Below are 139,154 nucleotides of genomic sequence, written 5' to 3'. Positions count from 1 at the left end.
TTAAAAAATAAAACAAATGAAATGTGTGGCTCAAGTGTGAGCCACCAGAATCGACAAAGAGTCCTGTATAGGTGTCGAAAACATTTTCAGAAAGAACTGAAGGAAAGTCGGGTTGCCTCCGATTTAAGCCTGTTTGCTGTCACATTAAATTAAATAAAACCCAGAACAATAACAATGACAAATGCTGTAATCATAGACTGTAATGTAGATTGAAATATTAGAAATGTCATATCACTGTTATGGAATAAAGTTATATATTGATATTGAATTATTGAGCATACACGATTCTCCGTGGGAGCGAACACACGCACAGCGGTGGCAGCTCTACAGCTGGAGAGCAGACGTGGGTTTTTAGATAATGGATAAGCATCTAATAAAAATCCTCTAATAAAAATCATGGAAGCTCTTTTTTCTAATTTATAGTCATGCTCTATTTTGTGTTCATCACATTCCCGATGAAATTCATTGAACTTTGTTGTTTTAATGTAACAAAATGTAGAAGAGATTCAAATGGTACGAATAGTCTCTTAAAAAAATTAGTCAAGCTGCCTTGTTTTGATAGAATAAAAAACGTGCAGAAACAACACATCCTCTCAGTAGTTTGATTGGATTGGTTGAAATAGCACGATTGAGCCATTATTTGCTTACATTTGTCATTATATTTAGGTTCCCATGAGGAGCAGACTCAGGACCATGACCCGCCTCGCTCAGACCTGTTCCTGTTCCCTGATGAGAGCGGGAATCTAAGCCAAGAAGCAAGTCCCACCTACCCCATCCTCCCTTCTCCTCTCATCACGCCTGCTCCCAACCTCGCCCAAGAGACCGACGACTTTTGCATTTTGGAAACTCCCGATTCCAGAGGAGACGTAAGAAATCGCTGACTCAACTTGTACGCAATTTTTTTTTTTTTATGCAAAGCATGTCTTTCTTCACTTTTGGGGTTTTTGTGTTGCAGGATCAAGACCAGGAGCCAGTGGTAAAACGGCTTACCTCGCATCCAGTGGAAATCAAAGACAACCACTTTAATCAGCCCCTGGAAGGGAGTGATTCCAGTCGTGGAGCCATGAATTTTCCCATCCCAGAAGTCCGCTACCTCATCAGGGAGATATCTGTCATCTGGCATCTTTATGGAGGAAAAGACTTTGGGAGTGTGACATGCATTGCTTCACCTGCTAAAAGCCGCGGGTGAGCCATTCTTCTTGGTTTTCTTTCAAGCGTGCATAAAAGGAAACTTAATCTGAGGGTTTTGTCCCTCCCCTGTGCGTTGCAGATCTACTCCTCACAGCTCCCCGTCTCAAACTCCAGTTAGACAAGTGAAGAGTTTGGGGCGGATTGGAGGCGGAAGAGGAAGGAACCCTGATGTCCTGATGGAAATCCAACTCAGCAAGGTTTTTATATTAATAAACAAGTGTTTTTTTTTATAGAGATGCACCGATCAGAGATTATGTGGACGATTTTTTGACCAGAAAATGCACCTTTTTTTTCTAATCTCTTAAGAAATTGAAAGATTTACCATTTTCACTTAAACTGTTCATATAAAACAAGACAATGATTTCCCAAAAGCATTTTCCAGTTATGCTCTATCTGCTATTCATTCATTTGTTGGACTTATAATCAGTGACTGATCATTAAATATTTATGGATTGACAAAAGGCACTGTCTCTCTGTGAGTGAGAGAGCAGTCTGTGTTACACAGCTCTTCAGTTAAACATTTTTTCAAAACAAAGACAACATGATCACAGAGTTAACATTTTAATTTGCCTCTTGAGTTAGCGATTAGCACAATTAGTGTACCTGGCTTTACTAATCGCAGTCTCTGTGGATTCCCTGTAGAGTTAGTGGACTTTTAACTCAACTGTGAGATTGAGAAGATTCTCCTAACATTTTGCGAATAACTATTTTTGCCATCAGACTGAACTGATATGAAGGATTATATGTTTTATACTTCAAAATGTTAGAACAGAGCATCTTTGTCGTAATATGTCCCACGTCCTGTTGTCTGAAGTCAAAGTCCTTTGTTTTAGCTAAAATCATCGGCTGCTGTGCTTCTGCAGAAAATACTGCAGGCTGCTTCTTCTGGCTTCGTTTTAAACTCTCCAGTGATTCAGAAAATAGCTGTGTGGTCTTAACTTGTAAAGTGTAGGTTTACCTTACTAAAACTTTAAGAAACAGCAAACTAAATTTATCAGGTGTTCAATCAAAAGTTGTTTTTTTTTTGCCAAATTCTTGAAAACATTTGCACTTTAATGTTCAGTATGTTTCCTTATTTTATTTTTTATTATGAATAGTTGTTGCTTTACATTTTTAAATAAACTGATATAGATAGTGTAGTTTGAATTTTGTGTAAATGTAACACTGTGGTACTTTTATCATGGTGTGAGACCATATGATGCCCCGCTTGAGCATAAAATCATCCCGTACCGATCACCAGCCGATTTTTCTGGGCATCTCAGGTTCATTAGAACCATGTTGTTCTCTGCAAAGATTACAGCAGTTCTTAACTTCTTCATTTGTTCAGGTGAGATTTCAGCATGAGGTGTATCCACAGTCCACCGTAGCATCTCATCCAGCGATGGACCAGCCAGCTTCTCGGCAGGTGTTTGTTGTGCAGGACCTGGAGATTCGGGACCGACTTGCTACCTCACAGATGAACAAGTTCCTTTACTTGTACTCTAGCAAGGAAATGCCTCGAAAAGCCCATTCAAACATGGTAAGCCGGACAACACCCTGGGGTCTAATTAGGCCTGGGAAGTTCTGCTATTCATCCATACTTTTTGCTCTTAGTTGACGGTTAAGGCTTTGCACACGTGTCCCGAGTCAGGCCAGGCTCCTCCTGAGTGTTCCTTACGAGTTTCCCTAATGCCTCTTCGCCTCAATATCGATCAGGTATTAAAACCAGATACTGATGATGTTTGCAGTGTTGGATGTTGAAACTCTGAGCATATTCCATAACATTATTTTTGGTTTCCTTTAAAGGATGCGCTGTTCTTCTTGAAGGACTTTTTTAGTAGTCTTGCAAACGAAGTTGAGTTTTTCTCCCCTCCCGTTCAAGAAAGTAAGGCCGATAATCTACGGACACATTTACTGCTGTGCGCTTTCGCACAGTTTTCCCAGCTCCTGATTGTTTTCGGTGTTTTGCAGCTGTTTGTGCTACGACGAAGAAAGCTCCTGCCCCAGAGATCTCCTGCAGCTTCTCCAAGCAGACTCCTGGCAGCCAGGATCCAGCCCCGATCATCTCAGTTCCTGCTCAGAGGCACGTCACCGTCAACAGTTTCTCAACATCGGGCAGGGAGGAAATGAACGATGGCGAAGCTTCTTCCTCTCACTTTTCAGACCAGCCGATCTTCTTTAGGTCTGTTTGAAAGTAAAACGCTTCAGGACTCAAATATTCGCGACAGGTCCATGTTTAACCATTTTTTTTTCTCCTCTCAGGGAGTTTCGTTTCACCTGTGAGGTTCCAATTCGACTGGATTACCACGGGAAACATGTACTGATGGATCAGGTACACGGTCTGAGGGATAAATGCATAATCTTCACTTCATTTTATCCATTTTTTTTTTTTATTAACAACTGAAGTGATGTTTTGTTTCAGGGAACGTTTGCAGGAATCATCTTCGGTCTGACGCAGCTGAATTGTTCAGAACTAAAACTGAGGCAGCTGTGCTATAGACAAGGGTCTGTTACCTGAATATCTTATGAGACAGTGATCCATTGCTCCGTGTGTTGCCTTTACAACCATGACCTGTTTTTTTTTTTTTTTTTAACTAAAGTTACGCCTCTTTGTGTTTCAGACTACTTGGTGTGGATAAGCTGTTTTCTTATGCAATAAACGAGTGGCTAAATGACATAAAGACCAATCAGCTTCAAGGAATACTAAGTGGCGTGGCGCCTATTCACACTCTGGTGAAACTGGGTGAGCATAACTTTTGGGCCCAGGTCTTTTCCATTTGTTCCTCATACAACAACCCTGACCTCTGTCACCTTGGCACCTAACGCTTGTGTTTTGGCACGTTGCCTTTGAGGCTGGGAAAACTGGGGGATTTCTGTTCACGTCTGATGAACGTTGAAGAAAACGTTTTTGTGTTCTGTTCAGTTCACGGCCTCAGGGACCTGGTTTGGCTCCCTATTGAGCAGTACAGGAAGGATGGTCGGATAGTCCGGGGATTTCAGCGCGGCACGGCCTCCTTTGGGACCTCCACAGCCATGGCTGCCTTAGAGCTCACGAACCGGATGGTGCGGACCATTCAGGTAAACTGGGCTCCAATCTAATGAACACTATTGAATACCGAAGCGTTTCCATTCTGCACACTCGTTCCGTATGTTTTTTTTGTTTTATACTTTGACAAGTATTATGGTATTTCAACAATTCAAATATCAAACATTCAAGTCTTTTGGTAAATGACCGCCCCAACTTCAGTTATTTACAAAGTTTCATTTTTTTTTTGTATCTTTTTGTATTTTTAGACAATTTCTCCCTATAGAAATTAACGTGGCAAGCATTCTAATCATTAAAATACCTGATGACCTTTAAAGACTATAACCTTCCTCCTACTTTCAGCTAGAAACACCATTCAGACTTTTAACAGCTCCCAGGACATTGGGCTGGTATGTAATGCTTCAGCATATTTTGCAGCTTCTATACAATCAAACTTTAAGTTTCATTAAGTTTTTGAGCAAAGGTGAGGACATCAACACAGCTCCCACATTTTTCCCCTAACAAATAATTCCTGCTCCCACACCTTTAACAGACCATCAGTAAACTGTACGTTAAATGATACAAATGTCTCCTTTCAGACAACAGTGTCTGAGTGTATTCAGAATCAGGAATACTTTAATAATCCCAGAGGGAAATTACAGTTCCAGTACAACCATCCATCACATACATCACAAGCATTTCGGGGAACGATTAACTGAGGCCTTGCTGCCGAGGACCCCGCCTGACGCAGTTACCATAGGGCGCTGCCTTTAACTCTGTGGAAGGCATAGGAGCCACATTTGTGGAGGGAGAGGAAAAAAATAAATATTTCACACTTTATCATATTCCAGGATACAGTTTGCGATATCAAAAAAACCTTGCACGAGAAAAGCACATATGATGAGACAACATTTATGCATGGGGGTTAACATTGGAGACTAGTCACATGTAAGTTCATGTATTTTGTGGGCTTCAGTTATGTGTGTGTGTGTGTGTGAGTGAAAGTTGTGTTTGGAGGCATAATCCAAATACACATTTTTTTACGAGAACAACCTGCACCAACTTTTCCGTCAGCTTTAAAGTCCTTTCATCGCTGGCTCCATGTAGCGAATCCAATATGCCAAACTTGTTGGGCTTTTTTCCGCGTTTCACATCCAGATTTTATCCCATCTCCCCTTTGAGTTCAATCACGAAGCCAGTCTGCGTTCCAGCGCATCCAGCTTACGGGTCTGCTCGTTCACGGCCTTAGTGATCGCGTCATATGCGGCCGGCAAGCGTGATCAAAGCCATAATTGCTACCGACGTCCGCTGAATTTGCCAATACATCAAAAATCCACCGAATCCAATTAGCAGAAATCCAAGTATCATGAATCTAAACATGTATACGTCTTCCAGATCCCAGACTGACAAAATCGAAAAACACACCATTTTCCACCTGTTCCAAGAATCTAGGGTGTATCCCACGAAATGTGTCCCATCTGGACAGGACCCCTTTTCCCCGCCTTCTCGTCGAAATGTTTTTATCAATAGCATTGAGAGACCATAAAAAAAAGGAACATAAAAAAAAGAAAAAGTATTTCAGCTACATACACAGGAGCAAGAGGATGCCATCTACTTCTTGACTGAGCCTACTGGGAAAATCGGATCGGGTTTTCCAAGAAGTTCGTGGACACGATCAATCAATACAGACTCCTGCTGTTGTTGCCGTGGTTACCTTAAACAGATAGTGGCAGAAGGGGGAAACGCTTGTTTTGGTCTGTGTGTTCCCAAACTTGTTAAAATGCGCTATGGGCAAATTAAACACGTGAGCTATGCATAAAGGAACATACTGTAGGTCATTTTAAAAATCGTACAGGCATGAATAAATACAGAAATACACGGAGAATCATTTTGCCAGCGTTACCATTTACTGTGTGACAGAAAACCCCACCCTAACACACACAATCAGAGCCTATGTATTGTGTTTTTTTGGTTACATTGTTCTGCTCATTGTTTAAGCGCCTTAAACACACAGGGTTTTGGTAAGATTTCAACATTTTAACTTAGTTTTAACAGTGCATTAAATTTGCTGGTTTCAGCTTTTGTGCAAACAGCTCTAATGTCTATCTGCTGATTCTTTTGCTCATTTACTATTTTTACCACATCAAGTTAAGCTGCTTCTGTAGTTTTCTACATAAGTTTCAGCTTCTGCTGTATCTCCTCAATTCTGTTCTTTAAACGTTTCTGCCCTTCTAGTATTTGTGGTACGTTCTACTCTTAAACAAGTTTTTCTGCTTCAGTTCAGCTTCTGCAGCAGACACACTTACGAACACATCTCACAGCATTTGCACTGAACGTTTGCAGGGAATGTACATTTTTCTGGTAGTCATTTCTTTGAATTTCGGTCTCTTTAGGCAGCGGCTGAGACAGCTTACGACATGGTTTCTCCAGTACCTGACGAGAGAGATGCAAAGAGGGTAAAACGGTACTCCCATTATGGCCTGGCTCATCAGCCTGTCGACCTGCGGGAAGGTGTAGCCAAAGCTTATACTGTGGTGAAAGAGGTAAGCAAATAGCTCGACTTACCATTCACCTTTCATTTACACCAGGGGTGTCAAACATACGGCCCGTGGGCCGGGTCCGGCCCGCCAAACAATTTAGTCCGGCCCGGTGGCTAAATGCATTATCATTATAAATTTATTTATTTATTTTTCCCCAGTGTCCTGTCTGGCAATGTGGCAATAAGAATTGTTGTCTTAATGCCAAAAAGAGCTCATCAGATTTGACTTTCACAAGTGGAGCAGTACTGCTTTTGCCATAGTGCTCCGCTTGATTTATGAAAGTGAATAGTTTCATTATGATTCATGTGAGGATTATCTCAAATAATATGGACACTACAATGGGAAAGTAGGAGAGGAAAGGAAGAACAAGAAGAAAAAAAACAAAAGGTGAAAGAAAGAGGAGATAAAAGGAAGAGAATGATAAAACAATTATTGAAAAAAACATGTACTTTGTTTAATTAAAAATCTGCAGTATATTGTCCACGAGGGGCGCTGTGTTTTAATTAGCAGATTAAGCTTCAGGTGTGGAAAAATTTAAATAATTTCTTAATTGTTATCTGTTTGATGTATTTTGTCATGTAGGACAGTGTTTTTAAGTTCCAAAAAATGTGAATAAATGTTTTTCAACGTTGTACAATCACTGTGATCAGTTCTTATGCATAATGCACAAGTAAATGTTTAACTGAGTAAAAGTATTGTTGAAATTGCACATACTTTTCTTAAAAACGCTGAGGTTATTCATAATATATTGTGTAAAAATGAAATTAATTTAATATAAAAATCAACAAGTCCATGTTTATTTGTTCCATTTAATCTTGCAATGAGTTTACTCGTGTGGCCCTCTTGAGATCAGATTAAGCTGTATGCGGCCCCTCAACCAAAATGAGTTTGACACCCCTGATTTACACCATTGAAAAAAAAATGTAAAGCACCATTCAGAGGTTCATATGTACTTAACAAGGGCATACATGTTCTAATAGTCTGTGGGAATAACAAAGTCACATACAGCCTTAATGAAAAAATTGTTTAAATTTATTGTGGACTTTCTCTAATCCGCAAAGGGTCAAAATTACATCAGTAAAATTCCAAATTTTCGTGCAGATAATGCCTTCGTGTGAATTTCTGACCAGAACCGTATGTTTCCAAACGCAGGGCATCACAGACACCGCTCTGACCCTTTACGACACGGCAACACGGGAGCACGAACAGCGCGGGATGACGGGAGCAGTCGGAGGAGTCCTCCGCCAGCTGCCACCAGCAGTAGTCAAGCCCCTCATTATGGCCACTGAAGCCACGTCTAACGTCTTGGGCGGGATGAGGAACCAGATTCATCCCGACGCACGTCAGGAGGAGTCACAGAAATGGAGGCACGAGGAGGAGTGATTCTTATTGCTATGAAACCGTGCAGCGGCTGCAGGCAGGAACTTATTTTGTGTTTGGAGAAAGGCTGGCAGTGACTCCTGGTGTAAATAAAACAGTCTCATCTTGTGGCGGTGTGACCCAATGCCATCCACCTAACGGCCCCCTCACAGTGCCTTCATGGTCATCAGCGGTGTCCACTGTTTTGCTCAATAAATGGATATATAAGTGATAAATGTGCAAGCCACATATCATTCTAATCTGACTTAAGTTCGGTCAAATTAAAATGCAGAATTGTGAGAGCCAGCTCATCTCATTAGCTTCCTTTTCAAGCAGCTCTGTTTACAAATAGTGTTCTTATCCTACTTGGTGTCAAAAAACACTAGTGTAAGGTTTAATTTATTATATGTATTATATGTTGCCCTTATTTACTGTAAATATTCCAAATCTGTAATTTCTGCAAATGGATGACAACAAGGACATAAACTGAATGTGTCAAAGGTGTGTAAAGTTATTTAATAAGCACTTTTAAGTGACTTTGAAGGGTTACATGTCCAAATAAACAGATAAGAAAGGTAACCCGAACATATTGTACAGCTGCACAGATTTATTTTGAAAAGTAAGGTGTGCTATTTTCACAAAAGCTGCTATTCAGAAACTCACTTTTAAAGGATTTTAAAATCGGAGGGTTGTGCAGCTCGTCACATAAACAATGCATCTACATCTCTAATGTCTTATTGTCAGCTGTTTTTATTTAAGTGAATGAATATGGATGTTGTGATGATTTGCATTACACACTTTAGATTTGCTTTCTTTTTTTGTTTATGTGGAAAGAATATTTTTTCTTGGGCATAAGTGTAATGTTTGTTAACTACTAAATAGGCGAAAGCTAAATAAAAAAAAAAAACGGTTCAGAACAGAATTGTGTGCCATTATTATTTTTTTTTTTTATTGATTTTGATCTTTATCCTGACAATATATAAATGTTATTGAAAAGTCTATGTTTGGGGAAGAAGAAAAAAAGTATTAAGAAAAATATCCCTCGTCCAAACTCATTAAAAAGTTCCATATGTTTTTGCTCATTTTATATTTGTTTTGTGATGAGGGCGGGCAGGAAACCAAACAGGAAGTTGACGTTGCTATGACAACAAAATGTCTCCTCATTTAGAAGAGCAGTCAACCGTGTTCACAGTCTGTCGCCAATCTAATAATGAGCTTCGGTGCTGCTGGAGCCACCGGCTCGTCGTTACCGGCAGGACTCACTGTTGATGAGAAGACGCCACTTCATCTTCATGCGCGCTACGCTGGACTGACGTTTTGCGGGTGCGCGCACGCAATTTTTTTATGCGAACTGGCGCACTCGTTAAAGTAAGTTGCCTACTTGTAGTTTGCAATCATTTGCGTATCAAAATGAACAAATATACATGTAAAAAAATCATAGCTGAGTAATGAAGTATGGATTCAAGCAAAGTTTTTACGTTTTTTTTTTTTTTATTATTTAAAAATCACGTTGCTTTTTTAATAAAGTAAAGTTACAGATAGCAGCATGTAAAGGGATTATATAAATACTTTGAGGTACAGGAGTTCACACAGCTCAAAAGGCCCGAGTACACGTCATACAGGAGGGGTGGCCAATGCCAGATCTCCACAGAGTCCAGTTGTATTGAGCTAATGCCAGTTTATGAAGAAGCTGTATAAACACTGACAAGGACAATCACCATCTTTAGATCTTTACCTAGTAGGAATTTGTTTATATTCCCCCAGTTATTGTCTAAATCAGTAAATGCAGTATTGTTCATAGATCTCCTTAACACTTATGTGGCCTGCCTGTACTGTGTTGCTGCATAGTTATCGACCCCTACTGCTTATCCTTGATATTGTTGACTGCAATGAAGAAGAAGATGTAGGCTAGTGGTTCCCAAAGTTGGGGTCTGGACTCTTAGACTCTTAACTAAGGTGCAATTCTATTTAATACACGTAACGGTAACTGTAAGAACCAACATGCAATAACTAACGTACAATTCTATTTAATACACGTAACGGTAACTGTAAGAACCAACATGCAATAACTAATGTGCAATTCTATTTAATACACTGAGCAATAATCCTGAAAGAAGTGACTTCTGCTGCTACCACACCCGAATATATGTCAATACACACGCGTATAAGCCACAGTGAATGTACAGAAGACATTCTCTGCCTTATTTCTTTTTGTATTTTTATTTCTTTCTTTTTGCTTTTTCTTACCTACTCCTTTTGATCCATGGTATAACGAGGACATACTGTGTATATATTTGATGCACCTCGTCCTACTTGACTCCTCTTTCCTATGACTACTGATTACTGAGCCGATGTAACTTGTGAATTTCTCCAATGTGAAATCAATAAAGCTTATCTTATCTTTTAGGAGATGCAGTCAACAAGTGTGGGGTCTTGTGATCCTTTCTAGAAAAAAAAGAACAAAAAAAGTTAAATATATTTATTGTTGTTATAGGGGATAAAAATAAATAAATAGATAAAAGCAATAAGTCAACACACATTCCAATGAAATGTGTGTGCTCTGTATTTAACCAGGAGCTGTGCACTGCCACTAACGATCTTACCTAGGGTCCCAAAGTAAGAGTGTGAGATTTGAACCCGGGCACTTATAGCCTCCCCAGTGTGCAGACACCCTGCCCTAACCACTGTTCCACCACTCCCAAGTGTGATGTCTGTTTAGGTTGCTTTTGTTGTCACTGTACCCCTTTCTGGTTGATTTAGTAAGAGTGTCAACCAAAAGTCAGGGTCACAGGTCTCCTACAGCGGCGGTTTTTAATCTTGGTCCTAGGGACCCACTGTCCCTACATGTTTTAGATTTGTCTCTGGTACAGCAGACCTAAATCAAATGATTGCATCACTTCCTCAGCACCCATCAAGGGCTGCAATTTATCCAATTTAGGCCAATTTATTCAAGACAGGTGTGTGGAGGCAGGGAAACACTTAAAACATGCAGGACACTAGGTCCTGAGGACTGGAAATTAAATGAAAAACCACTGTCCTACAGTTACTTTGCGGGTCAGAGGCTGAAAAAGGGATGCACAGTGGGGACACTGCTCCCATACAGCAAGAAGATCTGTTTTTCTAATCACAAATTAATGCGTGTACCAATATGGATTAATATTGATATTAATATTATAATATTGGCAGAAAATATTGTTTCTTTTTTTACACCTTGGCTTGAAATGACTGCTGACTGTCTGAAGTCCTTGCTGTTTTTTCTCATTTATTGCTCAAACATTTTGTTACGGCTGTCCAGAATACATCAAACCTCTTTGAAGGAAGATGTTTGATTTAAAAAAGTTAATGAAGAACAAAAGGACATACCTCATGTAATATCACCATGCTTGTTTATTTTTCACCTTCAATGAATAGCATGTTGCCACAAGATACACAGAAAACTAACCACAACTTGTTGTTCAATAGGTGACAAACTATGTCTAAAGTGAGTCTGATTGATTTGTACAGAAATTTCTGGCTCACAGCTTTAAATACTTTGTGGTTCTCGTGATCATTGAGGTTTTCGTGATGTTTCCAGATGTCTTATAGGAAGTAAGACTGGTGCCAGGGACTCGTGTACCTCGCGGTGGCATGGCGACTTCTGTGTGGGGATTCTCGGTCTGGGTAACCTGGGCAAACAGCTGGTGCTCAGCCTCCTTAAAAAGACCCACATCAAACCCACGCAGATTAAGATCTCCACCAGAACCCCAGAGTCAGCAGGTAAACAGATTTCCGGCTTAATCTGTTGTTTCAGCTGCAAGAAAGAATAACCTCAAGACTAACTTCCTTATGAGTCGGTTTGAAACTCTCTCCTAATCTCCAGCATTCCTGAAGCAACATCTGTTATTTTGACAGCCAACTCTATTGTTCACCATACCATCACTCTTTCCTTTTAGACACGAAGTCCTTTGTTGAGCACAAAAAAAAAAAAAAAAAAAAAGCAATCAGGCTCGGGAACTTAAGAGAATGATCAACTTGAAAAATAATTGTGTTTCAAAAGGGCCTCAACTTGATGTTTTCTTAACGAGGCGGGACGTGCGTCTTCAACAGGAACATGCTGATCCTCGTTTCACAGCAATTGTCTGCAGGTTTCAAGACCGCACACAATAAAATCAGCACCGATAGCTGTATATCAACACTACTGAGTGAGAACCAGTACTTTTTGAATGGATGTACTTTAAAGCTACTTCATCATAAGGAATGCAGACTTTGATGGCTTCATAGGCCGTGATCGTCACAGAATCTTTCAGGGTTGATCCTCGATTGGAGACGTTCTTGCCACCTGTATATCATTGGAAGATTCATATCATCTGATTGAAGCTGTCACGGTAATTTAGAGTGAGCATGTATATGGGTATAAAGCCGTTTTTTTCTGTGAAGGTCTCCCAGGTTTGTTAGGGAACATCATTGAACAAAAACCAAAGGAAAACAACAAAAAGGTCGGGAATAAAGGTCTGGACACGATTAAAACATGGGTTGTTTATAAAACATCCCTTAAATGGAAGGACGATGGCACAACTGGAGACCTACCGTGATTGGACAGTGATTCCACTTTAACTGACTGAAGGAGAGCATTAATCAAACAAGCAGCAAAGAGGCCCAATGTGTAACTGTTTTAAAACTGTCTTGCTCAGGTGAGTTGATCACATGACTGCTAAGACAGGATTTCAGGTGATGTATCCATGTGGCTTGGAAATGGAGGAAATGAGCAAAGCCTGAAGTCCTGCTGTGTGTGAGGTTTTTTTTTTTTCATCCAATCTGTTGTACGGAAGCGTATTGCATTCACCAAAGAAAAAAAAATCTGGCAGTTTATCTCATAATTACGAGATCCTGATCTCATAATATTGAGATCAGGATCTCGTAATTATGACATCTTATCTCGTAATTATGACATCTTATCTCATAATTATGAGAAAAGATCTCATAATTATGAGATAAGATGTCATAATTACGAGATAAGGATCTCGTAATTATGAGATAAGTTGCCTGATTTTTTTTTTTCTTTGGTGAATGCAATACGCTTCTGTACTGTTGAAAGACAGCCGTTGTTAACTCCTTGTTAACTTAAATGAAGGGCCGTTTCTAAATGTGACTTTTGAACTAAAACGACAAACGTTTAGCGTGGAAGAAAGCTAAGACTGCACATTACCCTGAACACACAATCCCCACCATGAGACATGGTGGAGGCAGCATCATGCTGTGGGAAGGCGTCTTCTTGTTCACAGATGCTCTCCTTGAAATCCGACATCGCTTGAGGAATTTTGCCAAAAAAAATGGATGAAAATCACACCTTGTGAAGGCATCGTCATGCCCAATCTCAATAAAACAGATTTGTGGTTCTAACATAAAGTGTGAATAAGTTAAAGCTATAAAGAGCTGCTACGGTGAATCCAATACATTGTTTTTTTTATCTAAACATGAAAAAGGGATTTTGAATTTCTGAGTCCTTTCTAATTTGGCTCCCGTGGTTAAACGTGTGGCTACTTCACCGTATTGCAGATTCGCCTTGCTTCTTCGTCTACCTGCAGAGTAACGACTGTGTGTGTGTGTTTCAGAGGAGTGCGTCCCGGCAGGAGTCGAGTGTTTCTTCGACAATCGCCGGCTGGCAGCGTGGGCAGATGTTTTGTTCCTCTGCTGTTTGCCTTCTCACCTCCACAGAGTCTGCGCCGATCTTCGTTGTCATCTGCCAAAGCACTGCCTCGTGTACAGTTTCGTCACAGCGGTGCCTGTCACCAGGTGCGCCACCCCCCCATATGCATAGTGGCTACGTGCAGTTTTTACGCAAACGTGACTAATTTTTTACTCTTTAAAATGTTTTTTTTTTTCCCAGCATAGCTGAGCATCTTGGCCACAACTTTGTCCTGAAACCACAGTATCAGCTGGAAGCGTGCCACGCCTCAGACCTGTGGCTGTCCTGCTCTCATCTGACCGCGGCTTTGTCAGATCCATCACTGATAGAGGCATCCTGCCCTCTTGCTATACAAGGTTGAGCTGTGAGAATTTTCCTTTGCTTAATTTGGATAAAGCTATTTTCATTTGTCACTGATGCTGATTTTAAATTGTAGGTGGCATCTCTTTAGGTCTGACCTGGGTATGTGGAGTGTTGTACAGCCTGTTAAACATCTGCACCTCTGCCTGCCTGGGGTCCAGTGAGGCTCTTTCTCTAATTAACGGCATACTCACAGAGAACGGGACGAACAATGAGCCATTATTAAATGCGCAGAGCTTCATCGGTTCCTCTTCTGCATCTGTTCTCGATCCAAATGAGTGAGTTGATCAAGGATGCGGCCTTGTATTCAACGTTTGGCTGCATGAACAATTTAAATTCTAGAGGGACAAAAAGAAAAAAAAAACTAATTGATGAAGGTGAATATCTTTTTCTTTACTTTGCAAAGGTCTTTTCCCTGGATTTCTCTCACTGATGCCCAAACCAAAGAGACGCCGCTGCTTCGCTTTGTAACGAGCAGCAAATCTGTGCAACAGTTCATCTGTGCAGCGTTCAAGACATCCCTGGAAAGAACAATAAAATGACAAGGTCACGTCGTCATAGAGAGGACATATTACAATCAATAAACATTTTCTTTTTGCATTTTGTAAAACTTTGACATACATTTTGTAGTATTTGATTCTTTCATCACACAAACGGTATTATTATAATATTAAATAGCATTTAACGAAATATATAATATATCTTTAGTCTGATTATGAAGCATATTTGAAGATATGTCACTGTGCTTATTTTAGCATTTATACCAGCATAGTTAGTAAAGCAAAAATACGACTGGTTTTATAAGCCGTGTTTATGCCTCAGAAATGTTTTCTGCCTGTGATTAAAAGTTATTTTTCATGCCACTGCAGCCTACATTTCGTTTGCTTTTAAGCAGGTCACTGTGAATACCATGGGTTTGTTGTAGTTTCCCATCATTGTATTGTATTTGTACCCTAATATATATAATTGTATTATTTTATGGATTGCAATGCAATGTTTATTTAGAGTTAAAGTTGAGGGTGAGATCACACTCTTTTTACCTTTTGTTCATCTTTGTAGTAAGAGTAGCCAGCAGCAACAAAAGATGAGCATTTTATGTAAATGTTTACTTTAAGTAAAAAAATGTTTTATTTTGTTGAAGGTGAAAAACGTAGATTTTTTTAACAGCAATGTAAAGGGCTTATGGATGAAAACATTTGTTTTTACAAAAGGATAAAGTAATTTTGCTCACTTTTTAGTGAAGTATTTTTTTAACACAAGAAACACAACAAGACAATGATCGTAAATACACATCAAAACTGACTTTGAAATTTCTAAAGCAGGTAAGCGTCTGGAATAGGGTTGCCATCCGTTCCTTGAAAAGCATAATCGTCAAAAAATTATGAAAGTGATTTATTGAATTGTTTAATTATTTGTTTTCCATGTATAATTGCATCACTCAAAACATTCCTCTAAATAAACTCAGGTTCAAGTCAAATATCTACAAATTAATTACACACAGAAAAAAGAGCCGATAAAAAAAATCACCAGGATTGGGGCGAAGACAGTGAGATTGGGTGGCCTTAACAGGAGGTGTCCCTTATTTATTTTTGAAGGAGTTGGCAGCCCTACTCTGAAATGTCCCCTGACCCTGTTTAAAATTAAGTATTTCTTTATAAACTAGGCCTGCATGTACCCAATAAACAAAACCTCTACCAGTTTAAAGAAACTCTCCCATTTCGTGGATAGCGGTCAAATATTCAACCAGATTTACAACCAGGAGCTTCAAAATGTGGTCTCTGTGCAACTTGCAAATATTAGTTGAAATGCATAATGATATTTAAACCTGTATGAATAACTTTAACTCTGTGTAGAAAAGAGAAATTCCACTTTAACTTTCAACATGCCCGGCTCTGAAATGTATATATTTAGTATTATCCGTCACCCGGTTAAAAGAAATGTGTCACTAAAATCCCCAAATTAATATGACTGTCCCACATGTTTCCCTCCACATTTTTAAACCTTTTTTTTTTTTTTTTTTTTTTTTGGCGTTGTCTTTAAGGCTCGAGCGGCAGCAGAAGCGTCCTCGCTCCTTCGGCTGCGGACTCGGACATTTCCGTCAACGCTCGGAAAAAAAACGGTTAAATGAAATGTGTCATTAAAATCCCTAAATTAATATGACTGTCGCAAATGTTTCCCTCCACCTTTTTAAAACTTTTTTAGCGTTGTCTTTAAGTCACGAGCTGCAGCAGAAGCGTCCTCGCTCCTTCGGCTGCGGACTCGGACATTTCCGTCAACGCTCGGGAAAAAAAACGGTTAAATTAAATGTGTCATTAAAATCCCCAAATTAATATGACTGTCGCAAAATTTTTCCCTCCACCTTTTTAAACCTTTTTTTGGCGTTGTCTTTAAGCCACGAGCTGCAGCAGAAGCGTCCTCGGTCCTTCGGCTGCGGACTCGGACATTTCCGTCAACGCTCGGGAAAAAAAAAAGACGGAAGTCACAGGAATTCGCGTCGAGTGTTTTTCTTTCCCCCCTCCCTCCCCCTGAGAGGAAGAAGTGCCGCTGTGCGTGCGTGCGTGTGTGTGTGTAGGGGGGGCCGACACTTGTCACATGATTGAAGGGGACATGGAGGTACATTTTTAATGGCCTGAGCTGGATTTGATTACATTAAATCGGGACTGTCAAGTTGTTGCGTTGCGGTAAGAAAAGGTCGGCTTCACTTTTGCTGCTCTCCTAGCTAACAGCTAGCCAGCTCCGAGCTAAAGGGGAAGCTCGGGAAGAGCGAGCAAGTAAAGCAAAACCCGAACCGAGACGTAGAAAAAAAATAATAATAATAACACATTGCTCTTCGCTTTAATTGTGGTTAACGGAGTGATTTTTCGTGTGCTTGATTTCTGAACAACGAGGCTAACTTGTCGCTCCCTCCTCCCTGTGCCGTGGCTCTGAGGGGCGGTCTCTCCTCTCTTCCAGCCCCGCAGTCAGAGGTGTTTGTCTCGTCATGACAGCCATGGCGAGATTAGAAGCTGCATCTGAGCTCCAGTCGCGGCTGTCATCCTTGTCCTTCTCATCCTTCCCCGGAGTCACGTCCAAGCAGTGCGACAGCGAGCCGCCGGGCAGGTAACCTGTTGCTCCGAGCTGCTGCGGGCTCTCCATCGTTGTGTGGATACATTTTTACACACATATATTTATATTTTTTTGTAATTCTCTTTACTCCAGGCTGCAGAGTACTAATCTGACGGAGAGCTTCACCCAGTCCAGCAGTCCGGCTAACATGCATGAAACCAAGGAGGATTCAGCGCAGCTTTCCAAGGTGCAGAGCTGTCAGAAAGTAACAATAACCTGCAGGTTGAGTGTTTATTTTTTATTTATTTTTTTCCTATAATGGGCCGTATACGCGTGTGCACTTTTAGGGTAATGAAGAGGCTCCTACTGAGCTGGCCCCGGGGGGAGGAAGCGAGGAGAACAACAGCCCTGGGAGCTGTCAGCTCTCTGCTGAAAATAAAGGTGAGAATCTGCTGACATAACAGCCGCCTTGTTTATTAGAGACGCACTCATCTGATTTTTGTTTGTTTGTTTGTTTTGTTTTTGTGGCTGATTTACAATCTCTGTTTCTTCTTTTCTTTTTTTTGCAAAGCTTTAACCTGCAAATATCACTTTTTCTGTAATAAGTTAATATCAATGGTAGGGCTGGACGATAACCCAATAACAATATATATCGACAGATATAGCGATGATAGAAATAGGGTCAGTAAAAAGTTCAATAGAATAACAGTTTTCCTTCCTTTTGCATTCTAGCCCATAATGTTAGTTAATATTAGTCATTATTCCCTCCCAAACAATCACAAAGGCAGACCCAGGAACCAAGCTCCGCCCCCTTCAAAGAGTTCAAAGAGCATGAGTTATTATGTTTATTTTTTAAATACTTTAAGTTTTGGTAAAAAAAAAAGGTGGTTGGATAAACGGTTGAGTTTGAATTCAGCGTTTGTGTGTTCTGGATTTAAAAATAGGTCGCTAAGGAACAGCATAAAACGCCCAAGGCTGCACTTAAAATATATGTTTTGAATTAGTTGATAATTATCGATATCGATCAATATGATTTCTATTTTATCGATATATAGTTGTTGTTTTTTTCCATATCGTCCAGCCCTAGGGCTGCGTAATATATTCCCAGTATGTTTTTAATCGCTATATATCGATGTGCACAATATAAATACAGCTGGCAGCTGTTTAGGATGCAGATATTACAATAAGGTGTAACATGTTCCTGTTGGAAGATGCCCACATCTAAAACAGATTACAGAGCCCAAAATGCTAAAGATCGGAAACAGTGTTTGTAGAACAGACGAGAGGTACAAGAAAGAGCAAAAATGCGGATCTGTTGCTGTGATGTGATCAGCAATATTTATAAATAATATTGCTATGGCACGATTTTCTAATATAGAGCATATATAGACCAAAGAGGAGCGGTCAAAATCTACCGGCCTAATCACATTGAGCCGTCATTAATTATTTATAATCGGAACATAGACAACCTCACACTTCTGTGTGAGGGGAAGAAAGGTTTATCACTATGATTTTAAAAGAAAAACAAAATTTCTACACAGTTGTCAACTGTCTTTAGCATTGTATATTATCGTATATTAGGAAGTAGAGTGGCTAATATTACAGAAAAAGGGATAAAACAGAGCAACTTTGCTGTGATACATTCAGCCTTCCTGTTATGTGCTGCAAGTCTTGCTCTCTCTCTCTCTTGCCCATCTTCGCCTGAATGAACGTCTGACATATCATGCCATCGTAAAATATGCATTCTGTCAAACGGCTTCCTCTGTGTCCTGTTTCTTCGGACTCCCAGTTTTAAAAAGAGCTTACTGAGACCGAAAGTTTCTAACTTTGAGTGTTTTCCCTCTGTAACAACGCCCACACTAAAGAGTGTTCATGCTGAAATTGGCTCTGGGTCAGTTCATCCTTCGCTAATTCAATGAATCAGCCCCAAGGCGGGAGTGAAGTGATGTCCTTTGGCAGACGTTGCCCTTATTTGTCGACCAAAATTAGTTAAAATCTCTGAAATGATAAAGTGGAGAATTTCCCCCGCACCTGCTGCACTCCTGCTGTAACAGCCTTTGTGGAAAATATTGCTTCGTTTTACAACTTTTGTGCTTTTTCTGTGTTCATTTTGAAAATATTAAACTAAAATCTAGCTTACATTTAGCCTTCTTTCTAGAGTTTTATAACTAACCTGTCACCTGGTCACACTACGATATAGTGTATTTACCTCGTGGAAAAATATCTGATTTTTAGCTTTCTAACCGGCAATTAGAAAACTAGAGCATCTTTGCTTTGCTTCGTTTAAGATTTGAATGCAAAGTATTCAAAAGCAGATCTAAATGGGCAACGCCTAGTAAACCATATGCCTACAAGACACCAAATCTGCTTTACATCTGCTTTTCAAGAGTTAGCTGTCATGCCCTCCTCAAACTGATGTGTCCCCCCCTCCTCCTCTCACCCAGAGGCAGCCCAGATGCCACCCCTGTCGGCCCCGACAACTTGGACATCTGCCGCTGTGAAGGAGCTGAAGGCAAAGCTCCGGACGGAGAAGGACAGCGTCGTGACAGTGTACCGAGGAGACATCATGACGGTCCACGTCCCCACCGTCCCCGAGGCCAAGAAAGTGTGCTGGGAGTTTGCCACAGACGGCTACGACATCGGCTTCGGCGTATACTTTGACTGGACCCCCGTGACGAGCCGGTCCATCACGGTGCACATCAGCGAGTCGAGCGACGACGAGGACGAAGAGGAAGAGCTGGAAGGTCAGCCTGCACTCAGGAGTCTGGGTCTATTTTTGTTTTTATGGTGCAGCGTGATGACACGTGCATAAGCGCGTAAAGCCACAGCGTTTTTTTTTTTTTAGGATAGAAGTCCCAAATTCGAGGAGTTTTTATAGTCGGTGCCTCTGCTTGCCGTCTTACCGCGGGAGATCAACACACACGAGACGGATCATTGTGTCCAAGACACTGAAGGTCACAGAGAGAATGTGAAGCATTGTAACAATAGATGAGACGCAGTGGAGTTAGACAAATGATTGCAACCACTGTGGTGCCCTTTTCCACCCTTAACAAGTAGCAATTAGCTCTAAACTCAGCACAGCCAGGTTAAAATGAATGATCGGCGTTCATGTCTCCAAAATGAACTAGTTTTCCTCCCATTTATCATATTTTCAATTAAATACATTTGCAGAAATGTATGTAGGCCATGCTGTTATTCAGTAATTAGGCAAATGAGTCTGAAGTGTTGACCAAGCAGTGGACGACGTTTGAAGTTACGAATACTAAACACATTAGCTAGCAGACTCTTGTAAATTAAACCTCCGCGTTGTTATGCAGCTACGCTTACCTGTTCGATGGCCTGAGAGAAATATTAGAAGTGGCAGAACGCAGCTGCACCTTCTTTGTTTGTTACTGCTGGATCAGGTTCATTAACAACAGAAACCAAGGTACAAAAAAAGAACGGGGAGAAAAAAAAAACCACCTGTTTAATTTATTAGTTGTGATGCTTAGCTCGTTAACCGTCCGTCTATATTAGATTTGAAGCGAAGCTGAAGGGATTATTGTCCAGTTTAAGTTGAGCTGAGAGGCAAACATTGTTAATGCCGGATGCCCGTAAAGACTGGATGTGTTTGCTCCATCTGAAATATGCCTCTGCTGCCTGCGCTCGTACACAAACGCACACTTACAAGCATCCAAGCAGCTGCTTATGAGGGGGTAAGGAGCTGTTGTTGGTTCAATTCTGCAAAAAATCTAAATGGCAATATATTTCAAGCATAATTGCAATTTAATTTGGACTTTTCTGTGCATTAACCACAAGCAAAAAAAATGGCCTCTAGATAAAGACGTTTGTGAACAAGGACTTAAAAACAAGAAATGTAACTGTTTTTATTAATCAGAATATTATTATTATTCAAGAGAATAGCTTGTTGAGTTGAACATAAAGTGCAACCAACAAACAAGTCTATGTATAAAATAGTTTGACCGGTGCTTAATGCTATGGTGAGATTCATGAAAAGTTCTGATAAAAAGTATGATTTATATAAATACTATAACAAATAATAAAATTAGATTATCTCACTGCTGCAACTCTCCTTCAATGTGGAGGAAAACTTACTTTAAACATGTTACCGACACCTAAATGACGCGTCTGATCCATTAATTGTTACGTAGCCAAAAATTGCAAACCTCTGCAATTTGGAAATTGCATTTTTTATAATTACGATTATATCGCAATTGCAATTAATTGTCCAGCCCTAATGAAATATCCAAAGTTTGCCTCTGAAAGATGCATCTTTCGGTTAAGCTGGCTAAAACTGAACTCCTCTTGCATGTTTGTTTACAACAAGCGATTTCATCCTGGCAGTATTTTACCAAAATATAGCAGTTGGATGATGCTCTAGTGTCGCACAGCCGGTCTGAGGCCGCATGTTGACGTTTCCGTTTATGCGCTGTGTGTCGCAGGGCCCCTCAGCAACGAAGACGTCGAGAAGGGCTCCAAAAGCCAGGGCAACTCGAACCTGGCTGAAATCCTGCCCGTGTACCGGCAGGACAGCCATTTGTCCGTCCTCGCCGGGAGCCACGACTTCCCAGGTGAAGGCACTTACCTCCTAAAGTTCGACAACTCCTACTCCCTCTGGAGGAACAAAACTCTCTACTACAGGGTGTACTACAGTGCCTGAAACCGCCAGATCTGTCGCTTACGAATGTACGATTTACGGAAGCATATTACTCCTGAGAACAATGAACTATTTTATTTTTTTTGATTTCAGGCATGGGAAAAAGATTAAATTATTTAAGAGATTAAATTCAGGCACATCTATTTTATATTTGCTTGTCAGGTAAAAATGGTCTTCTGTGCATCATCTGTGTCCGTGTCCTGGTGGAGTATAATCAGAGAAGCCTTTGCGTTTTGTCATGTGCCATATTCCCATGTGTGCACTGTGCTGTTTGGTCAAGTGGCCGTCATAAAGTGTATATTGTCTTTACCTGTTACATTTCTATGGTAGCAGCAATCAGGGAGAACCTGCACAGAGTGAGTTACTCCAGGCCACGTCCTTAATCAACAGTGCTCTGAAGTAATTATTGTTTTTCATGTGTGCGTCCGAGCGGCTGCACCTTTTTTTTTTTTTTGCTATGTTGCTTCGTTGTTCGCTGTAATAATCATCCAGCTCTGTTGTGTAACTTGTTTTTTTTATTGTTAAAAATGTTAAAATGCAGCACATAATTTACGTTCTCTCTACTGGTTCAGCGGGTGTGTTGAAGGAAGATCTTAGTCGAGCATACTAAAGTGGCAGTTTTTATGACGCATATAAAAAAAAAAAAACCTTATCGTATAACGCTCTAGATTCAATATTTACTTTTGCTTTGCCACGATTTAATTAGCCGTTTTAAAAGTAGAGGCCAGTTGCAGTGTTTCATCCAAATGTGTTTTCTTAGTGAAAATCTCTGTGCTTATATTTTCTTTTATGTCCTCCGTGTGTTGGACCAATCCTTTTCTTGTATATTTGACACTTTTTCTCACTTTCCGTCATGCGCATATTTCCAAAGATGTCACAGATTTGGCTGCTAATGTCGTATGCAATGTAAAGCAACTGTGTTTGCTGTCCCATACCTTCACTTTAAAGTATACCATCTGTCCCTGAAATTTATATTCGACAATAAAGAGAATATTGACTAGTTTTCTGTGTTATTAATTGGTTGAAAGAGGAGAAAAGTATGAAGAGAATAAAAGAAGCTGTAGGTAGAAAACGTTTATCCTGTAAATATGCGTATTTAGCCTGCTGTCATTTCATAACAGTCTCAGAGCAGAGCCAGGATTAGCACGTTCCTCAGTATGCTCCCTTGTGTTTCTATTAAATTGCTGCATTAGGGGATTGATGTAATTGTTACAGTACTGATGAAACCTGGTTTTATTTTGAGAGCTCCCCGCAGGCCGTTCCCAGTCCAAAAGTAACGTCTACCTTCACTGATGCTTCGGTGTTTCTAAGAAGCAATAACGGCGGCGCCTTTGTGTGGTGAAACTACTTTGTGAAATGTTTTGACACATTAGGATTCTAAAACCCGACAGGAGGGAATGAAAGCAGCGCTGCGTTATGAAAAGCTGTTTTCACTGGATGTTGACATGGTTCAAAGCAAAAGACAAAAACACTTTTATTGTTCTGAAAAATAACAGACTGATGTGAAAGTGTATTTTCTTTACAGGTTTCTGCATTTTCCACAAATTTTAATATCAAAGATTACCCGAGTTATTACAAAAAGTAGTTTTTAAGTTGTGATTTTATTTATTAAAGGGAAAATACTAGACAAACTAATCTGTCACTTTGTTTTAAATCATGGATTAACCCCATTTTCCGGTCCAGTTTCACTAGCCACACCCAGGCATGATTACCGTATTTTTTTGGACTATAAGTCGCATCAGTCAAAAAATGCGTCATGAAGAGGAAAAACAACATATGTCGGACCGGACTATATGCATTTTTTTATTTTTTATTTATTTCACACAATCCAAGACTAAAAACTGACATTTAATCTGGTGAACCAACTTTTTCAATTGCACAGCTGCATCCACAACCGGTTGAATAATATGGAAGGTGAATGGGCTAAATTAGCAGAACAAGCCAGCAACTTCAACCAGGAAGGTTCTTGCCAGCGCATTTCAGCTTAATGATCCGTTACGCTGAAAGTTGTCAAAATTACGCTGAAATTAGACCATGAGCATAACGGTGCTACGTGCTAAGCTAACAGCACAACACAGATGTTTGTCAGAGCAACATAAAGGTTATGTACATGAGCGAAGTTGTAAGCTGCCTGGGCAACAGACACATTTTTAGCTGAAATAAAAAAATTTTGGCATGGTTGACACCAGTGACTCCCCCCACCCTGCAGCGTGGCCTACGGTGAGTGTGCTGGTGCTATTACTGTTGATGTCCCAATAAGACTTAAACTTAGAAACTTAAACAACTTTATTTGTCATACTACCAATTAAATATGACCATCAGGCTTCTGTCTGAACGGTTCAAGACTCCAAAGCGACCTGCATGTGCAGAAGATAACAAGAAGACGTCACACAGCAGCGGAGATGTAATTATTACCAGAAGTGTTCAATGATACCGTTGTCTCGGTAGGATGAAGCTGTTGAGTAATGGGAGCCGACAATACTCAGAAAAGAGAGGAAGAAGCTGCTTCTGCTGTAGAGAAGTCTGTGTGGACGTGTAGTGGGAGCCTAGCCTCGTGAGACCATTCTGATCTCGCGAGCTTTCAAGGTTTCACTCGCAGATCAGTCTGGCTACTCTTCGTTAAAGAAAATTTGGAGCCGTTCACCAAACGAACGTCCAATCAGCGTTGGCTTTGAGGCGGGTTGAGGTGTGACGCAACGAGAAGCGCGACAGTTCAGTCTAAACAACATGGCGGCTTCAGCCGATGAAACTAGCGTTGGCGTGGCTATCGAGCAAGTTTTATCGGAATTACAGAGTATTTCTTTGCTGAGCTAACGAGCCTTTACCTGCAGCAGCAAGAGTAGCTTGGCTTGTGGTTGTGTTTTCGTCGACGAATCTGATTGGTTTATTTGGCCCGTCTATCACCAACATAGGCCAATCAGCTAACCAGTATTTTCGCCCCTTCCCAAAATTACTTCAACGGAAGGTTTCCAGATGGATATGCGGAGCAAATCTATCTGGTGGAGTCAGGTAAGTGGGAGCCAGGATAGTGACGTAAACGGCAGATGAAATACGACATGATTGTTCAGACTGCAGACACTTTGAAAAATATGCAATAAGTAGAAAAGAAAAGGGAAAACCATTATCTACAAATGGAAAAAAACAAAAAAACCCACCTAAGACCTGAAGAGTCCCAATGCAAAAGGCACTGCCGGCAAAAAGAGCCAACGACCATCTCATGCTTCACAAGAAAATGTTGATGACTTTTCTTCTGTGGACTGACAAAGCAAGGATTGAAGATTTTGGATGTGTCCTGTTACATCTACAACAGGATTTCATGACATGACGGCAACAGTTAAACATGGTGGTGGCAGTTTTATGGTCTGGAGCTGCTTTGCTCTTTCAGGGCCTGCTTATTTGCTGTAATTGACAGAAATCCATGAATTATGCTCTCTAGCAGAAAGTTCAGAAGGAGAACGTCTGAACTTTGGTTTTTCAGCAGGACAATTAACCAAAAAACAAACAACAAAAACAGCAGGTTCATCTCTAATTAGTTAAAAAGGTTTGGTCTAGTCTAATCAGTCTGGATTTAAATCCAACTGAGATGCTGCAACATGACCTAAAATAGACTGTACACTCACAAAAATCATTCCCAATGTCACTATTGCTCCTAAACATTGCAGTGTACAGTCAGTTCTAGGGGCCAAGACTTTGTGACAGAGGGCCAAGTTGGTTTGGATGGGTTTTTTCCCTTAATAAAATAAAAACTCCAATTTGTATTTACTCTCATATTTCTCTGATGTAAAATTTAATTTGATAATTTGAAGAATTTAACTGTGACGGGAAAGTAAAACAGTTAAAAACTGTATGTGGAGGAATACTACTTTTATAGCACTGTAAATTGATTTGATTGATTCTCAATTTAACAAAAATTTAAATGAAATGTTGATTATTATTGAGTGCCTGTATTTACAAACGTGACACACCTTGTCATTTTAGGTCATCTTTGTGACATTTGTAATGCTGGAAACAAATGGGTTTCTATAGTTTAAAGTGTTTCCAGGTGCAATGTTGTGATAAAAACAAGTTTCCAAAACAGAAGTTAGTTTCTTAAAGGACAGATGCTATAAGAGTTGATCAGTAAGCATTGATAAGTCTGGTCTGCAGAAGGCCATTAAATTACCCATTCAACAAATAATTTTCATCATCATATTAGTATAAAATAATAGACTATTGAGTATCAACTCTCTTATTCGTTTTATAAAATGTTTTGTGCAGTGTATAAATACTGTATTTCTCAGTAACATTTATCAATACAATTTCTTTCCTGAAACTCTTAAGTTGCCAAGTTCTTTCCAAACTATTTCTAAAATAGTTTTTAATCTTACAATCAACATTTCAATAAACGTGGTGGCTCTTGAAATAATCTAAAGCCTGTAGTTTAATAACGCATCCTAATTTAAAAATGGTAGATTTTCTTTGTTTAGATTGACTAAAATACTATGAATAGTCGAATTTTAACTGGGCTATAAAATGTTAGGAGGTAATTGTGATGCGAACGACGTCAGGTTTGATGCCTTCACGTGACGACAGTCGGCTCTCCTGTCGTAAATCAGCTGCGCGCGGACAAACTTCGGCTTCATTGATCTTCAGTCCCACGTGCGCTCCTCCCAGCGCAGCAACTTTTCCCCTCAGCCGTTTAAACTTCGGTAACCGGTCAAAATCATGGGAAAACTGAATTTTTACGTCCTTTGGTCCCTGCGTGACGCTCCCCGGCAGTTTAGTAGGTATGCATTTTTTTTTATTTTTATTTTTTTTAACCTTTACGCAGACGCAGTCCATGGCGATCCATCATGACGCTCATTGTTCGGGGTGTCCCGCAGTAAGTCCAACAGAAGGCGCTTCCAGGTCCACATCCCGCTGCCTCTTCCCAAACACCTGGTCATCTTCGGCTTGGGAGAATGGCCGTGCAAAGACGCAACGTTGTCGGCCGAGGTGGTGGTCGGGGAGGGCGTCCCGGCGCAGAACATAGGGACGCTGTCCGCTCAGATAAAGTACAGTAAGCTTGGATGAGGAGATGAAAGTTGGGTTTCAGTGGAGCAAAAAAAGCTCAGCTCCTCTCCTCCCCCCTTCCTCAGGTGTCTGACCTGGGAAGGTGACTGGAGCGATGACGTCACCGCGGTGGCTGCAGAGAGGGCCAGGAAAGGAGTGTATGGCAAGATAGTGCTGAAGGTCTGCGGAGAGGTAGGAGGACCTGGTTTCCTCTGCGAAGAAGAAATTTACATCAAACATGCAGAGGAAAGCTGTACAAATGTTTTAAACCGCTCATTTTTTTTAGAGGAATGTGTTTTTGTTTAGTTCTATTGATTCAATCAGGCATTATTGAGGATTCTTAAAGTCAAGGGAGTGCTATAGCCTATTTACATTTACACATTGACAACAACTCCTGCAAACAATATTTCTGTGGTTTTCTGGAGTCCTAAAGCCTCAGAAATGGCTTTTTAACTCTTTCCAGACTAAAGTCCTTGACTTTTTCTCATCTTTTTTTTTAGGTTGAATAATGATGTTTTTTTTAATGATCCTTTTAGCCTACTTCACGTAGTCGGAGTGTATCTTTTTAAGTAGTTTCCTGATTCTATAACCTTGGCCCAATGCAAAATTTCCCCCAGAAAAAAAAACTGAACCTGTAAAGCTGGCTTTGAAAAAAAGAAAAAATAATTTGTCAGTCTCAAACCTGAAGGCCTTGATCGTAAACGCACCACACCTTTGACTTTAAGGAGCCAGAACGATGGCTCAGAGTTAAGTGATTAACAGAAAACATTCCTCTTTAAATTGGTATATTAAAGAGGAATGTTTAAAATACCAATATGGCATCTTGGAAACAATATTTTGAAACCCCGAGGACGGATTCGGGACGAGACGTAACGGTCCGTCGCAGATTGTGAGGGTTTCATATCGAGCACCAGTGATTCTGTGTCGTTCCGCTTGCCACAGGACGACCTCAGCGTCGCTGGCAGCCCGTCTTTGGCCCAGAGGAGGCGCCTGATGTCAGAGCAAAGTGTGACGGACCTCTCCAGTACTTTACAGGAAACAGCGGAAAACGAAACGGTGAAACGCATCGGGTTTACCTGTCTTCGTTTGAAACGCGTCGTTGCAGCCGTTAACCTCCTCCAAAATCTTTGCAGATGATCTCAGAGATCTCACACAACAACGGTGCTTCTGAGATCCAAGTGAATAAAGTTGACACCAGTGACTCCCCCCACCCTGCAGCGTGGCCTACGGTGAGTGTGCTGGTGCTATTACTGTTGATGTCCCAATAAGACTTAGACTTAGACAACTTTATTTGTCATTTTGTATGCACAAAGTGCATACAGAACGAAATTTCGTTGGCATACAGCTTGAAAAATCACAGTAAATTGCAGCAAATTTCAGGATAAAGCTAATGTCTGGGACGTGTTCTGTGCAAATCAAAGGATAAGACACCCAGGCGTGCCGTCGTTAGTCGGCGAGCCCGCCTGACGTGGAGCTCAGAGGATATGGACAGTCTCTCAGAGGACAAAGCGTCCACCCCCAAGAAAAGGAAGCTGCGCAGGATGAGCAGCCAGGAGGAAATGACGGCGCAGATTAAGAGCGAGAGCAGGCAAGGTCAGCGCAACGAACCTCAGGAGCCTCTGAAGCCACATCTGAGTGCACGGCAGCTGTGTTCACGGAGGCTGTGATTAGTTTCAGCGCGTCCGTCAAAGCGCTGGAGCCATGCTATGTGTCTGAGCGACCCAGATACGGCCGTCCTCATCGGGGGGGAAACGTCGGATCAGAACTACTGCAAGGATTCCCTGTGGAAGCTGGAGTTGGGTCAGTCCACGTTGTTTTCTTATGTACGGGACCTCGGCAAACTTTTTCCTGTTACAACTGCAAACTTCAATGTATTTTATTCGGATTTAATATTATAGACCAACACCTATTTGTTATTATTATGAAAAAAACTATAATTTTCATTTATATTCAGCCTCCTGAGCCAATAATTGACAAAATAAGCTTTCAATGCAGTTAAAGCTACAGGTTATCTCTTCCAGCTTTTCACATCTAGAGATTAACAATTATTCCAGGTTTTCTTGGCAAAATAGTCATCTTGACAGGGTGAGGGTGTCTATAAAGATCAACTTCCTATGCTTGCCACAGATTCTTAGTTTGATTCAGTTCTGGACTTTGACTAGGCCATCCCTAAACATCCATCCTTTGTCTTCTGGTTATCTGAGATAGGGGCACGGAGGCAACAGGTCCGGGGTGAGAAACCCAGATATTCGTCTCCTCAACAACATCCTCCAGCTTGTTCTGGGAATCCCAACGCATTCCCAGGCTAGATGGGATGTGTAATGGTCCCTCCAGTGAGTTCTGGGCCTCCCCCATGGTCTCCTCCCAGTGGGACGTGCTACGAAAACCCCCAAAGGGAGGCGCTCAGGGGGCATCCTGATCAGATGGCCGAACCACCTCAACTGGCTCCTTTCTAAACACTTATTTCTAAAACAGAGAAATAAGTGAAGTGAAACATGAATATGTTTTTATCCATTCCAGCTCTGGCTGTACGTTTAAGGCCTGCACATGCTCGCCTTTCTGTGCACATAGTGTGACTCTCAGCAGATGCTTTACCCATCATAGTCCAGCGCACCTACTGCCTACGTTTATTGTGACAAATTCCTACATTTCCCCCACTTTCTGCCAGTGGAACGTGATGAGTAATGGATAGCAGCATGTTTTATTAGCTAGTTGAGCACCTAGAGCTGCGTCTTTTCCAGCAGACTCCCACCACACGCTTGTCAGGGCGGTGCAGAGATGCTGTGATGCCGCGCGTCCTCGTGACCGCCTGTTAGCAGCAGCTCAGTGCATCAAACTCAGTGTCACACAAAACAGTTAAATGTGAAGACTTCTTCTGGACGAGCAGTTCATAGTGTGACAGTTCATGTTTGCACAGGTACGTGGGAGCCTTTAGGGTCGTCCTGGAGCAACCTCTGCACTCGTCTCAAGAGTTTTGCAGCCTCTAAACAAGGTTTATTTAGCTCCATTTAACTCCCCATGAACTTTGATCATGTTTCCTGTCCCTGCTTAAAAAAAAAAAAAAATCACCCCCATAGGATGACACCGCCACGTGTAGTTGGCGTTAAACCACACTCAGCGGTTTGGATTTAGGGTAAAAAACTGACCTTGCCACTTATTATTAACGAGCTAATTAAACAAACTGAAGACCTATTTTTTTTTTTCTCCTTAGTTATTAGGCGATCTTTGTGTTTTGTCTGTCAAAGAAAATCCCAAATGGATTACTCTGAAGCATCTTGTTGTGGTGTGACAGAACGAAAAAGTGTCAATTGTTTTAAAAGATACAATATAAAGTGTTCACACAAAATGTCAGAACATTAAACTGTACATGTGTAATGCTAAACCGGACGTTTCAGAAGACTTTTTGCTTATTTTAATAATAATAATAATGTTCCTGCATTTTGTTGACATCTATGCAGACAGTGACTTCTGGTTCCCTATGAGCTGTTCTGCCTCTGGACCAGTGCCTCCATGCGCCCGAGGACACACGGCAACCTTTGACCCAGACTCTAAGGCGGTCTTTCTGTACGGTGGCCTGAGGGAGGGTCAGCGCTACGCCGAGCTGTACATCCTTAACACTCTGACCTGGACCTGGAGGCTTGTCACTGTAGGTTTGTTACCAGGATCACGACTCTGGGAAGATGCCCATCCAGGTGTATTATATAGTATACTAATATACTTCAACTAATTTTTGTCTCCAGATGAGTCCATTTAACATTTTATGTGTTGCAAGTTGTTTTCATACTTGGGTGGATCTTATCCTACAACATTGAATTTCCTGTCATTGAAGCCAGTAGCTTGATAGTTTTCAGAGTTTAATGTACGGTTTCTTTTTGGGGTTTATTGTGAATCAGTTAGGTCAAATTGTTTTAATAATGCAATCAGTTTAATTATTAGACGTATAAACATATTTAATTCAATCATCTGAATCTATATTTTTATCCTCTCATTGATTTTTTTTAATGTTTTTTTTAAAGACATGAATTCTATGCCGTCATAATGTGCTTTGCATTGCCAAAATTGTGCGTTTGAGCTTCAATTTTATATTTACACCTATTTCTGCAATACGAGATGAATGGGTAAATATTTTAAAAAGCAAAACATAAAATCCAAATTTCTCCAGCGAAAACCTTTTGATTAAATGTGATTTTTCAAAATGTATCCCGTAACAGAAGTGCACCATTTTATTTCTGTAAATGTTTTTCTCGAGGCGAAAGGGAGCGTGCCGAATCTGTCGTACCACTCGGCTGTGTTCTACCAGAAAGAGCTTTTTGTGTTCGGAGGAGTTCGGCTCAGCCACGCGCTGGGAGATAAATCCTGCAGCAACGCTCTCTACATCTTCAGCCCAGAGTATGAGCTCTGGTACCAGCCCATTGTGGAGGGGGACAGACCTCTGCCTCGCTTTGGGTCAGTCTGTTTGTAAAATAGTGTTTTTTTTTTTTTTATTTATCTTGTAATGGTGCAACAAATATTTCGTAATACTGACACGGCACTCACGCTTTAGGCACTCGGCTACGCTTCTTGGACAGAAACTGATCATTTTTGGAGGACGAAAGACGGCCGCCTACCTAAACGATCTTCATATTTTGGATCTGGGTAAGGAGACCAATTTGGTTGGCTTTCAGTAACAACACCGTGCCCCACTTTGCTCTGATGTTTGCGTTTTTCCTCTGAGTGAAGGACTGATGGAGTACACAGCTGTGAAATACGCCAACATGCCACCGTTGCCTCGAGGGTGAGTACAGACCAAATCGACCTTGATAAATGTCATCGACGAAGCCATCTGGTTCCAGAATATATATATACATTTTTTTGGTGTCTCAAATCATCGTATCAAACCGAGCCAGAAAAAAAAAAATGGATGAAAGTGCAGAAAAAAAACCTTCTTGCATTTAAATGATCAGGTTTCATGCAGCAGTGCCAGTGTTGGATAACCGGATTTTGATCAGTGGAGGCTGCAGCGCGATCGGAGCTCTGCAGGACGTGCATGTCTTCAACACAGGTGAGTGCTGACACTTTACCATCGACAACCATTTTTAAAATAAATCAATCATCTGCTCAGTAAGGAATATGCTCTGCTTTGGTTTCCCATATTTAGACACCGGCATGTGGAGCTCAGTGGCATGCCCCCTGCTTTGCTCCAAACCCCGAGCAGGACACAGCATGATAAATCTACAAACGGAGCAGGATGAAAACAGAAACATCAAGTGCTCAGTGCTGGTCTTCGGTGGCTCCGACTGCTCGGGTTCCTTCTACGACGACACGATAAAGTGTCCCGTGGAAATTTCTGGTGACAAATGATTCCGTTCATGCAGCTGCAGATAACTGATGTAAGAGGTGAACCTCTCCTTCGCTTAACCCTGGCTGTAAATCCTCCATAGCGTGACCACAAATTGTGCACCAGCGATAAGATGTATGCACTGAGGTTTTGCACTTTTGCATAACAAATGTTTGATTTGCATGTTTTGCACATTATAAATCTGTCGGGAGTTATTTGGTGTTGGAAATTTTTTTTTTTTTTTTTATCAATGTTTCATTGTTTATTCACTGTTGATTCAATAAAACACTTCTTTAAAGCACGTTTAACTTGTGCCACACTGTCGTTTCACGCTCGAAGATCAGCAGGTGTGTCTGGTTGGCGACATGGATGGCTCAGTTGGAAAGCGTCGATCTCAAGCAGGGTCTCATTTAACCTTTTGATGGTTGGAAACTGGCTCACGTCCACTTTAAACCTGCAGAAATGGAAAAACATGTCATACGTTTTTAAATTAAATGTTTCTAGATTCAAACGGGGCTTGGACATGGGTGCTTTTTCTAGGTTATTCACACTTTGTCCCATTCAAACCACAAAACTGCAAGGAGTTCAGTTGGATTTCATGTGATGGAGCAACACAAACTAAAACATTGGTGTGAAGTAGGAGGAAAATGACGCCTGATTTATATATATTTTTAATCTTTTCTAAAACAAAACTGAAGTGTGCTGCACATTTGTGTTCAGTAATCGCTTTGGGTATATGTTTATCAGCTTTGCACAGCTATAAAATGTTGAGCCTGTTTGTCTTTGGGAAAATAGTTCAAGCTCAGTCTGATGGGATGGGGAGTGTCTGGGAACAGCAACTGGACTTTGACTAGGCCGTTGTAACACCTCTAAAAGCATGACGCTGCCATCAACACGCTTCACAACGTGCTGTGCTCAGGCACACGTGCATATTGGCCAAAAAGTAAGGTTTCTGTGGCTACATATAACTGCTGCGTCCCCTATATGGCTTTTTGCCAATCGTACTGCTGTTTTGTTCCTGCCGGTTTTCGATAATACATTTTCTGGAGTGTCTTCAATGTCGGTTTAGGTTGGCGGCCACAGCTGGGTAGGTGTGTAGCTGTGCACAAGAAGATATTGTCTGATAAACCCAAACTAGCTTTTAAATTCACTTTATCAGGGAAAATCATGTAACCTTCCACCTGCTTTGTGTTAATCTATCACATACATTTTCAGCAAAACACTTAGAAGTTTGGGATTGTAGGATATTATGGAAAGGCTCAACGTGTACGAATGCTTCCACAAGGCACTTTAGCTTAATGTGATTACAAAGTTGGAGATGCAGACCACCTCAAAGTGACAGGTGAGATACTCACCTCTCTGCATTGTAGACTTGTGGGACCAAACAAATGTCTGCCATGGAAATCTAAAATGAAAGCAATCAGCAGAATGCAAGTTCTTGGCTGTTTTTTTTTTTTTTTTTTTTAAACTTTTGATAATCACATTCTTACCTCATCACCTACACAGTATTTTCCTGAAGTTTGCTTCAGAATTGGCTCTAAAGCTGCAAGAGATGGAAAAAGGTCACACAAACCCCAGTGAAAACATAATTCACGAGCTCTTGTTAGTGTCGAGGCCAGACAAAAGCTTCCACCTACCTTGAAAACCACGGGTAATGAAGTGCTGCGCCCACGGTACCTTCTCTGCTCCGATCTTCTGGAGTACGTACAAGTTCTGAAACGCATCAAATGTTGCTACACGTTTTTTTTTTTTCTTTTTTAGGATATAGAAGAGAAATCTTGGTTTTACAGCTACCTGGAGAGGCTGTATCCCCGAGGCAATGAGGTCACTTATCATCCGAACCTGGGCACGTGCCTTCGGGTCTGCGGGAAGAAGACGAGGTCCTGGTCTGGTCTCATCAATGTACTGGATCACTGCAAGCTGCAGTAGCGAAACAAGTGTGTTCAGTAGGACAAAAACGTGCTTTAAAAAGGTATTCAAACCCCTTTAACCTTTTACATGTATTTCTGGGGTTTTTAGACCAGCAAAACATTGCGCTGGCCTACAGTTACATCCTCCTCCTATGTTGACTGTGTAGCCACCATCTCATTTGATTTGAAACGCCATACTACACTTCTTGGTGGGGGGGTTATTGAACACTTTATTTACAAAAAGTAAAATTCTACAGAAACCATTTAGTTAAAACAATGTGTCATTTAGTTAAAATTAGGGCTGGGCGATATGGATTAAAAAATAAATCTCCGATTTTATCATACCAAATCCGATTAATCGATTTTTTTTCCCCTCCTTTTTGTTTCATAAAAAGAAATTAAAGAAATTATTTTAAAAACTTGCTTTTTATGTCAAGCATTTCATCAGGGAGTTGACCTGGATTCAAGGTGCAACTAAAAACAAGCTGTGAAACAGGCTTGTAAAACAAGATGGTAGCCGTACCATTATAAACATTGAAAATATAACAAAACATTTGCTGCTAGTGGTATTACACATTGAGCTAAGAACAGGCTTCACTGCACTTGTGAACTTCAAACTAAGTTTGAAAAAAAAGTAAATAAGTAAATGAAGTACCTCGTATTATGGTAAAAAAAAGTTTCCACTTAACAATATTTTGACAATAAATTTGCCTAAACATATATTCAGCATCACATGCTGTTCTCTTCATGGAAACCCAATGAGTGTATTGGCAAAATAAAATCCAGATTTTCCAAAAATGAAATCTTAAAGAATTATAAATTCGAATTAATCGATTTATCGCCCAGCCCTAGTTAAAATACTTAAAGGAGCTTGTTATATTGAATTTCTCATTTTTCTGACATCACATAAAATCTTGTTAAAACCCCACAACTGCATAAAATCATCCATGTTCTGTGTGGCTCTGTGGAAGTGAAACTCGAGCCTAATCCTGGCTTTAATGTTCCCCCTCCACAGCAGCAAGGTGAGGTCCATCCTGCAGTTTGTCTCTATGGGGTAGAGTAAATGGCCATTTATGCTTCACTGATTAAAAATAATGTAAAAGTCAGACCTCTGGCTTGTTTGCTTTGTGTTGCCAGACTCCTCTAAATAAATAGAGAAGTTGTAATCACGGTGCCAAAGAGAGTAAAAACACTTCTTAAATGGCTAAAAATAGTATTTGGTGGGAGGTTATTTGTGAAAACTTGAGAACCTATTTTAACACCCCAATTACTCAAAGAAACCCTGTAAAAAGTTGCATTAGACTTGATCCTGAGAAAGATGTTCATCTTTCAACAGGCTAACAACCATAAACATAAAGGCAGAGCTACAATGGACTAGTTAGGATAAAAGCATATTTGTATCTTAAAATATCCTAGTGAAAGTCCCACACTGTATTGAATTGAGAGACCAGAACACGTCCTGAAATCTGATATTGACAGGGGCATCTCTGCACAATCGGTCTGAGCTTGAGACATACAGCAACCCAAAAACACCTGGAGCTGTAATTGCAGTGGTAGAAGACTCTGCAAATCCATAAATATAAATGCATAACACACTTTTCATACTCCTCTAAAAAAACTCTAACATCGTGAATCCTTTTCTCTTTAAAACTATGTTGTTGTGCTGTTCAATCACATAAAATCCAAACATCACAGAAATTTGTGGTTTGTAAATTTACAGATTTCAGAAAACATTCCAGGGGTGTGAATACATGTGCAAGGCGGTGAGCATCCTTGTAGGCTGACACGGAGAGAGGGATTAAACTTACTGATTGAGACAGAGTGATCCCGTCGATTTCCACTGCAGGAACCTGCTGCATGGGGTTTAATGTCTTGTACTGCTCCGTAAGCTGAGGTGGACAGAGACACGCCGTCAGGTCTAGACATCAATTAAACTCAGGTATTGGTTGGATATCCTAACAAAGTATTTTAGAAGATTCTGTTTTTTTTTTTTTAAAAGAACCCAAAACAAGTTGAAACCATGAATTGAAAGAGTAAGTTGCTTCCTTGTTGGACTTCCTCTGGGTTTAGAGAGAGCTTCTGTTCTTTAATGAAGTACCACGTCTCAAAGAGGCTTCTTAAAGGCAAATGGTTCAATTCATTTCACCCGCCTCTGCTGTTTCACTCAGGTATGTTTTTGCCCTCTTTACCCCTAAATAATGTATCGTTTTTCTTATATTGTCTAACATTATTGTTGAAAGACAAAAATCAAAAACAAAAGGCATTGATTGCGGTTATATTACTAGAATCTAGATTTCACTGCCTCGTAGTAAACAAGTGGTGTTTTCTTTTTCCACTGGAGATTTATTATTCAGAACTGAAAATAATTATTTATAATGAATGGTCTGTGTCTGCTTCAATTTTGTCTACAGTAGCATTTTTTTTGTTTTCTGGTTATGCATTGATGTAATGCAATTAAGCTTCTGTAGCTACATGTAAATTCATTAAAAGCTTCTAATAAAAGTCCAGTTATTAACATTCTAATTGTCTTGGTTTAGGTTTTGTTTTAATTGCCGTTTTGCATTTACACATTTTAAACAAGATTAAAACTTAGCATTTTTAATCTAAGTTGACCAGGACAAGCAGCAAACATATATTCCCATACATATGGATGATGCTCTTGTCAAAGTCAGAAATACTAAACTACCTTCTTTCTTATAATAGAAAACGGTTTCCACAGTTTCAACTCATATTCATCTTTTGGTCACCATGGTCTTTTTTTTTTAATAATCTATTCGAAAAATAACTTGTAAATTTAAGCTTATGTTGACATCTATTATAGAAATGCACATTTTATTGTGATTGACTGAATATTCTTTGAAAGAAAAGCTGTGCTGCTGATTATAACCTTGCCTGCAAGCTGAATTCTCGCGGTATTATAGTAAAGGAGCTTCGGACTGCTGTGCCGAATTCGGACAGCCTTTAACTCCGACATCATTATGCGATGGAAACGCACATGGATGATGACCTACAGCCTTCCTTCATTTTGCATGGACTAACATGAAAGCTATTTTTGCTGGCCCAAGGAGAACGTTCATACTGTACCTGCTGACCTCCATCTTTGATGAGATTGACTGCAGCCTGGTCATATTCAATGCCCTTAAGAGAAAAAGCTGTGCACAGAACGTTTAGCAACATCGTGTCAGCATAGCAATGATCTAGAAAAGAGACGAGGAGAGAAATGTCAAGGTATGACTTACCAATTCGGACCCTCCAGGAGCAGGAGCTTCTGAAGTATCCATGGAGAACAGGCTAAAAGGAAAAAAAAGAAAACAATCATAGAAAGGCCTGAGTATGTATGATGCATTTCCCTCTCCATTTAGTTTATTTTCTTGCTGTTCACCTTTGTTTGGGTTGCCATAGTTCTTTGATTCTAGGGAGTCTGTTTGCTAGAGAAAACCAACTTTTGCATGTAGTTTTTTTTTTTTTTTTTCCTCCCCTCAACAAATTCCCATCCTCCTCCAGCAGCCAATGGGATTTGTCACTGAATTCCCTCCTACTTATACTTTGGTCCATGACTTTGCAACATGTGGGCTTCATCTGGATCTCATTAAACACTCACAGCTAACAGAAACAGATATTACAGTACCTTGACAAGGCAAACTAACGTTAAGCGCATCCCTGCTGCTCCTGGCTCACTGCGCCGTGAACATTTCACTGTAAATTCGCCTTTCTTGAGCCTAAGAAGTAAAAGAACAAAAGCAGAAAAGGCTGAAAAGGAATGGGCTAAACTAGAAGTTGCAAGTTAGATTTTAACACGGCCCTGTTGGCCACAGTTGAGCTCTTAGGTTACATAATTTTTTGGGGTAAAACATACGGCTGACTATCCAGCGTCAGAGATAAAGAAGAAAAGACGCGACAAGAACGTCCGGGTCACACGTTTACGTCGACACCGCCGCCATATTGTGAGTGGCAAACCTCCCAAGCTTTTACTTGAGCAAATTACACATACATAAATTGTTCAAACACACAGTGAAGGCGGACCCTTTACATGGTTATCAGGGGGAAGATAATACTATTAACAATATTAAAATTAGTAATACAATTAAAAATGCTTTTACTTGAGCAACTTATACATAAATAAATTGTTATAACCAGTGAATGCAGATACTTTACTTGGTTATCAGAGAAAAAATAATATTAAAAAATATCGAAATTAATAATACAGTTAATAACATAACTTTGTAATATTCAAATAAAAATAATGATTTAGGCCTTTCTCCTGCGCTAAAAGCCTACGTTAGCCTAGGACACATGCTGGTGGACATTGGAAATCCAAAGGTAAAAAAAATCCTGGACCTGGGGTTGCGTATCATTTGCAGTCGGAACTCGGAAATCCTGGTTCCGGATCAGAAAAAAATCAACGGCCACTAAAGTTAGACTTTCTCCTCTGAAAGTTGAGGAAATGTTTTAAGGCCAATGGTGCGTTCCATTTGTCTTCGGTAGTTGAAATTCTCGACCTATGGGTCGGGAAATTTAGCTGGAACGGCCCTTAAAGTCGGTAATACGAGTTGGAAAGCCAGTGCAACTGGATGGTACCCGACTTCAACATTCATGATAGTTACTACTCGCAGCAACATTGATTAAAACCTCATACTTTGACTGTTTGTAGCAGCTCTCTATTATTTATGTAACATTTAGTTGGTTGTACAGGTGCTGCCTTTCAATGTTCATCAGACCGGATGTTTCAGCTCTGTTTATTTGAACAAAAATACTGCCTAGAACAGCGTTATGGTCATTGCTATTGTTTTAACATGTGTGAGCATTTATGTTTTTTCCTACTGTCCGACAAAAGGGAATCTGGATCCCAAAAAGGCGGACATAATATAATCTGCGACTCGTTAGTTTCGACCTGCAAGGCAAATGGAATGCACCACAATTGTCAGATCCAATGTGGCGACCTGTCGCATCAGCAACAGTAAGCTGTGAAAAAACACCATTATTTTAGTCGCAGTTGTAAGAGTGCGTCCAAAATCCATGTAACATATAGCGGCTGCAATATGTGCAAAACAAAAGTGTTGTTTGCGTGTGAAAAGTCTAGCATTAAAGGATGCTTATAAGAGATACAACAGCTTTCCTGGTTGTTTCCATATTGAAATTCTAACCTTTTGGATTTTTGTTTTTATTTTGGAATCCCGACTTCTCCGACTCTGTGTTAACTGGCTCCGCATCCGAAAGCAAGAGCGGGAGAAGTTATCAGAATTAAATGCAGATTGGGCTTCTTTAACAATGGGGCTTTAAAGAAAAATCACCAGAAATTAAAATGCAAAATGTTAAGTTAAACTGGTTGTTCTTTAAATTCCGAAAACTCGGTTTTCAAGTGTTTTTAAGTGGTTCCTAGGGCGAACCTGCCACTCACAATATGGCGGTAACCCTGAGCCAATGCGGCGTCTCTGCTTCTATTTCTGAATATGTATTGACTAATTTGTTGTTTATCCAATAGTTAGATGAGTTATTAAACTGAAGCGGAAATTTGTAACACACAGAGCATTGATTGGACAGGGTCTTCAGCTAAAAGACCAATCATATGCCTTTATTTGTGGGCGTGAGTAAATGTGGGCCAATAGGCAGCCTCGCTTTGCTCAGGACCCGCCCTCAGGTAATCTTTTTCCGTGAGGGAGGTTTCTGGGACCGTCGCGCTACCTGCAGAATCTGTGAAATTCAGGTCGTCTGCAGACGAAAACATTTCACCATGGCGGCACTAGTATTACGATCGGTGTTCAGAACCAAGGTGAGCTTTAAATCTGTTAAAGCTGTTAAAAGCCACGCAGGCATTTCATCTGTCATTGTATACAAAGTTACAGTGTCATGTGCTGCAGCATGTGGACATTAGACTGAGTTAAGAAAGATGGGATGAGCTTGGTCTGTTTTTAACTTCTTTTTAAATTCATTAAGTGATAATTATTCTCCTAATGTCAGACAGCAGGGTTGCTTAAAATGCACAAATTTCCTTGTGGTGGTGGTAATGCAAATTCAAACCAGTTGCCCTATCAGTGGCACTAATAAGTTTCTTGCAGGCTGATCTGCTTTCATTCTCCCAGTCCACGCCACTCAGTTTGACTTTGTCCCCTTTTTCAACACCAATCTCTTTGTAGTTGCTTATTAATCTTGTGCTCCAGCAAGTTGCAGCAGGAAATGGCTGGTTCCAGGCACATTTCCTTAAACATGGCAACTAAACTTGCCCTTTATTAGTTTTTCATGAATAATGCATTTAAATATTTAATAGGTCCACCCTAAAGCTGGCCGTTTGTGCTACTCCTCCTCGTCAGTGGTGAGAGAAAACACATCTATTAGTATATCTAATTTATTTTGATTATGTCATGCGTGGATATAATGGATGAAATTTGTCTTCTTACAGCCGACTGTAAAGCTTTTCATTGATGGGAAGTTTGTAGAGTCCAAATCCTCAGAATGGCTTGACATTCACAACCCTGTAAGTATTGTACTTTACCTACTGGTGTATCATTCATAGAAACGCACTGATCAGGCTTTTTCTGGCCAGTACCAATATCTGGTCCCCTCTCAAAAAGACTATAGAGCACTTAAAAGAGAAAAAAGTGACCTACAGATTGATGCATCAGCACATTTGTGCCTTATTCATATTAATATGATGTTATTATATTGTTTTTAATATTACAAAAGGTGCAAAAGGGACATGTGGTTGGTTGGTGGATTTATAAACTGAACATGGGGGAGTTCTGAGTTTCAGTTCTTAAGAGGAAACAAAATTATGTTTTTCAGCATTTTACCCGCAGATCAACTTAAAATTATATAATCGTGTTGGTACCCGCTTTCTGTTTTTCCTGCAGGCTACCAATGAAGTGATTGCCCGTGTCCCCAAAGCCACCCAGGAGGAGATGGTGGCTGCTGTAGACTCGTGCTCCAAAGCCTTTCGCTCCTGGTCTGAGACCTCCGTGTTGTCTCGGCAGCAGATCTTCCTGCGCTATCAGCAGCTTATCAAGGACAACATTGTGAGTAAAGACGGTTGCACCGTGCGGGGTGCCATAAAACTGCCAACAATCAGCACAGCGGCTGGTTCAGAACGGCGTTCTGCTGAGCACGGGTCCAAACGTCCTCCTTAGGGTTGATGGGAGCAGTGCCAGTGGAGGTTTTAACTCTTACGCTGAACCTGTGGCTGTATTTCAGAAAGAACTTGCCAAGTCCATCACAGTGGAGCAGGGAAAAACCCTGGCAGATGCAGAAGGAGACGTGTTCAGAGGCCTGCGTAAGTTTACAGAGATTCTCTTAAAATAAAAGGGCAAAACGAAGAAAGATGTTCAAATTATTACGCATCCGGTTAGAAAAATGGACAGTAAGTTATTTTACAGTTTGATCCGTGAACCTCCTTAGTGGAGTAATTTGTAAAATACATGTCGCTGTGTAATACAAAGTTGTGCAAAAGTCTGAAACCAAAGCTGCTTTTTCATACTTAAATTTATTTTCTAAGCTGGATGACTTCAGGAAAACATCTGAAGGTCATTTTACAGGAGTTTTCTCTGGGACCTTGGCTGCTTTTTAACTTCACTATCCCGTGTACCTTCGCCATTGCAGCCAGTTAGACTTAGACTTGGACAAACTTTATTGTCATTTTGTATGCACAGAGTGCGTACAGAACGAAATTTCGTTTGCATACAGCTTGAGAATTTCAGTGAATTGTAGTGGATTTCAGAATAAAGTAACTTTGCAGGATAATAAGGTGATATTGCAGGATAATAAGGTGATATTGCAGGATAATAAGGTGATATTGCAGGATAATAAGGTGATATTGCAGGATAGTAGAGTAACTTTGCAGGATAGTAGAGTAACTTTGCAGGATAGTAGAGTAACTTTGCAGGATAATAAGGTAACTTTGCAGGATAATAAAGTAACTTTGCAGGATAATAAGGTGACTTTGCAGGATAATAAGGTAACTTTGCATGATAGTACAGTAACTTTGCAGGATAATAAAGTAACTTTGCAGGATAATAAAGTAACTTTGCAGGATAGTAGAGTAACTTTGCAGGATAGTAGAGTAACTTTGCGGGATAATAAGGTAACTTTGCAGGATAGTAGAGTAACTTTGCAGGATAGTGCAGCAGTGATTTCACAGTACGGCAATTGAGATGTAAACGATGCAGGTCACATGTACAAAGTTGGTCAGTGTGTGCTTGAAAAGGAAGAAAGTTGACCATATATATATAGTGCCTTGCAAAAAAAAAAAAACCCCACCTTTGCATCATTTGGTGACATTTTAACCACTGCAGAAATGGCTTACATCTTGTGTTGCTGTTTATTCTTGACAGAGGTTGTGGAGCACGCCTGCAGCGTCACGTCTCTGATGCTCGGAGAAACCCTGCCCTCCATCACCAGGGATATGGACACTTACACCTACCGTCTTCCCATCGGGGTGTGCGCCGGCATCGCCCCCTTCAACTTCCCCGCCATGATCCCCCTGTGGATGTTCCCCATGGGCATGGTGTGCGGCAACACGTACCTGCTGAAGCCGTCGGAGCGCGTGCCCACCTGCGCCATGCTGCTGGCCAAGATGCTGCAGGACGCCGGCGCTCCAGACGGGACGCTGAACATCATCCACGGGCAGCATGCCGGTGAGAGCTGATTCATGTTACCTGTAATGTGACTGAGTACGACGTATTTCAATAACTTTGTGGTTTTTCCTTTATTTTTTTTAATTGTTAAGTATTTTTACACAAGTGCTGTCAGAAAGTATTTTTGCGGTGTGGTTCACTGGAGATTCAAATATTAGAAATGTCTCAGTCACAGATCGATAGAGGCCAGTAACTTTATCACCTGTTCCAGAATTTCCTTAGAAGGGGCATAGTGTGTTATATTAATGTATTTCAGCCTACTTCATGTTGGCTGACAGGTTCTATTAAAGTGATTTTCTTTAATGCGTGGGTAGTGAAATTGAACCAAAACATTTAATCGGTTATTTTATGATTTAACGTGAGGAGAGGGAGAATTACATTTGCAGACATGGCCTGAAAAAAAGATTTTAGTGCGATTTTTAAAAAAAGAAAAGAAAAAAAAAGATGAAGCAAAATTGGAGAAATCTTTGAGAAGGAAATATTTTTTTTGTGGCTGATATCTGGACATCTTTCTTCCTCAGCTGTGAATTTCATCTGTGACCATCCAGCCATCAAAGCCATCAGCTTTGTGGGATCAAACCAAGCCGGGGAGTATATTTATGAAAGGGGGTCTAAAAATGGCAAAAGGGTCCAGTCCAACATGGTGAGTGTAATAAATAAAGTTAGCAGTTTTGCTTCAAATGCCCAGGAGGTGGCAGCATTGCCCAACAGATTCTTTTATACGCCCTTAGCCCACTTTCATATTCCAATGACTTTCAAACGTACTGATGTGTGGAAAAGCAGATTACAGCTGTGGAAAGGGGACATTTTTTATTAGTGCCAATCATTGCACACACCAACCACAATTTTGCAGCATGTTTACTATAAAGTTTTACCCATAATTTGCTTAAAATAATAATCCCCATTTGTCAAAGAACCCAGCCTCTGTAGAGTGGAGATCAAACGGCAGAAGGTTAACCACTTCTTGTGTACTGCAGGGCGCCAAGAACCATGGCGTGGTGATGCCCGATGCCAACAAGGAGAACACTCTGAACCAGCTCGTGGGAGCGGCCTTCGGGGCGGCGGGACAGCGCTGCATGGCCCTGTCCACGGCCATCCTGGTCGGCGAGGCGCGGCGCTGGCTGCCGGAGCTGGTGGAGCGTGCCAAGGCTCTGCGCGTGAACGCAGGTACCACGCCCGTCCGTCAGCCCGCTCTTCCAGGGGGCCCTCTCGGTTTAGCCCGGGGCCCGGGCCACCCACACCGCCGTAACCTCACCTCTCGCCTGATGCTCTGTTGTAATTTCCCTTTTGGAGTCAGCTGGAAGCACAGGGCTTGTCAAAGGCAGTCATGCTGCAAATTTGTGGCCAGATCTGCGGGCCAGACCTAAATGGCGGTTTTTGACCATCGAGTCCGTTGAGAGGGGGAAAAAAAGTTGATGTGAGGCGAAATGAAAATCGGCTATGCATGTTTGAAAGTGATGTGGAGTCTCGGTACATCTCTGCATTCGGCACCTCGGGGTCCTCTTCGACCTGCCTGCAGAGCGGCGGTGGCAAACGAGAAAATGTGATCGTCGGTGGAGCTGATGTGCCGCGTAACTTTACACCTGCTTGTCTTTGGGGGCCCTGCTAGGGGACCAGCCTGGTGCAGATGTGGGGCCCCTGATCTCTCCACAAGCCAGGGACAGAGTCTGCAGTCTGATCCAGAGCGGCGTGGACGAGGGAGCTCAACTCCTCCTCGATGGCCGAAACGTCAAGGTCAAAGGATACGAGAACGGCAACTTCGTCGGCCCCACCATCATCGGCAACGTCACAGTACGTAGGGCTCCTCTGTTTTATTTATAAGCAAGTGGCAGATATTTTTGCAGTGCCTGGCAAAAGTTTTCAAACCACTTGGTCTCATTAGGACCACAAACCTCAATGTATTTTGATTTTATGTGACCAACAAAATGGTTTAATCTCAGTCAGATCAGTCAGAGAGCAGCTGGGAACATCTGTTTCCAAGTCCCGCAACTGATTATCAACGGGTTTCAGGTCTGGACTTTGACTAGGACATTGAGGTGAACCATTCCTCTGGTTTAGGGTTGTTGTCCTGCACCAGTCTTAGATTTTCTCCCTGGATCGGCATGTATTTATCTCCATGCAACCTCCAGTCAGCTCTGACCATTTCCCCTGAAGAAAATCAGCCGTCCAGCATGTTGCTACCACCACCATACTTCTCCAGGGGAAAGATGTGTTTATGGTGAAGCTCAGATTTCTGTTTCATCCACATTCAGACTTTAGCATGAAGACCCGCAGGTTATGAATTACTGTCATCTGAAGAGTCGTCAACCTTTACAGTCCAAAAAGCAATGTCTCCTCTCAGTCCTACTGCATAAATTCAGACCTACTAAACCTATTTACTACTTAAGAGTTTTGAATTGGTATGTATGTAATTTTTTATAATTATCTACTTTTATTTTACTGTGGTTATGTTAAAAAAAAAACTACATTGTTCGTTCTATTTTGAGAGTTAGAATAAAGGGAAAAAAACAAAGATTTTCAGAAAGATGGTGAATAAATGTTGATGAGTTCCATATTTAAGGAAAACGATGATGTACGTTTCCTGTCTAATGGCTGTCATTCTAATGTGGGGATGTCTGTGCAGATGCTGCATAAAAAAAGTTAAGAAAACAGCAGAAACTAGCCTTGATACTTTTTATATTTGAAAACTGCTCAGCTCCTTTATAATTTACGACCACGGATGCTGCCTTCTTCAGGCAATTGGTTGCTCTGGGTTTTATTTACGCCAACCATAATTTATAGATCTCTATTAAAATTGTTGAAAAATTCAGCATATGCACTACTTGTGTCGTTCCATCACATTAAATCCGCATCAAATAAGTTGAAGTTTGGCCGTTTTAAAGGACAAAACGTTGACCTTTTCAGCGGGGGGGCACGTTTTCCGCCGCCGTGTGTCTGAAAGGTTTCGTCTTCGCTCTCTCAGCCTAGGATGAAGTGCTACACGGAGGAGATCTTCGGGCCCGTCCTGATCGTCCTCGAGGCAGACAGTCTGGACGATGCCATCCGCCTGGTCAACAACAACCCCTACGGCAACGGCACCGCCATCTTCACCACAAATGGTGCCGCGGCGCGCAAATACACTCACGAGGTGGACGTGGGCCAGGTGGGTGGCTGCGTTTCTCCAAAATGCGACCCCCCCCTCCCTCCTTGGGGAAAGGAGCCGTTCGCATCTCTCTGTCATGTCTGCGCATGCATCTCTGTCAGCGGGGGAGCACATCATGTTTCTGTTTGAAAATCTTCACATATTTAAAAGAGTTTCTTTTTCCATGTCCCGTATCTGCCTGTTTGCTCCTCACCTAAAACACACACCTCGGGTTACCCTGTTCTCTCCACTTCCCAACCATCCGGGACTCCAAATAGATAAAGCAAACATGTGTGTGTGTGTGTTAAAGGAAAACAGAGGGCCATGGAAACATTTTTCCAGGTAGCATCCAAAGCGGGGACTCCTCGAATTAAAGCTCAAAAGGGATTCCTGGTCCTGTGTTGAGCAGACTTGCATAAACGCGGCCAGCCTTCGCCCTGTTTGTTTGCCTGTGGAGCCTGGTTATGCCCTGTGTTTGCTGTTCACATGTCGGGGAATGTTGTGCAGGCCATGTGCTGCACTCCTCTCCAAAACCTCTGTGCAACAAACATCTTCTTTTTCGTTTTTTTTTTTTTTTTTTTCTCCACCCTTTGCACCTTCGCCAAAAGGCCTCAGCGCGTCCAAACTTCTCCCCGCTGTTTCAAACATCCTAAACCAACCATGGCTCTGCAGTTTTCCAAACAGAATGTTTTATTTAGCTTTTCATCCCTCTAATAAGGGCATTCTGTGCTCTCGAAGCGGCGGATGCCGGCCACAGGTTTCGGCTTTGTTTATCACGCTCATGTAGGCTTGTTTTTTCAACAAGCACGGCCGCACCACATCTTTTTTGTCAGCTCCGTTTCGCTCGTCCCGGCAATTTGGCTTCTTGGAATTGTTTTACAAAACTTACACTTATGGAAAATGAAAGGGACACCGCTGGTTTGTGCGCAGGTTGGAGTCAATGTGCCCATCCCCGTGCCGCTGCCGATGTTCTCCTTCACGGGATCGAGAGGGTCCTTCAGAGGGGACACCAACTTCTACGGCAAACAGGTAAGTCCGGTTTATAAACGCAAAGCAAAGGCGCAGGTCGGAAGCTTTGATCGTTTTCCTAGAAGACCAAAGAACACAGCAGACGGGTCAGGAAGGAAGCTAGAAAACAGAATCTGAAGCTGTGATCATCTCACAGAGCCCTTCATCTGATAGTTTGGCACAACAGCAAACCCACCAGGACGTGGACGTTAATGTAGACCGACAAGCCGAGCAGGGGGGGCATTAATCAGAGAAAGAGACAAGAGGTGTGTGGTAGCTTTGGAGGAGCTGCTGAGATTCACAGCTCAGATGAAGAATGGCAAGGAACCATCCGTTGTTGAAATAAAGCCACTAGGGCTGGGCGATATGAATAAAAAATTTAATCTCCGATTTTATCATAACAAATCCGATTAATCGATTTTTTTTTCTCCTTTTTGTTTCATAAAAAAAAAAATTAAAGAAATTATTTTAAAACCTTACTTTTATGTCAAGGATTTCATCTGGGAGTTGACCTGGATTCAAAGTGCAACTAAAAACAAGCTGTGAAACATGCTTGTAAAATAAGATGGCAGCCGTGCCATCATCACATACTGTTCTCTTCATGGAAACCCAAAGAGTGTATTGGCAAAAAAATAAAATCCAGATTTTCCAAAAATGAAATCTTAAAGAATTGTAAATTCGAGTTAATCGATTAAATCGATTTATCACCCAGCCCTAAAAGCCACGAGAGGCCCAGTTTAAAGTCATTCAGACGACACGGCAAACACGTGGAAGAAGGTGTTCTGGTCAGGGGGAGACCAAACTTGACCTTTTTTAGCCTACATGCAAAAACGCAGTCTGCACTGTGAAACATGGCAATGGCAGCATCATGCTGTGGGAATGTTTTTTTTTTTTTTTTTTCTTCAGCAGGGGCGGGGAAGTATGCAGGAATTGAAGGGGAGACGGATAGAGGGGATCCAGGGTTCTGCAGGAGGAAACTTGAATTTGGGGCAGAGGGTCACCTTTAAAGCAGGTCGACGACCCTAAACTTGCAGTGTATTCATGTCTTAAAGGGCCAGTCAGACGTTGGTGTTGACAGAGAGGGGAAACACACTTTTAAAATTTGTGTCTGTGAAAGCCATGCATCCGTTTTCCCCTTCACAGTCATGCGCTGCCTTTGAACTGGTCTGTCACATAAAATCCGACCAAAGCCCAGAAAGTGTGCGGTTGTTACGTAAAATCATGGGGAAAAAACTTCAAGCAGGACACAGAGTATCTCAACGTTTTTATTTTATTTTTATTCCCCCCCCCTCTCTAGGGCATCCAGTTCTACACGCAGATCAAAACCGTAACCTCACAATGGAAAGCTGAAGATGCTACCTTGAAGAGTCCTGCCGTTACCATGCCAACAATGGGACGCTGAACGCTTCGTCTTTCAAGAGCTTCTGATGTAACGTCCAACTCACAGTGTACATTCATAGACAGATAGATAAATGTTGTGAATTAACAAACGTTAAAGACTCTATATATGTGAGCTGTGTGGGTAGATGCTGAGTGAATGTCTGAACATCTGTGCAGAAGAGAAAACGCTAATAAATCCTGTTGGTTCCTCAAAGATTCTGGTGTCTTCTTGGAGGCAAGAAGCGTTTGTTTTAGTTTTATGCATAAAAACAGGCAACTAAAACCTTCATGCGTTGCAAATAAACCCTTTTATTTTTTTTTGCACACCCTGCTGTACCCCTGACTGGCGTTCCTTCCTTGGAAAGCACACAACTTCGCGGACGCACAGCTCCGAGATGAGAACTGCAGAGGCTGCGCCGAGGTCATGTGGTGCGGTGCGCATCCGACGGGCTGTTTGGGGTTGAGGGCAGGATGGACTCCGGCGCCTGGGGGCCGATGAACGCCCCGGCAGGGCTCCTCTCTAATTCTGGAGGACAGTCATCATTATGCAACGCTAAAATACGAACCGTCTTGATAAATCACATGTAGGCACTGACGTTCTCGCAGCCACTGCTTTTTTTTTCTTTCTTCCTCCTTCCTCCTGCTAGACGTGCGATGTGGGACCGATAAATCTGTGCAGGCTTTCTAAATTGCAAGGATGAGGTATAACTTTTTTCTCCTCAGTGCATTTTTCTGTGTGATGGAGCTCATCTGCGTCAAAGAGTCCCTTTCTGCTCCTCGCTGCAAGCACACAGATCCAGACGCTTGCAGACTTTCCTATTGGGAAGGAAATGCAGGAAGTTGCAGTTAAACTGAAATGAAAATCCGTGTTTTATAAGACAAAACCATGTTTAATAACTCTTTCCGCTCAGGCCTGCAGACTCCCCCCGCCCCCTAATGGGGTTGCTCTGGGTCAGCCAGATTTGGACACTGCTCACTGATTGTCTCAATTTACCAAATGTTCATACTGGGTGCCAGACCGCTGCTGACTCGAATATACTTCCCGGCTTTTCCCGCTCCATCCCATACGTTCTGCACAATCCTCTTTTGAAAATCATGTTACCAGCTGCTCTCCGACCACAAGCTTTCAAAGAACAAAATAAACTGCTTATGCACGTAAAGAGAGGAGACCGATGAGCTGGAAGAAAAATCGTTGTGACCAGATGTTTGTTTCCAAGCACACGACTCTGTGGCCGGGCCTATTTTTACTATTGTGCCCAGACTCTTTCTTCATTCTTTTTAAGCAGCTGCATGGAAAAGAAAATTGGTCGAAGCCTAACTTATGTTTTATGGTATCCTCTTCTGCCGAGAAAAATGGCTGTTTAAGGCATTAAAAGGAGGGAGGAGTCAGCAGCTTCAATTTGAGCTAACTGCATGGTGTCACTGCACTTTGTTCTTCTGAGTTAATTGATGCGCAAGTTTTCGGTTCATTTTAGAGGAAAGCAAATGGATTTTAATGTAGGCAGTGAGCACAAATCCCAATAATAGTTCAGCTGTGTGAAACATAAGCCACTTGTGGGGGGATGCTTTATTACCTTTCCGTCTGTCCGTTCAGTTTAGCAAAGAGGAGGCAGAGCACTTTTTCCTTTTGCTCCCAAGTGAGTTGAGACATGTGGACCTCGGTGCTCGGAGACTGAGACCTTCAGACAACACAGGGCAAATCAGAGCTGCTGATTAATTCATGCATCTTCACGTTTCTCACACTACAATCACAACCTTTAGTGTATTTCATTGAGATTTTATGAGAGAAGTTTTTGAGTTTCTAAAACATTTTACACGTTACTATCTGAAAAAGGTAAGCTAATGTAAGTTTATTTAGATAGCCCTTTTCAGTAACAAGACAATTCAAATTGAATGTGCTTTTCTTTCTTGTTACCCTGATACTCTGATACTTTCATTAATGCTGCTCTGGGCGAATTCCCCCTTCTGATCCCAAGAGTGTAATTAGGGATTAAACTTTTTAAGTTTCTGTAGAATCTGTGCTTTGTGTAGTATAATTCAGACAGATCCGTCTATATGTAGCAGTTACTAGGCTTGTCAGAGTTTTTCTTGATGCCAAAAAAGGTAGAAAATCACCATATTTTCATGTTTTTGGAAAAAGAGTTAAAGAATCTCAAACTGTGTTGCAAAGAAACGTCTTAGTAGTGATAAAGTTTTTTCTTACAACCCAGGGTGGTGCCCAGTCCGCTTTGACTGACAGAACATGACTATAAGCAGTGCAAAAACATGTTTGTTGTTGTTCTTTTGAAGGCCTTCGCCACCCCCAGTCACAGTGACGCCCTGGGAGAAGAGCCATATCAGAAGGCACTATTGTCCCCAAGTAAAACCCATTGCAGCTAACTACCCTAATATGTCATGTCAGTAGTGAACAGGCTGTGGAAGGAGAGGATTATCCAAGGAAGCAGTCAAGCGGGCGCTCTGGTAACTCTGGAGGAGCTGCAGATATCAGCTGCTCAGTTGGAAGAATGTGTTGACTCTTTTAGTTGTGCACCCCACCAATCTGGCCTTTATGGACCCGTTGCAAACAAAGCTATTGTTGAAAGTCATGATCGGTTATTTGGACCATTAGATTTATGCTATTTTTTTGTAATAATAAACGTGTTGATTATTTAAAACAAATTCTTAAACTTTATTCTTTTTGGGCTATAATAATTAGAAATTTGTCCTCTGCAATTAACCCATCGGGAGCAGGGAGCTGCCATGGTGCCTGGGGAGCATTCTGGGGCTAAGGGTCTTCTTGCTCGGCAAACCAAAAAGGCAGATTGTGGGATTCAAACTGGGGAACTTGTCGCCTTCCCAGGACACAAGCTTACAGCTCTAACCACAAGGCCACCACTCCCTTGACTATGAATCTGTCACGGCATGCCGTCTTGACCTCACAAAAATGAACCCTGCCAAGAAATTAAAAGTTTTTCTTAAGTAAAAAGGCTGCAGGACCTATGAATGACCTCGTGGAGATGAAAAGCGACATGATTCACCTTTTTATGGGTTTGCAAACATAATTCACATGAATTATTATTCTTAAAGGACGACTAATTCACTGCAAAACGGATCTAAAAATAAGTAAAATGTTCTTAAAGTTAGTGTATTTGTCCTTGATTTGAGCAGGTAAATAAGATTATTTGCCAACGGAATGAGTATTTTGACCCCTAAAATAAGATAATTAGACATCCTGCACTTGAAATAAGATGATGGAGATGAGTTGTTCCTATTTTAAGTGCAAAAATCTTGTTCCATTGGCAAATCATCTTATTTACCTGTTCAAATCAAGGACAAAATACACAAATTTTAAGAACATTTTACTTATATTAAGTTCCGTTTTTGCAGTGTTCTCATCTTGATAATTTTTTTTGACAACAATGAAAGCCATATGTTGCTCGTAAAATGCTATCTTTGGCAAAAAAAACCCCGAAAACATTAACAGGGCAACTCTGAGCACAATGAACCCCACAGGGAAACACGGTGGCGGAAGTATCATGCTTTACGCATGCTTTTCTTTAGCTTATTTCAGCCTTTTGTAAAGAAATAAAACTTCTACTTTACATTTATACATTATTTTCCATTGGTAAATCTTATCAAATCCCAATGGCATACATTGAAATTTGTTTTAAAGGGGAAGTACCGTTGTGCAGCTGCATCCACGTCTGCATAGAGGTAACTCGTACTGTTGGGACTTTTATTCAAGGTACAGATGGGTGGGAACCTCATTATCCCAGCTGTGGCCTCTCTAAATTTTTGCTGATAATCCTGAAGCGCTTCCTTTTTGTACTGAAGTCTGCTGGCAACGATCTCCTGCCTGACGTGGTCCAGCGCTTCGTGGAAGAACTCCTCCGCTTCTTTGCGTTTATCTACGATGGTCCTCGCCAGCTGCTTGATACGCTGCATCTCCTTGTCTTTCATGGCGAGGAGCTTCTGCAGTTTGTCCAGCTCTACCTGGCTGGCCTGGATGGTGACCAGGTTCCTCTTCTCCTTCTCTTCCTGCTGCTCAAGTCTTCTCGAGATTTCCTCGAGGGCCCGCTCCAGGGAAGCAGCTTTGGCCGTGGCTTCAGAGAGCTTCTTTTCCTTCGTTTCCATCTTTGTAGAGTTCTTCTTAATCGTCGACTCGAGCATGTCCTGTTCGAGGGAGCAAAAAGCAGAGCAGGTCCAGTGCCAGTCAGAAGTTTTTACTACACTCATTATAAGCATGTTGCACCTCAGCCGCACACTTTTTCAAGCCATGAACAAGCTTCTGGCATCATTCAGACTGAAAATGTGACTACTGTTACTAAAGTTTCCTGGCACTCTTAAGCAGCATTCATTGATTTTTATTAGGGTTGAGGTTTTAATAGGTTTTAATAGGGTTTCCAAAACTGGTTCTGGTGTCTGTTTAGGATCATAGTCACCTCCCCGTGTCCAGGTTTCAACCATATGATTTTTGATTAGAGGTGAAGAAGATAAATTTAGACATTATCCTCCTCCAGTCTCATTCTGTGGTGCTGGGAGCAAATACCCTGAGCATGGTGCTGCCACTACCAAGCTTGATAACTGGTGCAGCGTGCTTAGGTTTGATACTTCCCATCATTTTGAGCAAATCGCTCAACATTTATTCCGTCTGACCGCACAGCTTTTCTCCTGAAAAAATATGATTTGCCCATGTGTACAGCAGCAAACTTCAGCTACGCCTGATGCAGGTTCTTCTTTCATGGTTGGCAGCCCCCCTCAGACCATGTTGACGTTAAATTCCCTTCACTGTGGAGAGTGACACTGTGTTTGATAGGTTTTTTTTACCAGTTTTCTATCAATTGGAGGAGAAAGTTTGGGTCAGATGGTTTAAACTAGGACACAGTTTGGTGTTTCAACAGTGCAATGATCTCATAGACATAAAAAAAAAACAGGTTTTGGATTGGCATAGCAGTCTCATGTCAAGCCTCTACAGTGGTCCCTTACATAATCCTTTAGAAAAATGTTGGACCGTGCTTAAAAGCTTAATCTGAGCCAGAAAACCAACTAATGTCTGACAGGTTTCCGAGCATACAGCTAGAGCTAAACCTGCGGCTTCATGATGGCTACAAAAAGCAAAAGGTTGAGGTGCACCTTATTGAGACATTTAAGTGAATATTGGTGGGGTCAGCTAGTTATTTTGGACCCATGTAGATTAGAGAAAATCCATGGTAAATTCTTGTTTTTTGGTGGTCCCCCTATTTAAAAAGGGGGACCGGAGGGTGTGTTCCAACTACAAAGGAATCACACTCTTAAGCCTCCCTGGTAAGGTCTATTCAGTGGTTCTGGAAAGGAGGGTCCGTCGGATAGTCGAATCTCGGATTCAGGAAGAGCAGTGTGGTTTTCGTCCTGGCCGTGGAACACTGGACCAGCTCTATACCCTCAGCAGCATTCTTGAGGGGGCATGGGAGTTTGCCCAACCAGTCTACATGTGCTTTGTGGATCTGGAGAAGGCATTCGTCCGTGTCCCTTGTGGAGTCCTCTGGGGGTATGGAGTACCGGGCCCTTTAATAAGGGCTGTCAGGTCTCTGTACGACCGGTGTCAGAGTCTGGTCCGCATTGCCGGCTGTAAGTCGGACTCGTTTCCGGTGAGAGTTGGACTCCGCCAAGGTTGCCCTTTGTCACCGATTCTGTTCATAACTTTTATGGACAGAATTTCTAGGCGCAGCCAAGGTGTTGAGGAGATCCGTTTTGGTGGCCTTAGGATTGCGTCTCTGCTATTTGTGGATGACGTGGTCCTATTGGCTTCATCAGGGCGTGATCCACAGACATATATACGTAGACGCGTCATAGGGCGCAGGTTCGCACGTCATCGTCACCGCCATATTGTATGTGGCAGAAAAAAGTTGAGTTCTGTTATTGTGAACGTGGATCAGAGAAGATGCCTCATTCCTGTGCTGCAATAAATACACACACACACACACATATATATATATATATATATATATATATATATATATATATATATATATATATATATATATATATGTGTGTGTGTGTGTGTGTTTATGTGTTATGAATATAAGGATCAATTTGTTAAATCTAAACATTGTGGTCTTCATTATTTCATAAACCCGTGTCACAGGAGAACCTTTAGGAACAGACTTTTTGGGTGAGTATTAAAGAGGTAAAATTAATAATATGAGGAAAAAAAAGTCATAAAGTAAAAATAAACTAACAAACACAAAAGTGATAATGTTATGATAAAAACATCATATTATGAGAATTAAGGGGGAACATTTCCAGAATAATCACAGTTTGCAGAATTATTTCACTCCTGGAGTAATAGGGCCAGGTTAGATTATTTTAATTATTTTTATTCTTTAGGAGAATAAATTCAGGAGAATGAAGCTAAAGGGATACGAAAATAAACTTGTAATATTACAAAAAAGAAATACTACGAATTCAAAGTATATTCAGAGATTAAAGTTCCTCTGATACTGTTTAAGTGACTGAGTAACTGCAGATTTGCCACATTTAAGATGGCGGACGCTCTGACGCATCGCAGCATAGGCAGAACCCGCCCAATGACGCGTCTACTCTTATATTATGTCTATGGGCGTGATCTACAGCTCTCACTGGAGCGGTTCGCAGCCGAGTGCGAAGCGGCCGGGATGAAAATCAGTGCCTCCAAATCTGAGACCATGGTCTTGAACCGGAAAAGGGTAGAGTGCCTTCTCCAGGTTGGGGAGGATGTGCTGCCCCTAGTGGAGGAGTTCAAGTATCTTGGGGTCTTGTTCACGAATGAGGGGAGGATGGAGCGGGAGATCGACAGGCGGATTGGTGCGGCGTCTGCTGTGAAGCGGGCGCTGTACCGATCCGTTGTGGTGAAGAGAGAGCTGAGCCAAAAGGCGAAGCTCTCGATTTACCGGTCGATCTACGTTCCTACCCTCATCTATGGTCACGAGCTTTGGGTCGTGACCGAAAGAACGAGATCCCGGATACAAGCGGCTGAAATGAGTTTTCTCCGTAGTGTGTCTGGGCTCTCCCTTAGAGATAGGGTGAGGAGCTCAGTCATCCGGGGAGGACTCAGAGTGGAGCTGCTGCTCCTCCACGTCGAGAGGAGCCAGTTGAGGTGGCTCGGGCATCTGGTCAGGATGCCTCCTGGACGCCTCCCTGGTGAGGTGTTCCGGGCACGTCCCACCGGGAGGAGGCCCAGAGGAAGACCCAGGACACGCTGGAGGGACTATGTCTCCCTGCTGGCCTGGGAACGCCTTGGGATTCCTCCTGAGGAGCTGGCCCAAGTGGCAGGGGAGAGGGACGTCTGGGCCTCCCTACTGAAGCTGCTACCCCCGCGACCCGACCCCGGATAAGCGGAAGAGAATGGATGGATGGATTCTTGTTTTTGAAACACATTGAAGTTTCTTTTTGGACCATCTCATGTTAATTCAGTGTATGTAAATCTCAGGCCAGCGTTGTACAGGAATAAGACAAGTCCTCTCTTTAGGTATTTATTTATTTATGCTGAAGCTTGTTCTGCTGAGTGAGCGGCTAAGTGTCAGCAAAGCGGATTCCCTCTTGTGATTTGCTGTCATCATTAGAGGTGAGACAAATGTGCCCAATATTTATTCGTCCAAGCGAAGCGGTGCCAGAGAGCTCCAAGGGGTTATCCATTCAATCTGAACCCAGACCCCAGTGGAAACACGCCGCAACCGCTGACCACTGAGAGGCTGGAGAGCAGTCAGGAGGCCGGTGGGAGTTTGACCACAAGCAAAGTACACAGTCAAGGTAAATAATGTGAGAGGAAAAAAAAAAACTGCTGAAATATATTCTGGGCAGATACGACAAAGACTTTCATAACTGAAAATTACTTTCATGAGATAAACGGTCTGTTTCCAAGGACAGCTGCTTAAGATTCACGCTGACGTCTGCCGTCTTACGGGTCAAACATACCTTCTCCAGCGTTAGTGAGAGCTTTTCCTTTGCCAGGGAATGTGTCAGTTTCTTCAGGTCCTCTACTTCTTGGATGCTAGTTTTCAGTGTTTTATTCAAGCGATCTTGCTCCTTGAAAGCAGAGTTTAAAGCACTTTCCATCTGACTAAAGAAAGAAAAAAATTATACAGAAAAAAGGCTGCCCCCAGAAACTGTTTCCAGTCATGAAGATGCAAATTCTTATGTCAAATTTCCCAACATTACCAGGTTCAGTTTTCCAGAGGAGACAAGAAAAGAAGTGAGGATACAATGAAAGAAGAGAGGGAGGAGACAGAGACGGAATGGAGGACACAAGGAGGGAAGGAAATAAAAAGGGCAGCAAGGAAGGAGGCAAGAAACAAGGAAGGATTAAAGGAGGCCACATGGGTGGACATAAGGTGGGATACAAGAAAGGAGAACGAAATAAAAGGAAGTGAGGGAGGAAGGACACAAGAGAAGAAGGGAGAAAGAAAGGACACGTGAAAAAAAGGAAGACCACAGAAAACAGGTAGAATGGGCGCAAGGAAGAAAGTATGGAGGAAACAAGCAAGTGATAAAGGAAGAATACAAGGGAAGGAGAGGGGTATGAGACAAAGAGGGAAGAGGGGAGGACACATGGAAGGAAAGAAGGTGAACAACAGGTGAAGAAAGGAAAGCCAGAAGAAAGAAGGGAGGGTGCAACAAGGAAGGAAGCAAGGAAGGAATGACACAAGCAAGCAAGAAACGACAAAAGAAAGACTCAAGGACATTAGAAATATTTGATGGAGAGAGAAATGAAGGATGCAAGAAAGAGGGAATGGCACAAAGAAGGAAGGAATTAAGAAGTGAAGGAAGGAGGAAAACAAAAAGAGGGGGGCACACAAAAGAAAGGAAAGAGGGAAGGAGGAAGGAAGGAAGGAAGAGAGGAAGGAAGGAAGGAAGGAAGGAAGGAAGGAAGGAAGGAAGGAAGGAAGGAAGGAAGGAAGGAAGGAAGGAAGGAAGGAAGGAAGGAAGGAAGGAAGGAAGGAAGGAAGGAAGGAAGGAAGGAAGGAAGGAAGGACACAAGAAGGTTGAAAAGCAACAAGAAAGATGGAAGGGCACAAGAGAGGAAGCAAGGGAGGCAGGGAAAGGAAGGGAAGTAGGAAGAAAACAAAGAAATATATCATAAAGAGGGGAAGGAAGGAAGCAAAAAGGAAAATATACAAAGAACAACATTTAGACAATAGTTCAAAGAATAAAGTGTTGAAATACAAGTAATTTTTTCAGACTCTAGTTTGTCTTTTCATGTTTAGCCAAACCTGGAAAATAAGTAAATTTAACTCCATACTTTTCCAAATGCTTCAAACCCCAGAGGATCCCAGTGAATAACCTTCTATGAGTCTCACTGTCTCACTTTATCTCAACACCACTGATTCACTGAGTTGGTCGAGAAGACCGAAGGAAACAGAAACATTGACTTTAAAGATACAATGTGGATTTCAGTTCTAGTTTTTTTTTTTTAAAGAAGACCTCTGGAAACCGGATGGTGCAGGATTGGTTTGTTTAACTTCTAGGTTCAAAATTAAATCAATTATGGACACTGAGACCACGCAGGCGGCAGGGCCACACCAGCATCAACGTTGATGTTTCATGAGCTGTAAAAACATCACCGCCGGAGCAGGACACACATCCTATAGCCTCAAAAGTAAACTATGGTCATCCACACACATGGTTTAGTGTCTGCTTCCTGCAGGCGTTTCTGGGATGGATGAAGATGTGATAGTTGGCTCAGGAAGTATACACTGTCTTGAACATGACACATCCAAAAAATAACATTAATTCTGGTCACAGGTTTATATACTTATATAGAGAAATCATTTTTTTTTTAGCATTCTGCTTGGCAGGGCATTTTACAGAATTTAAATCCAGCATCACAGCAGTGAAAACACACTCACACAATAGCTTCATGGTGGTCCAGCTTCATCTGGGCTATCTCTTGATTGCACACGAGCATCATCTCCCTCTTTAGGTTTGCCTGCAGGGAAAATTATATAACTTCACTCTCCCACTTGGAATATTTGAGCTTGTGTTTTACCACCGTCTGTTCTCGTCCAACAAGAGCAGGCAAAGTGTTAATTCTCCTTCAACGTTTTTTTGCATTTTGTCACGAAAGCGCCACAAACTTAGATGTGTTTTACTGGGATTTATGTGATAGACCAACACAAAGTGCATAATCATGAAGTGGAAAGAAGATGATTCATGGCTTTCAGTGTTTTATTTTATTTTTATCTGGAAAGTGTGGTGTGCCTTTGTACTCAGGCGCCATGAGTTAATACTTTGTAGATTCCTTTTGTGCAATTTTTTAACCGGCTTTGGTCGTTTTTACACATCAGAACTCAAGGTTGTCATATTGGATAAAGTTGATCTGGTGCATGTTTAGAGTCATTGTCCAGCTGGAGGGTGAACTTCTGCCCTATTTTCAAATCTTTTGTAGCATCTAACAGGTTTTATTCCAGAAATATCCATATCTCAATTAGTGCATAAAAATCGATACAAAGATCAATATTGATTTTTAAAAAAACTATTTAATATCAATATTCTGGCTTTCAATATTGATATACCTCCCAACCTCTAGGCGGCGCTATTACCGCGTATCATTACTCTTCACAGCGAGGAAGTGCAAGTGAGACGAATTTGCGTAATGGCCGACAGGATTTTAGAAGCGCCTTTGTCCCTAAAAATCAGACGTTTGGGCACATTTTTGGTTTCTGTGATACGTTAAATGCATTGAACCAAATGCACTTTGTTTTCCTGTTATGTCAGTGTTCAATAAATTTAACATAAATATAAGATTTGGCTGGTTTTGTTGATTGAATGACTGAGCATTAATTGGAAAGTAATAAATATCGATACTTGAGTCAAATCAAATCAAGCTGAGCTATATCGAGTATCGTATTGTATCGTGAGCTATGTATCGAAAATCGTATCGAATCGGCTGATCCTAGATGATACCCAGCCCTACTTCCAATCAACTCTGACCAATTTCCCTGTCCCGTTTGAAGATAAGCACACCCTCAGGATGATGCTACCACCGCCATGTTTTATGGTCTGGATGTAATATGCAGTGTTAATTTTCCACCACACGTCGCATTTCCCACTTGGGCCATCCCTGTTATCGCCTATACCGCTTATCCACGCAGTGTTGCAGGGAGGGGCTGGTGTCTCCAGCGGTCTTTGGGCGAGAGGCAGGGTACTGCATGGACAGTCCTAATTATACTGTAGTAGCATGCTGAATCAGTTATATCCTGCTACATTAGCGTGGGTCTTAGTATTTTTTCATAAGTTTCTGCCACTGATATAAAAGGTCAGGCTGGTTAGTTCATTCACAGGGCAACACAGAGACACACAGGACAAACAGCCGTACAAGTACACACCTAAGGATAATTTAGAGCGATTAACCTAACAGTCATGTTTTTGGACTGTGGGAGGGAACCCACTCATGAACAGAGAGAACAAGATGAGTCCAGAGAGTCAGTTCCTATAAATACCTGGGTATCTTAACTGATGACTCCCTCACATTTAAAGCACATGTACTCCAACTATTGACAAAGTGGAGACTGAAATTGGGTTGTCTTTTTATCAGAACAGTGTTTTTCTTTTAATGTAAAAAAAAAAAAACGCCTTGTTGCCGCCACCTTTTTTCGTCAGTGTTGGATTATAGTGACCTTTTGTATATGTGTGCTTCCGTCCAGTGTCAAGGTTTATAATTCTGACTTAAGATTTATAACAAACTGCCACAGTTTGACCCATCATTGTGAGTTATGTTCTCTGGTTGAATGGCCTTCATTGACAACCCGCAGGCTCCATCACTGGTATATTCTTATATATAAGGCACTTCTAGGGCTTCTTCCAATCTAATTTTGTGAAATGAAAATCAAAAAAGAGCACCAAGCAATACTCTTTGCGTCCCAATGACCGGCACTCGCTCTCTGTCCTGGATGTTCTCATTGCACTTGCTAAAAAGGCTTTTGCCTACCTCGCCCCCACAGATTGACAGCTTGATCTCCCTGAATGATTTAGAAGCTGGGTTGACGGTCCTAGAGATGACTTCTTTAAATTGTCAGTGTTTTTAATTCTGTCTGATGTAACATTTTACAGTTTTCATTTTAATAAGATGTTAGATGTTTTTACATGTAATGTTTTCTAACAGTTTTTTTTTTGTATTTGTCTTTTTATTTGTATTTTTTTTCCAGGTCTCTCTTGAAACGTAGATTAATAATATCAATAGTTACTTTCCTGGTTAAATAAAGATTTACTAAAAAAAAGAAGAAAAAAACATGCAAACTCCAGACAGAAAGACCCCAAGTGGACGATTGAAACCAGGACCTTCTTGTTCCACTGAGGCCAAAACGATCCATTTTGTCTCGTTTAACCAGAGCACCTTCCGTCTTCCGTATGTTTGCTGTGTCCGCTACATGGCCTCTGGAAAACCGTAGACAGGACTTTTTATGGCTTTCTTCCAACAATAGATTTCTTCTTGCCACGACTCCACGAAAGCCAGATTTGTGCAAAAATGAATAGTTTGCCCCTCTTAGGACGTGGATCTCTGTGGCTCCTCCACACCAACCACTGACCTCTTGGCTGCTTCGCTGATTAATGCTCTGCCTGACCGGCCTGTCAGTTTAGGTGGACAACCGTGTCTTGGAAGGATTGCGGCCGGGCCATGTTCAGATGACGGATAGAACGGTGCTTAGTGAAATTTTTTAAATATGGGATAACCATGCTTTGAAAATATCTGCATCATGTCGGCTGTGTTCCTAACTCTTCATGCTGCTCCTTGTTTAATGCTCTCTCTGTGGCCTTCACAGAAGAGCTGGATTAATTCTGAGATTCAATTATCAATAAGTGGAATCTGTTTGATCAGTAGGTGGCTTCTGAAGGCAATTGGTGGGACTAGATTTTATTTAGGGGCAAAAGAGTAAAGAGGGCTGATCATCACATACGCAAGCTACACTTTTCTGATTTCCCTTTTCCTTCTCCTTCATATATATGCAATACTTTGTGCTGGGATCTCATATAAAATCTCAATAAAACACATTGATATTTGTGGTTGTAACGTCACTTACTTTGAGACAGTTCAATACTTGAACATACTTTTGCAAGGCGCTGTATGTTTAGTGGAGTATTATAATAAAATGCAGTTGTAATTTGTGTTTCAGAGTCTAAACCTGATCCCTCTGGAAGCTGTCTTCAGTTTTCCTTAGAGTTTCCTCGTGTTGTTTCTGTATGAAATCCATGTTTTTTCTCATCTACAAGCAAAGAGACAAAAAGTGTTGGTTGCGTAATGGTAACCTGCAGCTTGAAAACATTTTATCCTGTTTTCTGTCTCCTCACATCACTGAGTTCCTCCTCCAGCTGAGCTTTATTCCCCCCCATTATTCTCATTTCTTCCTGGAGGGTTTTATAATCTTCATCCTTTTCAGACATGAAAAAAACAGAACAAAATTCATTACGTCTCATAAATTAAGTCCATCAGGTTTTACACAACGAAGATGGAGCAAAAGCTCCTCTAGTTCAGCTTGTGAAAAAAACTAGACTGCAAGCAGAATTTGCAAGCCAACTCGCTCACTCACAGATCATTCATCTTAAATGTCTTAAGATGCTACTGTGGAGAAGCCAGTCTGAGAAAAAATGTGACAAAGTGACCAAAATCATGAAGGACTGGAAACACGCGCACCCACAAACATGGACATGACGACTAAATGAGAGGTTATCAACCATCTGATTACAGCTTGGAGCCTAATCGTTATTCTTCAGATAACTCTCTAAACGTTCATCTACATCAGCGCTGCAGTATTTACACAAGCTGGTTTGCATCTTCTAATTTTCCCCCCAACTTAAACCATCATATGGTAGGGTTTCCAAAAATATTCACCGCTTTAGGGTTGAAAGTGATCAGCATTTCCCTGGCGCTGCACAGAATAATTACTCGCCTGACCAAAGGGCTTCGCGTATTCATCGCGTTCACATACAACCTTTTTATCGCCTCGCAAAGTTTAAGGCGCCATCAAAGTCCCATCTTTAAGAGTCAACTGCAACGCTGAAATAAAAAGGGACACATGTGACAGCCCCATACATGTCTGAAATAGGTTCGTTTAAAGTTGGTCCAGACCATGCCTCCTTTTTCATCCTCAGAAGCTCGGTTTTACTATCATGAAGTAAGAATTGGAAGATGGAAAACAGCTGCCAGCAAAAGAAGAAGCGTTTTTCTGTCACTTGACTTTGTCATGTGAGTTTAAAAGCTCGGGCTTTTATGATGGGAAACAGAGGTCAGTGAGGGTATGAGTCCAAATTAGTTCCTTTGGTGTGCGTTATGTAACCTAAAGGGGCCTTTTCTAGACTGAAGGTCCTGTGTGACAATGGACGTATGGTTAACACATCAAGACCAGCAGCGTGTCTGTATTTTCCCAACCAAGCACTTTTAAATTATGCTTTTTCACTGTGGCCACTGGCATGGATTAAAATAACATTAGACCATGTCACTTGGAATGCAAAGGGCTGTTTTTTTTTTTATTTCATTTTATGGCGCCTTTGTTTGGTTGTTTTTTTTTAAGATTGCGAATGCCAACATAATTACACACAACACCAGCTGTTAGCACACAGCACAGCACATTTTTGACGTGCTACAGGTTGAAGATGCGCTCAGTAAATTATAGCAATGCCAGCGCCTGGAATGGAACCTGCATTTAATATGGAGTGGTTGTCGATGTTTTTTTTTTTTTTTTTTTTTTTTTTAAAGATCCACATCCATCAGTTTTGATTACATTAACAAATAACACTGGAAACATTTGACTGATATTATGATGAATAAGACAAGTTCTCCTGTCACATCCTCCAGTCGGTTTAACCATAAAGCTATAGACTCTTTACCGGAGCTCAAAGACATAAATCTCATTGCCAACCACTCACTTTCCTATGCTTGTTCCTGTTTGATTTCAAATTGATTTTAAAATCTTTCTTCTGCACAAATTGTAATTAACCAGGAGGAATAGTAGTGGACTGAGCACACAACCCTGAGGGGCCCCAGTGGTTTTAAAGACACTGTTCAAAATCCAGACTCACTGAGGTCTTCCTTTCAGGAAGTCAAGAGGTACATAAATAATTTAAAGACTCAAATCCTACTCTACAGATTATGTTTTATTAATGTTATATCATTATTTTAAATTTAGTGGCCTTTATTTGACAGTAGGCTGACAGAAAATGCATCTGAGAGAGAGAGAGAGAAAGAGAGAGAGAGGGGAACACTGCCAAAACGGATCTAAAAATAAGTCAAATGTTCTTAAAATCTGTGTTTTTGTCCTAGATTTGAGCAGATAAATAATATTATCTGCCAATGGAACGAGTATTTTGACCCCTAAAATAAGATAATAAGACATCCTGCACTTGAAATAACATGATGGAGATGAGTTGTTCCAATTTTAAGTGCAACACTCCTATCCCATTGGCAGATCATCTTATTTACCTGCTCAAATCAATCACAGATACACTAATTTTAAGAAAATATTACTTATTTTTAGCTCCGTTTTTGCAGTGAAGACACATGGCAAAAGTCCACGAGTCTAGACCTTCAAGGACTGAGGCCCTCCAAACATAGGATAGGTTGCATGCCCATTTATCAATATTATCATTATATTACTACTACCATACCTTGTATTTGTAAATGTATGTATTTAATGTCATAAAGTTGTATTTTTTGTATAACAAAAAAAAAACAACTAAATCTTGTATACCAACCTGTTTGTATCTCTCTTGAAGTGCAAGGGCCTCCTGTCTTTTAAGTTTATCTTCCAGCATCCTAATCTGTGAGAGCCACAATTCACTGGGAACACTTTAAATTGACAGCACAGTTTATAAATGTACATTTGCTTCATCACCTGCTGACCTTCTCCTCTCTGTCCTCTACTTCTCTCTGCCAGTATCCGGTCATGTCAACAGTGTCGCGCTCGGAGCGGCTCAGCTGATTGGTGAGCTGCTCGTTCATGCGGGCCATGTCATGGTGGGCGCCCCGGTAGTCCGACAGATCCTGCTCGGTGGTCTTCAGCTTCAGCTCCCACAGAGCAGCGTTGGCCCTGGCCGTCTCCAGGTCCGGCTCTTTCTCGGATTTTGGCTCATGCTTCGAGCTTTTCTTACCTTTCCTATGACAGAACGACAGACGTAGCTCGATTTCCTGTTTGCACTTGAACGCAGCAAATAAGCGCACACTTACCCGCCTTTGTCGCGCTTCGTTTTGGAGGTTTTTGTCGCTGGCATTGTTGATGTGGTCCAGCATACAGGGTTCCTACTAGTAGTGAGCAATGGTTGCTGCCAACAGGCCCATTTGTGTTGGGCTGTGTCTATGGTGACGCTTAATAAATTATACAAGGTCTCCTGGTGACTCAGTCCAATGAACAAAAAATAAGTCATTGTAAACCAGTCAAAGCTTAAATGCACACATCAATTAGTGAATCCAGTGTGTCAATATACAATTAAATAATTACAAGTGAAAGCCATTATTCGCTCCATGAAACATATGCTATTTCATCATCTAGTTTATTTTGCCATGAAGTAACTTAATCATTTTTGCTCTTCAAAATACACTCTTACATCTTTATGATAGCTCACTTCAGACCAATCATCTTCACTAAAACATGGATAGCCACCCCACCCCCCCAATAAATAAATAAATTACAACACATTTATCTATGTAGCGCTAATTCAACAAATGGGATCTTAAACTGGTCTAGCTCATATAACTGTTGAGTAAAGTTCCCCCAGCAATATATATGTCATACAATAAATTAGAACATTATTGAAAAGTTAATTTTAACCAGTATTTAAATTATCAAAGTGAAACACATACCGCATCGATTTGTTTTCAAGCCTTTATTTCTGTTAATTATGTTGATTTTTCAATTTACAGCTAATGAAAACACAACAATTAAGATTAAAAAAATACATCAGACCAATTAACAAAAATTTTCTTTAGACAGAAATATGGACTTAATGAAAAGTGTGTATAATACCTGCTTAAAGTTATTTTTCCAGTGTTCCATTTTCTATGTTCCACAAAGTTCGAGTTCATGGCAATTTTGAGCCTTGATGATTCGCAGGTTGTTGCTGAATCAATTCTATTTCTTTCCTGGATGACAGTTTGGGACTTCTTCCTGATCTCAAAAGGACGACACACCTGATGACTTGTACTCATGCTGAAATGTTTGACTTGTTGATGTTGGAATCTGGGGACAACTTTCCCATTTTTCTGCATACTGAACTATCCAAACATAATTAAACAAACCCTGTTTATGGTGGCAAAGAAAAACTATAAAGCTAGACTTAAACCAAAATAAATAATATTGAGAAGTTGGTAGATCTCGGCCCTACAAGGTAAGGCATTTTAGATCAGATGTGTCCAAACTTCTTGCATTGCAGGTCAGTATCACTAAGTTAAAAGTACTTAGGGGCGAAAGATTTGTATTTTTCCAAATTATAAATACAACAATTTCTTTTTACGGCAATAAATTAAACATGTTGTGTTTAACGAAACAAAGTGGAAAAGAACAAATAATTATTGGTCTCAGTCGTTTCCCAACTCTTTGGGTCAAAGGTTTTCTATTTTGTTGGTCTAGAAAATGTGTATTTAGTCTATTTCCAGCAACAAAACGAGGTCTTTTTTTTCCTGGCTGTATTTAGCCAAGGTTAATGAATGGGTGGACCCAAGTCTCTTTTTCAGTAAAAAGTTGCTGGATGTTTGTGGCCCTACTTAGTATAATATTAAAAATGTAAAAGAAAAAAAAAATACTGTTACATTTACTTTAATACTCCATTTAAAAAGATGTAAATTTATTTTGAAATTTCATCCCAACATATTACAGAAACTTACAGCATTAATTATTCAAAATTCAATTTAAATTCAATTCAAATTAAATTCAGTTCCAAAGGCCACGTGGGCCGCACTTTGATACCCCTAGAACTCGTAGAGACGTATACTAGAGATATAACGAGCGATATATAGTAATACTAGATATATAGGAGAGGAGAGAGGAAGAGAGAGAGAGATGAAGAGAGAGAGATAGAGCGCGAACGAGAAGAGAGAGTAGAAGATGAGAGAAGAGAGATGATATAGAGAGAGATTAGGAGGAGGAGAGAATATGAGAACTAGATATATATTATATATATATATTATTTTTTTTGGATTATATATTATATGTAAGTAACGAATAGATATTACTATAGATATAAGTGAATAACTATATATATACATACATATATATATATATATATATATATATAGATATTATGATATATAGATATATATAGATATATAAATATAGATAGATAGTTATAGATATAGATATATTTGAGCCTGTATGTACTTGATATGTATGTCTAAGATTAAATTCATCGTAAATTATGAGTTGTGCACCCAGTCTTTGTTGAAAATAGAAAAAAAGCATTGCTGTTGTGGGTTGTATATAATTACTCAGATCAGAGGAAGACAGAAAAGATCAAAAGCAAAAGTCAAAAACAGCTCCAATGTTGCTTTGGTTTGGAGCTCAGCTCACAAATCAATTGTGAGTGAAATAGGCTGCTAGGTCACTGAGGAGGCTCATCCAAAAATAAAATAAAATAAAATCGCTTTAAATCTTTTTTTTTTAAGGATTGTTTTTTTTCTTTCCAACAAAAACTCATCTGCTATTGGGTAAGAGGCAGCATAGTTCTAAAAAATGTATTTATCTTCTTTAGAAAACTGAATTTTACCAGAAAATATCCTTTGTTTCTTCAAAAGTGATGACACTTAACTGGTTGTGATGACACAGGGAATAAATTCAGCTGTTATCTCTCTGCTTCTCACCTCTAGATCAGCAAAACAGCAAAGTGAGAAATGTCCTGTAGCAAGTCCTTCACTTGTTCTAATTTCATCATGCCTGAATATCTATCATGTTTACAAGGTTTTGCAGTTTTCCCCTGTAGATCTATGACAACAACATGACTATGATGCTATTTTGGGGCTGTTTCTGTCTTAAGTCTCTCTTTTTTTTTTTGCAACACTCGTGGTTCTGGTATTTACTTCGACATTGTCAAACCACAGAGTCCTTTTTTCTGATGAGATCCTGGGTTGTTTTGGCCGACTCTGGGTCGGCAGCAACAACAGCAAATAAATCATATGTACCTGTTTGTGTGCTTTCATGTGCAAAACACACAAACAGAATGTACATTTCATTCTTCTTTTTAAGTTCTTTCTTTTTAAGTTCTTTTTACATATAATAGCTGTCATAGAAAACATGAATTAAGAAAATGTTGGTCTTTTACCTCACACCCTTCAAATCTGAATAATTTAAATTGACAACTAAAAGGGAAGACGTTGACCTTGGTAGTTCTGTTTGTTTTGGGAGGGAATATTGAATGTTGTGTTTTCCTGAGCTGTAAGGAGAAACTCATTATAACTGAAATAAAGACTTTATAACATCAGTCTGTGTGTGAATAATCTATAGTCCACAAGAGGCAACATGTCACAAAAAAAACAAAACATTTTCAGACCTTAATACATTTTGTTGTGTCTCTGGGAATGGAGATATTTTGAATGCAGTCTGCCCGGGAGCTGCCTAGATATTTTTATATTCTTTTTTTAAATATATCTTTCAAGACGCTCAGTTTTCTGTGTTCTCTATTGCATTTTTTTAACAATTATGTCACAGTATTTACTGCGGAGCTGCCAAACAAGGTCATGGACTTCCAGCTTAACAGCTTTGCGAATCCCTTGTTTTTATTTTTTTTTTGTAGTCCGATGCTCAAAGATACCAAAGCTACAGGTGGATATGTGAAAATGTTTGTTTGTTCATCACACCGTCACCCAGCGTACTACAAAAATGTCAGAACGAGGTGGAGTGGAACGTCCTGCGGCCTGCTTGGGGGGGGGGATGGAGTTGATAAAACAAAACAGGGTCAGCAGTAAAAGATCATGTCATTGGAACTCCAGCAACTTTCTGTGCCTCTCCACTCTTCCTCCAGACTCTGGGACCTAGATTCCCACCTAAGACTGCACCACTGAGACACAGTCCGGTCCTTTTTCTCCATATTGCAGGTTTTTACCTAACCTGACCCTAGCCAGATGTATTTCGCTCCGCCTAGCTCCACTCATCCATCTGGGACCTCTCCATAGGAATGGCGTTTCAGAAGGCCGGGCCTTATCAAAAATCCTTGCATATGATTGGATAAGCCACTTGTCTGTCATCTTTATCGACATGCTATTTCAACCACTCACACCGAAGCCAACCTGTGACGCTGATGAGAACGACGCAGGAAAAAACAAAACTTTTTTTTTTTTAAATGTGTTTGCGGCACGCATTTTATTGACAGTGAGCTGACAGGAAGAGGGGGAAAGACAGATGGCAAAGCGCCGCGGGTCGGAGTCGATCCCGGGCCGACCGCGTTAAGGACTAAAGGCCTTCTAATATGGTTCGCACTAACCGCTCCGCCATGGGCGCACCCCGGAAAACAAAACTTGCCAAATCCGGTCGGGAGAAGGGCGAAAACATCGTTTCCACCAACAAAAGCCTTCAGAGCCGTTCTCTGATGTTCTTTTAAAGAAACAATATCAGGTAGATTGGACAACACGGAAGAAATAGCAGCATCAATGCTAACGCTTGCTTCCTCGATGCGAGCCGCCATTGTTGTCTGAATCAAAACAGTCTCACGTCACGGTCGCTTCTCCACTACGTCACATATGAAACTCCAGCCCTGCGTCCTGATTGGCTGGACAATAAAATTGGTTGAAGAAATCACTTTTTATGGAAGATGTCCCAGATGTAGATGTGTGTGAAGCTAGGCAGAGCTAGGCGGAACAAAATTCAGCTGGCTAGGGTCAGGTTAGTTTTTACCTGCAATATGGAGAAAAAGGACATTGACTCGTGTTAACGCTAGGAATGCTCGTGTTGTAGCCTTTGTCCTGGATGCATCTGTGGGTTGCAAAGATTCCATCTCTTGCTAATTTTCCCCCAAACTCTAGAAGGGCTTTGCCTCTCTCCTCCCAGTGGCTCCGATTACCCTTTTTGAGTGTGCATGCACCATTCGACCCCCCTCCCCCCCCCCCCCCCCCCCACAAAACCTTTCCTTTAACAAACTTGGACACAGCCAGTTTCTTCAGGCCTACTGCGTCACCATCACTGACAGCGCAATGGGTATCAGTGCCTGTCTGGACAATTTCCTCCCAGAGTCACCCCCGTGTTGATGATGTAGCACTGCAAAAAGGGACCTGAAAATAAGTCAGATCTTCAAGAAATGAGCGTATTTGTTCTTGTTTTGAGCAGCTAAATAAGACTATTTGCCAATGGAATAAGATTTTTGCACTTAAAATAGGAACAATTCATCTCCATCATCTTATTTCAAGTGCAGTATATCTAATTATCTCATTTTAGGGGTCAGAATACTCATTCCATTGGCAAATAGTCTTATTTAGCTGCTTAAATCAAGTAAATATTCACTAATTTCAAGAAAACTTTACTTACTTTTAGTTCCCTTTTTGCAGTGAGGATAGTGGTTCCCAACCTTGGTCCTCAGGGACCCCTGTCCTGCGTGTTTTAGGTGTCTCCTCGCTGCCACACATCCAACCTAAGCGAATGGATGATTAAGAGGCATCTGCAAGAACTTGATGGCTGCAGGGATCTTGCAATCACTGGAATCAGGTGAGCTGGAACAGAGACACACCTCAAACGTGCAGGACAGCGGTCCCTGAGGCTCAGGGTTAGGAACCACTGATGTAGGGCGTGTCACTTTTGTTTTTGTTACAAAGCCTTTCTTTGTTTACATTTTTTAATTCAATTAAAGAGATAAATGAACATTTTGATGGTAAGTTGCAGTGCTCTGATATTAGGGGAAGGAATGAATGAATCAATAACCGATCAGTGTGTATCACAGGACTCAGATGCATGTTCCCTTGAGCAGCCTTTCGACTGACTATGTCACTCGTCGTGTAATTACAGTTTTCTCACGCCGGGCTCTATCACACAGGATCTGTTTGCACATGATCTCTTCCCACAAGTTGACATGAGGTACATTTGGCTCCTGTCAGCAGTATTGTTCCTGTTGTCCTGAAAAGAACTGTGTGTTTTTCCACTGCCATCCCTGCCGTTGTTTTCTGGTGCAGGGATGGGAAAACCGCTGAGATAGTTTGCTCACATCTTTAAGGAAGCTCTTCCAACAGAAACAATGTAAAGGCAGGTTATAATTCAGGCTGAAACCGCTGAATCTTCTCCGTCATCTTGTTTAGGATCCTGTAGGCCGGAGCCCGAATGCCCAGAGCCGATTATTTATCAAACAGACATACACATGCACAAAAAAGTGGTGGAAACTGAGAGCATGTTGGGTGTAGCTACTGTAAACTGAATCATATAGGGTCGCTCTGTGCTCTGGCATCGCGACAAGAGTTTGAAGACTAAATTTAAAGGTAATTACTATGACAGTGAGAAGAGAAAACTGAAATAACCCGGAGCTTTTCAAAGCTGTCATTATCACTGGAATTGTAATGACAAGGTTTGGGTCCCTTCAATGGACTTGTAGGGGTAGGACACCCACAAACATGGCATTCCTGAGGGCAACATTGCAGCATATTAATGATATATAGCAGAGTGTAGATTACAAAGCTGGGGTCCCTTCTCGTGCTTCAGGGTTTCAGTTAACTTGAAACGAAATACCAGACCATGAAACGAGTGCTTGTTTTACACGGTGTGTGTGTGTGTGTGTGTGTGTGTGCGTGTGCGTAATGTGCTGTGTCATGTCTTAGACATTAGCTCACACAGCAGGGCAAATTTCAAAATCCCAACAATCCTTTTTCAGCGTTAGATTTACAATATCTTTGAGTAAATAAAAAGTTGCCTGTGTTTGATCGCAAATCTGCTTTAGACGGAAATTGCCGCAGCATCTTTGTGCAGTTGCAAAATGAGCGTGGGGTGTGTGTGTGTGTGTGTGTGTGTGTGATTCACCGCACAAACCTTCACCGTACTTAAATGGATTAGCGCTGTCCAAATATTGCACATTGCAAATGTTATTCTCTCAGCATTACACGCAAGATCGGTCTGAGCATACGTTAAATGGTTTTGAAATTAGCTCACATACCAGGTAAAATATTTTGTAATTTCTGACAAAAATATTTTTATGCCGGGGTTTTATTAATCTCTTCTCACACGGATAGGGGAAAACAAAACAACAAAACAAAACCAAGAGATCCGCGAGCACAAGACAGCAAGAGGTTCTGCACATGCACACTTTGATAGGGGCAAACGACCATTCTGGTGAGCCGCAAGATTGAAAAAAGTAGCCACAGTATTTACAAAAAAAGGAAGGAGGAAAGAAAGTCCAATATTTTTAGTCCAAATTACAGTGTTGGAACAGTGCTTTGCACAGTTGAGTGTCCAGGGAGTGGAATGGCATGATGGGCGAACACTGCTGCCAGGCCCCACCCTCCCCACATTGTCCTCACCGTGGAGTTCCTGCTCTCTAACAGCACGTTTGCCCTCCTTGTATCCTCCTGGCAGCTCGCGCCAGCAGCATCATTTCTGGCCAAGTCCCTGCCGGAGCTGAAACAAAGGTGCCGAGGTTGAGACAGGGTCAGTTTACCCCCGGGTGTTTCGGCTAACTACCTTTTGTCATCTTTCTGCTGATACAAAGTGCCCACTTTCATATAAGGACTTTTTGCTCTGGTGTGAGGTACGCTGGATGCAGCCGCGTCCTGAGAGGATTAGCTCATGCCACGCCAAACTCCCACCTAAAGTGGAGAAACAGCTACTCACGCTTTTCATGCATTTTTCTGTTGAAACGTGCCTCGCAGCCTAAACATTTTTTCCCTTGGAAACCCTGTGGTTGACACAGAGATGAGTGGGAGTGAGATGATTGCTGTGACATTCTTTCAACTTTTATGCCAGCTGGAGAGCAGGTCGAATTTGCATTTTTGGAAAGTTGATGAAATAGCTGCAAAGGATTGTAAAGAGAAGGATTGAGGATTTTGTTTTGGTATTTCATGCAACGAGGAAGGACTCACCAGAACAGCAGCCCCGGGGGCCCCCCAGTTATAAGGCCCAGAAATGGTCTCTAATTAAAATAGCTGTTTATGTATTTTCAAACAAAGGTTGCATGCTCAAATCAGGTGAGGTGTTTAAATCAGTGGGATTTTCCTGCGTCTGAAAAAGATGATGTCATTCTCCTGTCTCAGAACCAACTCCTCATCCCCTGCAACTCATTCATCAAAATGAAAAGCTTTACATTCATCCTACATGCCTTTGCTTTTGTGCTTTGCAGAAACAAAAACAGTTACTTTTCATTTTTTTATACCATTTATTGTATGGTAGAAGCCATTTTAGAGCAAAGAAATTCAAAATAATACAAAAATAAATATATATTTTTTACTATGTAACATATCAGGAAAAAATTATCTGTCAGTTGTTCATTTCCATCAATAATCAGATAACTAAGAATACTGTTCCTTTGTAGTTTTTTTGTTTTTAGTTGAAGAAGTACATTTTTGGTTTAACAAATCATAATCTGCATTTTGAAGAATCTGAATAATAATAATAATAAAAAAATCACTTTGATTTATTGCCAAACAGGAATTATATACATAAAATTATCGTAATTAGACAGAAATTATTTCTGAAAGTGCACCGGTTCCACACTGACATTGAACATATGAGCAATAGAAAACTTGTTTGTTAACTGACATTACTTTGTGGCGCCCCTCGGCCATCGCACCCTGAGCAGGGAGCCGCATCAGAAACCATCACTGATATTTGCAAACATATCATGAAAAAAGCTCAGTTGTGGTCTTTCAGAGTAACCTCTCCACAAAGCCACAAGAAATTGAGGCATAATCCAAATATGTATGCAAATTTTCAACAGACTGTAATATAGTAGTTGTTTGCAGAAATGTGGAGGCTATCGGGTTCACTTTTATAACAGCCAGAAAAAAAAAAAATACATCACACATGATTTAAGGAAAAATTAAGCACTTATGAAATTATAAAAGTTCAAAAAAAGTTACAGCGTGAAGGAATTTCTGCAAGCAAGAAGTATTTTAAGACCATTTCTTTCAAGTTTATCAGTGTGAGCAATTAATTTTCCACACCTTGATAAACCTCTGCTCCTTTCATATGGGGATTTTCTTTGGCTTCGGTACAGCCCAAAAAAATATGGGCAGGAGAAACCGCGGCCAACAATAACGCTTCATATAAAAAGAAAGAAAGAGAAGAGTGAAATGCAGCTTGGTATAGGCAGGTAGTGTGAGACTCCTCAGCTCTGCTCTCAAGAGGGTGGAGGGGAGGGTGGAGGGGAGGGGGGGGGGGGGACTCCTGATGGAGTTGGGATGTACCGGCACAGGATTGGTGGAAGGCTCCTCCAGATGTGGCCCCATGCCAGGCCCTTACGTCTTTATATACTGTAATCAGATGAGGGGACAGCCCTGAGTGAGCATCGCAACCACTCTGCGTCTTTCCTGCAGCTCCCCTGTCAGTCCTGCTCTCCAGCATCTTCTCCTCCGAGCACGATGGCCAAGCAGACCCTCATCCTCACTCTGTGGCTCCTGGCTGGGAGCCTCTTCGCCGAGGCAACCTACTACCGCCACCACCGCTACATCCCGCACTTCTTCCGCTACAGGGAGCCCTCCACCAACACAGAGAACCTCCTCCCAGACGTGGCGAACCCGGGGCCCGAGGTCTCGCAGTCCGGTGTCCCGAGCTACCCCGACGTCCCCGAGGTGATCCACCCCATCCCAGGGGCGTTCAACCCGGTGCCCGAGGTCGTGCATCCGGCACCTGACACCCATCACCAGACGCAGGTGCTGCAGCCCTTCCCCGAGGCGCCCTCCGCCGACAGAAACCGCGACAGCCGGGTTTTCTACGGGATCATGTTTGACGCGGGGAGCACCGGCACCAGGATCCACATCTACAAGTTCATTCAGAAGGATCCCGGTGAGTGCGCAGCCCTCTCCGAACAGCTGACTTCCCACTCTGTTTTGCGCTTAGGTCATGCTGCGCCGTGTGGTGTCAGCGCCGGCAGAGCGCATGGGCGAATCTAAAAGTGGCAGAGATTAACTTTTAATGAGCCCGTGTGAGCCAACACTGTGCAGGAAGCTTTAAAATCCTTAAATCTGCGTCTAAATGCAGATGAAAGTGAACGTAATTAGAAGCCAGAGCTACAACAAAAAATAAATTTGAACTTGAATGATCTGTTCCCTGACTGTTTTTTCTTTCTTTTCTTTTCCTTTTTTTTTATAGTTGAGCTGCCTGTTCTGGACAATGAAATGTTCCACGCAGTGAAACCTGGACTGTCTGAATACAAGGACAACCCTGAGGAGGTATGTACGCATGTTGGCACCGTCATGTCTTCTTTTTATGGGGAGCAGCTCACTGTCACAGACCCGCTAAACCGCTTGGATTTTCATTGGGTTGGGTTTATGTGAGTAAAAACGTTGTAATTCCCAAATAGCTGCTGCTGCTCCCCCCTGTCTAATGTGTTTTTCCCTCCCTTTTTTATCCTTGCACCCAAAATTGCTGCTCTCCAGGTTGCATTTTGTTTGGGACATAAAATTACTTCTGTCTTTTTTTACATTAGGTTGGGGAATTTCTCACTTATTCACGCATTTATGTCATGAACACACTCAATCAGTGACTTTAAGGGACTATATACATGTGGTGTGCGTTCAAATGCAGGTATGATAGAGAGATGTTGTAGTGCTCCATCATCTGAGTTAGGGGGAAGTATACAAAGCAGGAATGTAAGGGACCCGAGAACGGAGCCTTGAGGAACTCCACATGTGATCTTTGTCACAGAGATGTAGAATTGTTAAATGACACGGCCATAGAAGATCAAAAACAATCCATCACATTGCCAGACAATTAAACCTGTGTTTACTGGCTTGTAAGCCTCAATACTAGGTTGGAACATTAAAACTTTGGGTATTACTGCTCATGCAACATTTTTTTTTTTTTTGCAGAAGCATATTTTGCTTAAAACTTGAACCAGATTAGCTCCTAACTTTCCACCACAGAGAGAGCAAAATTATAGACTCTGTGGTTATCATCTTAACTTTCTGACCACTGGAACGTGGAACCTAATTTATAACCAGCAGGGATGAGCTTGTGTGCTACATAGGGAGTTGCTCACTGTCACTGAAGCACTCGGATTTTCATTTGGTCCGGGTCAAGTGCTGCTCCCTAATTTACCGATTAAATTTATTTTTTTTACACAAATTTGTATAATTTTGCTGGAAAATGGTAAATAAATAGTTTTTTGTCATCTTTTGCAGGGTGGGAACACCATCCGCCAGCTGCTGAAGATCGCCAAAAAGACGGTGCCAGAGGAGGAGTGGAGGAGGACCCCGGTGGTTCTGAAGGCCACGGCGGGTCTGCGTCTGCTGCCCTTGGAGAAGGCCAACGCTCTGCTGCAGGAGGTGAGGCACATTTTTTTTTGCTCTACCATCAGACAGCTTGGCTCAAACCCTAGCTGTCCCACCAGGGATAGGGATGAGAAAACCACTAAGTGCTTACAAGTGACACTGAACGAAACGGCAGCAAGTCTGCCCATTTGGTGGTTATCATGTTGCAAAGAACAGCTGTTGTTGGGTTGTGTGGAGCGACCATATTTGGCATTTTAAGTATTATCCAGGCCTCTGCTCCAGCCATGTTTGTGGTTCAGTTGTGTGTCACTCTAAACAGCATACCAGACTGCGCTGTTTGTAAATCAATTTGTATTAACTTTTTTTTACCCAGACAAAATAGGATTACTCATATAATTTCTGCGCACATTAAGTTTGATGTAAACTTTGATGTAAATTCTGACTCGATCCTACAGGTGCAAGAGGTATTTGAAGAATCGCCTTTCTTTGTGCCAGAGAACAGCGTTTCAATCATGAACGGAGCGAATGAAGGCAAGTAAACTTTTTGCTTTCTTAACAATTGGGCAACATCTAACGAGGTAAATTTAGAACCTCTAAATCAATTGACTTTTCATGATTCCTTTTTACAAACGTGATATCCCATTACAAATATGAAAGTTTTTTTTTACACCATTAAAATCACAGACCAAAAGGGATCTTCAGATTATTATTTGCTTAGTTTTCATTAAAAATAGGAAGGCTGACTAATGTAATTATTTTTGTGCGTGTGATTTTAGGAGTCCTCGCCTGGGTCACAGTGAACTTTCTCACAGGTAAGGCGTTTGTTGAGTTTTGCTATGTTGGTGTTAGTGGTTGCAGGAGGCACTTAGACTCTCGTTCCTGAATCCTTGACCCCAAACGGACAGCAAAACACACATTATATCCTCACCCCTCTCTGGTTTAATCACATTTATTTAAAATAAATATATGTCCTCTGCCTTGTTGGGCCCAGTTATAATCGTTATGATACTAGTGACTATAATTTAAACAAATTCTGAGTAAAAAAAGAACATTCCTGCAGAAGATATGATGGTGCCACACTGTCCAACCCCTTAATGCCTTTTTATTGTTGGTTTACATAAACATACATCACTGTTAAGCTTTAATTCCCAATAGCCATCATTTAACCATAAATAGCAATACTTTAATTTTGAAAATTATCTATGAGCCTTTTTTAAAGGCCTAAAAATTTCCTTTTTCTGCATATATGTTTCCTGCTTTTAAGAGTATCTTTTAGCTTTATTTAAAAAATATAAATAAATCTGTTTTGCATAGCTGATTTAAGTTCGTTATGAGTTTTGAGTACTTCTCTAGTTGTAATCCCCAGCATAAAAGCGTGAGACTATTATTTTGAAGAACATTTGTGAGCCTTACTTTGAAAGGGCCAGGTTTCACATCCCTCTCATGCCGTTTAGTATTTAGAGTTCCTAGTTTTTAGTTTTTTTTGCTGTCACACAATATCCAAAGGTCCAAATAAATGGGAGCTGCCCTCCCTTTATTCCCATAGCAGGCCGCCCATTCTTAACAAACTTTCAAGATTCAACAAGTTGCCCCATCGTCCTCCATCTAACTTGAGTTATTCCTCCTTCTGCTTGTTTCTCAATAGGCCATTTGTACTCCAACACCAGGAGGACAGTGGGGATTCTGGATTTGGGTGGTGGATCCACCCAGATCACTTTCCTTCCAAAGTCAAAGGTGAATAAAGTCTTTTATGCCTGAAATACACAACTTTCCATCTAAGCCCTTTAAATATAGACTAACATTTGTTTTTGATGCACCAGAAAACGATTCAAGTTGCTCCACCGGATTTCACAGCCAAATTCAACTTGTTCAACCAAACATATGAACTCTACACACACAGGTAAATGGCTTGGCGGATGCAAGATTTATTCTATACAGTACAAGCTTGGATACTTTATTTATTATAAATATTTGTCGTTACATAGCTACCTTGGAAATGGACTAGTTGCAGCCCGTCTCGCAACTCTTGGAGCACTAGGAGCTGATGGTAGATCATCTTGCACCTTTTTATTCATTTATGTCCACCAAGTGCATTTGCTTTGCAGAAATGCTCAGTCTCAGGCAAAATGTTTTGTTTTTGCTCATGCTTTCCCAGGACTGGATTGGAAAGTCTTCACGAGTTCCTGCCTCCCGAAAAAATACAGAGAAGAAGTGAAATTTGGAGGGGACAGCTATAAAGTTAGCGGGATTCCAGGCGGTAAGATAAAAGCCTCTTGAGGTTTTGAACGCTCTCCCATTGTCCTGACTCCAACAATCCACGCATTCCTCTCTCTAAAGTCTGAAACACAACGGCGTACAGTACAATGCAATCTCACAGGAGAGCACATATCAGCCAAAGCACGTTTAATCTTGGCATCAAACACATGTTTTGTCGCCCTGTCTCTTTTGCTGTTCCCTCTTGGACAATTAAACTGTCATCAACCTTGTATTTAGATGAGAGCGAAGACAGTCAGCCAACATCGCAAATAAGCCAGTCACTCCCATTTCACAGTCAAGTAGCCAAAGGTTGCTGGGTTGTCCCTGAGTTGCTGTATTTTTTAGTGTAGAGATAGCAGTTTGACCCTGGCCTGGTCACAATTGTGTGTTTCAAAATAGGCGGCACAACAGGGCTGTGCTGTCACTCCTGTCAGCACATGGTTTTGCCGGCACAATTGCACCAACTGCTCCCACTGGACCATGTGAAACTTTTGTCCTTTTGGGGCTTTCCTCTTGATAAATTCTGGTGAAGCCCCGAGTTTCACCCGCCGGCTGACCTCTAAGTGCGGCTTTCAGCTTTCCTAGTTGCATTCCATCCGTCTCTCCCTGCCAAAACTCCTTCTTCTCTTTCCTTCTTATAATGTTTAGGAAGGCCGTTCTATCAACATCTGCTCTCTGTTCACGCTCCAGGGTATGCAGGCTATAAACTGTGCTACTACGAAGTCATGAGGGTCGTTAAGGGCAATTTTCACCAGCCGTACGAAGTGAAAGGCAGCAGCGTCTTCTACGCTTTTTCCCACTACTTCGACAGAGCTGTGCAGACCGGCCTCGTCAGTAAGTATGAGCAGAATACATCGAGCCATTTTCCAGTGCCATTATCTTTTATGCCAATTCTAAGCTCTTGCACAAAGTTGGTATTCAAATTGCACGTTTGTTTTTTTCTTGCACCCCAGGCAGTCTAGGTGGTGCCGTTGAGGTCAGGGACTTTAAGAAGAAAGCCAAAGAAGGTAAGGCTTACACCACAACTTCAGCAGTGGAAGGTGTTATGGGGTCTTAAGATGATCTTTACAAGTTAAATGGTCCTGATTTAAAAGAGTCAGCAGTTTCTGTACATCGTGGGTTTTTAAGACCATTCAGTACCTTATAGCCCAATCAAACCATTTTAAAATCTATGCTTTTACAGACATAGAGCCAATGTAGTGATTCAGGAAATGTTGCGCTATCTTACTTCTTTCTCTTGTTGGTCAAGACTGTGGCAGCAACATTTTGGATGAGCTGCTGGTGCGTGTTTGATTTTTTACCGGTAAAGTTACAATAATTGGTACAACTTTACAATAAGGCTTCCCTTATAGATGGCTAGTAAATGGTTTATAGATTATATTAATTAATCTGTAAACACTTTATATCTCATAAGTGTTTAGTGTGCATACATTAAGAGGGGAACAAGAGACAAAACTGACCAGTTTGTGCTTACAACGAAGTAACTTAGTCTGAAATGTTAAATTTAAGCAACTCTAGATGAAATATATAGTTGAAAAGATTAGGCTCACTATTTGGCAAGAATTAGGATAGTTTTGTCTCTTGCGTGCCCTTAATGAATGCATAATAAACATCAATGAATGAGTTATAAAGTGTTTACAAATTAATTGATAGCATCTATAAACTATGAATTAGCCATCTTTATTGTAAAGTGGTGCCCAATAATCTAACCTAATAAAAATAGCATGTACTTGTGACCAGATGTGAAAGGAAAGTATTTAGCAATAATCATAAAATGAAAGGCTGATTTGGTAATGGACTTCATGTGGATACTATATTTTAAATCTATAAAACAGTTAGATTTATTGCTCAAACAGACACTGAGTCCGTTTGAAAATGCTGATTGCTCAACTTGAATTTTAGGGACCAAGAACAATAATTACTGTGTTTTCTGCATTAAATTGGAGGAAAATCTCATCCCCTCCACTCAGATATCAGGGAAACACTAAATAGCAATGGTCTTTATAAAGTCTTAAGTCATTTGCATATGGATGAAAAGAGATGTTGCTGGATTAGATCTTGAATAAAAGTGGCCCGAGTAAAGAGCCTTGAAGAACCCCACATGTTATTTTTGTTTGCTCAGATTTGTAATTACCAAATAACTCCCATCTGAAACAACCTAGCAATTTACCACACTATTACACCCAACTTCCTTTTTTATTATAAGCGGTAGTTACATAAGTAGGCCCTCAGTACTTAGGCCAATAAGTCACAGGAATTCTGTGGTTCTGAAGCTGAAAGATTTTGGAACCGCTGCTTTAGGGCATTACATCTATGTTTTGAGTTTAAAACGATTGTTTGTGCTCCGAAACAGCAGCCAAGCAGCTCCAATTCTCCAGCCAAAAGTAAAAAACTTCCACACACTTTTTTGGTTATCAACTCAACCTTCTGACCACTGTAATGTTGAACCTCACTTTCAAACCAGCAGGAATGAGCTGCTGTGTTACATAACGCTGTTTGCGTTGCGAGAAGACAGTCGCAGGGTCTCAGGGGTTGAGTCCAGCTCATGTTCTGCTGGCAGCTGAGCTGAAGACGTCTGCAGGTCCCGGGCAGGAGGGCACCTGGCAGATACATACCACCTTGATGCTGGAGCACACGGACACACACGCAAACACATGGTTGGCTGTTAAACGCCGCCGCCACCCACCCGCAGCCTTCAGCTGACCTCCTCACACCTCCCTGTGTACCCAGACAAGCAAAACAGAAAGGTCATCCGGTAATCTTGTAGCAGAGGGGTTAGAAAAAGTCCAGCATTCTGTAATGAACTGAGAAAGCGGACCCAGAATTCAGCCAGACCAGCAGAGGTTGAGTTAGATCTTCTTTTATTAACAAAAAGTAAAACAGGGAAAAAAACCAAAAAGGACAGTGAATCCAAAAAAAAAAAACGGCACAAAAATAAACAGACTAACGGGGCAGGCAAGACAGGAACAGGGTGGCTCAGATCACTGGAGACAAGGGGTCAAAAATCCAAAAGCAAACCAATAAACAGAAACTTGCAGGAGGAGACTCACCCATACTCAAACAGACGACCTGGCACTGATGTCTGGTCTCAGCAGTTTATATGGAGGTGGAAGCAGGTGAAACCGGTGAGAGGTGATTGCAGCAGGGGTGGAGTTAGGCAGGTGTGCAGAGTAAGTAATTAGACCAGACATCAGTGCTGAGGCTCAAAACAAGAACAGACAAAGCTAAAAAGCTGACAAGACAAGCGGACAGAAACAAACTACACACGATTTAATAAAGAACAAAACAACCCTGAAGTACAAACCTAAAAACAGAAAATAAAGCTAAGACTAAAACTGATGACAAAACAGGATAAACTAACAGTAAACAAGAACCAAGACAAGACAAAACTCAAAGCAACCAGAGAACCTAAGGAAGGAGGGCAAAATAAGTTAAACATAAACCAGAACAGAACCCAGAATATTACACATTCACCTCTTTATGGATTTAAATCTAAATAATGTATTGATATTATGTAAAATGTTGCTTTTTTTTATTTATTTTTATTTGCAGTGTGCAACAAAATGACCAAATACCGTGCCATCAGCCCCTTCCTCTGCATGGACATGACTTACATCACTTGTCTGCTAAAGGAGGGCTTCGGCTTCAAGGACAGCACTGTGTTGCATGTAAGTGGCCCAAGTTCCCAAACGCAAGGAGCCATGATGTCGCTGGTTTTCAAACGTTGAGAAAAGTGTCCATATTTGCTCTGATGAGAGGCGTCTCCCCTTTTCTTTTCCCCTCAGCTGGCCAAGAAGGTGAACAACGTGGAGACCAGCTGGGCTCTGGGGGCCACCTTTGACTTCTTCAGGAACTTCAACATCCACCAAGACTAGCTGCAGTCGCTGCCGCTGGCACTGAAAGGGACAGTCTGTCACTGTGGGGCTTCCTTCCCTCTGACCACCCCCCTCTCCTTGTTTCTTCACCAAGCCTCAAACACCCTACAAACACTAAAAGAACTGTTTTTTTTTAAAAAAAAAAAAGAAGAAGAAGAAATCACTATATTTTTATAAGGCCAGCTTTTTCTACTGTATGTCGAGCTCATTGTCGATGGGTTCACTTATTTTTTTGTCAAACGTTTACATGTTTTCTTAAGGGGGGTGCGGACCTGAAATGTCTTTCTGGCCAACCTGTAAAGGGTACAGAGGGGAACTTTGGAGGCAGTGATGGGAGCCGCGGTATTTTGGTGCTTACTGTGGTCCTGGTGTGCGCCGTGCAGAACAGTGGAATAAATTTAGACACTAGTTGCTGGAGCCGTAACCACAATTGTCTTACTAAATGCTTGTAAATCTCTTCTCTCTTTTTAATTCTTGCTGTAAATGTTTTTTTTTTTTTTTTTTTACAGGGTCCTAGTTAATTTGCTCTTACCATTAGACAAGTAAGACATCATCGGAAACAGAGCAGACAACTACCAAACAGCTTCTTTTTTTTCCTCAACATAGCACAAAACACTTTAACTGCTGTTATTGCAGCCGAGACATGAATATTTGTTTTGATTTTCTCTACAGGGTTGTATATATTTATCATTAGTTTTTTTTTTCTAAATAGACAGGATGCTGTAATGAAATGGCTTTAACATTTAGTGAAACGGTATAGTCTATTCTATTATGATCTGGAATGAAGAGGAGTTTTTGACCATATTTTATTGTGAGTTAAGAAACCACTCATCGAGGATCCAGCAGCATCATCTGCCACAATTTATTAACACATAGACTCAAAAAAAAAAAATGTTTGGAAACTATTCTTTCTCTGCTGTTTGTGAATTGTACAAATATTTAAATAGTTGGAACTTTGTTATTTTTAATTATACTTACTCAATAACTCTTTGTGTTACTGCTCTCAAATGCCTTCATACAATGTTTTTTCATTATCCACCATACTCAGTTACTACTGCTGTACATACACAATGTAAACTTAGTGAAACTGTTTTTTTTTCAATAATATGCATTTACATCATAAAATGTCATGCCGCACAATTGCCAAGAAATATTTGTCAGTATGAAAAGTCTGATGCCTGATTATGTGTAAATAGTTTTTAATAAATGTTGTGACAGTAAGCAAACAGGTGTGTTTTAATAAAACATGAAAATGTGCTTTGTGTCATTGTGGCATGTGTTAAGAAATTAGAATATTGTCGAAAATGAAACGATTCAGTGCAAAAAGAGAAACATATATAACAGGGAGATTCATTACAAAGGGAAGCATTTTAATCAGTTAGTTAGTTTTAATATTTTACAGCATAGAGCCAATGAAAACCTAAGATTAATTTATTTCATATAGTAATACACCATAAGACCCAAACAAGGATTTTTAAAACTGAAATATTAGGTTTTTTAGGAGACAGTTACCGAAAACCTCCGCATGGAGGGTGAGGCACTAAAGATCATGGTTAAAGATGCACCGAGTGCTAGCAGGTGATCACTTTAATGGAAAGTTGAGTGGAAGGAAAAACTGTGGTAGAGGAAAGCAACAGGGCTGGTGACATCTTTCAGAGGTAAGGCTATTCAAGAGATTCTCAAGGCGTAGACTTGAGTTAGTGCTTCAAGAGCCACCACACACAGAGGGCTAAGGGACCAAAACTTCTTCAGTGGTTTAAAGTCCAATATTGAGATGAAAGTAAAATTTGCGATTCATTTGGAAATGATGATAGTTCCAGAGTCTGGAGGCATATTGGAGAGGCACAGAATCCAAGCTTTAGGTCCAGCGTTAAGTTTCCATAGAAGTGATTTGAGGAGCCAACTCATCCCGCTGGCGTCAGACCCAACAGGGCAGACATGCTAAATGCTGCTTTAAAGCACGCTGGACTTACAGCAGCATGCATGCCACACCACATTAAGGCAGTAATTCATGCAAAAGGAGCCCTGACCAGGTATCACTGCAAAAACGGAACTTAAAATAAGTAAAAATTTTCTTAAAATGAATGTATTTCTCCTTGATTTGAGCAGGTAAATAAGATGATTTGCCAATGGAATAAGATTTTTAAAATAGGAACAACTTATCTCCATCATCTTATTTCAAGTGCAGGATGTCTAATTATCTTATATTAGGGGTCAAAATACTCATTCCATTGGCAAATAATGTTATTCACCTGCTCAAATCAAGGACAAATACACTAACTTTAAGAACATTTTACTTATTTTTAGATCCGTTTTTGAGCACATATACTGTGCAGTACATGGCCACACTTTTCAGTAGGCTTTTCAGTAACTTTTAATAAAACTATAATTTACTGAGATTCACCTGCAGTTTGATTAATTTTCTTAAACATAACACACACAAAAAAGACATAAATAATGAGATTTTTATTTCATGTTTAGATTGACAATCTTTACAGCTTTTAAAGCTTAAAGTTCAGCGATGATCCACTGACGATAACTTCCCTGCAGGTGCATCACTTGCTTGCATATGCCATGATCTGCTCCTGAAAAGTAAAAGAGGGAGAATTATAAAAACGGCACGCTTTAGCGAAGCGTGTCAGAAGAGAGGGGCATTGCCTTAACAAAACCTGCAAACTTGTGAACTCGCAGCGTTTAATACGGAAAAAAATGTCCCTTTTAACTCAGTGGCTCCATAGAGAAACGCCTTCCTGAGCAGTTACAGTTGTGTCGGTCTGAATCACTTAGTAGGAAATAACATGAGCGGTCAGTAATAAAAAGGAGTGTGAAAACGCAAGCCAACAGCACTGTCCGCTGCCCCGGGGCCAGCCGTGCACCCCACCCACACACTTTTGGTAACACTAAATTTGGGGCTAAACTTAGATGCCATAGTAGTAGGTTCAGAGCCCTTAAAATTATAGACACCGCTACAGTAAAGCTCCATGTAATCAGAAAAGAGGGCGGAGGGTGGGGTCAGGGTGTGGGCGGGGCTTTCGGTTTGACAGGTGGTTGATGTTCTTTGAGCGAGGAGCAGGTCCGCTCACTGGCTTACTTTTAGAGTCGGGAGCATGTTGGTGGCCTGCAGGCCGAAGGTGCGTAGGAGAACCGCAGGAGCTGCGTTGGTGGAGTAAAGACGCTTCATGAGGTCAATGGCGGTCATCATGGGCAAATTGTGTCGCTGACGTTCCGTCTCATACTCTAACAAGTGCTGTATCGCTCCTGTGTGGACAAAATATTACAGTTAAAACTCTTTGTTGAATAAATCCTGTTCCTATATCTGTCAGTGAGGTGGAAGCTGATTTTTAGAACAAAATTATGATTGTTTGCTATATAAAAGTTGAGTGCGGGTCATTTTGTCCCTTTGCCATCACAGTGACTTGAAAAAGCATTCATACCTCCTAGAACTCCTTTACATTTGATCACATTGCAATCATAATCTTCAAATGTATTTTATGGTGATTTTATATGACATCCCAACACAAAGTAGTGCACAGTTGCAAAAGTAAAATGTCGATTATTTTTGCTTTGCAAAATAGCTCAAGATCATTCAGACTAGATGGAGAGCATCTGTGGACATAAAATTTAAAGTCTTGCACAGAGTTTTAATTGCCTTAGAAGTGCAGGTTTTGACCAGATCAATCTAAAACATGAATATGCCTTGATCTAAACCGTTCCATTGTAGCTCTGGTTGCGTATTAGGGCCACTGGAAGGTGAACATCTCCCCTATTCTCAAGATAATTGCAGCTGCAAACAAGTTTTCTTCCAGAACAGTTTGGATAAAAACAAGATTATACAAGCACAGCTAAGGTGACAATCAGTCAGGATTTTTTAAAATAAGGTATTGTGTACAAGATGATACCAAAGAGTGTAACAGAGAATCCGTGCCAGAGTGTAATCTCTGACCTTCACATTTAGGACAAGGACAAGAGAAGTGCAAAACTATTTATGAGGCAGACAGTGAGAAGCAGCTTCTCAGCACGTTGCTGTGAGAACGGACTTCTCTTTTTCTCTTACAGCTGCAGAAACCAGCTCTGGCAGATGGCCTTCAGAGGGGCAAAGCAGAGAAAACGATTCCACACAGAAGCCATAAGCATAATAACATAGACATAACATAAATCACAAGCTCTTAGTAGTAATGATTTTATGGGATTCTTCATAAATAAAATTGATGCCATTAAAAATAAAATAATTGGCATCCTCCCAAACATGATTACCTCGTCCTCAGTAAGTGAGGCAGCATTGGAGGAATCTTTAGAATCTGCGCAGTGTTTGAACTGTTTAGAAGCAGTAGAGCTTTCTGAGCTATCTAAAATTTTAGCTTCATCTAAACCTTCTACCTGTATGTTAGACCCAATCCCAACCAAGTTGTTTAAGGACATATTCCCTTTGATCAGTGGCACTATTTTAGACATGATTAATCTATCCTTAGTAAATGGATATGTACCACAGGTTTTGAAAGTAGCTGTTATTAAACCTTTACTTAAGAAACCTTCTCTTAATCAAGATGAGTTAGTAAATTACAGACCTATATCTAATCTTCTTTTCTTATCTAAAATTCTTGAGAAAGTAGTTGCTAATCAACTTTGTGAACATTTACAAAGTAATGACCTACTTGAGGAGTTTCAGTCAGGCTTCAGAGCTCATCATAGCACTGAAACAGCTCTGGTGAAGGTCACTAATGATATTCTCATGGCCTCAGATAATGGACTTGTGTCTATACTTGTCCTGTTAGATCTCAGTGCTGCATTTGATACAGTTGGTCACAATATTCTCCTACAAAGACTTGAGCATACTGTAGGGATTAAGGGAAAAGCATTAGGCTGGTTTAAATCTTATCTGTCAGACAGATTCCAATTTGTTCATGTTAATAATAAATCTTCCTCAAACTCTAGGGTCACCTGTAGAGTACCACAGGGTTCAGTCCTTGGACCAATTCTATTTACTATATATATGCTTCCGATTGGCAAAATTATCAGACAGCATGGGATTAATTTCCACTGTTATGCTGATGACACTCAGCTATATTTATCCATAAATCCTGATGAATCCAATCAATTACTTCGACTGCAGTCATGTCTTGATGACATCAAAAGCTGGATGACTTTAAATTTCCTGCATCTAAATTCTGACAAGACCGAAGTTGTAATCTTTGGGCCAGAGTCCTCAAAAAATAAACTTCTTAACCAATCACTTAATCTGGGTGGCATTAACCTGGCCTCTGGTAATAAAGTAAAAAATCTTGGTGTTATTTTTGACCAAGACATGTCATTTAAATCCCATATTAAACAGGTTTCCAGAGTTTCTTTTTTTCACCTCCGGAATATCGCCAGAATTAGAAACATTCTGTCCAGGAGTGATGCTGTAAAACTGGTCCATGCATTTGTTACTTCAAGGCTGGACTATTGTAATTCTTTACTGTCAGGAAGTCCACAAAATGCAGTTCAAAGCCTTCAGCTGATCCAAAATGCTGCAGCAAGAGTTCTGATGAAAATCAACAAGAGGGATCATATTTCTCCAATTTTAGCTTCCCTTCATTGGCTTCCTGTTAAATCAAGAATAGAATTTAAAATTCTTCTTCTAACGTATAAAGCCCTTAATAATCAAGCTCCATCATATATCAGAGCTCTGATTACCCCATATGTTCCTAACAGAGCACTTCGCTCTCAGACTGCAGGTCTGCTGGTGGTTCCTAGAGTCTCTAAAAGTAGAATGGGAGGCAGATCCTTTAGCTATCAGGCTCCTCTCCTGTGGAACCAACTCCCAGTTTTGGTCCGTGAGGCAGACACCCTATCTATTTTTAAGACTAATGTTAAAACTTTCCTTTTTGACAAAAATTATAACTAGTGACTCATGTTACTCTCAGCTACCTTTATAGTTTTACTGCTATAGGCTTAGGTTACTGGAGTATATCAGGATCTAATTTTCTCACTCTATTGAGTTCTACTGTTCTTCAATTATGCATTATGTGTTGTCATTTCTGCTTTAACTTTCTGTTCTCTCTCTTTTCTCTTCATAGTAGGTACACCTGGTCTGGCGTTCTGTTAACTGTGACATCATCCAGAGAAGACGGCTCACCCGCTACTACCATCTAATGTAGAACAGATTACTAGATCAATGTGTGCTTCTGTGCTTTTTTGTTTCTCTTGTTGTGTCTCTGTTCTGTCTTCTGTAACCCCAGTCGGTTGAGGCAGATGACCGTTCATACTGAGCCCGGTTCTGCAGGAGGTTTTTCCTTCCCGCTAATGGGTGGTTTTTCTTCCCACTGTCGCTTCATGCTTGCTCAGTATGAGGGATTGCAGCAAAGCCATGTACAATGCAGATGACTCTTCCTGTGGCTCTACGCTTCCCCAGGAGTGAATGCTGCTTGTCGGGACTTTGATGCAATCAACTGGTTTCCTTATATAGGAAATTTTTGACCAATCTGTATAATCTGACCCAATCTGTATAATCTGATTGAATTTGACTTTGTAAAGTGCCTTGAGATGACATGTTTCATGATTTGGCGCTATATAAATAAAATTGAATTGAATTGAAAAAAAGTTCATACCAGTCATCAGACTTCAGCAAGCAACAACATTTTATGGTCTAACATACGTATTTTGAGTCCCATCCAACTTTTCATCATATCTGAGCAGCTTCCTTGTCTCTATTGAAGATTCCCCAGAGACTGGTGCTGCCACAGTCATGTTTCACTGCAGGGAAGGTGTGTTAAAGGCCAAATGCAGTGTTAGTTTCCCCCTACATGTACATGTAGGTGGGGGGAACCTCTTGTGGCTTTCTGTCAGCTCCTTTCCTTCTTTATTTCTATTCGCCACTCTCTAATAAAAGCCAGATTTGCAAGAATAATGGCCGCCCTGACACCAAATACTCCCACCTGAATGCGGACCTTTCCATTTCATCTCTCATGATGATGGATTTAACACTGCTATGCCCAAAGCTTGTGATAATGTTTTATAATCTACCCCTTTCTGACATGTCTGTTATGGTGCTTGGTCTTTATAATGCTGTTTGTTGACTAATGTTCTCTAAAAAACCCTCTGAGGCCAGAACAGCTTGATTCATATTGAGAGTAAGTTAGGCTTTATTTACTAATTAGGTGACTTCTGAAGGTAATTCAAAGCCCTGGATTTAATTCAGGGGTAAAAGAGTATTTCAGATTTTTATCTGCAATAAATCTTGAGAACCATGTCTCCTTTCCCTTCAGAGTTATGCCTCCCTTTGTGTTGGTCTAGCTCATAAATTCCCAAGCCAACAAATTGACGTTTGCAGTGGTAACAGGATAAAATGTAAAAAGGTTCAAGAGGTGTAAATACTTTTGCAAGGCACTGTCTTTGCAGTTTTCTTAAGGTTTCACTCAAAATTTTCATATCATTCCAGTAAATTCTATTACAGGCAGTAAACATTTTCAAATAAAAAGTCAACTAAAGTTCCTCTGCACAATGTGATTGCTGGAAAACATGCTGCTTTTTAAAGATTAGAGCAACGCAGTGTGTTGGAGCTGCGGGCATGGAAACCAGCTCAGAGCAAACCACTTGTTGTCTGTTTGGAGTTCTCACTGACCCAGGTCCTTCCCATTAAAAGCTGCCTGGCTCAGGAGCTGCGTGAGGCAAGCCACATCCCCGAAACCCAGATTGGCTCCCTGACCTGCCAGCGGATGGACACGATGTGCTGCATCTCTGAAAAAACGCAAACATGCCCACGTAGATGTTATGCTGTGCCACGGACAGTCAATATTTATTGCTCTCTTGCAGGAAAAGGAGCTAAAAACGGGAGCAAACTTTAAAAAAGCCGGGCCGGCAGCCGTGATGTGCAGACTGTTCCCATCTTACCCGATGAGCGCCACTCTGTGCCTGATGTACTCCGACGCGTGACCTATTCCCAGCGGGAACATGACCCTGCTCTTGGGGCCGATCCCTGCCACGCTCGGCGGAAGCTGCCGCGGCGAACCTGCGGACGGCATGATGGCCGACAGGGCGCCTCGGAACAGCGCGCCGGCTGTCTCGATCAGGTCCGACTGGTTCTCATTGCTCCACTGTCACGGAGGTGTTCACAAGGAGAGAGAAAAGTTTGCAGGAGACAGAAAAAACAGACATTATTCCCATGAGTGGACAGAGAACCTCGCTGACACAGGGAGTAATGCAGGACTTCGGGCCGGCCAAAAGCGCTCCCCTCCTTCCTAACTAACTGGTCTGGCAGGGGCTCGGGAGCTGGGCTAATTAAAACAGGATGCCGGCCAGGCAATGCAGTTGAATTAGCTCGATTTGAAAAACATTCCATGCAGTAATGGTCGACACTGGAAGACCGCAGGTTTAATTAGCAAACCAGGCCTGAAACCAAATGTGACTCAGCCGTGGTGACCCCATCCATCAGCAGGCCGAGTAAAAATAGCCAGCTTGGGAAAACGGAGGTTCTCCAAACATAGAAAAAAAACAAAACAAACATAGGTATATCATTCCTGCAGGAAAATTATTATTATTTTTTATTTGGCCCAAACTCCAACCGAGATGTTTGTGTGAGTCACCCAAATAAACAGGTCAACATGCGGGATGTTTGGAGAATCCCTGCACACAAAATACAGAAATGTTGCAACGTCTCACCGACAGACCTGAATGCTGACTGTAAATAGAAGCCGAGCGAGACTCACAAAGGCCGAGTTGACGGCGTCGACGAAGCTCTCCTCGTCCAGCTCCAGCAGCTCCTCTGCAAGGCGATGGCCGGTCGACCACACCAGGGAGCTCTCTGTGTCAGAAAGCTATAGACGCACGCAGAGGGAAATCATGAAATACGTCTGCAACACCTGAATACGCCGCGATAAATAACCACTGCTGTAAAAAAGTAAGGACAATTACCGGTAACATCGCAATGGGTCCAGTTGGGAGAAATCTCTGCCATGCAACATTGTTCTCTGTCGGCTGCAACACATAAAGCAAAGTATATATTTTGCTGCCATGTATTTATTTTTTATCTTTTTGATGCTTTATTTTTTTTTAACAAATTAAAATCTTAAATGTGGTGTGGATTTGAGTCTTTTGGACTACATCTCTACCATCTTTGCACATCTATAGATCTAATTTCCTGCCCACTCTTTTTTGTAAGTCAGAGCAATTTTCAAGTGTTACCACAGATTCTCAAATAGGTTTAGGCGCGGACTTTGACTAGGCCATTCTATCATTTGATACCATATTTATCCCACTGTTGCTCCGGCTATATAAAACGGTGCAATAAAAAATTGCTAAAATTACTAAAAAAAATAGTTTTGTGAAGAACTAAAGGTATGTTTTAGATGGAATATTGTATGACGGCACACATCATCTCTCTGTGTTGTTCTCTGGTGTCTTGTTTACAAAGCCGTGCCCACCGTGATCCTAGTGTACATTCAGGACATTCTCTTTTTTTGACAGAAACTGTAAAATTGAAACGGATAACTAACTAGTGGTGCTTAGATTATGGTGGTAGAGAGATGCGTGGCTTGTCTCACATCTTGTGTTGGTCTACAGACGGTGCTCAACAGCCCCCCTAGTGGTGAAACGTCGCTTATTGCTCCTTTAAGGGTTGTGCAGTTTTCCCCACATGCAAGATTTTAAACATAGGCCACAAACCTACAATTTTATTCTCATCTGACCAAAGGACCTTCTTCTAAATCTTTGCATCTCCAACCGTAGCTGTGGAACGATGGCTGCTTCTCTGCTTAATGCTCGCATTGCTTGTCAGTTCAGGTCTTGGTAGCTTTGCTGTTGTAACATACTCCTTCAATTTTCATAAGATTGACTGAACAGCGCTCTGTGCGATGTTCATAGCTTAGGATATTGTGTTATAGCCTAATCCTGACTTAAACATCTTCTTCCCTGACCTCTCTGTTATGATCCTTGGTTTTCATGACGCTGCTTGTTCACTAATGTTCTCTAAAAAAAACTCAACGAGCCTCACAGAACAGCTGGATAATAAATTACCCACAGGTGGATTAAATTTACTAATTACATGACCTCTTGACAGCGTTTGATGTTTCTTCAAGAGAATCACAATAAAGGTGGTTGAATATAAATACATATCACACATTTCCACCTTTTTTTTTTACTTTGGAAACCATGTATTTACACTTTATCTCTGGCTGTCATATAACATTTTAATACACACAAGAGTTTAAGATGAAATACCTCTGACAGATGCAGCACGGCAACCACAGCAGACTGGTCGTAATTCCACTTGACTGTGGGTATCCCCAGTTTCTGCCTCACCATTGAGTTCGGGCCGTCGGCACCAATCTGCAAAACAGAAGAAGAGTGAAAACTAAGAGGTGGATAGGACAGGAGGAGAACAATTGTTTGTATGATTCAATTTAATCTACCAGCAGCTTTGTCTGAAGAGTTTCTCCACTAGCCAAAGTGACCTTCACCCACGGGATGGACTCTGCTGCGTGATGAGGCATTGGCCATGTATACTCCACCACTTTAGACTTGTACTTAACTTGCACGTTTTCTGACAGCAACAAGAACACAAAGCATGTGATTACTACATTTAAGAGGCAAAAGAAAACAGTTACTGAAAATAAAGCGACAAAACGTGAGTTTCTCACATCAAAAGGGGTCAAATTGGCTCTATGAATGCATCATCTTACTAAATCGGTAATTTGCTACTTTAAAAAAAACAGAAATGAAAGGAAAGGATGGCTAACTTGCAGCCAAAGTGGGGAAAGATCTATAAACCACCTCATAAAATACCACTGGTTTTCCTCAATGGCACGTGTTAGCTGCCAAGCTTCGCGTTTGACAATTTCCTTAATGGCCTTGACCTGCCTGCCGCTTTGCACTGACTAATAGTGTTTATGTACAAGCCCGCCACTCTGCGCTGTGCAAATGCTGCCAGAGTCTTAGATTTTTACACTGGAGCTGCTGCGATTCCCAAAATATCAGCATCTGGACATCCCACACATGGAGGGCTCGTGCTGACTTGGAGCGGGACCCATCCGCAGAGCAGCTACTGGTTCCTGCAACACGGCTGTCAAATATGGGTTTTCTTTGATCGGAACGCAGGGTTACATTAAAAACAGCTGGCGGGGGGGACCGCATTTTTTTTTTTTTTTTTTTTTTTTGTCATGTAATCTGCATCTTCAGCATAACATTGCAAAGGCTAACATGAGACCAGGGAGACATGTGAGGCACATGAGGCAAAAAACGTGCCGCTACCACATGCCCGCTGTTTGGTGTGAAATGTTGAAAAGCATTTATAAATATGCCATTTAAAGTGCCAAGCACACAGCAGAGTTGCTTTTTTTATTTGCTCAGATGTCAACAGAGCGACACGCTGTCAGTGTCGGGGTGGGGGGGGGAGCGGCGGAGCACAAGGGAACTTTAAATAGGTCACTGGACCAACGCACGTGTCCTCGGATGGTGCCGAGATGCTGCAGTTCCCAGAATGTGAGGTTTTTATTAAAGTTGCAGGAAAAACATGGATGGCTCCAGGAACATGTCTTTAAAAGCAGTCACAGGGAGAAAAGACAAATAAAGCCTGAGGACAGAAGGGGATGCATGTGGTGCCAGAATCAACGTCCATTAGGCAAATGGGAGAGAAAATCCTGCTACTGGGTGGAAGCTCACGTTTTATTTTTTTTTTATTCACATATAGCAAGGAAAATAAGTACTAAATGTGTCTATGTTTCTCTCAGGAAAGATGCTTCTGACTATTAAATACTTGGTAGGAAAGTCTTTATTGGTAGTGAGACCTTCAAGACATCTCCTGTAAGGGAAAACTAGTCTCATGCATCGCTCAGGTGTGATTTTGACTTATTCTTCCACACAAACTGTCCTCAAACCTCGAATGTTCTTAAAGCACATGAAGCTTTTATGCTTCAGTTCGTCTCACAGTTTTTCTACTGGTTTTAAGTCGGGTCCTTTTAGAAGATTTACTTTCTTCCTCTGAAACCGGTCGAGAGTCTCGTTGGATGCTGGTTTGGGGTCCTTCATCATCTAGGAACCACCTACATAATCCTGCAGGACACTGGAACCTGTCCACAGTGCCAGGCATCGAGCAAAGGGCCCACTGGAGGACATAGGGCCCTCAAACCACACTTATCTAGTCTGTTTCTAATGGTTTGGTCTGATATATTCATGGCAGAAGCCCACTGGATGTCACTTTGTAGGGCTGTGGCAGTATTCGTCCTGCTAATGGGTTAATGACCTCCGACGGCCATGTCCAGCTCTACTAGAGTAATTGCCTGTCTCCTGTAATACCCTCCAGGATATTGAGAGTGTGCTGGGAGACAGCAAGCCTTCTGGCAGTGGCACGTATTGACGTGCCATTCTGGTGGTGTTGGACTGTCTGTGCAACCTCCGTAGAGTCCAGGTATCGCCTCAAGTTCCCTGTAGACACTGACCCTGATCAAATGGTAAACTATTGAAAAGCAGTCAAAAGGAAAAGAGAAAGAAAAACCTGCATAACTATTCCTGTTTTTGGGGTTATCTCAATGTTGCCCCTTTAGTGTCCCTGTTATTAATTTCAATGAACGAATGAATAATTTATTTCAGACAATCCAGTGAAATTAACACATACAAACATTATGTAATTATGTATAAATAATGATATATATATATATATCAATAATAATATATACAATTATATTATACGGCATGCACAATGTAATGATTATGTCTAAAAAGGGTATAAAGAAGTTCTCCCTCTCCTTCCTATAGTCATTAGCACCAACAATAATCTTCCTGATTTATACTTTACTTATAAGTCCATACCACTCAAACTCCATAAAGTAAGCATTGACACCAGGACAACCGGTACTGATTAACAACCTGCGTTAAAGAACTCACCAAATCAATGCTCCAGAGGTTTAACTGAGATATTAAAGTCTGGATAAAGTGTTTCCTTAATTATTTTGAGCTGTGTAAATGACGTCCGAATACCCTGTTCTAAAATGCCGACCCACGCCCACATCCAAAACCACTTTTGGTTAACGTACTTTGTCATTCCTTCTCCAAACAATGTGTGCACAGTTCAAACTTGGTCTCACTTGACCACTAGACACTGGATATCTGGTCTTTTTTTACATATATTTAACATTGACCAGTCCTTGTCTCAATTTAGCCCAGTAAAATCTGTTCAGTTAGACTTTTTGTCCACATGTCAGCTCCATATTTAGCCTAAACAAAGACATTGAAAGTCAGCTTTAGATCCACTACAACCACCTTTCAAACTTATTTAGACATGAAAAGACATTGGTCTGTGGATGTATTTTTAAAATTACACATTGTTTAGACAGAAGGCAAAGTAGTCTTTTCTATGTTTAAAAAAATAAATCAGAATTTAGTTGTGCTGCGTTAATGTCTTGTTTTGGGTTTGGAGAGGGATGGGGGGGGATTGTTTTAATCTCTGTCTTGCATTTTACTTCTTGTGCAGCACTCTGTGCTGTTTTTTAAAGTGCTGTATAAATAAATATGCTGAGGTTTGTCCAAATGTTCTGCAGCAAGCTTTAATTGAGCTACAACAGGCTTTTTCTTCAGCAGTGGAGTCTTGTGCAGTCATAATGGTTGAGGACCCTATGCTCTATTTTCATGGAAAAAACTATTTCTGCCAGTTCCAGGTTTCTCTGAAGCTCTCTGCAAGTGATCTTTTGTCTTCTTGGACAACTTTTTGGTCACCGGAACATTCAGAGGTTTAGAAATATATCTTGTATTCAATGTCTATCAGTATGTTTTGCAACAATATAGTTATGAAGATCTTAAAGAGTTTTATTCTTATACCCATCATGAATTGCATCTTGCTAAGACTTCGTACCAAAATTTTATACATTTCAACTAGAATTAAATCAAATTACAACTGAACCAGTTCTTATCAATTTGCACTGAGGGGAGACAGGACTGTTTTCTAAATACGGAAAGCTTTCTTGGCCTTTTTCAACCTCATTTTTTTCATCTGTTCAATGCTTTATCCCTGTAATATATATATTTTTTAAACAGGACTTAATTATTATTTTTTTTTACTTATTTGTGTTGTTCCCTTTGCATTTGTGGATTACATGCATTGATACAGACTTCTGGTGTAAATCTAATGGCTTTAAAAAAAAGCCACTGGAAAAGATGCTGCCGTTTTGAATGCTTGTTTTTCCCGTTGTGCCCTGTACTCACCAGGCAGAGAGTCCAGCTGTCTGGTGATGGCAGCCACAACGATGTCGTTCTCTACAATGTAGGCCATCTCGTCCAGCAGGTCCTCCTTATCGAACGTGATCAGAGCATCAGAGCAGGCATCCCAAACCTAAATGAGAGACTCATTATTACCCCTTTGGTCTTCAGCTCTATGTTTGAACGCATCCCTTTCTATTCTCTATTTATAACTGGAGGAGGATCAGCGGCATTTCATTGAGCTAAACACATCAAAGCTGGTAGTCTGTTAGTAGTTATCGCAAAGATTGGACAGCTGACTGCACCTTAATGGAGCTCTGTGGGGCCGAGGACCCACATTACATTTTTGATGTGGATTTGTTTTTGTCAAACACTAACTGGGAAACGCAAATAAAAAGTGACATGTTTGTTAACGCTACAGAGTAAGTCAATATTTATTCACAACCCAAAAGCGGCATAATGAGATATAATTTTAAGCTAATGTCACTCCAACCCTGTTAGAGTCAAACACGAGGGCGTGAAAAGTGTTTGTACAAGGTTAATCCTCTCCTGGACGGTGCCCATGGTGACAAACCCATCATTCAGCAGTAATATGCTGCTGCGCTACTTTTTCTTTTTCCCAAGTTGCCATAAAGTAGGGGGCTATACCCCACAGTAAAACCACTAATGGTAGTTGGTTTGCAACTTGTGATAAGTGGTTGGGAGGAAAGATTTACTGAGACCAGCCCAAAAATTGTTTTGGTTTTGTTAAATGCTGGTGAAATGATGCAGCTTCGGGGCTGCATAAGTTATTGCCATTTGTGCAAGATTTAGAGAATATTCTCCCTCGGAACTTCGGGGAAGAAAATGTGGAAAAACTCCACTTGCATCCTGTGTAAAATTCTCAGTGCCTCGTGGACATTTAAGGAAGGCTTTACTAGCGGGAAAGCGTACTATTTAGAGCTGACCTTTGCTGCATATTTTCCAGCTCTATGGTGACATGTATATGACTGAAATCTGAGTGGCAAACAAGCCAAAACAGTGGTAGAAGAGTGAAGGTATAATGGGAGAGGTACACTACCATAATCACTGTAAGGCACTGCATGATGACATCTTGGGCCCAAAGAGAAACCCTGCGGTCAAGTGTTTGGTACACAGCGACCACATCTGACAGGAGGCACCGAGGCTGCGCCCACAGCCGTAAAGTGGGTTAACTTTGCAGCAAACAACCACTCTCCTAATCTTTCATCTTCTCCCCGTTGTTCACATGAATCTTCATAATTAGAAGATGTGGAGAGGAGGCAGCAATTTGGAACATCAAAATGATTTACCCGTCATAGAAAGCATGGCTTTAATAAATAAAACTTGCACAGTCAGAGAGCCATCCAGTGCTTTGAATGTGCTCGTCGATGGCCTACTTTAAATATAACTCAGGTTCTTTGGCATTTAGGGTGCCACAGGGGCAGCAAAGCTCCTGAAAAAGGGCATAAATTCCACGAAGGAATGAACAAAATGCATGCTACATGAAACCACCATTTGCTATTTAAATGCAAACAATTACATATCGGCATGATTATATGATGCTGCATTGTGTTGCCTGCTGATTAATCTGGCAGAATGAGTACCCGTATAATGTTAGATTTTTCGCCCCACTAATTGTACGGTGTTAAAACTGATGGATGACAGAAATACATATAGTATGGCAGTAAAACTGAAAGTCTGGAGAGCACATTAGGAAAATTCCCAGTTGCATAACAAGGAAAATTGTTGAGATATTTGGCATTACAGAGATTTTTTTTAAGTGGAAAAGAAACATTTCTAAATATCTGACTAAACCTCAATGGTAAATACAGTACCAAGTACAAGTGTTTCTATCCTATGAATGTTTTATTTATTTTTTTTTTTTTTTTACATTTTCTAATGTCACATTCATAAACTTTAATGTATTTTTTGGAAATCTGTATTATACCAAAACATAGCAGTGCATAATTGTGAGGTGGAAGGAATATGATACATAACATTTTTATTCTTTGAGAAATTACAGCTTTGGTAAAGTAACCTTAGGGTGCAGCTTGATTCAAGTCTTTTGTAGGTATGTGTATAAAGGTTTGCACATGAGGAGATGGGAAACTGTGCCTATTGTTCTAAGGAAAAAACGCTAAAGCTTGGACAGACCAGATAGAAAGTGACTTAAAATAAATATTCATTTGTTGCACAGATTCCCAGTTTGATTTAGGTTTGAACCTTGACTGGGCCATTCTGTTACATGAATATGCCTTGCTCTAGGGCTGGGCGGTATGGACAAAAACTAATCTCTTAATATTTTTTGGCTGAATACAGATATCCGATATTTATCTAGAATACATAAAAGTATACCGGTAATTCTAACGCAACATAGACCATCTCGATATAAACAATATAGTCTCATCTTATATCTCTTTTGAAAAAAATCTTGATACTTTTAAAATCTTGATATATCACCCAGCCACACCTTGCACTAAAACATTAGTGTAGTTTTGGCTGTATGTTTAGGGTTGTTGTCCAGCTGGAAAGTGAACCTCCGCCGCTGTCTCTTGACTGAGAAAAAGTATTTTCTAGCTTGTATCATATGCATTTTCTTTCAGGATGGCCTCCATCTTCCCACCCTGACCAGCTACCCTCCCCCTGCTGAACTAAAGTAACCCAACAGAATCACGCTGCTACCACCATGTATCAAAGCAGTGACCTCAGTACAGTGTTAGTTTTCTCCTACTCATGCATGTCTTCGCAGGTCTACAGTTCTGCCACGCTCTTTACATTCTCAGGTGATGGACTGAAAAGAGCTTTGGGGGATATTCAAAGCTTGCAATATTGTTTAATAACTTAACCTTCCCTTAAACTTCTTTGCAACTTTGTCCCTGACCTGCCCAGTGTTTTCCTGGGTCTCCATGTTGCTGTTTGTTCACTAATGTTTTCCATAAAAACTCTAAAACCTTCACCGAAGAGTTGGATTTATTCTGAGATTAAATTACACAGATTAACTCTATTCACTGATTACATGTCTTATAAAGGCAGTTGATTGCACTGGATTTGATGGGTATCAGAGTAATGGACTGAAATGCACAAATGCACATGATACTTTTCTGATTTTTACTTGAAAAATCCTGTCACCGTTTTATTTCCCCTTTACAGTTATGTGTTACATTGTGTTTTTCAGTCCGGTGAGTCAGCAACCTTTAGTATCCAAAGAGCCAATTTTGCCCTGAGTCCTACTAAATGAAAAGGAGCTGCAAAACCAACATGATTCTTTAAAAAAAAAAAAAAAACATAGCTAAAACCTTTTATAAATGTCCACATTACAAAATATGTAATATGGGGAAAGAACCATGATTTTATTTCTACTTTTAAGGTAAAAAACAAAGAAAAAATAAATAAAGAGATAATCCAGTTCACTTGATTATCAAAACAGAAGTTCCTCTCCTTCTCCTGATATTTCATGCAGATATTCAGATGAAAATGCACAAACTTTTTATTACTTTCAGATTTAAGAACACCCCTCAGTTCTGTCATTTTGGGCAAAGTTGCTATGTGCTACTCTGGCAACCCTACAGAGACACATTGCAGTATGAAATAGGTACTTTTCCAAGGCACCATGCTTCAACATTATCTTAAATGCATAAAAAAACCTTTTAGTCATAATTAGCATATACCTGCATCCTTTTATATGGTTTGCATCTCATCCTTGTGACGTGCTCCCATGCTCCAATACCTGCAAAAAAGGTATCTTTACAATTAAAAATCAGTCCTGAAAAACTGCAACTAAAAATACATAAAAAAAGAAATAAAAAAAATCAATAAAAAGGTCACAGGATTAAGCTTAAATTTGATGCCAACACACTCCAACGTTGTTGAAAACTTTATAACAACCATAAAGAATTATTTTGCTACACCATAAAGAAGTGGAGATCCAGAGCATCTTAATTATCTTCAAAATGACTGTATGATGTTTGTTAGGAAGAAGCCAGAGGGATAGTGGTTCCATAAACAAGTTATTGGCTAACCTTTTACATTTTGTGTAAATGCCAGTGGAGGGCATAGACGTCAGAGCTAAACACAATGTTTCACATTTATACAGTGTTTTGTATTTATTCCTTCACACTGCACTGCTGTTTATTTCAAATATTGCAGTGACATCTCACAGTCCAAAATCTAATAAAATTGCATCCAAACTACCTAAAAAGGATCAGTTTCAAAGGAATCGTATTCTGCATTTGAGACATGTAAAGATTATTTAAGATCATAGTATTACCACAATAATAAAAAATATAACACAATCTAATTGTTTTTATCTGAAACAGGAGAGCCACAAGTACTCCTGATGCAGCTAAAATACTCTATTATTTTACATTTATAATGGAATGACGCATTATTGTACACTGGGTGGAAACCTCAGCACTTTGAATGGTCTCGTTACTGAAAAGCCCTTTATAAATAAACTTACCTTATCTTGCCTCAAGGTAGGCCAAAATTCACAGCAGGAGCTACACATCCTTTAATGTCTTGAAATTATTTGTGATTCTCCAGAATGAGCTGGAGAGTCTCACCAGATGGAGGGACGTGTTGTTATCAATAATGTACCCATAGCCCCTAATCCCCATTTGGAATAAATGGAATACAATGTATAGGTGTATTGACAAATGCAATGATAGATAGGCACTTAAAATAGGTTAACTGTAAGATCAATTTCTTATTATTTTTGATACACAGACTTTAGAAATAAACAGAGAGAAAGCTGATATTAGCTGGTTATATGATATTAGCGCAGATAAAACCTGCATTCAGCTGCTTAACAAACATGTCACGTAGCTTTCCAAATGCAGGTTTGGTGATGAGTGGTGCTAAATCAGCTTCCACAAAATCACTGTTCCTGTCCTGTTATTAAATATCTGGAAAAAATTCCACACAGCTGAATATTTCTTTGTTGGAAGCATCAAAAAAGGGGAACAGCCTTATTTCAGCCTGCTGAATAGCAGTGTGCAGCAACGGATAGGTGAGGGGCGGCACTGCATTATTCTGACAGCCCCTGAAAACGTCAGAACTTACGGTATTTCCACTAAAAACTCATTTAATAACTTAAACTGTAATAGTTAAAAAACTAAACAAAAAAAAAAACATATGCTGTGTTGCAACTGAAACTTAATAAAAAAAATGTATATCTTGATTCTGCTAAGCAGCCTATAGCTATTTTAAGATAAAAGCAAAGATTTATATCTAGAGCAACCCAGATAACATCAAGGAACTAGGCATGCGTTTTTGATAATATATAATATTAAGTTTAGGAGAGAATCAAGGCATCAAGTCCTCAATATATTTAAATCTTGGACTCTCACTTTCTCTGACTTCAACCTTCACTAAGATCTTTAACTGTATTAGGAAAAACCTCTTGGCTGTCGGGACACTGATCCTTGCTAAGCCTTAGTGACTGAATGTCTGATCCCTAACTAACCATGTGGGGCCATTTAAAGGTCAGGCATACACCCAACACATATAATAAACCTAGAAATGAAGCAAACAAGATATAAAACATCCGATTTTGTAGACTCCTTTGCGTCAAACAGTGTATTGTACCGCTGAGGAGAGTGGCTGATCCTGGACTGATGGAGCTGACTCTGGTGCTGTAGGTGTCCGGCGCTCTGTCCATTATTTTCTTGTGACCTGCTTCAAGGAGCAGAATCTTCTTCTCTGCCAAGTTGGGATCCATGCCTATGAGAATTATAACATATTAATTATAGATACTGCATCAAAATGACAGCCTGCACACATGGTTAAGCCTCAGTTAGTGCAGGAGGATGTGTGATTATACTGTGGTACAAACACATTTTCAAATGCTGTTATATTTTTAGGAGGATGGGAATCTTTAACAAGACTTTATACAACTTTCTGACAGTATTTTAAAAACAACTTGGCCAAATTAGTACAATAAGTCAAACTTACCCAGGGAGCAAGCCATTGCAGATCCAACCATCCCTCCCCCGGATATAATCACGTCATATACCTCAGTTTTGGGAGAATCTCTTCCATTTTCTGAACACACCAGTCCTCTCCTGATGATGTTTACAGCTGATAAGTGCTTCTCTGTTATAAAACATCGACCCAGTCCGTTTAGGGTCAGTGGTACCTTTGTAAGCTTGTGCATTCTGCTGTCTTCAGTCTGTTTTCACATTAAACAATAGCAAACAGTCCGGCTCGGGAGTCTGAACGCCGTCATACAGCAACCGGAGAGAACGTCTCCCCTTGAATGTGTCCTAATAAAGGCAGCTGTGTCCTCTCTGTAATCCAGCCATGTTGTGTTGACAAGCAAGCGCTCCACAGAACAACTGCTTCCGGCTTCTCGTCCAATCACAAATCGACGTGACTTACGTTTCCAACGACTGACGTTTCAGCGTCCGTCCACAGACAACGCTAACGCTGCCAAAAACGCGCGCTTGGTTCTCTTCAAGCGCATTAAAAACAACTTTATTTTATAACTCAGCATATCACCTGTAACGTATCCTCGTAAAGTTCGGAATACGCTCTGACGCCGAGAAACACTTCCTGAAAGTTTTCTGCTTCCAGGTTGGTTGCTCAGTTTTGGTTTATAACGCCACCGATTCGTATTGCTTATTCAGCGCCGCAGTTATACCATATGAAGTAAGTTTGTATGCACGTATAAAAACACAGAACGTACGTAGACCCGAATCAATTTTACGGTTCGCTGAGTGCGCCGATGCGTTGTTGCCATGGAAGCGTACACAGAAATGGCGCCGCGCGCTGGACCTTCGAGGTGTTGTGTAACATGTGACACGCCTGCTCAAACCATCAACTAACTACCCTGCTTTATGATTATTGCTAGAATTTAACCTGTTTTTTTATTGCTTAATTAATTGTGATCATATCGCCCTGAGGAAACGGTTTTAAAAACGCGCGTCAAACTGAGAAAAAAAAAGTAAACATATATTACAATGTTACGTGAAAATGCATTTAATCGATTTAGAAGTGACATATCATCAGAGCAAATTCAGTTCAGAACTGTGAAACTGTGTAGTTTTCCACCACCCGTTGCATTTTATTATTTAGCCATTTTGGTGTCTTCTGATTAGGGCTGTACGATTTTACCAAAAATCTAAATTGCGATTTAATTTGGACTTTTCTCTGCATTAACCACAAGCAAACAAAAATGGCCTGTAGATAAAGCTGTTTGTAAACAAGGACTATTTAAAACAAGAAATTTAACTGTTTTTATTCATCTGAATATTATTATTCAAGAGAATAGCTTGTTGAGTTGGACATCAAACCTATTGCAACCAACAAACAAGTCTATATATTAATCAGTTTGATCGGTACTTAATGCTATGGTGAGATTCCTGAAAGTTTCTGTTAAAAACAGTATGATTACATTAACTCTAAAACAAGTAATAAAATTAGATTATCTCACTGCTGCAACTCTCTTCCCTTCCATGCGGAGGAAAACCCACTTTAAACATGTTACCGACACCTAAAGGACGCGTCTGATCCATTAATTGTTACATAGCCAAAAATTGCAGACCTCTGCGATTTGGAAATTGCGTTTTTTTTAAATTGCGATTATATTGCAAATGCGATTAATTATTCAGCCCTACTTCTGATCAGAGAACCTTCTTTCACATGTTTGTCGCATCCCTTACATGGTTTGTGGCAAACTGAAACTTCTAGCTTTTCTACTTATACTTTTCTTCTGGCTTTTCTATCAAAAAAGGTAATGGAATAATATGCAGCTGAGCCATATTCTTGCTATTTTCAAACTTCGGATTAACCAGTGCTCTAAAGATATTTATTTTTTTTATTGATTGTAGCTCCATAACTTTATTTATGAACTGTCTGGTGTGTTCCTTGGTTTTCATGAAGCTGTTTGTTTACTAATGTTCCCAAAGAGTAAATAATGCAAAAGTTGATCCTATTTGCTAATATGTCCTTTTCTGAAGGCAGTTGGTTGTATGGAGATTTATGAAAGAGTATCAGACTGAAAGGGGATAATACAGATGACACTTTAAAGTAATGTAGTTCGTTTCTGGTTATTTTGACCACTTAAGGCATTTTTACACTAGAGCTACATTCACAAACGCACACACCCTGATACAAAGATTGGTTGGAGAAAGCTGGAGTTAAACCCATAATTTCTGAGTGCAAGACGCCTACTCTTCACACTGAGCCACAGTCGCCGTTATAAATTTACATATGCACAAGCATGCATCACACTTTCACATTTTTAAGGTTGAAAACCATGTATCCTTTCCTCCCCATTCACATCTATGTGTTATTTTGTGTTTGTCTATCACATAAAATCCCACCAAAACGCATTGAGGTTTGAATGTCACTGAATGGGAAAATGTGTGAGGGGAAGGAATACTTTCTAAAACCCCAACAATTCAGTCTCTAACAATTTAACACTGATAAAATTCAAAGATTGTCTTGGTTAAAGGTTAGATCTGACACTTAACGCTGTGAGCTAATTATTTCTGCTCGCAGCTGTAATTACTTTTTTTTTTCATCCATTCTTATTGTCAGTCTTAATATATTTTTTACATTCCTTCTGTCTGCTTTCTTTGTTTTCGGTTCTTTTCCTAAGAGAGAAAAAGAAAGATGTCAAAACGTGACACTTTGGTGGAAGAAGGACTGCGATCAGAGCTGATGCTCAAGGCTCACCTCAAGGCTTTGAGAATGGCCCTTCAGCAGCAGCTGCAGGAGACAAGGAGGAGGCAGACAGAAGAGCTCGATGAAAGGATTCATCGGAACACTCTCCTGTCAACAGACACAAATTATAAGTATGAGGAAGAAAGGTTATTGCATGCGAATCTCACAGTTGGCTATTTTGTTTTATTAAATTAGTAATTTATCTCATTTAAATGTGCTGACTGTTTTTTCAGATTTGCAGAAAGGAGATCCACGCCTGCATCTGCTCTTATTTCATACGAAAAGGCCTCCCACTATCCCTCACAGAGGCCTAATGTGTTTTCTCATTCCTTGGTACCTTCATTAAACCCAAAGCACCGTTCTGTCAGCACTCAGCAGTGTGAAAAGTGTGCTCCGTCTAAAACAACACAGCAGAAGAAGGAAGAGGAGGCCGAGGCTGAGTGCAGGAAGAAGTTCAGCGCTGCCCCCGTCCCCAGCTGTGTAACTCAGCCCGTTTACCGGGAGATGATGGAGCTCAGAGAGAAGGAGAGGAAACGGGGCCATGAGCAGAGAAAGCTGTTGCTGCTCTCCAGTCAGAAACCTTTCAGCTTTGAGCAGAGAGACCAGAAAACAAGGGAGAAGATGTCAGCAAAATTAAACCAAGGCTCAGAGGATCCAAAAAACAGTTTTCGTGTTCAGAAAACCTCTCACATACACTTGAAGGGTTCAAAAGAGCAGAAAGGTGAGTTTTCTTTTTCACTGAAATCATATTGGTTTCAGATACAACAATAAGGAACAGATGCAAGTAGGTTATTAGGGCCAAACATTATTAATTTGCCTGTGCTTTTTAGCCACCCTATACGACACATTTTCCAATTTAATAGCTTACTATACAATAAATCTATGATTTTACATTCAATTACTTTTATTCATATGAATTGAATGCAATGAGTTAAATTGTATTCCATTGGGTGCATTTGAATAACTATTAAAGATTTGGACGAAGGATGATAAATATCTAAAACACTAGTTTTCCAAACAAAAAAATCCAATAAATAATCTTATTAAATATGAGGAGCCATGATAACATCATCTCTGGTATAATCTGGTGGGTGGAAACAAAGTATTCAACAAATCCAATTTATACAATAGTAAATCCATTTAGTTCTTTTTTCTTAGATAATTACTGCGTCTGAAAAATGCTTGCGAAGTAAAGTCGCACAATAATATTTACGTTTGCTGACTTGGCCCACGATTGTTTTAGCTTATATCCTACCTCTAATAAATTCATATTGTATTTCCTATTTGTGGGTCTGGTTGAAGGTAGAGGAAGGTTAAAAAAAAAGATCCAATTTAAAACCACAAAGTTTTCCTTAATATCGATCCTACAGTTAAACTTCCTGTTAATGAGAGGCAGCAAAAAGGGTGTTGTGTCCGGTAGCGCAACGGCACCCCTTCCCAACTTGTTGCTGTACGCTGTCGATCCAGTCTTTAAAACAGAGTTTGTACACTTGTTACAGTAAAAGGCAAATTTGGCTTTTATAAACATTTCCAGTCACTAAAATCACAGATAGTCATATTGGAGAAACTCAAAGAGCACCGACTAGGAGCTGTAGGATAATAAAAAATAAATAAATCATGAGATAATCATATCAGAAATGGGAAATGGGAAAATGGGAAAATTTGAATAACTAAAGCTTGTTCCTTTTAACCAGGCCAATAACGACCCTGACGACTCCTCGTTACAGAGGAGTGGACCAGTTTCGGTTCAATCTGCTGGCTTAATGACTTTAACGACCGCCCATTACTGAGGAGTGGTCCTGTTTCGGTTGTATTTGCATGTTATCTAAGCCATTACAAGGCCTTTGTTTTGGCAGTAGTATAAAGCTTGGTACTCCACATTACTCCAGACTTTTTGAATTGCGAAAGCTTCCTGGAGAGGAAGCGAAACGTCTTCAACTACGGAAAACAAGTCCAGTTGCTTTGTTTTTTACCCTTTTTTGGAATGACCATGACCTGGATGACTGAGAATCTTCACCAGCATAATAACTAAAGCTGTTGCAAGAAATCTACTGTAATCATCTAAGGCTGTTGGATCCATCCTTCAGGCTCAGCATTTTATGGGCATGCAATATGTGCATTCATAACACTTAGCCATAAAATAATGCATTTACAGACAGCTCTTCCAGTGTAAGTATTGCAACCACAGATATGACTATAATAGCGATATACTGTGCAGTCCTACCGCCCTCCATTACTCTTATTAGAAGTAAAAAGAAATGAAAACAACTATTGGCAAGCTATCAGCAGCACATCTGATAAGCAGCCAACTACAGGCTCTACTCGAGCATATATACAAGCAGATAACATTAGTTTGTTATACTTTTATTATTCTGAAATGGATAAAAGAGCAAAACTAAATAATGTTCCATGCAACAAAAGCATGTCTGCCACACAAGTTGATAACATAAATGTACTAATAAAGGTGGTATATCATTTTAGCAGCAATAGGAATAGTTATTGCTCCTCTGTTTTAATTATCAATCATATTTTCAAGATTAACCTACCATGAGAATTTCATGCCATTTCACTAATAACATATTCAATTTGTTTTTTTGTTTTTTTTTTACTGGTAATCACTTCACAGACTCTGATTGTGCTTTAAATTAAGAATAATTCAATATTTTGTGCAGCACCTTTTTATTAACATTGCACCGAGACATGCAGGTGATGGTGCTCTAATCTCTGCTCAGATCTGCAGGAACTTTGCAGAAACCTCCAGACACAAATAGCTTCAAAACAACACGCTCCGTCTCAGGCCGGCTGCCTGAAACTTCGCATCGCCGATCACACCAAGGAAAAAAAGCTGGGTTTCTTGGATGAGCAGCCGAGCTTCAAGCCAAAAATCATCCCTCAGGTCCCAGATTTTAAAAGGCTGCACAGGGCTTTGCAGAGGGAAGCGCTGGAGAAAAAGCAGAGTCGAGATGTGACAAGGTGTCAGCCCTTCGTCCTCAAGACATCAGCTCTACCTGCAAGGAAAAGTATGGAGAGCCCAGAAACCCCACAGGTAAGCCTCCTGAAAGAGGACGATCAATTTTCTGTGGATTCAAATTCATTTAAGAAATCAGAATCATTTATTTTTCATAACGGAAAACAATTGTCTGTGGAGTGCATTCTGTAGGCCTCTTTGAAATACAACATCTTAAATAGTTTTGACTTATTTATTTCATCCCAAAGATGTAGAAGATAACGCTCGTCTTGTAGAGTTTAGGTTTAAAACGAACCAGATAAGCAGCAGCCTTCTGGACCTCAAACACACCAGATGGTTTCATGTTATAGTTTTGCACCAGTCTTTTTTTTTTTTTTTTAAGTCTCTCGCACCTTCTCTGCTTGATGGATAGTTTGAAACATATCCACCCACTACGTTATCAAGCCTGTAACATGTTTGCAGAATAAGTTTGTAGCATTGTAGATTTATTTTCTTCTTACCTCACATTTTCTATATTATGGGGTGTTTTTTTTCTGCAAAGTTTGGATTTTTTTCTTTCTGTTACTGTTTTTGGAAGAAAACATAACATAACTATAGACTTATGGGATGTTTTTTTTTTTTTGTTGCCATTTTGTTACTTTATTCCAATTCCCTTAGACGTGTGGGTGTAACATAGAAATCTAAATAGGGAAATTAAGCCAATTGAGGTTAATAGGATTTTATTTTGCATAAGTGAATGTTTAACATAAGAGTAATAAATGGAAACAAAACATATAGCTGTGGTTCTGGGTCTTCGACATGAGAGTATTAAATTGTCATGGTTGTAAAAACTCCTTTTCCCTTTTATTTAGCAAGAGTCTCCCTTATGAATAAGACACTGTTATTGTTTAACTTTTAAATTACAAAACTTTTTTTTTTTGTTCGAAGTACACTTGAATAGTGTCTAGTGAGTTTGACATTGAGTGCAATTGAAGTCTTAAGGAGTTAGATTTTAACCGTACTTTACACAATTGGGCAAAATTGGACTAAGTGATGAAGATGTGCACAACATTTTTTTATTTGGGCTAATTTCTCTGGTGCAAGATTTTTCTTTTGGGCCGGTTTTTGCATGTTGCATCTGTGATTGAACTTTGTGGTCACTGACCGTTTCTGCCTGTCAGGCTTTTAGGTTGTTTAGATCTCAAACAAAAACGGTCCATCGCTTAAGTCAGCACTTGTCCAACAGCTTTGAGCATCTTCCTTCTTCTTGAGTTTAAGGAAAAGCAGTTTGGAGAATACATGCCTACACATTGCATTAGGTTTGTGTATAAAAAAAGATTAATTTTCTGAAATGACTTCATGATACTACATAGATATTAGATTTACTCAGAATGGAGTAAGTCTCAGATCACTGAAAACATTTTAATTTAACATATTTTTCATTTCTAAAATGTTTCTTTTACACATTGCTCTAAGGGACTAGGTGTTACATTTAAATATTAGAATAGATGTTTTCGAAAGAAAGAAAGAAAGAAAGAAAGAAAGAAAGAAAGAAAGAAAGAAAGAAAGAAAGAAAGAAAGAAAGATATAACTAGCATAGACAACAAAAGCAAAAACATGGTACCGGCCTCATACTGCGTGTTGACTGAGGCGATAGATTGCATTCTTAGTTTCCAACCAGCTGATCACAGATACTGGCTGTTTCCACTTACCAGTAAAGTTATTTGTTTACTTCTGCAGGTATCTAAAATTAATAATCTCAGTAGGAGCAAGTCACTTGGAGCCCTGACACTGATATCTAGAGACACTCTTCCCACCTATATCACAGATGCTGCACGGCAGCGCTGTGCAGCGATCAGGTGAGTTCAATGGCTAACCATACACAGGGTTCCTACACAGTTTTTACTTCATTATTCCTTATTTATCCAAACTCAAATTCTTATATTTCTTCAGGAGTTTTTATAACAATTTGGGCATTTGAGTATAACACATTACCTTTTAACCACTTAAATGTTAATAAAGTTCTATTACTATTATCTTTTATCAATATTCGAACCCCTGTTTTTTTCCTACTTGAATAAAATAAATCAGCTTTATTTCAAAATGTGACTCTTGGTCTTATAGAGACTTTTAAAGAAAGTACAGGTTTGCCCTACAGTAAATGGTGATTCTTTAAAGCAGAGCATTTGAAAAATGGTACCTTTATTATTACTTTTATCGAGGAATAAACAACTCCAGGAAATAACAGTTATAGCGCTTTGGTTGGCATTTTAACCAGACCCAGTTTTAGAACCATATGTCCTGTCAAACCAGATTTTAAGCTGGTCATGGTCTAAAAAAGTAGTGATTAATGAGAGCCTGGAAAACTAAAAAATTTTTCACACGCAGTGTTATTTTTTTCCATACTAATGCAGATCTGGTAATTAAAAAAACAAATTTAAGGCTTTTCCAGAGTTTTCACAACCATGTAGGAAATCTGTATGTACAATAACTCTATTATCTGGTTGCTAAACGCAGAAAAAATAATTATGACTCATTCATTTGTTATTGTCTATATAGAAAATCAATAGAGGTGAGGGAAAGTAAAAATCAAGAGAGTGCAGAGTGGTTAAAGAGCCACCAGATGAGATCCCAAGCGATGAAGAGGACTGTAGCTCTTCACGCAAAGCTGCTGGACCCCCACAGTAGCCTGAAAGACGTGTGTAAGGAAAATCTACAGCGCCATCGGTGAGTCCTGAAAATATCAACATCTGCATTATTCGTTGCAACAACCACACATGCTGGGAACTGTTGTTAAAACTCGAATCGTTTCTTACTTAAAGAGAAGCTGATCTGGAAAAAGTGAGAAATTACATGAGAGAATTACGAGACATGAAGGCCCGAGTTACTGAGAGACCGTACTTGTTTGAGCAGGTGAAACAGGTAGGTTACATGAAACTGACACATGACGACAAAATGCAAATGATGTGCCTGTTCTGTATTGTAACTTAGAACTTTTCTGGCAGAAGAACGCGAAGGCCCAAGCAGAGCAGACATACAGGAGAAAGCTGCAGAAAGTCGGGATTAAAGAGCAGTTTGTTGAAGAAACTGGAGAATCATTCAGATACGATTATGCTGATACCTCTACGAGTAGCCACGGCTCTGAAAAGGAAATTCAAAGCAGGTAAACAGAGTTTTCCCGCAAGCTTTGTTCCTCCACTGTTCAGTACAACTGCATCCGGTAAAAATATGAATAGCACTGCTGTCTGAGAGCCAAGGACTTCATGTGGTTTGGTCATATTACATTACATAATTCTCTGAGCTCTCCCTGCAGTCGGCAGAGAACAGAAACACACTGGAGCCAAGTAAAAGTTCGACATAATTACAATATAGGCATTTTCTAACCCAAAATGTCTGATTTAGGGAGGAAAATGTAGACGACGGAGAGAAAATTGAAGATGTGGAAGAGAAGAGCGTGAAGTCCAAAGCGGAAGAAATGCCATGATCAAAAAGGTTCAGGAAGAGCTGAGTTCTTGTGGTCTCTCCACTAGAAAACAACACTGTCTTTAAAAAATGATCCATATCACGGCGAACACCAGGGACCTGATTGTTTAAGATGTACAACTATAAATTATGAACACACAAATCATGTGGACTTTACCCTCCTCAAATATTTAGATCTGAATGAAAATAAAGTTTCATACATCCTTACCTGCCTTTGAGTATATAATGTGTTACAAAGCCGACTTTCTCAGACGTAAAACACATGTATTGTTTTGTTTCTTTAGATCTTTTTAGCTTTTCTTTTTGTTTTATGAATTGAGTCTTCACCGATTAACCCATGAAATGCATCTAAAAGTTATTTCCATTCACACATAAACTAAATACCTTTCTGGAAGATTCTGCAGCCGGCAGATTCATCGGGCTGACTCATCGGGCTCTCAGGATGGGGTAGAAAAAGAGCATCTTCCAAAGGCTCAGGGACAGATTTACTATCAAGGGTAATTTAGCATCTGGTCGCAAATCGTAAATAGCGCCTGTGGGAGTGTCTCGTCCAAAACTGAAGTGTTCTGCAAACAAAAACATCAGCATCCCAATTCAGTAGTGATTAAAGTCATCTAACAGCAGCAGTGAGAATTAACGCGAAGCCGCAGAAAAGCAGATTTATTTATAATCAGAAGCCACCGAATTGACCAAAGCAGCAGAATAGGCTTTTAATGATGTCTTTGAGCTGCTCTTTTTTAAAGGGGTATGTTTAGACAATAGGCAATATTCACTGACTTAGAGACATGAATTTGGTGCACAAATTTGTTCCTTATTGTGGATTTTGTCAAAACCATGCAGGTGGAAAATTATACATACAGCTTCACATATTTACCTGCAGCTCCTTAGGAAGCATTTTTATTTTTATTTTTTTTGCCGTCAGAAACCTTATTTGACCACTATTTGTCAGAATTGGTAAAACAAATTCAAACTAGTTGGGTTTCCTGCTACAAACTCTACATTTAAGCATAGTTGATTTAATTCCCAATAGGTCTGAGTTTCAGGGCCACTCCCAAAACTTTACTTATCCGTTCCAAATCGCTGTTTGGGATCTGTTACGCCCACTGACCTCTAGGGGCTCTGCTAAGACAGTTTCTAGGTCTGTCTCAATTCAGGGACTGCAACCTTCGAAGGACGGCTCCTTTGTCCACTGTGAAGAAGAGAAGACTTAGAAGAGACTGGCTTGTAACTTGGGACGGTCTCGCCTCCATCGGCTGTCCCCGCCCTGACATCGAGCATCTGAACTAACGGAAGGTTAATCCCGCCGTCTCCACTTTAAATAACTGTACACACTTTTTGTTTTCCCCTTTAGATATCCATTATGGCTCCCAATCTTTTGTTTAAAATGTTACCTTATGGTATTTTACTATACTCTAATTCATTAATCAGCCAAATGTTTCATTCTATGTTAATATAAAATCATACCGCTAAACAAAATTCACTGATGACACGCAACATTTGTGTAATTCATTAGTAAAATATGTTACCACTTAAACACTAACCATTTAACTTTCTGAGCAAAACTTGAATCAATTTATTTGTTTTTATAGTCTTACAGTCCCCTCTACAATTGCTGTTTCCGGTTAAAAAGTTCTCTTCAACTCCGCAATGAATCATGGGATAGGATTCTTCAAATTAAGGAAACGAAGGACACATTCGTCGGCTGCATTTGAAGGAGTCTTTGAAAGATACGTGAACTGGGACAGTCTTCGTCGGCGTGTAACCGGCCTACAAATACGTCCTTTGAAAGACGCAGCTCCTGAATTGAGACAAACCCTCTTTCTCTTATTTTCCTCTCTGTCTTCAGGCCTGCTGTCACACCTTGATACACAGCTGAAGTCCCTTCCTCCTCGTCGGTGGAATGCATAAACGCTTCAGTCATCCCACATCTCTTCCTCTTGGGCATATGTGATTTGGTTGACTGTGAGGCCTGGTCCTGTGTAGTGGTTGTCTGGGAGCGGTCCTGTGGCTGGATCTTCTTGTTTTGTTTAGGATATCTTGCTTCAGATGGGATATTCTGTAGGGGTACTATGCTATTTTCTTACAATTAGTTTTCTCCTGTTTTGTGGCCAGCCAGGGAGCTTGGGTATTATTCTTGTTTTTTTTGTTAGACCAGAACGGTTTTCCCGTCAGTCAGAAGGGGGTAATTTTGTATCTTGTTTTGGCCTCAGAGACCCCAAAGTTTATTGCTTCCATGCTGTGTGTTTTTTAAGTCATGCGTGAAACCCTAAACATGTTAAAATAAACCACTTGTACACTAAGCTGGGTTTTTGTTCAGTAGTTTTATTCTTTACATTTTGTGTTACACACTGTGCCTCCTAGACCTCTATTCCAATGGTAACAGGATAATTGACCTGCTGCAACACCTAGCTGTTGAACTAGGTTTAATAATTTGGAGGGATTTCATTATTACACCCACTATTTGAGACGCAACCTGTACAATTGGCAGAGAACCGTACCCCACAGCAAGATGGTTCCACTACCATGCTTGTCAGTTGTTACAGTTGGCCAAATAGCTAATTTTTGTTTCCTCTTACAATAACAGCAATCATTAAACTTATCCATGTGATCCACTGCAAGTCTCATGGGACCTTAAAGGTGTTGATTTCAGAGGGGCTTCTTTCTTGATCAACACCCTTTCAGTTTGTGTTGAAATTAAAAACTTACACTGATGTTCAACCATCCAGCAGTGACCAATAGGATGGAGCGTTGGTTGTACTTAACCCTAAGTAACACATTTCACATATTACACATATTAGATGGGAGTAGTTTGGGTCAGATCGTTGAAACTTTGTTCCACCAGCACAAACAACCCCCCCCCCCCAAAAAAAAAACAAAAACAAAAAAAAAACAAACTAGTCTAGCCTAAGTGCTTTATATTGAGCATAATTACATTGTCCATCTGATTCCGCAAGCTTCAAAGGCTCAGATGATTGGTTCGTTTTATTCTGGTATAAAAAAGCTTTTAATACAAAGAGGTCAAGTTTAATTCAGAGAATTCAACAGCTTTTAGCATTATTGTACATGGAAAAACCCAAACCGCTCTCTCTAAACACGTGGAATGTAAAAGTCTGAAGCCTTTAATTTAGAGTATGATGGACATGATGTTACAAGAATAAATGTGCGAGAATTTGTGTTAGAGAATTAACAAACTTCCAACAGCAGATTTGAGAAAGGATTATACTTAACGGCGCCTTGTGAGACATGACTCTTTATATGTTTTTTTTTTATTGTTTCGGTCCCATAAAAACAACAGTCGTCTGAGATTGGCTCTTCTTCAATGCATGGTTCAAAGTTCTCAGTTATTTCTAGAGCCACGCTGCAGCTAAATCAACAGTCCTTGCAGTGAATGTGCCTTCACACAGACCAGAGCTGCCGTCTTCTCCAAGCCTGCAAATCCACATCAAATGTTCTGGTGCACTGGCCTCCGCTCTACTGTTGTGCTTTGACAGCTGGCTGCCAGGAATCTCAGAGATCATTTTTACTTACAAACCACGCGGGGATGTCTGGATATGTTTGAAAACACAATCAAAGGGTCGTCAGAGAGATCAGGATATACCATAATAGACACTTTTTTTGGGCTTGCTGTTCTGGCTCTCACATGATGCAATGCTAAGAGAGTAATGTGTTGAGCATCTCTGTACAAAAATGGCATACAAAAGATTGTGACATAATACATTTTTCAAATAAAAAGGACTAAATGTATTTTCTGTATATATTTACATAATTTAATTGTCTGTTTTGAAACAAAACCTTTATCAATCATGTGCTACATAACTAAATGTCAGCTCCATATATATTACCAGGGGTTAGTCTTTAGGCTAGAACAAAAGGATGAAAGAAGATTTTGAGTAAAGCCTGGAAAGGGATTTTACAAAAATTTGCCCATTCAATTCAATTCAATTTTATTTTTATAGCGCCAATTCACAACACATGTCGTCTCAAGGCACTTTACAAAGTAAATTTTAAACAAAACCTCCAGACAGATCAAAAAGTTTCCTATCTAGGGAAACCCAGCATATTGCGTCAAGTCTTGACAAGCAGCATTCACTCCTCCTGAAAAGTGCAGAGCCACAGTGGACAGTCATTTTTATTATCGATGGCTTTACAGCAATCCCTCATACTGAGCATGCATGAAGCGACAGTGGAGAGGAAACCAGAACCAGGCTTAGTGTGAACAGTCATGTTCCTCGACCCACTGGGGGTTAGAGAACACAAAGCAGAGATACAAAAAGCACTGAAGCACACATTGATCCAGGAATCCTTTCTAGTTTAGATGGCAATAGCGGATGATCTGCCTGGATGAGGTCACAGCTAACAGAACGCCAGAGAGAGAACAAAAAAGAGAGAGAACAAAAAGTTAAAAGCTGAAATGACGACAGGCGATGCAAATCGGAGAACAGTAGGAGAAATCAGTAGAGTGAGAAAAATAGGCCCTGATGTCCTCCAGTAACCTAAGCCTATAGCAGCATAACTATAGAGGTAGCTCAGAGTAACCTAAGCCACTCTAACTATAAGCTTTGTCAAAAAGGAAAGTTTTAAGATTAGTCTTTAGAGTAGACGGGGTGTCTGCCTCACGGACCAAAACTGGGAGTTGGTTCCACAGGAGAGGAGCCTGATAGCTAAAGGATCTGCCTCCCATTCTACTTTTAGAGACTCTAGGAACCACCAGTAGACCTGTAGTCTGAGAGCGAAGTGCTCTGTTAGGAACATACGGGGTAATCAGAGCTCTGATATATGATTGAGCTTCATTATTAAGGGCTTTATATGTGAAAAGAAGAATTTTAAATTCTATTCTTGATTTAACAGGAAGCCAATGAAGGGGTTTTACACATTCCTTGTGTAAAACGCCTTTACCAGAGTAGCACCAAGGAGTTTTGGTGCTTGAAGTGGCTTTAGCTTAATCTGAGCAAAAGTAGTGGCATATATGAACAATCTAGCAGAGAAATGTTAAAATAAAGCCCCCAAAAATTGTTGTGCTCCACTCTACAGCTGAACTTTTTCTTTACCACACAGACATTTTTGAGACACTCTGAGATTTCTTTGAAATATAAAGTGCATTATAAATAAAATGGATTATTATTATTATTATTATTACCATAGAAACATTAAAAAGACAGATTAAAGCTTACAAATGCACAAAACCTTGATCTCACTCCCAAAATAGAGCTGAAAAGATGTGGGTAAGCAAAGCAGACAACAAACCTGACTCAGTTACAGCATTTCTGTCAGGAGAAATTGGCGAAACTTCCTGCACGCTATTGTGAGAAGCTTGTTGAAGGATACTGAACGTTTGACCCAAGTCATGCAGTTTTATAATCCAAATCTTGCGAATTCTAAGGAAATGCATACAAACCTCTGAAATTGATAAAAGGGAAAAAAAATTACCTGTCTTTCCCTCTACCAGTTTATCGCTTCTATGCAGACTATAAAAACATTTAGACAGACCAAATGTAGCGAAAAGTCAGTTTAGTGAAACTGCATTTACTGCTGATGCTTAAATGCATTCTCGATTTCCTACACTGTAGAGCAGCAGGTTTGTTTTCACTGACGGCTCAGTCAGGGTCAAACAACACACAAGGATCATCACATATAAATCATAGCGATTTTAAATAATCACAGCGCCCCTTCTTTGACATCCCAAGTATCACATGATGAAGCTTCAAGGGCTCCATCCTGTCGGGTTGTCATGGGAACCCCGCATCCTTCCTCACTCTGCCTTGTGTTCCCTCGGGGGATAGCTAAGCTGTGCACCTCCAATTCCCCAAATGTGTAGCCAAAAAAAAAAGAAAAAAAAAAAAAAAGAGGCCTATCCCTCCTTAACTTGTGAGATAATACCTGAGTAGGAATCCGCGTCAGTCAAACGTGCGCTGGAGAGGAAGGAGAGACATTTATTTGAGCAAACCGAAGCCTTTAAACGTGTGTTTGGAGGCTGAGAGAGGAAACAAACACATTTCATTTGGATTAATGAGAGGCTGCCACGCTTGGCCGCAGAGTGTTAGGATTGCGCCGTTTGAGGAGTGGTTCTGCGTTGTGGACGAACAATATAATTTCACCAAGGTGGTGCGTTCAGGTCGTTTATTATCGCAGCCGTTTAAATTCCCACGTATTTCATTTCGCGAACGCACGGGTGGCAAATGTAGGCAGCTGTGGCTACATCTCAGAATAGAAGATGAAGGCCTCAAATAGATTTCAGTGTCTTTAAACCAGCAATTGTCCCGAAAAAAAAAAAGGCTTACACTGTATTTTTCTGGTTATTTTGCTTTGCTTCATAATGTCTTGTTTAATGTATTCTCTTGATTATAATGTAAAAAAATCCAGCAGGGGAAGTTCTCGTGCATGCAGGTTCTCCGTGTACTTTAGACCTCAGTTCACCTGCAGGAGGAGCTGTGGTTTGCTGCAGCCTCTCTGGAGCTGAAGAGAGAGATCCCTCTTTTTTTTCTCCTTCAGTGGCATGAATAACATCCCCAGAGCTGGAGAGAGAGCATATCAGGAGGCAAACGGCGAGGGGAGAGAGATAGCAGGCGGCGTGACAGATAAGAGTGTGGCAGAACTTGCCTTCCTGACTGCACTGTGGGCCGGGGAAAGAGAGAACAAGTGGACCCGAGTGTCAGACTGCAGCCTGCACCACAATCACTCACTCACAGTCACAGAAGCAGTCATCCCCCAGAACCCGGCTGCACCAGAACTTCAGAGAGACGACTGACCTCAAAAAGGTACAGTATGGTCGTTCCTCCTGCCGAGGTTTCCTCACGTCCAACACGATCAGGGCGGGATACAAGAAGTTTTTATGTTTTGGTTTTGTTGATCCCTTAAAAGATGATGTCTTTTTTTTGTTTTGTTGGAAGAGTTTTATGCTCGCCCACCAGAGAAGAGTGTATCTTGTGCTTGCAGGGATGATGGGAGAGCTGTCAGTGAAAGACAAGGAGCTGATACGAGGCAGCTGGGAGAGCCTGGGCAAGAACAAAGTTCCTCATGGTGTCATCATGTTCTCAAGGTAATGTCCTGCAACATCAGCGTCTGAGCATTGTTACAGTGATTGCAGCTCAGATGAGGATAAGCTGTGGTTTCCGAGAGAGAATCCTTTAAATGTTCTGTGTCTGAATAGCCGTGCAACCAGAACATGTAAGTCAGGTACAGGGAAAGAGTGAGAGAAGATTTGCTCCTCTCTTTCCCCGTGCAGACAGGGACCAGAGGCTTGACTTGTTGCTTGGCGACAGGCAGCAATAATCCACAGTTTACTTTGAGACAGCTGCAGCTAAATCAGACGCTAACACGAGGGATCTCGCTTTCTGTCCGCGTACATTTCTGAACCGATGCCACGTGAGTGCACCTACAGAAAGAACGATGATGTGGTGTTTGTCTGTGGTAGATTGTTTGAGCTGGACCCTGCGCTGCTCAGCCTTTTCCACTACAGCACAAAATGTGATTCCAAACAAGACTGTCTCTCCAGCCCCGAGTTCCTGGACCATGTCACCAAGGTGAGCCCGCTCCCGCATAATCCACACAAGTGCAGACACATTTCAGACTACTGTGCAGTTCTGAATGCTGCCTTTCATGCTCCCCCCCCCCCCCCCCAAGGTGATGCTTGTGATTGATGCAGCGGTGAGCCACCTGGATGATCTCCACTCCCTGGAGGAGTTTCTGCTTAATCTTGGGAGGAAGCATCAGGCGGTGGGAGTCAGCACGCAGTCGTTTACCGTAAGGACGTCAAATATCTGTGCAGATCACAAAAAAGCTGTGCCCTGATTTTAGTCAGATCTGTGCATGTTTCGATAAGTGTGTTTTCTACTTAGAAACTATTGATGAAAAAACCTTACCAAAAAATCCAAACAAGTGGTTATTTGATTTAAAAAAATTACTTTTTATTTATTATCCAAGAACCGTCTTACACGATTGCATTCAAACGTCCATCCTTGTCCCATTTTACTATTTACATCTTTTTAACACCTTATCTACACATTCCTCTGTTCAAACGTTACATTTATAATGTATAAGAAAGAAAGAAATTAGATTTTTGTTTTAAAATAAAAATTTATAAAGTGAAATACAAGATTTCTTTTTTTATAAGAATACACGAGGAAACATTTGAACGTGGTTGGAGTTATTTTTCACGTTGAAGATAATAAATTGGCCTGAGGTCTCATGTTCTGACCTCCTTCATTCCTCAACTGGCACTGGCGCCACGCGTATATATGCCTCACCACATAATACCACACATACAGACGTCAGGTAGGCGAGTGAGTTTGTTTCCACGTCAAATTTACATGCAGTAAAAAGTTACATTTTTTTATACTTGTACAAACTTATTGAAATTTTTGGTATGCTAATAATGTTAGTCAATACATCCTTGTTCATCTATATTTGTTTGTTGGTGCAGCAAATACACGGGGCAACACCTTTGAGTACAGTCACAGAACTAGGTGTCTGTTTTAAGATGTGTTAAGAACGGTCCAGTTGTTTCACTTATATTATGCTTTTGAAATTATTTTCAACTGGAAAAGAAAACCAAACCAGGTTCAAGTGTATTCTCATCTGTTTTGATCTCAGAACTAAAAATCAGCTTGTATTTGATTTTCTGACAGCCTCACCATTGGGGCTGGGGGGGCGGGGTCAGGGTAGACCCCAGGATAAACACCAGGGTAGACACCAGATAAACTGGAGGCACTGTTTATCTTGTGGCCTGGAAAGACCTCGGATTCCCCAGAACGAGCTGGAGAGCGATGTTAGGGTTTTCCACTGGGACCTGTCAGATAAACAGTTGTTTTTGGTTTCTGGTGAGTGCATCAAATTATCAAACACATATTTAATGTTTGTATTACTGTGGAAAAGTTATGTTTTTTTTATTTTCTAAGGTGTTTCATTTAATATAATGAGCCCAATGTTGAAAACATTCTGCTATATTTTGGTAGGACAAGTTGAGGTGTCAAGGTTTCAGGACAGTCTTTGTGATTTATTTTTGAAAACCGATTCATCCATTTTTGATCTCAAAAATGTAAAACACCTTTAGTTCAGTGTATTTTTTTTAAAGCAAAAATCAAATAACCACTTGCTTTTTGTTTTTCATTATTTCATTATTTCTGATGAGGGAAAAACTACAGTGTTGTGTAAAAATATGTGCCCCCTCACTGATTTCTTTCATTTATGCTTTTTTGTGACACATCAAACCTAAATATCAGACAAAGATAACCTTAGTAAATGTAAATTCCAGTTTTTGAATAACAATCTCATTTATCAATGGTAAATATCTAAACTGAAAGCAAATGACCATCCTTGGCTGCTGTGCAGACAACAAGTTCGGTACGTCACAGGGAAGACATTTTTCACAAGTAGAATAATTCAGCCACATTGGAGGGTTTTAAAAATGAAATGGTCTGTTCTCTGTTAAACCAAAGCATTTCAATCAGATTCAAGTCCGGAGTTTGACAGCGCCACTTCCAGTTATGTTAATTTAGTGTTTTTTGAGGCGTTCTGAGACAGTCTCAATGGTGTGCTGATCATTGTCCTAATTAATAATTCACAAAAGTAAGAGCTCAAACACTGAGAGCTAGACATTCCCCTTCAGGATTTATTGTTTCAGAGCAGAATTTATGATTCTATCCTGGACCTGAAGCAGCCAAGGACTATCACACTACCACCACCATGTTTGACTCTTGGTAGGATGTTTTTTTTTTTCTAAAGTACTTAGTTTTACGCCATGTGTAATGGGATGAATGCTTTCCAAAAAGTTCCACTTTGGTCTTAATATCTCCACAGAATATTTTACCTGAAGGTCTTGGGGATCATCGGGATATTTTTTAGCAAACATGAGAAGGACCTTTGTATGTTTTTGTGATCAGCAGGGGTTCAGATGTTGTTCTAAGTAGCTTTGTGATCTCTTGGATAAGTTGTCAGTGGGATCTTGAGAGTAATTTTAGTAGGCTGTCCACTCCTAGGAAGGTTCACCACTGTTCCATGTGCTCCCCATTTTCCCCTAATGGCTGTCACTAGGGATGACTGATATGGAAATTTGCGGCAATATCGATATCTGATGTTAATATTGCTGTTATGAACGATAATGTTTTTTTAACCAATATTATTTACTTAATCACACTGCTGACATTGTTGCTCTGCTTCACTTAAGCACCCCACAATGCCGCGCTGCATCAATGTCACATGCCCAAACAAAAACCACATGACCGACCCCCTTCCCTCCTTCCCATCCATAAACACATACAGAAATGGCAACAAGATGGAAATTAATACTGATATCGGCCTGGTTTTACTCATGGGACCGATATGTTAAAAAATGACAAACATTCGCCAATACTGAGGTTGATGTCGATATATCCAGCATCCCTATTTCTCACTGGGGTTTAACTGAAGCCCGCCAGCTTAATATTATTATTTTAGATTGAAGCATAATGTTGTGTCTTTTGGGACCTTTGGGCCTACTTCATGTTGTCTTGCAGGATCTATTTAAAGCTATAGTTGGTAATCCTGTTCAGAAACACTTTTTGTTATACTGAGTAAAATGGTCCTTCCGTCCTGACAGTAGTCAATACATGTATTCAGAAAAAGGTGATTGATATATTTGATCTCTGTACAAGCTGCAGGCCCGTAAAATCTCTGACCAATCCTGTCATTCTGTCTGAATGGAAAGAACCAATCAGATGCCTTCAAGTTCTGGGGGTATCACCTTATCTATTGGTTGTCCCACATGCCAATCATTCTGATGCGCTCACTTAACGCCCGCGTGTCCGTGCTCTTTCCTTGTTAGTTTCCGCTTGCTGAAACTAACACACGCACACTAGTACGCAACCGGATACATACTAGTGTTTATGTATCCGGTTAGCTTAGCGGTTAGCCGTTCATTGTTGCTCTCACCGTATACTTTGAACATGGGTGAGAGTCACAAGAAGCAAACCGCATTCATGTTTATGAGAAGAAGAGGAAGACTTCACTAGAAAGAAATAAGATCAGAGTGGATTTAGGAGATTTTTTTCACGCGATCCCCCTGAGGAGCGGAAGATTAGTTATTCAAAAAGGGGACATGGGCATTTCTTCCTTACATTTACGGCCTTTAAGTATTTTCTTAGAAGGTAGATCTGACATTACTCAAGCCTGGCATTGCTAGTGAAAGTGCGACAAAGAAAAATCTGGTTATTCCTGGGTAATTCAATAATTAAAGGTAGAGTGGACGTGTAAATATGCATGTGCGGGTGTGTGTGACCTCTGTGGACCTCGCGCACAGCTCTGTTTGTGGTTTGTCCACAATGCTCGAAGACACTAACTTAGCGAAATAAGATATTTACATTACACTATGTCAGATTGGCCACCAGTAAGTGCCAATAAATGGCTCAAACCGAAGCTCACTAGATACATAAACACTAGAAGTATGCATGCGCAGCAAGAGGGAACTAGCAAGGAACGAGTATGCATACTGGCGTTAAGCCATCACGAAGATGGGCATGTGGGACAACCAATAGATAAGATGGACCCCCCCTGGAACTCAATGCTGAAAGAAGATTGTCCTCTATACCTTTAAAAAAGGGGAAAATTATAGATTCACACAGGGCATAGTTGGTTTAGATACACTTTTTCCTTTTATGAAAAAAAATAATCAATTTAAAAACTGTGTTAGTTTAATTAACTGAAGATTTAATTTTGACATTTAAGTCTTTCTTTTCACTTTTGCAGGAGGTAGGAGAGTCTCTTCTCTACATGCTGCAGTGCAGTCTGGGCCAGGCGTACACCGCGCCGCTGCGCCAAGCCTGGCTCAACATGTACAGCATCGTGGTAGCGGTAATGAGCCGAGGGTGGGCCAAGAACGGCGAGGACAAGGCCGACTGAGGCGCACAGCGGGAGCTGCTGAGCAGTTGCTGTCAAATCATCAACATGGTTGCCATGGAACAGAGTTGTGTAACTGTACAGCATTTTGTCCTTGGCTGCTGTACATGTGCTCTGTGAGCTGGTTTGTATAACACGGCGAATGTATGGTGTAGTTACACTGTAAAATTAGACCGAGCGATCGCAGAGTTTATTTTCTTTGCTGTGGATGTTTAGCTTCCAGTCGACGCTGCTGTACAGCTGTGAGAGTCTGAGTCAGACGGCGTGGGTCCTCTAAGTCTGGACCTGTAAGCATTGAAGATCACTGTTAAGTCTTTATGTACATAATGGCTTTCATATATTTACTAAATAACAGTGACTATAGTGTTCTATATGTTGTATCTAAAAGAGTTGCACACTCGTGAAATTATATATATATATATATATATATATATATATATATATATAAAATTATATATAATTATATCTAGACATCACTCACTACTCAAACTGTGACTGTTACTGTGGCCAGCAAAGGCAGCTCTGTATCCCTCTGGAACACAGTGATACTTTAAAAAGCGATTTTACAGCAGAAAATCTGACCACTTTACTCACAGCTCTGTTGCTGTGTCTGTCTGCGGCTTTAAAAAAAAAAAAAAAAAAAAAATCCATCTGAGTTTTTAGCAGCTAAAGCGAATCAAGTTTACTAAACGTTTATCAGTGGCTACGGACAAGAACTGTTAACTTTTCTTAAAGCTTTCTTCAGTAATCGATGACTGTTAGGGTGTCGGTGCACACCTTGCTCAACGTAGTTTGTGATGCTCTCCTCAGATAGAGGCTTTGAGTGTTTCAGTAGGCGTCTAATGACTGTTAAACTCTAAATTATAGACTGTTATGTGACCTTTAGTGTTTGGCAGTAAAGGGAACATTGGAACATTTGCTCCATCTTTGTTTCTTTGATATTTTCTGTTAATGTAAGTGTAAAGTAACGCACCTGCAGTTGTTTTTTTTGTTAGCACTTATTAATTGGATTGTTGTGGCATCAAATTAAGTATTACTTTTTCTATATATACTAATATAAATATTTTCTATATGGGAGTGAGACATAACTAGGCATGGGTTGGTATGGGAGCTTTGTGGTATGAGTAACCTTTATTAAATGAGCACTGGTTTGTATCGTCACAAAAATGATCAAATTGGTATAATTAAAAACAAAAAAGCAACAATTATTCCTCCTGCTGACAAAAGAGTCTAACATAATGATCATTAGAGGTTAAAAAAAATTAACTTTGATAGTTGTTTGATTTTGATAAATATACTCGAGCAGAAATATAAAATCTGTGGTGGATAGCCGGTGCTGCTTTAGTTTCCACAACGATCACTCTCCATGTTTTTTTGCAACCACAAATGTTGTTCGATAAACACAAGTAACAATAGCATGATTGCACTGTATCATGGTTATTACATAATGATTATAACACATATAACACAATCTAATTGTGTTTATTTAAAACGGAAAAAAGCAACAATTACCTCCACTGCCTCAAATGGCAGATTTGTTTCCGATTTGAAAAGAGGATTTTCCCGAAATGTAATAGGACAGTGTAAAGGTTGTATCTTATTTGAAAGGAAAAACTGTTTGTATTTTTATTGTGTTAAAAAATACCTATTCAAAATTTTTTTTTAGACCATTCTTTATGTTCAACAAGAAGCCTTGATTGACTTGATTGACTGCAATCAAATGCTTCGTTCAACTGCTCACCAGCTTTTCGCTTTTTTTTCCCACTGATTCATCTTTTACAATGAGCTCTGTGTCTTCAAAGTTGGGATCTTTAACTTAATGCACATATTCTCTGTTAGATACATGTTGAGACTCCAGTTAGAAGGAACACGGTGGTCAAAATTACTTCAAGATTAAATCTGCCCGTAGTATAAATAAGTGGTAGAATACTGTGTGCTTACTGCACTTTGTCATTCTGCTCTCTGTAGAGTAACATTACAGTAAGACATTTTCCCACACAGACAGATTATTTTGTAAGCCAGGGACGGTTGCAGTTGCTTTTTTTTTTCTTTTTTTTTTTTGCCAGCTTACCAACAGTGCCCAGCAACAAGTGGGGGAGGGGTGATACCACATTATTTAATGTTTCACAGAGCCGGAGAAAACACCAGTCACCCTGTCCCTTTCTCTGGCATCACATTAGAAGTATTTTTAACCTAAAGAACAGTACAACAGATATTTTTTGTGGTTTAGACACATAATTTTATAAACCTTTGGTACAACTTGATACCAGTACCTAGCCTTTGCCTAAAGAAATGTTTAGAAAGAGTCAAATTTGTCTTCGTTCTAAGCAACAACATTTTGTACGAGCCCTTTAAACAGCCAGCTGACATGCAGTGCACAGCAGCAGGCTGTGGCACTCGTCCCTCTGGCACGCTAACACAGAATATATCAGCGCTTTTAAAACAGTAACTGTCTAAAACCTGCCCATGCCTAGTCCCAACTAATGTGGATTTTCATTTTATGTTATCACAGAAGACAATAATGCAGATAAAGTGTGTGCTCACATTAATCCAGTGTATGTATAGCACTGTATCATCCACAGCCGTTATTCACCTTTATGATGGGAATGCCAAGCAACATAACAGGTGGGCCAAGAATTTAAAAAAAATACCACCATTCAACTGTAAATCCAAACTGCTGACATGTGGTTATTATTGCTTTGGTCTGACTTTATATTTAAGAAGTTTATTTTTATATTCTGAATTATAATGGTTTTGAAAGATCGTTATCTTTATTTTCCAGAATGTCATGCGCTGTTTATTCTTTAGATATGTTATCTTTCTGTTTGTCGTTAATGGTCCCTACAATGGGGAAGACGTTAATTGGTTGCAAATTTACAATTTTAATGTGGTTTCCTTTGGTCAAAATAACAAAAACAAAACAAAAATGTGCAATTATTATTGCAAACACTAAAAGAGGGTTTCCAGTTGAACAATCTAAATCATGGATAGTCTGTTCAGTCTGGGTTTCTCCAGCCCACAGTTGTAGTGTTTATAAGCTGGCTGTGAAGGTGTTGTATTTATAGTAACTCATTTCTTTGTAGGCGGTCTCTTTTCTTTTTTACCTAAAGCATTTTTAGCCGACCTTACAGACATGTCGACTGTTTTGTTATCTCTCCAACATTTAGTTTTGTGTATATATTGGCGTGTGTCACTGTCTACCTCATCATAATCAGCTGCTATTGAACTGTGATGACTTCACCTAGTTATCCTTTGACCAAAAACACACACATTGTTATCACTATCAGAGTTAATAAACGCACTCTTTGTAAAGTGGATTCCATCCTGCAGTTTAACAGGATCAATTGTTATGTGTTTACTTACAAGTAAATAAAGTGATCTGTGGGTATTTCACAGCTTAACGATGTCGGCGTGTTTTCATCTTGATCTGAGCCTGAATCCTAAGCTTTTCATATCAAGCAACATGCTTTATTTCCTTTCCCACCGACAGCCCATCCAGTGATAGTTACATAAGATCCAAGCGCCAATTGCTTCTTCACCCTTGACTGCAGAGACGAGGGCGACTTCAGGCACGTCAGCCGGCTTACTCATGCAGCTGCACAATGTCGCATCAAGAACATTGTCAGGATACCGGTTTATGTGTAAGTAAGTCATGCAGTATTAAAGCAGACAACGGAGGGCGAGTTCTGCTAATACAAGGGATCATTTCTGTCCTGGCCGCTTCGTTTGGATCCCTGTAAAAAGAAAAAAAAAGGGTCACATCCATGAGTTGGCTGTCTGCTGTGCTGTCGAAGGGGCATTTTTGACGTGGCCTTAATCTGTCTCTCCGCGACCGAACACAGGATCTCTCCGTCCCAGTAAGCGTCTCTGCTGGATTCCTGTTGTCTCAGTTCAAACCACATGAGAAACCCAGAGGTCGACTTTGTTTTGGGCTCGACACATACTTGATCCTCAGACTGCAAATTAAATAAATTGCCCCCCCTAAATAAAGCACATCGATCGTTCGCGTACGGCAGTTCTTCAGCCTTACGTTGTGTTAAATCGAGGTCTGTTGTCTGGAGAGGAGCCCGAGAGGAGACCACAGATTATTTTTAGAAATCCTGCGACGGGTTTCAGAATCAAAGGGGGCATTGGACGTCGTCATGGCAACAGTTATTGTGATTGCCATAAATGTGTGTGTTTGTGTGAGGAAAAACAGAAAAGCAGTGCTCAATCAATCACCCAGACTAAAATCGTACCATGATAAGGATGGGAAGTTTGCATGCTGCGTTAAGTTGACACGTCTGTGCGATGCTTTCCAGAACTTTGATGCTGCAACACAAGCCGGAGACTCAACGGTTTATCAGCTGCTAATCAGCCACTGAACTCATGAAGTACAACCCACTGAAATGAGAAAGAATCTGTACGGTACTTTGTCATCAAAACTCTTTATATGTACTTTGCTATACTGTCCATGCTGCTTGATGTAATGCAACACAACACATAAAAACTGCCACAGAGCAAGATGCATTTTTATACTCCCGTTACTATCCTTTAACGTTATTGAAGCCTATTGCTCCCATAGTTAGGAAAAACAACCCGTTAAGTTATGATATACAATGACATAAACCTAGCATCCAGTATTTTTGACAGTCATCTTTAATTGTAACTTGAATTCCCAAAGAATATTATCACATATTTATGAGTTAACTTCCTATAATTGTAACTTACTGTTAAGATATTTATGACCTAGAGTTATAGTTATCTATCAGGTTCTAGTGAACCGTATCATTAGTTAAGCACCTTAAATATATAAGTTAGCTGAATGTTAACTATGTTATAATTATAGTCTCATGACTTGGGTACCTCATAACTACAACTTAACTATGTTAGTTAAAATCTCATGTTTATGTCTATGTATTTCAAAGAAATGGCTTATTTGTTATTCAGACTTATTTATCTCATAATAATACACTGCAAAAACTGATCTAAAAATAAGTAAAATGTTTTTAAAATGTATGTTTTTGTCCTAGATTCAAGCAGGTAAATAACATTATCTGCCAATGGAATGAGTATTTTGACCCCTAAAATAAGATAATTAGACATCCTGCACTTGAAATAAGATGATGGAGATGAATTGTTCCTATTTTAAGTGCAAAAATTGTATTCCATTGGCAGATCATCTTATTTACCTGATCAAATGAAGGACAGATACATTCATTTAAATAAATTGTTACTTATTTTTAGTCCTGTTTTTGCAGTGTAACCTATGTGCATTGTAGTCTCATAATGAATATTACACGTATCATTAAAATTTGTTATTCGTTATAGTTATGACTGCATCTCAAGCCTGTGAATTAGATATTTTTCATAGTTGTGGAAGACATCCTGCCTTGTTCCGGTACCAAAGAAAACTCATCCTTCAGTCATCAATGACTACAGACTTGTTGCCCTGACATTCCCACATCATGAAGGTCCTGGAGAGACTCCTGTTGGTCCACCTCTGTAAGCAAACCAGTACATATCAGGACGCCCTGCAGTTTGCTTATTGCTGTGAAGTTGGAGTTGAAGATGCCATCATACGCCTTCTTCAACAAACCCGCTGTTATCTGGACAAAGCAGGCAGCAGTGTGCGGATCTTGTTCTTTTGTTTCTCCAGTGCATTTAATACATTTCAGCCTGGTTTGCTTTTGCAACAGTGAAGCCGTCTATAAGAAGGGACAGAGCAGAATGTACTTCTTCAGGAGTCTGAGGTCCTTCAAGGTTTGTGGCTAGATGCTGTAGATCTTCTATAAGTCTGTTGTTGAGAGCGTCATCTCCTCTGCCCTCATCTGTTGGGGCAAAGGCTCAACAACCTTATGTAGAAGGCTGGTTCTGTTCTGGGGTCGACTGTGGAACCTCTGGAGACAATGATCCAAAGAGGGATTCTTTATAAAACCAAGAAAATTATGGACAACCCTGACCACCCTCTTCATGAGACTGTTTTGGGAAAACAGTGTCTTCAGTTAGAGGCTTCTTCAAATTCGCTGCAATAAAGACCGCTACAAGAGATCTTTCCTGCCAACAGCCATCACTATCTACAATAACTCTTTGAAGAATTTGGATCAATAGGAGTTACAACAACCTTTAATTTCCCTTTGGGATCAATAACATATATTTTAATTTAATTTAATTTTAATCTCATAGATATTATTTTTTTCACAAGTATTTCACAAGGATAACAAATCTCTCCATCTAGCTATTGTCTGCAGCTGCTGGTTCTTGCAGGGTTGTGGGAGGATAATGCAGGCATTTATAATTATCTCAGATTTAGGACTATCATTCTAAAAGCTATGATTTAGTTATCTCATAATTACAACCTCACTATGTTATGGTCTAATAATCAACACTAGGTTCCTCGTATCTGAATTATCTAAAATTACACAGCATATTCTAATTTGGTATTTTATAATTCTGAATTAACATATCTCATAATTAAGACTGGGCATCCTATAACCATCACTTAGTGGCTTCGTAGTCAGGACTTAGTTATTGTGATTATGACTCAGTTATCTCATTGTTATTAACTATTGTATAGTTATAGTTTAATTAAAATTTCATATCTCAATAAAATTACTTAGTTATTTTGTAATTCTGACTTATTTATGTCATAGTTATAGTCTCATAATAAAGACTAGGGTTGCCATACTATGACCTAGTTCTCTCATAATCATTATGTAGTGTAAAATGACTACTTCTCTGTAATTATTATGTAGTTTAAAATGACTCTTAAATATCACAAATAATCTTAAAGTTATGATAAAGTGATTTAACAATTATATTACGGTAATCTTATGTAAAGGTCTTAGTATCTCATTATCATCCTCTAATTATGAGTAATTGTATCATAACAGTGACTTTGCCATCTAACTAAAGCTTATCGCTCCATAATTATGACTCAACGTAATAAATTTCACTCATACATCTTGCAATCATAAATTAGTAATCCCTAAATTATGACTTAGCATTGTATAATGTTAATAGTTAATGTATTAAAATTTAATTAGCATCATGTAATCTTACCCTAGCTAACTATGAGTAAGCTAGGGTAAGATCTTATCTTCATATACAACAAAACTCACAAGAATAAGAAGTTCACACGGCCCAGATGTCTTGAAGAGGGATTATTTTGCTACTGGAGCACTTGAGGTTGTAGACATTTTGACAGTAAAACAACCTGAAACACTCTCTCCCCTAAGGTGTTGTGTGTGTCTTCTGTTTAGAATGCTGAAACTAACTCATATGGGAGTGACGGTATGTTTGCAGCAGGAGGCAGAGACATTTTCTATTCTGAGCATCTGGGTAGGGGAGAGGTGGGCAGCAATAATCCCCGAGGAATTCACCTTTCACTGACTGGTATGCTCTCAGCAGTTGCCACGCGTGACAGGGGAAATGTCAGGGACTTTGCTTTTTCCTCTTTCATAACCTGGTGCACTGAATAGACCCGGCGTATGATAAAAGACAAAAGCTCACTTTTTACTGCAAGGAGATTTCTTCACGTCATTCATTGTCCAACATTTGTTAGAAGAAACAGAAATCGCTAGCATTCAGTGGTATTACATGCGTAGCACAAAACAAGAGTGGATTAATAAAATTAGACAAACCTGTTTTTATCCAACTTGCGGTAAACGACTACTCAAACAGAAGAGGCACCAGAAGGGTGAACGACAGCAAACCAAGAAGAAGGATTTTGGCTAGATTTCCATTTTCATCTGACATCAGAAATTTAATCCAGGAATTTAACCATGGTCCATTTCCAGATTCAAAAACCCAGTGAGATTTGCTAATTGATAATCTCTGACAACGTATTTTTCTGCATTTTGCACTTGCAAAGCACTTGCAGCAACATGCTCACCAAACTAGGCTGTGTAATATTTCATGCGACTTCTGGGGACCATATCCTTCAGCAAATGAAGCAGTGCTAAGGAATAAGAATTATTTTTCTTTTTGACTAAAAAAAATAAAAATAAAAATACTGTTGCAACACTGTACTCTACTGGAATGTCTGTTAAAATGGTAGTAATCTGTGCCAGTTTTTGCAGAATTAGGATTCGTAATTTGAAGTTTAAGAACCTATCAAATGATTTGTATGGGATGGATTTGTAACACGTTACTTTCCAAGATTTTACCACATATTTTCTAGAATGCACTACTTTCCAAAACATCCATGGCAGGTACGCCCTGGAACTTCCCAGGAACTTCTTCGCTTCTTTCTGGAACTTACATAGAGGAGAAGTTGCCCCTTTTGCATTTAAAGAGACAGCACCAAAACGAGTTGCTCTCAGATCAGGGACAAAACAGGGGCAATACTGAAGGATTCAGATCACCAAAGCTTTGCAGTTCAACTATATGTAGACCTCAATTGAATGATTTAAATATGAAGAGGAAAGCATTAAAAAGCATGAAATGTCCTCTTTAAAGTTCAAGAACGTACTTGGTAAATTCTGGGACAGTTGTTATTAAATTAAATAAAACTCTTGGAATGTATGTGAGAAGTTTATGTAAGGTTTCATAAAAGCAGAATCCCTGAAAGTACCTGACAAGTTCGCTACATTAGAGTTCCTGGTATGTCCTGTTGAAAGTTCCTAGTAAGTTTCATTAAGATTCATGACATGAGAGTACCTTGTAAATTCTGCGAAAGTAGCCTTTAAGTTCCAGGAAACCATGAGCTGTATTGCGTAGCACAACCCCTACAAAAAGACATTTTCTTTATCACTACATTTGAGCCGCAAGCTGCTGTTTTTAAACCTGTTACAGAACCGATAAAGACAATAACATGAGGTTAGACTGATCTGATGGTTTAAACATGTTTCTTGCAGACAGGTTCAGGTTCTTTTTCATTGTTTTCAGGGCTTCTATCTTAAAGCTAACCCTGGGCTCGGGACATTTTTTGAAGACAGAATGCGATGCAAAATATTGCTCACACCAGGCACATTTATTTTCCATATGATTGCCTCAGCCTTTAACCACAGACCACAGTAAAAGGTCAGACACACAAGTTCATGGAACAATATTATAACATAATGAAGCCAAATATATATATTTTTTATTTCTGATTACAGCACTTTTAATTAATTGGCCTGGCAGATATACATTTCTAATCCCGTCTATGTTGATAAAACAACCCAGTGACTCAAATAATTTATTCTTGATGTGTGACGTCAAAACAGAGTAGAGATGTCTGGAAAACTAATAAACATTAAGGAGTAAAGCTCACATAACATGGCATTTAAGAATTTAATGAAGCTAGTTAAGTATGGAAATGGCCAGTGTCTGCATAGAGTCGAAATATATTGATTTATTTTATTTAGCCTTGCCAAAGGGGAAGAAGTTAAATGATCAGTGAAGTATTTTAGATGAAAACCCACAAGACTTGTGAGACAAAAATTTAAAGATGTGCTCTTTGATGTTTTCTCCAGACAGATTTGGCTTCATCATCCTTTGGATTGACTAGACCGTCAGCTTTTATGTTCCCCTGTTAAACATCTGAGGAGCCATAAGTAGATTCCTAATAAACCAGAGTGGGATAGATTCTATTTTATTGTAATGACATGTTATCATTTTACTACAGCTCTAACCTAAAGTATTATGTTGTCATGCAACGGAGCAGATGGGAAAATGGATTTAAATCCAAATTACTCAGCAACACGAGCCAAACTGATCAACAATGCTTCTGCTAAATCAGTCAAATATGTAAGAATATTATTCTGACACTGAATAAAATGCTTTAAACGGTGCCTCGCATAATAAATCATACCCCTAGAAGCTTTTCACATTGCGTCGCTTTTCGTTACCAACCTTGAACAACCTTTGATCAAAACCTTGTTGTGCATAATAGAAAAAAAGGAGAAATAATAGGATTTTACACATTTCTTTGATTTGAAAATCTCAACGTTAGGATTTGTATTCAGCTCTGTTTTGTTGATGCTCCTGAGTTAAACCACGGTCACCTATCATGTAAATAGAGTTCACCTGTGTGCAGTCTAATCTCAGTATAAATCCAGCTGTTCAGTGAAGGCCTCAGAGGTTTGTCAGAGAACATTAGAGGAAAACTGCCTCATGAGGACAGAGGAAACAGCAGACAGGTCAGGGAGGAAGTTGTGGAGAACTTTAAAGCTGGGTTAAGACACAAATATTTGGTCTACATGGAAAACATTATGGCAGAAAACTAACCCCTTAATGAACTTGGTAGTGGCAGCATTATTCTGTGGGGATGCTTCCTTTTTAGAAGAGATAGGAAAGCTTCTCAGAGTTGATGAGAACATGCATGGAGCTGAAACAGAGCAATCCAGAAAAAAAAAAAAACTCTGTTAGACATGCAAAAGACTTGAGACTGGGCAGCCTGGCCAGCCAGACAGACTTATGCCGTACACACGGCTCATCAGCCTGGTAAGGAGCCGGAGGAGCTTGATTTCAAAAGCGGGACTAACAGGGTCAGCGTCATCAGGTTAGCACCAATCACATAACTGCGGATGTGACGCAAAAAACTCCGAGCGACATGCTGTTTTTTTATTTTTATTTTTTATTTGTAGTCCATGAAACATGTCATGCCATCAAGCAAACCTACCAGTGAACGATTTTCGCCGCTTTTGTCTAAAAAATATAAATGTAAGATAAATATTTTACTCACATTCTTAATTGTCCAAAGCACCAAGCAATAACAATATCCGTGTGTATCTTGACTGTTATGGTTGCAGAAAAGCTCTGTTGCATTATGGGTAATTCTGCCGCTGAGAATTACGCTCCGTAAAGTCCCGCCTCCCGTGCTGTGATTGGTCCGGTCTGTTTTAGGCCGGAGCATGTGGAGCCCTAACCAGACTGACTCCGTGTAAGTCAGTCCTGCTGGCCAAGGCTAGAGTCTGGGCTGGAGAATGCAGGCAGAGATACAATAGAAAAAGTTTTATCGCAGCATCTATTTCTTGTGTTGGCGGGGCTCAGTCAAAGTTCTGATCTAAATCAAACTTAGAATCTCTGACAAAACTTGCAAAGTCAACATTCACAGACGCTCTTTATACCCTGACTGAGCTAGAGCTGTTTAGGGTAAAACTGGATGACAGAGATTTCCTTAATTAAATGAAAAAAACTGAAGTAATGCACCAGAAAAAAATAACTGTAAAGATAAAACAGAGCATTGAGCCTCTTGGCACCTTGGCTAACTTGTCTGTTAGAAATCTTGGGATAACCATTGAGTCGGGCTTTACGCCTGACAATCATGTCAAATCTCCAGTTCATTGCTGTTTCTACCATCTGTGAAACATCGCCAACCTTAGCCCTATTGTTTCTGGTCCTGAGATGGAAATTTAAATTCATGCTTTTGGTCTTCATATCCGGATTATTGCAATGCACTTTACACATGTTTTACCAAAACCTCCCTCGACCAGTTGAAGTCATGGCTGGGACTCCCTTCCTCTCTGACTGAGATCCACAGGCTCAGTGGTTTCTTTTAAAGGCCAGCCTAAAACATATCTTTTGAAATCTGCCTTTATTTAATTTATTTTTAATCGTCTGTTGTAAAGCACGTTGTAAGTTTTATCTTGAGAGGTTCTATATAAATAAAGTTTTACTTACTTTACCTACTAACGGTGGGCAAAGCTTGTGGTCTCTAGGTGTGCAAAGCTGGTAGAGATGTAAATCAACACACATGCAGCTGTGATTGCACCAAAAAGGTGGTTCTACAAAGTACTGATACAAATACATCCCGAAGTATTCAAGTTTTTACTACTTCATAGTTATGGACAACTTTGTAACGGTGTATCACATAAAAATATCACAAAAAAAAAAGTTTGTGGTTGTAACGCAACAAACTATGCAAAGGTTTAAAAGGTGTAAATTCTCTTAGAGTACCTCAAAGGTCTTTGGCTAAAGATGGTATGATCTATATGTTGAAAGATTCTCCAAGTTAGAACAGAAAAGATAATTAAAATCAATCAGACACCGTAAGAACATCTAAAAAAGTGATAACTTCTGGGATGTAAAGAAAAATTTAGCCCCCTCTGTTAATCTCAACTTCCGAGCTTAGGTTCACTCTTGACTTTGTGACAGATGGTTTTTACCAATTTTCCAAGGGTTTTCAATAAGTTTTTACAACATCTGAATTAGCAGGAAAAGCTAGACAACTATTGGCCAATAACAACTGAGCAATTTAATTTGGGGATAAAGACCATGTGGTGTAACCTGGACCCAATTAAAAAAATGTTGTCTCTCAAGTAAAGAGAGGACTGATTCTTAACGAGCCACACACAGACTGATAAATCAAAGTTTTGTGCTCTTATTAGTTGCCTTTGGGTTTCAGCTCATTCAGCATTATTCAGGCCATGCTAGATTGTGTCACATAAAAAAGGGGGATTCCTTTTGTATGCGACAGCAGATGGGGAGAACAATCGACTGAAATCAGCTGACATTCAGATTCGTGAGTAAAACCGACCGCAGACAAACACGAAACCTGCAAACGTCCTGCGCTAAAGAATGTAACCAGCATGCAAGTGGCCGAGAGGAAAATCAGTGCAAATGAAACCCCTAGAACAGCGTGGTTGGGCTGTAGTTTTACTTTTTGTGTTTGGAACATGACACAAAGTGATTTTAGCACAGGAGAACTGAAGAGCCGGGTTTACACAAACAAACTGATCCGAGAGATTCAGTGGTGATGAAATCCATCGCCTCTTAAAACCTTTGCATCTGGCATTTGTAAAACTCATTTTCAGCACAGATTAAGATTAAAATATTTCACGGTTAGATTCATCTGAGATCTCAGTAACGTTTTGCAGTTTTTGCATGTGCTTATATTTTCTCTTTATTAACACAACTTGAAGGAGTAGGTCAGCAACTTAGGAACAGCTTTCCTAAAGTGCAAGGAAATAAAAGGTAATTTAACTTGTAATTTAACCTGCATCCTCCACATTGACTGTCACACGCCAGGTTAAAATGCCTTAAAGTAGTATTATCACAGATGTTTTAGAAAGATTGAACCTTTAATTGAAGTATATTTATTAATTTAGGACAAACAGAACAATATGGCTCCCTGCCCAGGACGCCACCAGCTCTCAAACATCCACATGTTTGTGTTTGTGATGGTAGGACAGATTCTTTTTTCTTTTGCTGGCATGCCTCCCAAGTTTAGAAATAAAAATAATAATAATTCATTTTATTTATTTATTGCTGTGCGTGGTGGTAGGATGAGCTTAGATCCTTGTCCAGCTTACTTGTCAGTGGTTTAAAAAGAAGCCACATTTCTACATACAAATGGCTAATTAAGCATTCCTTGAAACTGATTAAAAAAAAGCTTTACGCGAATAAAAAATGCTTTAGTCACATCTACTTTATAGGGATTCCTAGGGATAATGTAAGTGAGGCCAATTTTACTTTCAAAATAAAAAATTATATTTCTTAATGCAGGATTTTTTTTCCTTACCACTTATGTGCTCTAACAATAATTTCAAAATATTTTAATGGAAGATTACGCTACTTCAGTAGAGGAGGAATTTACTTCAAGGATTCGTAAAGGTCTTTACCCGTGGTGCCAATGAATGCGGAGGGTGCCATGTGTCTTCTGCACATTGACTCTTTTGTGGAGAAGTGCTGGTCAGGTTTTCTTGATTGTCCGTCTATCTGACAAGGCTGCATAAGATATAATGAATCACGTTTCATGACTCATGATGAATTAAAGCTATGCAAAAAAATAATAAAAATAAATTACATTAAGATTTATTAATTACACAGGGATTTACCTTATCCCAATGTAATTTGGATTACAGAACATCGTACTTGATTAAATTACAAGTGCATTTCATTAAATTAGAACAATCATCAAAAAGTTTAGCTGTTCCTGTAATTTAATCCAAACTCATTCCTGCTATAGATTCATTACACACACAGATATATATTCTAAGCGTTTGTTTTCCTTTCATTTTGATACGGCTTACATCTAATGAGAACCCAACATTCAGTTTCTCAGAAAATTTAAACGCTACAGAAGATTTTTAGTATAGAAACGTTATTTTATGTCCTTTAGACCGAAAACAGTCACTGACAACTTACGCAAGGAGAGTAAACCTCAAAAATAGGCTAGTGGAAAGTTGGGTGGAAGGAAAAACTGTGGTCAGTACTTCATGAGCCACAACACAGAGATCTGCTAAATAATATTCCAATTTCCATAATCAAAATAGACACAGACACTTGAAATATATCACGTTGTGTATAATGAATCGATATTTGAGTTTTTCCAACTGCAATGCTAAATTAATTACACTTTTCCATGATATTCTAATTTCTTGGAAACACAAAATTTGATTCACACACTCTCTGCAAGAAAGTGAAAGCATAAAAACAACTAGGTCAGGTACACATTTTCTAAACAAGATAAGTCATTTGCTCATCAAGAAGGGAACGACGAATACCCCTCCAATTTAAAGCTTTCACAGAAATGACACCAAAAATACAGTAGCAAAAATAGCAAACTCATATGGAGATAAATTACAATAAGCTTTAGGCTGTTTCTGCCTCTGTGGCGAGACTGTACACATCCTACAGTCCATCTGAGAGCTTCTCTCTGCCCTCTGTGTGTCCAGATGGCTTCACAACTCGCTGCCCTCACCCTCCGCCTCACAGAGGAAGCACATATCACCCATGGCCGGCCCGCTCCGCCAGTCTGCCGGGGTAAGCCTGCTCACACCACCCGCCGCGGTGGGAACTTTCAACTCTGCTAATGTTCCAGTTGCACAGCATGGAGCGTGTCTGTCTGATAGCAGCTCCAAGCCTGTATCTCCCCCCCGTTACTTTCAAACCTTTTTAAACTTGCAAACGACGCCGTAGGAGATAGAATCTGTTTTTTTTTTGTTGTTGTTGTTTTTTTTTTTTTTTATAATCTGTACATTAGCTTGATCTCGATGTGTGTATGAAGCAGGTTCAGACGACGATTTGGCTTAGCTGCTGTCTTTTCGAATGCTCGGTTTTTAAAGAATTCTGCTTTTGCATTACATTTTTCATGTCCTCACATAAGATCTATCTCGTCTCAGTGTCTGACGAAGCCAAATTAGAGTCTGAGGCCAGCGGTTTAAATGCAGCCTTGCAGCATTTTATAATCTGCGCTCCACCACTAAAGGACACAGGGAAATTAGTTTAAGTGGGAGCTGCTGTCAGTGGTAGCTTCTGGGGCTGTCCATGAGCGGGCTGGAGGAGTAGGGGTCTGCAGGGTCTCTGAGCTCCGTCTCACGGGTTTGGGTTTGTTCCTCTTCAGCCTCGGCTCCAGCCACCGGTACGTGACCTGAGCTCTGGGAGCTGGCCATGGCGCCGTAGCCTTGGTGAGCCGGGGAAGGCATCGGAGTTAAAGCCAGCTCTGGCTCCAGCAACACGGATGCAACAAACAGCTGAGGGAGATAAAAAAAAAATAAAAATCCACAAAGATTAGGAATGTGTGCACAAATTCAAACGATTCAGAAAATCATAATTTGAGCTATTTTTTTTTTTTATCTGATCTCAGCACATCAGTTCGTTTGCAGTGCCTCCATATTTTCTCACATTAAAACCAAAGCCTGTTGAGATTTTATGTAATGGATCAACACAAAGTAGAATGCACAAATGTAAAGTGGGGGGGAAAAAAATGAGAAATGGCTTTTCTACATTTTTATCCTAGACCAACCACCATCAAATTCCAGCTCAACCGCGTGTAATTCAAACCAATTATAAATCCAGCTGTTCTGTGAAGATCCCAGAGGATCGATAGGAGCGTTAAATAACAAAAAGCATCATACAGACCAAGCTCCGCAGCAGACAGGTCAGGGAGAACGTTGTGGACAAGCTTGAAGCTGGATAAGGTTATTACAAATGTCTCAAGCTTTGAACAGCTCACAGGTCTGCGATTAACCCAACACTTAAAGAGGATGGCCGATCTGCAAACACCTAAACTCACAAGACGGGTAAGAAGAGTATCAATCAATCTGCAGACATCATCAGCCCAGGTGAGAGACACTCTCCTCACCTGACCAATGTGGAGGAGTGGAAAGGAAGCCACTGTTAAAGGAAAACCATAGGATGTTGGCTGTTTGCCCCACGCCGTGTGGGAGGAGATAGCATGCAGGCACGTGGAAAAAAAAAGGGGCTCTGGTCACACAACATGGTAGTGAAAGCATTATGCTGGGGGAATGCTTCTCTTCAGCAACAAAAAGGAGAGCTGAGCAGAATTACTTGGAAGATGGGTTGGCGCTAACTTGCAAGACAATGCTAGAAAACCAGCAAAAGGCCTGAGACTGGGACAGAGAGTCAGCTTCCAGCAGGACAACAACCGTAAACATGCAGCCAGGTTCGAATGAATGGACCAGTCAGTAGGCAGTAATACATTTTGCAGTTTTAAATAGAAAAGCAAA

General features: G+C 40.4%; 12 protein-coding genes across 22 annotated transcripts in view; 8 read left to right on the top strand and 4 right to left on the bottom strand.

Moving 5' to 3' along the window:
• Nucleotides 1–9,016, top strand: part of LOC105917349 (autophagy-related protein 2 homolog B) — a 33,554-nt gene extending 24,538 nt beyond the window's left edge. For both annotated transcript variants that reach the window (XM_012852136.3, XM_021310420.2), the window contains exons 31-43: nt 667–866; nt 956–1,185; nt 1,271–1,388; nt 2,519–2,710; nt 2,785–2,886; nt 2,977–3,055; nt 3,142–3,352; nt 3,433–3,502; nt 3,593–3,675; nt 3,792–3,913; nt 4,094–4,248; nt 6,589–6,738; nt 7,888–9,016. In XM_012852136.3, coding sequence (XP_012707590.2) covers nt 667–866; nt 956–1,185; nt 1,271–1,388; nt 2,519–2,710; nt 2,785–2,886; nt 2,977–3,055; nt 3,142–3,352; nt 3,433–3,502; nt 3,593–3,675; nt 3,792–3,913; nt 4,094–4,248; nt 6,589–6,738; nt 7,888–8,118 — 1,943 coding nt within the window. In that variant the 3' untranslated portion in view covers nt 8,119–9,016. The remainder of the gene's footprint in view (nt 1–666; nt 867–955; nt 1,186–1,270; nt 1,389–2,518; nt 2,711–2,784; nt 2,887–2,976; nt 3,056–3,141; nt 3,353–3,432; nt 3,503–3,592; nt 3,676–3,791; nt 3,914–4,093; nt 4,249–6,588; nt 6,739–7,887) is intronic.
• A 219-nt stretch (nt 9,017–9,235) lies between these two features.
• Nucleotides 9,236–15,234, top strand: noxred1 (NADP-dependent oxidoreductase domain containing 1). 2 transcript variants are annotated; one of them, XM_021310074.2, is made up of 6 exons: nt 9,236–9,462; nt 11,669–11,850; nt 13,686–13,866; nt 13,961–14,115; nt 14,211–14,397; nt 14,526–15,234. In XM_021310074.2, the coding sequence occupies exons 1-6, from the start codon at nt 9,305–9,307 to the stop codon at nt 14,659–14,661; spliced, it is 999 nt and encodes a 332-aa protein (XP_021165749.2). In that variant the 5' UTR covers nt 9,236–9,304; the 3' UTR covers nt 14,662–15,234. The 2 variants fall into 2 exon arrangements, with proteins under 2 accessions (XP_021165749.2, XP_012706878.2); XM_012851424.3 differs by having other exon boundaries at nt 14,196–14,397.
• Nucleotides 15,235–16,618: 1,384 nt separating this feature from the next.
• Nucleotides 16,619–22,823, top strand: tmed8 (transmembrane p24 trafficking protein 8). 3 transcript variants are annotated; one of them, XM_021310434.2, is made up of 6 exons: nt 16,619–16,732; nt 17,072–17,218; nt 17,318–17,411; nt 17,512–17,605; nt 19,609–19,908; nt 21,607–22,823. In XM_021310434.2, exons 2-6 carry the CDS (start codon nt 17,100–17,102, stop codon nt 21,822–21,824), a joined length of 825 nt encoding a protein of 274 aa, XP_021166109.2. In that variant the 5' UTR covers nt 16,619–16,732; nt 17,072–17,099; the 3' UTR covers nt 21,825–22,823. The 3 variants fall into 3 exon arrangements, with proteins under 3 accessions (XP_021166109.2, XP_012707627.2, XP_021166118.2); XM_012852173.3 differs by having other exon boundaries at nt 16,653–16,800; XM_021310443.2 differs by having other exon boundaries at nt 16,653–16,810.
• A 3,643-nt stretch (nt 22,824–26,466) lies between these two features.
• zgc:163014 (uncharacterized protein LOC100038766 homolog) lies at nt 26,467–32,298 on the top strand. Its single transcript, XM_021310447.2, has 13 exons — nt 26,467–26,587; nt 26,684–26,854; nt 26,939–27,044; nt 27,795–27,908; nt 27,986–28,081; nt 28,274–28,445; nt 28,524–28,652; nt 30,311–30,498; nt 31,102–31,298; nt 31,396–31,487; nt 31,572–31,626; nt 31,796–31,893; nt 31,990–32,298. Exons 1-13 carry the CDS (start codon nt 26,526–26,528, stop codon nt 32,190–32,192), a joined length of 1,683 nt encoding a protein of 560 aa, XP_021166122.2. The 5' UTR covers nt 26,467–26,525; the 3' UTR covers nt 32,193–32,298.
• Nucleotides 32,299–32,398: 100 nt separating this feature from the next.
• On the bottom strand, nt 32,399–38,004 carry gstz1 (glutathione S-transferase zeta 1). 3 transcript variants are annotated; one of them, XM_012852225.3, is made up of 10 exons: nt 37,936–38,004; nt 37,708–37,798; nt 37,319–37,370; nt 37,164–37,231; nt 35,888–35,968; nt 33,964–34,089; nt 33,807–33,882; nt 33,660–33,712; nt 33,525–33,574; nt 32,399–32,623 (listed from the first exon to the last, which is right to left on the bottom strand). In XM_012852225.3, exons 2-10 carry the CDS (start codon nt 37,735–37,737, stop codon nt 32,497–32,499), a joined length of 663 nt encoding a protein of 220 aa, XP_012707679.2. In that variant the 5' UTR covers nt 37,738–37,798; nt 37,936–38,004; the 3' UTR covers nt 32,399–32,496. The 3 variants fall into 3 exon arrangements, with proteins under 3 accessions (XP_012707679.2, XP_036006820.1, XP_012707671.2); XM_036150927.1 differs by having other exon boundaries at nt 37,708–37,969; XM_012852217.3 differs by lacking the exons at nt 37,708–37,798; nt 37,936–38,004 and adding an exon at nt 37,462–37,683.
• A 1,709-nt stretch (nt 38,005–39,713) lies between these two features.
• On the top strand, nt 39,714–48,428 carry aldh6a1 (aldehyde dehydrogenase 6 family, member A1). Its single transcript, XM_012852195.3, has 12 exons — nt 39,714–39,849; nt 40,345–40,389; nt 40,477–40,551; nt 40,928–41,089; nt 41,265–41,343; nt 42,401–42,703; nt 43,225–43,346; nt 43,681–43,870; nt 44,313–44,494; nt 45,666–45,845; nt 46,755–46,853; nt 48,130–48,428. The coding sequence occupies exons 1-12, from the start codon at nt 39,811–39,813 to the stop codon at nt 48,232–48,234; spliced, it is 1,581 nt and encodes a 526-aa protein (XP_012707649.2). The 5' UTR covers nt 39,714–39,810; the 3' UTR covers nt 48,235–48,428.
• Nucleotides 48,429–48,835: 407 nt separating this feature from the next.
• Nucleotides 48,836–64,475, bottom strand: LOC105917406 (basal body-orientation factor 1). Its single transcript, XM_012852205.3, has 10 exons — nt 64,366–64,475; nt 64,042–64,294; nt 63,894–63,959; nt 61,494–61,574; nt 61,328–61,408; nt 58,055–58,134; nt 56,124–56,268; nt 51,874–52,364; nt 49,787–49,891; nt 48,836–49,028 (listed from the first exon to the last, which is right to left on the bottom strand). Exons 1-10 carry the CDS (start codon nt 64,407–64,409, stop codon nt 48,968–48,970), a joined length of 1,407 nt encoding a protein of 468 aa, XP_012707659.2. The 5' UTR covers nt 64,410–64,475; the 3' UTR covers nt 48,836–48,967.
• Nucleotides 64,476–73,557: 9,082 nt separating this feature from the next.
• entpd5a (ectonucleoside triphosphate diphosphohydrolase 5a) lies at nt 73,558–82,907 on the top strand. Its single transcript, XM_012852244.3, has 13 exons — nt 73,558–74,092; nt 74,399–74,478; nt 75,430–75,573; nt 75,975–76,050; nt 76,296–76,331; nt 77,165–77,253; nt 77,340–77,419; nt 77,505–77,566; nt 77,675–77,776; nt 78,466–78,609; nt 78,729–78,782; nt 81,328–81,443; nt 81,561–82,907. The coding sequence occupies exons 1-13, from the start codon at nt 73,669–73,671 to the stop codon at nt 81,648–81,650; spliced, it is 1,497 nt and encodes a 498-aa protein (XP_012707698.1). The 5' UTR covers nt 73,558–73,668; the 3' UTR covers nt 81,651–82,907.
• Nucleotides 82,908–84,101: 1,194 nt separating this feature from the next.
• Nucleotides 84,102–102,186, bottom strand: coq6 (coenzyme Q6 monooxygenase). Its single transcript, XM_012852255.3, has 12 exons — nt 101,766–102,186; nt 101,400–101,534; nt 99,482–99,540; nt 95,820–95,946; nt 92,036–92,166; nt 91,845–91,952; nt 90,540–90,602; nt 90,335–90,442; nt 89,520–89,722; nt 89,251–89,366; nt 84,742–84,908; nt 84,102–84,235 (listed from the first exon to the last, which is right to left on the bottom strand). Exons 1-12 carry the CDS (start codon nt 101,965–101,967, stop codon nt 84,206–84,208), a joined length of 1,449 nt encoding a protein of 482 aa, XP_012707709.2. The 5' UTR covers nt 101,968–102,186; the 3' UTR covers nt 84,102–84,205.
• Nucleotides 102,187–102,208: 22 nt separating this feature from the next.
• fam161b (FAM161 centrosomal protein B) lies at nt 102,209–113,210 on the top strand. Of its 4 annotated transcripts, none has more exons than XM_021310486.2 (10): nt 102,209–102,386; nt 104,416–104,611; nt 104,714–105,201; nt 107,213–107,526; nt 109,168–109,286; nt 109,987–110,154; nt 110,250–110,349; nt 110,433–110,590; nt 110,830–110,919; nt 112,757–113,210. In XM_021310486.2, exons 2-9 carry the CDS (start codon nt 104,430–104,432, stop codon nt 110,909–110,911), a joined length of 1,611 nt encoding a protein of 536 aa, XP_021166161.2. In that variant the 5' UTR covers nt 102,209–102,386; nt 104,416–104,429; the 3' UTR covers nt 110,912–110,919; nt 112,757–113,210. The 4 variants fall into 4 exon arrangements, with proteins under 4 accessions (XP_021166161.2, XP_036006282.1, XP_036006283.1 ...); XM_036150389.1 differs by lacking the exon at nt 112,757–113,210 and having other exon boundaries at nt 104,714–104,893; nt 104,927–105,201; nt 110,830–111,820; XM_036150390.1 differs by lacking the exon at nt 110,830–110,919.
• Nucleotides 113,211–117,396: 4,186 nt separating this feature from the next.
• Nucleotides 117,397–123,422, top strand: ngb (neuroglobin). The gene is made up of 5 exons (XM_021310510.2): nt 117,397–117,665; nt 117,844–117,946; nt 118,322–118,430; nt 118,531–118,650; nt 122,629–123,422. Exons 2-5 carry the CDS (start codon nt 117,846–117,848, stop codon nt 122,779–122,781), a joined length of 483 nt encoding a protein of 160 aa, XP_021166185.1. The 5' UTR covers nt 117,397–117,665; nt 117,844–117,845; the 3' UTR covers nt 122,782–123,422.
• An 11,908-nt stretch (nt 123,423–135,330) lies between these two features.
• Nucleotides 135,331–139,154, bottom strand: part of tmem63c (transmembrane protein 63C) — a 45,750-nt gene continuing 41,926 nt past the window's right edge. For both annotated transcript variants that reach the window (XM_021310520.2, XM_036150628.1), the window contains one exon: nt 135,331–138,158. In XM_021310520.2, coding sequence (XP_021166195.1) covers nt 137,928–138,158 — 231 coding nt within the window. In that variant the 3' untranslated portion in view covers nt 135,331–137,927. The remainder of the gene's footprint in view (nt 138,159–139,154) is intronic.

The sequence above is a fragment of the Fundulus heteroclitus genome, chromosome 19, assembly GCF_011125445.2.
Source record: "Fundulus heteroclitus isolate FHET01 chromosome 19, MU-UCD_Fhet_4.1, whole genome shotgun sequence".
NCBI lineage: Eukaryota > Metazoa > Chordata > Actinopteri > Cyprinodontiformes > Fundulidae > Fundulus > Fundulus heteroclitus.
Note: the sequence above shows the minus strand (reverse complement) of the source record. Positions and strands in the feature narration are given on the sequence as shown.

Bases quoted from the DNA above. Each gene is read 5' to 3' on its own strand.
- aldh6a1 (XM_012852195.3), top strand. From the start codon at position 39,811: ATGGCGGCACTAGTATTACGATCGGTGTTCAGAACCAAG. The intron at 39,850-40,344 runs GTGAGCTTTAAA...AATATTTAATAG, and splicing joins GATCGGTGTTCAGAACCAAG to GTCCACCCTAAAGCTGGCCG. The intron at 40,552-40,927 runs GTAAGTATTGTA...TTTTTCCTGCAG, and splicing joins GGCTTGACATTCACAACCCT to GCTACCAATGAAGTGATTGC.
- noxred1 (XM_012851424.3), top strand. From the start codon at position 9,305: ATGAGCTTCGGTGCTGCTGGAGCCACCGGCTCGTCGTTACCGGCAGGA. The intron at 9,463-11,668 runs GTAAGTTGCCTA...TGATGTTTCCAG, and splicing joins GAACTGGCGCACTCGTTAAA to ATGTCTTATAGGAAGTAAGA. The intron at 11,851-13,685 runs GTAAACAGATTT...TGTGTGTTTCAG, and splicing joins CAGAACCCCAGAGTCAGCAG to AGGAGTGCGTCCCGGCAGGA.
- gstz1 (XM_012852225.3), bottom strand. From the start codon at position 37,737: ATGCGCTTAACGTTAGTTTGCCTTGTCAAG. The intron at 37,371-37,707 runs GTACTGTAATAT...TTTTCCTTTTAG, and splicing joins CGTTAGTTTGCCTTGTCAAG to CCTGTTCTCCATGGATACTT. The intron at 32,624-33,524 runs GTGAGTATCTCA...CCATTTCTGCAG, and splicing joins CAAGTCTACAATGCAGAGAG to GTTTAAAGTGGACGTGAGCC.
- tmed8 (XM_021310434.2), top strand. From the start codon at position 17,100: ATGACAGCCATGGCGAGATTAGAAGCTGCATCTGAGCTCCAGTCGCGG. The intron at 17,219-17,317 runs GTAACCTGTTGC...TCTTTACTCCAG, and splicing joins GACAGCGAGCCGCCGGGCAG to GCTGCAGAGTACTAATCTGA. The intron at 17,606-19,608 runs GTGAGAATCTGC...CCTCTCACCCAG, and splicing joins GCTCTCTGCTGAAAATAAAG to AGGCAGCCCAGATGCCACCC.
- fam161b (XM_021310486.2), top strand. From the start codon at position 104,430: ATGTCAAAACGTGACACTTTGGTGGAAGAAGGACTGCGATCAGAGCTG. The intron at 107,527-109,167 runs GTAAGCCTCCTG...TTACTTCTGCAG, and splicing joins AGAGCCCAGAAACCCCACAG to GTATCTAAAATTAATAATCT. The intron at 110,155-110,249 runs GTGAGTCCTGAA...TCTTACTTAAAG, and splicing joins GAAAATCTACAGCGCCATCG to AGAAGCTGATCTGGAAAAAG.
- entpd5a (XM_012852244.3), top strand. From the start codon at position 73,669: ATGGCCAAGCAGACCCTCATCCTCACTCTGTGGCTCCTGGCTGGGAGC. The intron at 74,093-74,398 runs GTGAGTGCGCAG...TTTTTTTTATAG, and splicing joins GTTCATTCAGAAGGATCCCG to TTGAGCTGCCTGTTCTGGAC. The intron at 77,777-78,465 runs GTAAGATAAAAG...TTCACGCTCCAG, and splicing joins AGTTAGCGGGATTCCAGGCG to GGTATGCAGGCTATAAACTG.
- LOC105917406 (XM_012852205.3), bottom strand. From the start codon at position 64,409: ATGCCAGCGACAAAAACCTCCAAAACGAAGCGCGACAAAGGCGG. The intron at 58,135-61,327 runs GTTTAGACTCTG...TTTTCCCTGCAG, and splicing joins ACAGCTTCCAGAGGGATCAG to GCAAACCTAAAGAGGGAGAT. The intron at 49,892-51,873 runs GTACTTCCCCTT...TGTTGTCTGAAG, and splicing joins GTGGATGCAGCTGCACAACG to GTCTCAGTCTCCGAGCACCG.
- ngb (XM_021310510.2), top strand. From the start codon at position 117,846: ATGATGGGAGAGCTGTCAGTGAAAGACAAGGAGCTGATACGAGGCAGC. The intron at 117,947-118,321 runs GTAATGTCCTGC...TGTCTGTGGTAG, and splicing joins GGTGTCATCATGTTCTCAAG to ATTGTTTGAGCTGGACCCTG. The intron at 118,651-122,628 runs GTAAGGACGTCA...TCACTTTTGCAG, and splicing joins TCAGCACGCAGTCGTTTACC to GAGGTAGGAGAGTCTCTTCT.
- zgc:163014 (XM_021310447.2), top strand. From the start codon at position 26,526: ATGGGAAAACTGAATTTTTACGTCCTTTGGTCCCTGCGTGACGCTCCC. The intron at 28,446-28,523 runs GTCAGCGCAACG...GGCTGTGATTAG, and splicing joins TAAGAGCGAGAGCAGGCAAG to TTTCAGCGCGTCCGTCAAAG. The intron at 31,894-31,989 runs GTGAGTGCTGAC...TCCCATATTTAG, and splicing joins CGTGCATGTCTTCAACACAG to ACACCGGCATGTGGAGCTCA.
- coq6 (XM_012852255.3), bottom strand. From the start codon at position 101,967: ATGCACAAGCTTACAAAGGTACCACTGACCCTAAACGGACTGGGTCGA. The intron at 91,953-92,035 runs GTAGATTAAATT...TCTGTTTTGCAG, and splicing joins CTCTTCAGACAAAGCTGCTG to ATTGGTGCCGACGGCCCGAA. The intron at 84,909-89,250 runs GTCAGTGAGAAC...TTGTCCACACAG, and splicing joins TTTTAATGGGAAGGACCTGG to GAGCGATACAGCACTTGTTA.